This window comes from Somniosus microcephalus, unplaced genomic scaffold (assembly GCF_052327205.1).
Source record: "Somniosus microcephalus isolate GS21.2 unplaced genomic scaffold, FLI_Smic_1.0 unresolved_chr9, whole genome shotgun sequence".
NCBI lineage: Eukaryota > Metazoa > Chordata > Chondrichthyes > Squaliformes > Somniosidae > Somniosus > Somniosus microcephalus.
In genome coordinates, this window is record NW_028225187.1 from 33,668,254 (window position 1) to 33,798,719 (window position 130,466).

The 130,466-nt window shown below is 43.9% G+C and overlaps 1 protein-coding gene across 1 annotated transcript; it reads right to left on the minus strand.

Annotated features, from left to right (window-relative positions):
• Window positions 1-29,707: 29,707 nt before the first annotated feature.
• LOC147085049 (uncharacterized) lies at window positions 29,708-84,198 on the minus strand. Its single transcript, XM_085979409.1, has 6 exons — window positions 84,149-84,198; window positions 82,394-82,527; window positions 43,654-43,944; window positions 36,090-36,395; window positions 31,823-31,930; window positions 29,708-29,784 (listed from the first exon to the last, which is right to left on the minus strand). The coding sequence occupies exons 1-6, from the start codon at window positions 84,196-84,198 to the stop codon at window positions 29,708-29,710; spliced, it is 966 nt and encodes a 321-aa protein (XP_085835535.1).
• Between the last annotated feature and the right edge of the window lie 46,268 nt (window positions 84,199-130,466).

Sequence of the window (130,466 nt, forward strand, 5' to 3'; positions counted from 1 at the left end):
AAACAAAGAAGCAAAATGAAAGAGAGACAAAGAGAGAGAAAGAGAGAAAGAAAGAGAGAGAGAAGGAAAGAGAGAAAGAAAGAGAGAAAGAAAGAGAGAGAGAGAGAAAGAGAGAGAGAAACAAAGAAAGAGAGAGAAAGAGAGAGAGATAGAGAAAGAGAGAGAGAAAGAGAGAGAGAAAGAGAGAAAGAGAGAGAGAAAGAAAGAGAGAGAAAGAGAGAGAGAAAGAAAGAGAGAGAAAGAGAGAGAGAGAGAAAGAGAGAGAAAGAGAGAGAGAAAGAAAGAGAGAGAAAGGGAGAGGGAAAGAGAGGAAGAAAAGAGAGAAAGAGAGAGAGAAAGAGAGAAAGAGAGAGAGAAAGAAAGAGAGAGAGAAAGAGAGAGAGAAATAAAGAGAAAGAAAGAGAGAAAGAAAGAAAAAGAAAGAGAGCGAGTTAAAGTTTTAGGTATATAAATGTAAAGAGAACTAGCAGATACTAGAGATGAAGAGCATTTATAATAAATATCCGCCCACTTGGGAGTCTAACTACCTTCTGTCTGCCACATTGCCGATCAAGGACTAGCCTCTGCACTTTGAACAGGGCAAGCCTCCGAACCACATGAGTCCCTGGGATACATGGTCCTCCTCACATTTCGTAGTGGAGAGGCCCAGGATCGCAATCCTCAGCACCTACAGAGCCAACAGGTTAATGCGTAGATTTTTCCTGATCAAAGGCAGCCGCACGCACGAAGCCTCCGATCGGAAATTCAGGGTCAATGTGTCTTTGACTTATGTTTATAGCAGCCTCACATACCTTCTCCTTTCTTCCTTTAATAGGCTTTTAGATTGTACGATAAGATTGTTCAGATCATGAGAAACATCTGTGTGATATTGTTTAAGCTACTAGAGCACATCATCCAGTTTGTATCCTGTGAATTGCTATTTCATGTAATTAAAATGTCAAAGAAATGTCGATAATGATCAAATATGCACATTAGTAAAAAACAGCTGTGTGCTGACCCCTGTGTCGGCAGATCCTCAATTCAAGCAGTTTGCGGAACTCTCTATTTGAACTTTTCATTGACGTAAAGATCTTCGAGTAGTTAATGTAACCAGACAGTACACCCATGCCCACTGATCCCAAGAACAACTGAGGAGGAAACATGTTCTAATTAGATTCGTGCACACTGTGCGGATCCTCCAAAATATCGAGATATTGTGTTTTGTTAATTGCCTTCCTCATTGATTTGGAGATAAAGGATAAGACGTGAATGTTGCTGTAGTAACCGAGATTGCAACACAGACTGAAGTCACTAATTAGGGCACTGGGTTAACATTAGTCAAGTTGTCACAAAAAGGAATGGATAACATCTCTTATTCGTTTAGATGGATTGGGGTAGGGATTAGGGAGGGCAGAGTATCCGAAAGTGGAGAGAGCGAAGGAGGCAGAACAGCAGGAGGGCACGGTCATGGAGGGAGAGCGAGAAAAGTAAAAGGGGAGAGAAAGTGGATAAAGAAATGAATGGCTTGGGTCTGGACTGTCAGCCAAACAGCTCATGGGAATAGACACAGGGGAACAACCTGTGGATTAGTGCAAAAGGTAATAGATGCACACATCGATATAGACACAGAGCAATAAATAAACAGAGAGAAAGAGAGAGAGAAAGGGAGAAGGAGAGAGAGAAAGGAAGATTGAAAGAAAGATTGAAAGAAAGATTGAAAGATTGAAAGAAAGAGAGATTGAAAGAAAGATTGAAAGATTGAAAGAAAGAGAGATTGAAAGAAAGATTGAAAGAAAGATTGAAAGAAAGATTGAAAGAAAGAAAGATTGAAAGAAAGATTGAAAGATTGAAAGAAAGAGAGATTGAAAGAAAGATTGAAAGAAAGATTGAAAGATTGAAAGAAAGAAAGTAAGAAAGATAGAAGAGAGAGAAAGAAAAAAGAATGGTAGAAAGAAAGTAAATAAGAAAGAAAGAGAGAAGGAAAGAAAGAAAAAAGAGAGAGAGAGTAAGAAAGGATAAACAAAGAGATAGTGAGGCAAGTAGATAAAACAAAGCACTGCGTATTCTGGAAACCTGAAATACAAACAGGAAATTCAGGAAACACTCAGCAGGTCAGCCAGTATCTGTGGAGAGTGAAACAGAGTTAACGATTCAGGTCGATAAATGTAATGAGAATTAGAAGATATTAGTTGAAATGCTTTTAAAATAAGTGCAGGAACTGGGAACCACTCCCAGAAACCTCTTTCTCACACTTTCTCATCATCCCTTCCCTCCCAGAAACAATTTCCGACCACCAACCGCACCCCTGGCAGTCTACCTACTCTCTTCCGCCCTATTCCCGAACCAGGGTAAGCCTCGCCACATTGTTAGATTTTCAGCGATTCCTTTACCTGTTGCTGTTCCACTGCAACCATTAAAAATCCTCTGCACCCAATATGTGTTTCTAGACTTGCAACATTAGCACTCCCATTTGCCTTACACCATCATCCATTTTGTCACTGAATCACTCACGTCCTCCAATCTATCACAGACTGCCTCCTTTTATTAATTTCCTGTCCCCTTTATCCTGGCACTTTAAATTCTTAAAAGCTGCTCATCATTAACAACTTCCAATTCTGATGAAAGTTCGTTGAACTGAAACAATAACTCTACTCTCTCTCCACAGTTGATGCCTGACTTTTTGAGTGTGTCCAGCACTTACTGTTTGAAGTAAGTTAGATAGACAATGTGTCTTTGAATTAGTGATATAGCAGCCACACATACCCTGCCCTTACTTCCTGTAATCCGCTTTTAAAACTGTACGAGAACAGTGTCCAGATCTTGAGAAACATCTGTATGATTTATTCCTTAAGCTACCAGAGCACATCATCCAGTTTTTACCCTGTGAATTGCTCACCCACCTTTTAACAATTACAAACACAGGTCGAGTATCACCGACTGTGCTCATTAGAAACAAATACAACAGTGAGCAACGCCCTGTGTAGACTGTTCCTCAATTCAAACAGTTTGCGTAACTCTCTATTTCAACTTTACATTGAAATACAAATCTTCGAGGATTTAAAATTACCAGACACTAGAATCATACTCACCGATCCCAAGAAGAACTGAGAGAGTATACATGTTCTAATTAGATTCGCGCACAATTTTCGGAGCCTCCAAAGGACCGAGATAGATTTCTTTCTTAACTTCCTTAGTCGTTGGTTTGGGCATAAAGGATATGACGTGGCTGTCGCTGTAGTTACCAAGATTGCAACATAGATATCACTTTAATCAAGTTGTTACTAAAGGAACGAATAATCTTCTTCATCCTCATAGGCAGTTCCTCGGAACCGAGGATGGCTTTCTTCCACATTAAAAATGAGTTCGCAGATGACTGATGAGTCCAATGCACAACCTACAGTCTCTGTCACACATGGGGCAAACGGTGGTTGAAGGGGCGGGAGGGTGGGGTGCTTCGGTTGATGTGCGCTGCTTGCACTTGGCTTCCGCTTGCTCCCGGCGAAGAGACTCGAGGTGTTCGGTGCCTTCCCGGATGCTTCTCCTCCACTTTGTGCTATGGTCTTGGGCCAGGGATTCCCAGGTGTCGGTGGGGATGTTACACTTTCTCAAGGAGGCTTTGAGGGTGTCCTTGAAGCGTTTCCTCTGCCCAGCTGGGACTCTCTGGCCGTGCCGGAGCTCTGAATAGAGTGCTTGTTTTGAAAGTCTCGTATCGGGCATGCGGACAATGTGACCCGTCCATCGGAGCTGATCGAGCGTGGTCAAGGCTTCGATGCTGGGGATGTTGGCCTGAGCGAGAATACTGACATTGGTGCGCCTATCCTGCCAAAGGATTTGCAGGATCTTGTGGAGGCAGCGTTGGTGGTACCTCTCCAGTGCTTTGAGGTGCATCCTGTACATGGTCAATGTCTCTGTTGCGTACAGCAGGGCGGGTATCATTGCTGCTCTGTAGACCAGGAGCCTAGTGCTGGGTTTGTGGTCCTGGTCTTCAAACACTCTCTTCCTGACCTGTCAGCACATACAATTACTACACACTCATTCTGAACATGAATTTGACATGTTACACCAGTGTGTGTGTGTGTATATAATATATTGAGTTACGAGGAGAGATTACACAAATAAGGCTTGTATTTCCTAAAATTTAGAAGGTGAGGGGTCGATCTGTTCGATGTTTTCAAGATAGTAAGAGGAACAGATAGAATAGATAGAGATAAACGATTTGGACTGGTTAGGGATTCCTGGACTAGGTGGCATAGTCTTAAAATTAGAGCCAGACCTATCAGGAGTGAAAATATGAAATTCCAAAATTATACACACAAATGCTGATCGAAGTTTGAAACTCTCTCTCGCAAACGGCAATTGTTGCTAGATCAATTGTTAATTTTAATTCGGAGATTGATAGCTTTCCGTTAACCAAAGGAATTAAGGGATATGGGCCAGAGGCGTGTTTCTGGAAATAAATCGCAAATTAACCATAATCTCAACGAATGGCAGAACAGGCTCGAGGGTAGGAATGGCCTCCTCCTTTTCCTATATATGTATATATATAAGCCTGTAGCATACATTAAACAATGTATTGAAACAATCACCTACAATGGCAGTGTGTTTTAGGCAATCACATATAACTTACGAGCGCCTCGCTGAAGATATTTCAAGGCGTGGAGATGCCGGTGTTGGACTGGGGTGGACAAATGTAAGAAGTCACACAACACCAGGTTATAGTCCAACAGTTTTGTTTGAAATCACAAGCTTTCGGAGCACTGCTACTTCATCAGGTGAAGTGGAGAGATGCATAAAGACACAGCTTATATAGTCAGAGAATAATGCCAGATGTTTACAGGTAATCTTTCTAACTGCCAGTTATCAAACCTCGGCAGAGAGATAATCACAGCAATCAAAGGTGTGAATGGTGTCCAAACAGGTTAGTCCGGAAAACATTACATCAAAGAACAATGAGGAGGGGTCACAAGGGGGCAAATGTTGCAGATGCTGGGGCCTGTATGAAAAACAAAAAACAGACAAAAAATATTTCAATATTAAACATCTTGTTTCAATGATAAAGGATTGAAAACCCTAATTTAAAAAAGAGACTGTTTTAGAATCACAGAGAGAAGTTCAGAAGGATTAATTTCTTTTCCAGATTATGTTAATTGTATGTTGACGTTATCTTAATATATTTGCATATATATGTACTTATTATTACATTTAATTGCTAAACACACAACAATCCTGTTTTATTTTCAGTACAACAATAAGATTACTCGCTACATTGTTCAAAGTGCAGATTTGTTTAAATATTAGCTTCACCTACTTTAGCCTATCTGCAGCCATTGCAATATTTAGGAGGAAGCAATGTTTAATACCCATAGATAGTGAACAAATCACTTTACACATATTTCATCTCTGATAACGATACACGGTATTATTCCAAAGACATGCAGCAAACAATTTGGTTAATCAGAAGTATTTTGTGTACTCTTCAGGGACATATTACAAATTATTGTGCATATATATATATATCTATATATATATATATATAGATATATATAAAACAGCACAGAATGTGGTCATCGCGCCGGTGCAGTCTCTTTGAAAGAACTATTCATTTCACCCACTCCCCTGTTGTTTCACCAAAGCCCGGTAAATGTTTCCTTTTCAAGTATAAAATCACTTACATTAAATTAACTGTGAAATCTGTTTCTATTTTCCTTTCAAGCAATGAATTTCAGGTAATAATTAACCGGATATTTTAAAAAAATCCGCGACTCCCCTCTTTTTTTGCCAATTACCATAAATGTACATCCTCTGGTCAACGATCTCTAGCCAGTGGGAACCTTTTGTTCTGATTCAGCCTATCAAAACCCTTTATAATTATGATGATCACTTTAGGTTCTTCTCAGATACACGATGCAGATTGTGGTATCTATCTCTCTCTTACACTCTCTCTCTCTCACTATATATATATCTATATATGTAAAGCGGCTCTTCTGTCTGTCTGTCTGTCCGCCTGGTCTCGATGCGTTTGGAAGTTACAGAGCGTACCGACGCGCGCGTCGCCTCAAAAGAAAGCTTGCGATTCCGGACCAGTCATCGGCCTATTTACGTTTCGGCCGGACAAAAATCCCGCCCGCGGTATCCCAAAAACGTTCAGCGTTCCGCTCATTAGCATCTCATTAGCGACCGTGTGACGTCGAGGTCTTCCTACAGTTGAGTGTCGAGTGACTCGACGATTGACCAATCCTACGCTTCGGTGACCTGACCGGTCGACCAATCGGTGCGTGTGTGGGCGGGCCTTATCCTTCTGAGCCGAGGTGAGTGGCCGCCATCTTGATTTTCCACAATTTTTTCCCCCACACTTTCTGTGTGTTAGGGAACTAAGTTAAATATTTGAATTATGTGTTAGGGAATTAATTAACAATTTATTTCAGTTTTATATTGTGTTTAGCAACCCCCCCTCCCTCCTCCTCACCCTCGCGCAGGGGGGACTCAGTGCTGGTCTCCAGGCCCGCTGCAGGCAGGCCTGAAGCTCCAGAAATTTCTCTATCTCTCTCTCTTCCCTCTCTCTCTCTCCTTCTCCTCTTCCCTCTCTCTCCTTCTCCTCTTCCCTCTCTCTCCTTCTCCTCTTCCCTCTCTACTTCCCCCTCTCAGGTTTGACGGTGTCGGGGCCCGAAGTGAGCCGCTCTAACGGCCGCCAGCCCGCTGGGTTTCCCTGCCTACTCCCCGCGGGCCGCCTCGCGCCGCTGGCACTGACCGCGCATGCGCCGCCCGCCCGCGAGAGCCCGCTCTGGCTTTTTTTTAAACGGCAACCACGCATGCGCACGGCCCTTGCGCAGCCGCCTTGACGCCGGCACGAATGCGCACGGCCCCCGTGACGCCTGCACACAGCCTCGTGAGATCGCGGGGGGGGGACAGCCTCGGGAAATCGCGGGGGGGAGGGCCTCGGGAAATTGCGGGTGAGAGAGCCTCGGGAAATCGCGGGGGGGAGAGCCTCGGGAAATCGCCGGGGGGGAGAGCCTCGGGAAATCGCGGGTGGGGGGGGGAGAGCCTTGGGAAATCGCGGGGGGAGAGAGCCTCGGGAAATCGTGGGGGGCGGGGGGAGAGAGCCTCGGGAAATCGCGGGGGGGAGAGCCTCGGGAAATCGCGGGGGGGAGAGCCTCGGGAAATCGCGGGGGGGGAGAGCCTCGGGAAACCGCGGGGGGGGAGAGCCTCGGGAAATCGCCGGGGGGGAGAGCCTCGGGAAATCGCCGGGGGGGAGAGCCTCGGGAAATCGCGGGTGGGGGGGGGAGCCTTGGGAAATCGCGGGGGGAGAGAGCCTCGGGAAATCGTGGGGGGCGGGGGGAGAGAGCCTCGGGAAATCGCGGGGGGGAGAGCCTCGGGAAATCGCGGGGGGGGAGAGCCTCGGGAAACCGCGGGGGGGAGAGCCTCGGGAAACCGCGGGGGGGAGAGCCTCGGGAAATCGCGGGGGGGGGGGAGCCTCGGGAAATCGCGGGGGGCGGGGGGGAGAGAGCATCGGGAAATCGCGGGGGGGAGAGCCTCGGGAAATCGCGGGGGGAGAGCCTCAGGAAATCGCGGGGGGGGAGAGCCTCGGGAAATCGCGGGGGGGGAGAGCCTCGGGAAATCGCGGGGGGGGAGAGTCTCGGGAAATCGCGGGGGGGGAGAGCCTCGGGAAATCGCGGGGGGCGGGGGGGGGGAGAGAGCCTCGGGAAATCGCGGGGGTGAGAGCCTCGGGAAATCGCGGGGTGCGGGGGGGGAGAGAGCCTCGGGAAATCGCGGGGGTGAGTGCCTCGGGAAATCGCGGGGGGAAAGCCTCGGGAAATCGCGGGGGGGGGGGAGAGAGCCTCGGGAAATCGTGGGGGAGAGAGAGAGAGAGAGAGGGTGGGGGAGAAGAGAGAGGGGGTGGGGGAGAAGAGAGAGGGGGTGGGGGGGAAGAGAGAGAGGGGGAGGGGAGCGGTGAGAGGGTGGGGGGAGGGGAGAGAGGGTGGGGGAGGGGAGAGATGGTGGGGGGAGGGGAGAGAGGGTGGGGGAGCGAGGGAGGGTGGGGGAGGGGAGAGAGGGTGGGGGAGCGAGAGAGGGTGGGGGAGCGAGAGGGTGGGGGAGCGAGGGAGGGTGGGGGAGGGGAGAGAGGGTGGGGGAGCGAGAGAGGGTGGGGGAGCGAGAGGGTGGGGGAGTGAGGGAGGGTGGGGGGAGGGGAGAGAGGGTGGGGGGAGGGGAGAGAGGGTGGGGGGAGCGAGAGGGTGGGGGAGCGAGGGAGGGTGGGGGGAGGGGAGCGAGAGGGGGGAGGGCAGGGAGAGGGGGGAGGGAGGGTGAGAGTAAAGCAGGGAGAGACGGGGAGGGAGAGAGAGGGTGAGGGAGGGAGAGTGTGAGGAGAGGGGGAGGGAGAGTAAAGCAGGGAGAGACGGGGGAGGGAGAGAGAGGGTGAGGGAGGGAAAGAGTGAAGGGGCGGGACAGGGAGGGAAAGAGTGAAGGGGTGGGAGAGCTTACCTTCTTCCTTCCTTCGCAGGGGTCCATCGGGCCACCTTCCCCCCTCCCGTCGCGCTCTCTCTCTTCCCCCCCGTCGCGCTGTCTCTCTTCCCCCCGTCGCGCTCTCTCTCTTCCCCCCCGTAGCGCTCTCTCTCTTTCCCCCCCCGTCGCGCGCTCTCTCTCTTTCCCCCCGTCGCGCTCTTTCTCTCTTTCCCCCCGTCGCGCTCTCTCTCTTTCCCCCCGTCGCTCTCTCTCTCTTCCCCCGTCACGCTCTCTCTCTTTCCCCCCGTCGCTCTCTCTCTCTTTCCCCTGTCGCGCTCTCTCTCTTCCCCCCCGTCGTGCTCTCTCTCTTCCCCCCGTCGCGCTCTCTCTCTTCCCCCCGTCGCGCTCTCTCTCTTCCCCCCGTCGCGCTCTCTCTCTTCCCCCGTCGCGCTCTCTCTCTTCCCCCGTCGCGCTCTCTCTCTTCCCCCCCGTCGTGCTCTCTCTCTTCCCCCCGTCGCGCACTCTCTCTTCCCCCCGTCGCGCTCTCTTCCCCCCGTTGCGCTCACTCTCTTCCCCCCGTCGCGCTCTCTCTCTTCCCCCCATCGCGCTCTCTCTCTTCCCCCGTCGCGCTCTCTCTCTTCCCCCGTCGCGCTCTCTCTCTTCTCCCGTCGCGCTCTCTCTCTTCCCCCCGTCGCGCTCTCTCTCTTCCCCCCGTCGCGCTCTCTCCCTTTGCCCCGTCGCATTCTCTCTCTTCCCCCTGTCGCGCTCTCTCTCTTCCCCCCCGTCGCGCTCTCTCTGCCCCCCGTCGCGCTCTCTCTTCCCCCGTCGCGCTCTCTCTCTTCCCCCCCGTCGCGCTCTCTCTCTTCCCCCGTCGCGCTCTCTCTCTTCCCCCCCCATCGCGCTCTCTCTCTTCCCCCCCGTCGCGCTCTCTCTTCCCCCCCGTCGCGCTCTCCCTTCCCCCTGTTGCGCTCTCTCTTCCCCCCCGTCGCTCTCTCACTCTTTCCCCCCCGTCGCTCTCTCTCTTCCCCCCCGTCGCTCTCTCTCTTCCCCCCCCGTCGCTCTCTCTCTTCCCCCCCGTCGCTCTCTCTCTTCCCCCCCCCGTCGCTCTCTCTCTCTTCCCCCCCCCGTCGCTCTCTCTCTTCCCCCCCGTCGCGCTCTCTCTTCCCCCCCGTCGCTCTCTCTCTTCCCCCCCCCCGGTCGCTCTCTCTCTTCCCCCCCGTCGCTCTCTCTCTTCCCCCCCGTCGCTCTCTCTCTTCCCCCCCGTCCCTCTCTCTCTTCCCCCCCGTCGCTCTCTCTCTTCCCCCCCCCGGTCGCTCTCTCTCTTCCCCCCCGTCGCTCTCTCTCTTCCCCCCCGTCGCTCTCTCTCTTCCCCCCGTCGCTCTCTCTCTTCCCCCCCGTCGCTCTCTCTCTTCCCCCCCGTCGCTCTCTCTCTTCCCCCCCGTCGCTCTCTCTCTTCCCCCCCAGTCGCTCTCTCTCTTCCCCCCAGTCGCACTCTCTCTCCCCCCAGTCGCTCTCTCGCTTCCCCCCCCAGTCGTTCTTTCGCTTCCCCCCCAGTCGTTCTCTCTCTTTCCCCCCCCAGTCGCTCCCTCTCTCTCTTCCAACAACAACATGCCCTCAAAAAAGCCTCTGCACCGCCCCCCCCACTCGCTCTCTCTCTCTCTCTCTTCCCCCCCCACTCGCTCTCTCTCTTCCAACAACATGCCCTCGAAAAAGTCTCTCTCCCCCGTCTCTCTCTCTCTCTTTTCTCCCCCATCTCTCTCTCTCCCCCAGTCTCCCTCTCTCTCTCCCTCAGTCGCTCTGTCTCTCCCCCCTCAGTCTCACTCTATCTCCCCCCTCAGTCTCTCTCTCTATCTCCCCAGTCTCTCCCTCTCTCTCAACATCTCTCTCTCTCTCACCCATCAGTCGCTCTCTCTCTCCCCCTCAGTCGCTCTCTCTCTCTATCTCCCCATTCTCTCTCTCCCCAGTCTCTCTCTCTCACACTCCCAATCTCTCTCTCTCACACTCCCAGTCTCTCTCTCTCACACTCCCAATCTCTCTCTCTCACACTCCCAATCTCTCCCTCTCACTCCCAATCTCTCTCTCTCTATCTCCCCATTCTCCCTCTCTCTCCCCAGTCTCTCTCTCTCACACTCCCAATCTCTCTCTCTCTCTCTATCTCCCCATTCTCTCTCTCTCTCACTCCCAATCTCTCTCTCTCTCTCTCTATCTCCCCATTCTCTCTCTCTCCCCAGTCTCTCTCTCTCACACTCCCAATCTCTCTCTCTCTCACACTCCCAGTCTCTCTCTCTCACACTCCCAATCTCTCTCTCTCACACTCCCAATCTCTCTCTCTCACACTCCCAATCTCTCTCTCTCACACTCCCAATCTCTCTCTCTCTCACACTCCCAATCTCTCTCTCTCACACTCCCAATCTCTCTCTCTCTCTCACACTCCCAATCTCTCTCTCTCTCACACTCCCAATCTCTCTCTCTCTCACACTCCCAATCTCTCTCTTTCTCTCACACTCCCAATCTCTCTCTCTCACACTCCCAATCTCTCTCTCTCACACTCCCAATCTCTCTCTCTCTCACACTCCCAATCTCTCTCTCTCACACTCCCAATCTCTCTCTCTCTCACACTCCCAATCTCTCTCTCTCACACATTCCCAGTCTCTCTCTCTCTCACTCCCAATCTCTCCCTCTCACACTCCCAGTCTCTCTCTCTCTCACTCCCAATCTCTCTCTCACTCCCAATCTCTCTCTCTCTCGCTCCCAATCTCTCTCTCTCACACTCCCAATCTCTCTCTCTCTCACACTCCCAATCTCTCTCTCTCACACTCCCAATCTCTCTCCCTCTCACACACCCAATCTCTCTCTCTCACACGCCCAGTCTCTCTCTCTCTATCACACTCCCAATCTCTCTCTCTCTCACACTCCCAATCTCTCTCTCACTCCCAATCTCTCTCTCTCTCACTCCCAATCTCTCTCACACTCCCAATCTCTCTCTCTCACTCCCAATCTCTCTCACACTCCCAATCTCTCTCTCTCTCACACTCCCAATCTCTCTCTCCTTCCCTCTCTCCCTCTCTCTCCTTCCCTCTCTCTCTCTGTCTCTCTCTCTCTCCTTCCCTCTCTTTCTCCTTCCCTCTCTCTCCTTCTGTCTCTCTCTCCTTCCATCTCTCTCTCTCTTTCCTTCCATCTCTCTCTCTCTCCTTCCCCCTCTCTCTCTCTCTCTCCTTCCCCCCTCTCTCCCTCTCTCTCTCTCCTTCCCTCTCTCTCTCTCCTTCCCTCTCTCTCATTCCCAATTCCAATTCCAATTCAAATGCTTTATTGGCATGAAAGTTTACAGAGAACCATATTGCCAAAGCTTACATAGCAAAAAGGTACAGTTTTCCAACATTCTGTAGGTGTCAATCGATTTGACATTTGTTGGGTACATACAATATTACTTTTAACAATATTAATTTTAAACAGTCTTACTTTTAAACAGTCCTCAGGTTGTGACATGTTGTTACATATTTGGCCCCAAGGTATGGTCTGTCTCCTTCATTCCCTCTCTCTCTCCTTCCCTCTCTCTCTTCCCCCCAGTCGCTCCCTCTCTCTCTTCCAAAAACAACATGCCCTCGAGAAAGCCTCGGCACCGCCGGGCTCCCCCAGCTAGTATATATATATATATAGAGAGAGAGAAAGAGATAGAGAGAGAGGCATTTAGACAAGCTTACATATATACAGGACAAGTATAAAATTAAACCGAAAATGAATACATTGCTGAACATGTAATGATTGATATCGAGAATACATATAAAGGCAACTTCTCTGAGCCACAGTTTTCCTTCGCTAATTGATTAGAAGAGAGCTGTATTATTAATGTATCGCTTCTGTGGCACTGATCTATCTGCAAAGAAGACAGCGAGAAAATTGAAAGAAAAGAAAGACTTGCATTTATATAGTGCCTTTCACGAGCATCGGACTTCTCGAAGCGCTTTACAGCCAATGAAGTACATTTGAAGGGAAATCACTGTTGTATTGTGGGAAATGCCGCTGTCATTTTGAGCACAGCAAGGTCCCACAAACAGCAATGTGATAATGACCAGATAATCTGCTTTTGTTATGTTGGTTGAGGGATAAATATTGGCCCCAGGACACCGGGGATAACTCCCCTGCTCTTCTTCGAAATAGTGGTTTTGGGGCCTTTTTACGTCCACCTGAGAAAGAAGACAGGCCCTCTGTTTAACGTCTCTTCCGAAAGACGGCACCTCCGTCAGTGTAGCTCTCCCTCAGCTTTGCTTGGGAGCGTCAAGCATAGCTTTATCTGCTCAAGACCCTAGAGTGAGGCTCTGAACCCACAACCTTCTGACTCAGAGGCGAGTGTGCTCGCAACTGAGCCACAGTTCACAGGCAAGTGAGTCAAGAAGTTACACTTCCCTCTCTACACTGCTCTGCACAAAACAGCGTGTATTAAAGGCATCTTCCTCAACTGAGGGTGTTGCTGTTAAAATGCCAGCAGCAGTTTGCAGCAGAGATATCAGTTTTCAAAGGAAACTGGTTAAATTGAGCAATGCCTGAACCAAGTTTGCTCTAACTGCAGGCAGCTTGTGATTCAGCCAGGGAAGACTTTGACTAATTATTCTGTTTCTATAACTGCCAGTGCCAGAATTGCTCAGTTAATTTTCTTATTTCACGCTTTATTCTCAGACCTGTACCCAAGATATACATATTGATAATTTATTCTCCAATGTGTTTCATCTTATAGTCATTTGTCCTCAAATTTGCACCAACTTCCCAAACGGGTGAATTTTCCAAATGCTATTTAGGGTTGGCTGAGTGAGGAATAATGACCAGGACACCAGTGCCACTGCCCTGCTCTTCATTGAATCATAGTGTGGGATAACTTACATCCACCTGAGGGAGGAGGAAGGTGCCTCAGTTTACCGTCTCATACTAAAGAGGGCACCTCCGACAGTGCAGCGCTCCCTCTGGCGATTTTACCATCTGCCCTAAATGTGCACCCTCTGGTTGCTGATCTCTGGGCAGTGAATCGGTTTTTCCTATTTGCATTATCAAAATAATTTCTAATTATGAACAACGCGATTAAAACCCCTTGACCTTCCCTGCTGCACAGAGAACAACACCCTGCTTCTCTACTCTGTCCACATAATCGAAGTTCCTCATCTGTTTCCATTCTGTTCAATTTTCTCTGCATTCTTTCCAAGGCTTTTACATCCTTTGTATAATGTGATGGCCAGAACTGGACATGATGGAGCTGTATAAAACACTGGTTAAGCCACAGCTGGAATACTGTGTGCAGTTCTGGTCGCCACACTGCAGGAAGGATGTGATAGCTTTGGAGAGGTTGCAGAGGAGATTCACCAGGATGCTACCAGGGCTGGAACGCTTCAGCTCTGAAGAGAGACTGGGCAGATTGGGTTTGTTTTCCTTGGAGCAGAGGAGGCTGAGGGGGGACATGATTGAGGTGTACAAAATTATGAGGGGCATAGATAGGATGGATACTAAGGAGCTTTTTCCCTTAGTAGAAGGGTCAATAACTAGTGGGCACAGATTCAAGGTAAAGGGCGGGAGGTTTAGAGGGGATTTGAGAAAGAACTTTTTCACCCAGAGGGTGGTTGGCGTCTGGAACTCACTGCCCGGAAGGGTTGTGGAGGCTGGAACCCTCACAACATTCAAGATGCATTTGGATGAGCACTTGAAATACCATAGCATACAAGGCTACGGACCAAATGCTGGAATATGGGATTAGATTAGACAGGGCGTGATGGCCGGCGCGGACACGATGGGCCGAAGGGCCTCTATCCGTGCTGTATAACTCTATGACTCTATGACTCTATGACAATGTTCCATCTGAGTCCCCAAAAATGATGTGTAATGATTTAGCATTACCTCATAATTATTCATCACTACTTTATGGCTCTATTTATAAATCACATGATACGATATACTTTTTAACAGCCTTTACAATTGGCCTGCCAACTTCAAAGATGTGTGTACGTGAACCTCCAGGTCTATCTGTTCCTGCACCCCCTTTAAAATTACACCAAGCTATTTATATTGCCTCACCTCATTCTTCCCTCCAACAGGCATCACTTCCCTTCATTACATTTCAGCAGCCAGGTCTCTGCACATTTGAAATGATGCCCTTTAACCCCAAGTCCAGGTCGTTAATATATAGGAACAAGAGCAGGGGTCTCAATAAGCGACCCATGGGGAACCCCACTACATACTTCTCTCCAGTCTGAAAAACAAGCCTTCAGCACCATTCATTTCTTTCTGACCCTGAGCTGATTTTATATCCACGCTGCCACTGACTCTTAATTAATATAATTGAGAAAAGGACAATAAGCAGCAATAAGTGGGCAATTAACATTCAATAGTTTTTAATTGAAAGTCGAGGATTAAAAGGAGGGACCCGGATACAGTAGCAACACCAGCAGCAACTACAGGCAGGTTGTATTGATTGTTTAAGGTGTAAGAGTAAACATGTTTGAAGCAGAGGCAAATACAGGGCTATGGCGAAACGGCAGGATATTGGAATTTCATCAGGGTTGCTGCAGCAAACAGCCAGCAGAGAGAGAGACTGACAGACAGAGACAGAGAGAGAGACACACACAGAGATAGAGGGAGAGAGACAGAGAGAGTGAGAGAGACAGAGAGAGAGAGAGCGAGGCAGGCAGACAGACAGACAGACACAGGGACTGAGACAGAGAGAGAAACAGAGAGAGAAAGAGAGAGAGAGAGTGCGTGAGAGTGGGTGAGAGAGAGAAAGACAGACAGAAACAGAAAAACATATAAACATAGAAGATAGGAGTAGGCCATTTGGCCCCTCGAGCCTGTTCTGCCATTCATTGAGATCATGGAAATTCAGTACCCTGTCCCTGCCTTCTCCAAATATCCCTTGATCCCTTTAGCTTTAAGAAATATATCTAACTCCTTCTTGAATATATTTAATGAATTGGCCTCAAGTGCCTTCTGTGGTAGAGAATTCCACAGGTTCACCACTCTCTGGGTGAAGAAATTCCTCCTCATCTCTGTCCTAAATGGCTTACCCCTTATCATTAGACTGTGACCCCTGGTTCTGGACTCCCCCACCATCTGGAACATCCTTCCTGCATCTAGTCTGTCTCGTCCTGTTAGAATGTTATTAGTTTCAATGAGATCCCCTCTCATTCTTCTAAACTCCAGCGAGTATAAGCCCAATCGACCCAATCTCTCCTCATACGTCATTCCTGCCAACCCAGGTATCAGCCTGGTGAATCTTTGCTGCACTCCTTCCATGGCAAGAACATCCTTCCTCAGATAAGGCAAACAAAACTGCACACAATACACAAGGTGTGGTCTCACAAAGGCCCTATACGACTGCAGCAAGACATCCTTGATCCTGTACTCGAATCCTCTCGCTACAAAGGCCAACATACCATTTGCCTTCTTAACCGCCTGCTGCATCTACATGCTTACCTTCTCCGACTTGTGCATAAGGGCACCCAGGTCTCGTTGCAATTTCCCTTCTCCCAATCTATTGCCGTTCAGATAATAATCTGCCTTCCCATTTTGGCCACCAAAGTGGATAACCTCACATTTATCCACATTGTACTGCACCTGCCATGAGAGAGAGAGAGAGAAAGACAGAGAGAAAGACAGAGAGACAAACAGAGCGAGAGAGAGAGACAGAGACAGAGCGAGAGGGAGGTCTGAATGGTGTCATGAGCATCTGCAAAATCCTAAAGTTTCAGAAAACGACAAAAGACGCAATTCAAGCGAAAGAGAAAACAGCATAGCATGATTGAATGGTGACTGTACTCAAGATAAAACAAGTCTAAAAAAAACAGAGCGACATGCTGGTGGGGTGGGAGGGGGTCGGTTGATGATGATGCGGTGGTATCCGTCACTAATATGCACAGACTGTATAAACGTGTTGTCAGAAAGTTATACAGGTTATGAAAGACTTTATTTAATCAAAACACGATAGTATTCCATGCATGGGTAGTTTTAAAATATAGGTGAGTAGATATTGTAATACAATTAAAATAAAAGAGAATATGAGTAACTGATATGATATTGTAGTACTGTATAGCATAGGCTTCATTTTAAAATGTATTTTTGGTCTGTTCAAAGATGACAGAAATGCACAATATTGGAGCATTTTCTCGACCTGAATCCAGTATTTGAGTGATAGTTCTTTATTTGATTTGTGCAATGGTGTAATCTACAGGATATTTGTCAGCAATTTCTCTGAGTGAATCTGAACCGTTCTTTCCCAAGGGAGGGAAAGACTCTGTAAGTAATCAGTTAGAGATTGAAAGGTGGAGTCGAGGAATTTCTCGGTTCTCCAAAATTATTCTGCAGAAAAAGGGGATTTCTGGGTGACTCGGAGATAAGATACTGTATGTGATCAGTGATTAGAGTTGTTAAAGGGTGGATAAAGGGGAACCAGTGGATGTGGTGTATTTGGACTTCCAAAAGGCATTTGACAAGGTTCCACACAAAAGATTACTGATCAAGATAAGAAATCACGGGATTGGGTGTAATATACTGGCATGGGTGGAAGATTGGCTATCTAACAGAAAACAAAGAGTTGGGATAAATGCTTCATTCTCGGGCTGGCAATCAGTAACTAGTGGTGTTCCACAGGGGTCAGTGCTGGGACCCCAACTCTTTACAATCTATATTAACGATTTGGAGGAAGGGACCGAGTGCAACATATCCAAGTTTGCCGATGATACAAAGATGGGAGGGAAAGCAATGAGTGAGGATGACATAAAAAACCTGCAAAAGGACATAGACAGGCTAAGTGAGTGGGCAGAGATTTGGCAGATGCAATATAATTTTGGAAAGTGTGAGGTTATGCACTTTGGCAGAAAAAATCAAACAGCAATTTATTATCTAAATGGAGAGAAACTGCAAAGTGCTACAGTAAAAAGGGATCTGGGGGTCCTGGTGCATGAAACACAAAAAGTTAGTATGCAGGTGCAGCAGGTGATCAGGAAGGCCAATGGAATCTTGGCTTTTATTGCAAGGGGGATGGAGTATAAAAACAGGGAAGTCTTGCTGCAGTTATACAGGGTATTGGTGAGGCCACACCTGGAATACTAGGTGCAGTTTTGGTTTCCATATTTAAGAAAAGATATACTTGCTCTCGTGACGGTTCAGAGAAGGTTCACTCGGTTGATTCTGGAAATGAGGGGGTTGACGTATGAGGAAAGGTTGAGTAGTTTGAGACTCTACTCAATGGAGTTCAGAAGAATGAGAGGCGAACTTGTCGAAACATATAAGATTGTGAGGGGGCTTGATCGGGTGGATGCGGGGAGGATGTTTCCACTGATGGGTGAGACTAGAACTAGGGGGCATAATCTAAGAATAAGGGGCTGCCCTTTCAAAATTGAGATGAGGAGAATCTTCTTCACTCAGAGGGTAGTAAATCTATGGAATTTGCTACCCCAGAGAGCTGTGGAAGCTGCAAAATTAAACAAGTTTAAAATGGAGATAGACAGTTTCCTAGCAGATAAGGGAATTAGGGGTTACGGGGAGAGGGCAGGGAAGTGGACGTGAGTCTAAGTTTGGATCATCCATGATCCTATGGAATGGCGGAGCAGGACCTAAGGGCCATATAGCCTACTCCTGCTCCTACTTCTTATGTTCTTATGTTCTTATATTAACAAAGGACCAGGTCCGTATAGCACCTTCTGTGTAAGCGTTCCTGACTTGCTGATAAGGAATTGGGTGCTGCCTCGGGAAAAGGGCTCGGGTAGGTATGGCGGGGGATGTCAAAGTGAGGATGGCATTGATAATGCCAAGAAGGAAATCACTGTGTCTGTAGAAATAAATCTTAGGCCAGCGCTTTTTCTATATTCCTTCAAAATGGAATAATTTAGGTTCAAAGATTCCCTGAGATATGAAGTGGAAGATCTGCCCCATTGATTCAAATGATGCAGCAATGAAACAACATCACAGGCAACCTCATCAACTAAATATGGAAGGACATTGATGCTATTGTGCCAATTCAATAAAATTACATCCAGTGTTTGTACACATTTGACATGAGTTGGGCACCATAAAATATCATATTTTTGGCCTGATAATTGAGCCCCAGGCCTAATTTGCAGCTGTCATATTTGCCTTTAACTTCAATTAAACATCAGCTCGGCTACACTCTGTAATGTGCAGAATATTACTATCAAATTCTAATACCACAGGGTGGACAACAATGAGCCAAAGCCAACAAGGCAGACGTCTCGTTACTCGGAAGGAGCAATAACCTGCTGTTTGAACATGTTAATACTAAACGGTCACAAGCAACAAGAAATGTGGAAACTGACCAGCCGAGAAAATTAAAAGCATTTCTGAAGCGGCCAGCTTCTGTTAAGGTGCTTTCCCAACTTTGATACTGTGCAGTCACATGGTTCACATAGAGAGCGAGAGGGAACAGTACAGCAACAGGAAATGATAGCTTTAGAAAATATTTGAAAGTCTTCTTCCTGTTGTACTGTCAACCGTGGTTCAATGGGTCGCACTCTCACACAAGCTGATGGGATCAAGTCCCTACTCCAGAGAGCTGGGCACAAAAATCTGGGGCTGACACTCCAGTACAGTGCTGAGGGAGTGCTGTACTGTCGAAGGTGCCGCCTTTCAGATTTTTCTGCTCTCTCAGTTGGACGTAAATGATCCCATGGCAGAATTTCAGAAAAGGAGCATGGAATTTATTCCCGAATGACCTGGCCAATATTTATTCCGCATTCAACATCACAGAAACAGATTATCTGGTCATTACCACATTGCTGCTTGTGGGAGCTTGCTGTGCACAAATTAGCTGCCAAGTTTTCTATATTGCATGTCACTAATTTTCAAAAAGTACTTCATTGGCTGTATAGCGTTTTGGGACGTCCGGTGGCCGTGAAAGGCGCTATATAAATGCAAATCCTTCTTTCATTTCACAGGATAGGTGGCTAGCTGGGAGAGGTTTTGATCTCAGCTTCATTAATATATGTTATACCTCTTATCTTGTGAAAGTTTAATGCATGAAATTTACTCTGCTTACGGGTTTGTGTCTTTGCTTTCCATTTGTCACTCATTAGCGTGCAGTGAAGGGAATAAAGGCGAACAGCATTAAAGAGTATCCACGTCAAACAGCACATACCATTCACTACACCTGGCACAGATGAATGCTGTACTACTGGCAGAATTTTAACTGATATATATTACCCCGAATAAATGGTTTCGTTGGCACTGCCACTCACCTTCTCCTCTTGTGTTTGTAGAACCTACACAACGGACTGTGAACTTCTTCATCCACCATGTTATAGCTTTCGGCTCCTGACCTTTAATGTCCTTCTCCTCCCTCTAGACCGCCGCCACTCGATAAATGATTCTAGCCTCTCTGATACCTTGGAGATTTAACCCTTCCATTGACAACTGCTCAAATATTTTCTGTTCCTTTCCCATTGACACACAAAATCTTGGCATCGCAATTTTGTCTTCAGACTGAACTCCAGCCGAAGCAACTGTCTCGAAAGCTCACCGTTAATGAGCAGCGATAATGATTAAGCTGAGGCTACAGTGCGAGTCACATGAACGGGTGGCACTACACCCATTCGATCATCATCTTCTGTTTGAAGTAGGAATTACAGTCAATATTTACATTGAAACACAGAAGATAGGAGCAGGAGTAGGCCATTGGGCCCCTCGAGCCTGCTCCGCCATTCAATGAGATCATGACTGATCATCCAAATTCAGCACCCTGTCCCTGCCTTCTCCCCATATCCCTTGATCCCTTTAGCCTTAAGAGATATATCTAACTCCTTCTTGAATATAATTAATGAATTGGCCTCTACTTGCTTCTTTGGTAGAGAATTCCACAGGTTCACCACTCTCTGGATGTAGAAATTCCTCCTCCTCTCTGTCCTAAATGGCTCACCCCTTATTTTTAGATTGTGACCCCCTGGATCTGGACTCCCCGACCATCAGGAACATCCTTCCAGCATTTAGTCTGTCTAGTCCTGTTAGAATATTATAAGTTTCGATCAGATCACCTCTCATTCTTCTAAACTCCAGCGAGTACAAACACAATCGTCCCAATCTCTCCTCATACGTCATTCCTGACATCCCATGTATCAGCCTGGTGAATCTTTGCTGCACTCCTTCCAAATGGCAAGAAGATCCTTCCTCAGCTAAGGCGATCAAAGCTGCACACAATACTCAAGATGTGGTCTCACCAAAGCCCTGTACAACTGCAGCAACACATCCTTGTTCCTGTACTCAAACCCTCTCGCTACGAAGGCCAACATACCATTTGCCTTCTTAACCGCCTGCTGCACCTGCATGCTTACCTTCAGTGACTGGTGCACAAGGACGCCCAGGTCTCGTTGCACTTCCGCTTCTCCCAATCTATTGTCATTCAAATAATAATCTGCCGCCTTGTTTTTGACACCAAAGTAGATAACCTCGCATTTTTCCAGGTTATATTGCATCTGCCATGCTTCTGCCTAATCGCCCAACCTGTCCAAATCATACTGGAGTTTCTCGGCATCCTCCTCACAGCACACACGACCACCCAGCTTTGCAATGAATGAGCAGTGGCCAAAGGAAGGGTTAAATCTCCAAACAGAAAGCGCACTAAACAATGTCAAGATCACAGCATTATAAATCACCTCCTGGGTAACTGCCATGTCACTACTTCCCCAGTTGCAGGTTCCAATCTTATAACGCTTCTGTTTTACATCCTGCTGTTAGTGGAGTTATCTGGCTGGTGACACAACAGACCTGCACTCAATCATTCCAGAAAGGACATATTGTGGTCAACGCGGTTAAACAGTGTTGATGATTCTAACGCTGACATGCTTCCGTTTGCCTCAATTAAAATAAGTTTTCCAGCCCTTTAGCTTTTCCACTCCCGACTTAACATAGAAACATAGAAGATAGGAGCAGGAGTAGGCCATTCGGCCCCTCGAGCCTGCTCCGCCATTCAATGAGATCCTGGCTGATCATCCAAAGTTATGGAATGTCTCTCCCAGTGTACGGAATTAAACCAGCAGCTGCTATCTTCGTAGTTACCGAAATAAAGTCAAAATAATCAAATAATATCCCATCCATATCAGTTCCATCAAGCAGTCTCATTAGAAGGTTGTCCAGTTACTGCACCATCCGACCATACAACGAGATGGAAAAGGTTGGTGTACTACTGCTGAGGGTACTGACCGATCAACCTGGATGTCAAGTTCTCGTCACTGCTATTATTTCGTCACCAGCTGCAAAAGTAATCATCCAAGCTGCTGGATTGTTGAATAAATCCAACTGGTTAACGACTGTCTTTGGGGGAAGGAATTCTTCCCACCCACCCCAATCAAGTCTAGTCCCACAAAATAAAAACAGAATCCCCATCGATAGATCACAAGAGCTGATCAGTAATGAGGCAATAATCTGATCAGAGGAATGCAATTAATCACAGCCCAATTGACCAGCAAAACACCCAAATCCCATCGCTAATTCAGCTATCATATGTGAGCCGGTGTCCCTAGGGGCTTCATAAATAGATTCATAGTGTACAAAAACAACTCACCATTCACGACTGGGTGCTGGAGGACTGCAAAGTGTTACCCTGATCCGTTGGATGTGGGCTCGCTGGGCTCCATGTGAAGCATGCTGCATCCACTGTTTAAGGTCAACATTTTCCTGTGTTGTAGCGTCAATTGGTTGTCACCTCATGTTCAGGTACGCGTGACGCTGCCCCTCCCACCATCTTCTACACTCGTTATTGAACCAGGTTTGTTGATCTGGCTGGAGGGCGTTGGAGGAGTGAGGGATATGGTGGGACATGAGGCAACAGCTTGTGCTGGAACACCTCATGGTTTCCACATTCTGAGCTGCTGGCTCTGTTCTTAACCTGTCCCATTCATAAAAGTGATAGTGCCCCACGACACGCTGGAGGGTGTCCTCAGTGCAAAAACGGGAATTAACCTTCACGAGTAATGTGAGGTTGTTATCTGTGACAAAATCATCATGGACTGGTGCATTTGTGTCAGGGATATTGTAGAGGACGAGGTCAAGTTATCTATTTCCTCATGTTGCTTATCTCACTGACAGCTATGTACTTCAGGATTTTGCCAGCTTGGACGGTGATGGATGTATGAGCCACACATGCTAATGGACAATCAAGTCCCACCACCAGAGGACATTCTTTGTCCTTGCTCCCCTCAGAGCTGGCGATCAGCTTGGTGGAATATTGATCCACCAGTTGATGGAAGGCGGTAGGTGGTAATGAACAGGTTGACTCCTTTCCTATGTTTGACCAGAAGTCTTGAGACTTCACGGGGATATGGTCAATGTTGATGACTCCTAGGGGAACTCCCCACAACTCTATTTTACTGTGCCACACATCACTGGGGGCGACTGCCCTGTCGGGGGAAAGGACATAACCAAGGATGTTGAGGGAGGAATCTGGGACGTTGGCTGAAGGTATGATTCTGTAAGTATCATTGTATCAGACTGATACCTGACTATGTTTAGAGACAGCTCTCACACCTTTGGCATCAGGTAGTAAGGAGGCCTTTGCAGGATCAGACTGGGCTGGGTATGCCCTTTGTAGTATCTTGCTTTGATGTGTGTCACAGTGGAGGGATCCGTCATGTACAGTTATTTGTTTTCCTTTCCAGCGATTTGGTACAACGGCGTTGTTTGCTCTGCGGCTTCAGATTGAAGGTCAGAACCAACTACATCAATGGATTTACATGTAGGCCAAACCGGGAATGGACAGCAAGCTTCCCTCCTTAATGGACATTGGGCAAGCTTGCGGACTTTAGCAATTAAAATCTAAGAACTAACCTCAGTGAAAAATTACCTAAACTTACATAGATTTAATAGCACAGAAATAGACCATTCGCTCCAAATGGTCTCTGGCAGTGCTTATGATCCGCATGAAGCTCCTTCCACCCGACTTCATCCAACTCTATCAGCATATCCTACATATCCTTTCTCTCTCATGTACTTCTCCAGCCTCCCCTTAAATGCAACTATGCTATTCGCTTCAACTACTCTATGTGGCAGTAAGTTGAAAGTCTGCAGGAAAATATCCACGTGATCTCGCAAAACAACGGGGTTCAAGAACGAACACGCAACAAGAGACATCTTGTGTTTGTCCATCACTGTAACTGTTGGCACTGCGAGCTAGACTCTGTTCATGAGCTCATTCGCTCTTTCTCATAAAGGATGACATGAACCTTGTCATTCAGGTGAAAATTACTGATGTAATAATACTGGGCGGCCTGCTTGTGGCGCTGTCCAGGGAGAGGATAAATACTCGGGCATGGGCCCAGCTTGTGCAGGACATTCTTTAACAGGAACTAGTGAAGGACACAACTAGATCTCCATGTTGAAAAACAGTTGATTAAAGCCTTGTTTAATAATCAGACCAAGTGCCTAGTAGTTTTCTTATGTCAAACGACATGTGTTCAACTTTAGCAACCATGATCGCATCATTTATTTCTACAAGGAAAACAGGAAGGAATTATATAATCCCTTTCACTTTGTTAAACATCCTAAGGTGCTTCACAGGAGCATTATCAAACAAAAATTGACACCGAGCCACATGAGGTGATATTAGGACAGATGATCAAAAATCTTGGTCAAATAGATAGTTTATAAAGAGCGTCTTCAAGGGGGTAAGTGTGGTAGAGAGGCAGAGAGGGTTAGGCAGGGAATTCCAGAGCTTAGGGCCCAGGCAGCTGAAAGCACGGCCACCAATGGTGGAGCGATTAAAATCAGGGATGCTCAAGAGGCCAGAATTAGAGGAGCGCAAATATCTCGGGGGGTTTGTGGGGCTGAAGCAGATTACAAAGATCGATATAGGCAAGGCAATTGAGGGATTCCAAAAAAAGAATGAGAATTTTTAAATCGATGTGTTGCTTAAGCGGGAGCCAAATTAAATCAGCGAGCACAGAGGTGAACGGGACTTGGTGCGAGTCAGGAGACAGGCCGAATGACCTCAAGTTTACAGAGGGTAGAACGTGGCAGGTTGGCCAGCTGTGCGTTGGAATAATCAAGCCTAGAAGTAACAGAGTTTATTGCTTGTTCCTGTTATTCAGTGAGTAACAACTCCATCAATATTAACATTAAAATTCAGTCTTTGTGATGAACGTTTCGAACCCGGAAGCTGTTTCTGTTATAGAGTCATAGAGTGTACAGCACAGAAAGAGGCCCTTCGGCCCATCGTGTCCACGACGGCCATCAAGCCCTGTCTATTCTAATCCCATTTTCCAGCACTTGGCCCGTAGCCTTGCAAGCTATGGCGTTTCAAGTGCTCATCTAAATGCTTCTTGAATGTTGTAAGGGTTCCTGCCTCTACCTTCCTTTCAGGCAGTGAGTTCCAGATTCCAACCACCCTGTGGGTGAAAAAGTTTTTCCTCATATCCCCTCTAAACTTCCTGCCCCTTACCTTGAATCTATGCCCCCTGGTTATTGACCCCTCCACTATGGGAAAAGTTCCTTTCTATCTACCCTATCTATGCCCCTCATAAATTTGTACACCTCAATCAGGTCCCCCGTCAGCCTTTTCTGCTCTCAGGAAAACAACCCCAGCCTGTCCAGTCTCTCTTCATAGCTGAAGTGCTCCAGCCCAGGTAACATCCTGGTGAATGTCCTCTGCACCCTCTCCAATGCAATCACATCCCTCCTATAGTTTGGCGTCCAGAACTGCACACAGTATTCTAGCTGTGGCCTAACTAGCGTTTTATACAGCTCCATCATAACCTCCCTGCTCTTATATTCTATGCCTCGGCTAATGAAGGCAAGTATCCCATATGCCTTTTCAACCACCTTATCTACCTTTCCTGCTGCCTTCAGGGATCTATGTACATGCACATCAAGGTCCTTCTGATCCTCTGTCCTTCCTAAGGTGCTACCATTCATAGTTTATTCCCTTGCCTTGTTAGCCCTCCCAAAATGCATCACCTCACACTTTTCAGGGTTAAATTCCATTTGCCACCGTTCTGCCCATCTAACCAACCAGTTTATATCGTCCTGCAGACTGAGGTTTCCCTCCTCGCTATTTACCAGTCCACCAATTTTCATGTCATCTGTGAACTTCTTGATCATACCTCCTACGTTCATATATAAATCATTAATGTACACTACAAACAACAAAGGAACCAGCACCGATCCCTGCGGTACACCACTGGACACAGGCTTCCAGTCACAAAAACCACCTTCGACCATCACCCTCTGTCTCCTGCCACTAGGCCAATTTTGGATCCAATGTACCAAATTGCCCTGGATCCCATGGGCTCTTACCTTCTTGACCCGTCTCCCATGTGGGAGTTTGTCAAAGGCCTTACTGAAGTCCAGGTAGACTACGTCAACTGCGCTACCCTCGTCCACACACATAGTCAACGCCGCGAAAAATTCAATCAAATCGGTTAGACATGATCTCCCCCTTACATAGCCATGCTTACTATTCCTGATTAATCCTTGCCTTTCCAAGTGGAGACTAATTCAGTCACTCAAAATTGTTTCCAATAATTTCCTGAACACTGATGTTAGGCTCACTGGCCTGTAATTCCCTGGTTTATCCCTACTCCCCTTATTGAATAATGGTACTATGTTAGCTGTTCTCGAGTCCGCTGGCCCCTCCCCTGTGGCCAGAGAGATTCTGAAAATTTGTGTCCGAGCCCCTGCAATCTCCTGCCTTGCCTCACACAGCAACCTGGGATACATCTTGTCTGGGGCTGGGGATTCACCCTATTTTAAGCCCACTAAAACCGCTAGTACCTCCTCCATCTCAATAAAATTTGTTCAAGTATATCACAATCCCTCTGCCTGATTTATATGCCTAAATCGTCCATCTCTATAATGAACACTGATGCAAAATATTCATTTAAAACCTCACCTACATCTTCTGACTCTAAACACAGATTGCCACTTTGGTCCCAAATGGGCCCTACTCTTTCCCTGGTTTAACTCTTGAACTTAATATACTTATAAAACACCTTGGAATTTTCCTTTATTTTGCCCACCAGTGTGCTTTCATGCCATCTCTTCGCTCTCCTAATTACTTTTTACGTACCCCCCTGCACTTTCTATACTCCTGTAGGCCTTCCACTGTTTTTAGTCCTTTGTATCTGCCAAAAGCCTCCCTCTCTTTCCCAATCCATAAGTTATGCACATCTTAACTTAGAAACATTTCACCTGATACAGAATTCACTCGAAATCAAAGGTAATTTATTTGTGAAATTTTGAGACATGGCACACAGCTGAGATTATATATATGAATTCACATTCAAATGTCCATCCATAGAAACAATTCGCAATAAATTCAATTTATTTAGCAACTGTCACGGGCCCAGGGAATGACTGATTACTGCCAATTAAAATGATTATGAAATGTGGTCACTGTAGTACCGTGGGGAAACGTGGCTGTCAATTTCCTCACAGCAAGGTCCTATAAACAGCAATGAGATAAATGATTCGATGATCAGTTTGAGGGCTATGTGTTAACTGATCAATGTCACCAGAACAGCCAGGGAGAAATGCCCTGCTCTTCTTTAACTAGTGCAGTGAGATCTGTTACCTCCTTGTGAGAGAGTGAACAGGACTTTGGTTCACCTCTCATCAGGAAGACAGCATCTCACGAAGTGCATCCCTCAAGTGCCAGGCTACATTATGTGCACAAGTGTGAGCCAGAGTTCTAGCAAAGAGCCCAGGCTGACACTTCAGCGCAACGTTGAGGTTATTGTGGATCAGAATAATAAGCTCAGGCCAGTATTAATACAATCGTGCAAACTATTGAGTTCAACCGCTTGAAGGCATATTAGTTAAACTCTAATTACAAAGTGCACAACAACATGAATTGTTCCAGGGATGGGACAGGAATGAGGATCTGAAAGGCAGATGCAAGAAATGAAAGCAGCCAATTGAACCTTAATCCTGCAGATTTTCAGCGGTTCTGAGATTGTTGTTCACTACAAGAGTGTGGTTACGGTAGAGTTTCTCAGAAAACGCATCAATGAATTGGCGGAGATGAGGCATATCATAAGCACCAGTCCACCCTGATAGTCCAAGTACACTCCAATCTTCCTAGGCTTCACTTTTAGCTTGAGGCTGAAGAATGTGTCCCTAATTCATTTGTATTCCTCATCCACAACAATCAGACTGAAAGAAAGACTTGCATTTATATAGCACCTTTCATGACCACCCGACGTCTCAATGCACTTTACAGACATTGAAGTACTTTTGGAGTGCAGTCACCGTTGTAATGTATGAAACGTGGCAGCCAATTTGCACCCAGCAAGGTCCCACAAACGGTAATGTGATAATGACCAGATAATGTTTTTTAGTGATGTAAATTGAAGGATAATCATTGGCCCGGACACCAGGAAAAACTGCCCAGCTCTTCTTCGAAGTGAGACTTGAACCCACAACCTTCTGACCCAGAGGCGAGTGTGCTACCAACTGAGCCACACCTGACACTGTGGGGTCTGCGCCGACTAGGTTGTTCCTACCTCAGACACCATCCGTTCAAAGGACTTTAAGGCCATTCCAGCATTCCTGTGTGCAGTTTTTTCCAACAACACCAACAGATTTTACATTCTTGCCGTGGATCCCTCAGAATTCAGACTAAAAAGACATCAATGCCCCATCTTCGGGTGTCAGGATGTTCCTTCCGTTACTTTGCTAGTCTGACTTTGATCAGGTTCTTTGATAGTAAGAAATAACGATTCATTGTGATAAGATCCGAAGCCAAAGAGGTTGGAGCTGGGCTGATGCTGTGTCATTTGTTTCCACATTATTAACTGTACAGTTCCTGTGAATATCAGCCATGACTCATTGCCTTCCGCTAATGATCCTTTCCTATCAATTTTATTAATCTTCCCCTTCAAATAAGCATTTCCGTTCAACGTTTCAGCCTATCTTGTTCCATTTGTATCAGAGATATTGCCAATTCTTGTTCTGTAGACGTTCATTCTCTTGATTCTCTTGAAGATTTGCTTCCATTATTTCTATTATCTGCCCATCACATTTCTTGGACTATAGCAAAATACTGCAGATGCTGGAAATCCGAAATAACAACAGAAAATGCTGGAAAAACTCAGCAGGCCAGGCAACATCCGTGGAGAGAAAATAGAGTCAACGTTTCGGGTCAAAACCCTTTTTCAAGTCTAAAGAAGCACAGGAAATGAAATAGATTAAGAGGCCAGGCTGGGAGAGAACAAAAGAGAAGTGAAGAGACATTAAGAGGTATTCAAAATGAGACGAGATGGTGATAGGACTAGTGGAGACAAAAGACGGCTCTAGATTAGGTGTGAAATGCGCTGGCAGAATGGGAGACAGCTGCCATGTGGGAGAGAGAAAAAGAAAGAAAGGGGGGGAGAAAGGCCAAAACAAAGATGTGGATAAAAAATATAAGTAAAAATGTAATAGGGGCCGAGGTTATGATCTGAAATTGTTGAACTCGATATTGAGTCCGGAAGGCTGTAAAGTGCCTAATCGGAAGAGGAAGTGCTGTTCCTCGAGTTTACGGTGAGCTTCCGTGGAACAATGCAAGAGGCCGAGGACAGTGAGGTCCGAGTGGGACTGGGGCGGTGAATTAATATGACAGGCGGCCGGAAGCTCGGGGTCACCCTTAAGGACTGAATGGAGGTGTTCTGCAAAGCGTTCACCTAATCTGCATTTGGTCTCCCCAATGTAGAGGAGATCACATCGTGAGCAGCGAGTACAGTATACTAGATTGCAAGAAGTACAAATATATCGCAGTTTCACCTGGAAGGGGTGTTTGGGGCCCTAGACACATTTCCAGGCTCTTTGGTTAACAGTTGCTCTACTTTCATTGAGAATATGGCGTATTTATACATACCCAGATGTAATTTGGGCTTGCAGTCTGCTGGACTGTTCCCAACCTGTAAAAGTTTATGTGTCTGTTCCTGTCCTACTTCTGTTTCTTGAGCAATTGATTCCTCCTCTGCGGGAGCATCCGAGAATTTTTTATGTGATCCTCGCAGATTTCAATAGCCAAGTTAATCAGGAGGAATGGCTGGGTCCTCTGGCTCAGCTCATCTCTCCCACCAAGGCGTTTCACACAGATCAATTTCTACTTCACAGAAAGTGTCCTGTTCTTCCTGACTCTCCTACATGTTCTGCTAAAATAAGTGTAAAGTGTTCAGTGCGGATTTGTCACTGTAACCTATATATTAGAGAGGGAATAGCATCAAAACAGACATAGCTGTCCTTTAAAAGAAATATAGTAGCAAATTATCTGCGTTGCAGGCAAGCAATCTCTTCTGCAAAGGTTTTTAAAAAACACCCCTCAAACAGAAATTCAATCCAGGGACATAATGACCATGTTCTTTCTGTTCTGGCAGTCTGGAGACAACGTTTTGTCCAATGTTTCTTTTCCTGTATAAAAAAACAAACATATAATGACATTGGATTGACTTAGTAGAATTGAGGATGATTGATGCAAGTTGTATCCCTGCCTTGTCGAACTCCAGTACCATTGCTGAATGGGACATCTGGGGTCAGGGACACTGCCAGAACACACTCTATCAGGTTCCTGCCCACCTGTCCCTCTGGAGAAGTATAATAAAAAAAATTACGGGTAACACCACATTGGGTGTTGTAATTAAAACAGAGGAGGCCCACAACATATGCAGGAAGTTATTAATAAACCTGCAGATTGGGCGTGTAATTGGCAAGTAACGTTCTATATGTTTATATAGAAGTGTAAGGTGGCACGTTTAGGTAGAACGCATCAGGAGGCTACATACTCTGTTGGAAATAAGTGCCTAAATGGGGTAGAGGAGCCGTGGAATCTGGGGGTACTTTTGTACAAATCACTAAAAGTAGCGAAGCAGGTAAATAAGCCCATAAAAAGCAAATAGACCATTTTGGTTAATTTCTACAAGGATAGAATTGAAAATCAGGGAAGATCTTGAGTATTGTGTGCAGTTCTGGTCGCCTTATCTGAGGAAGGATGTTCTTGCCATGGAGGGAGTGCAGCGAAGATTCACCAGGCTGATACCTGGGATGGCAGGAATGACGTATGAGGAGACATTGGGTCGATTGGGCTTGTACTCGCTGGAGTTTAGAAGAATGCGAGGGGATCTCATTGAAACTTAGAAAATTCTAACAGGACTAGACAGACTAGATGCAGGAAGGATGTTCCCGATTGTCAGGGAGTCCAGAACGAGGGGTCACAGTCTAAGGATAAGGGGTAGGCCATTTAGGACAGAGATGAGGAGGAATTCCTTCACCCAGAGAGTGGTGAACCTGTGGAATTCTCTACCACAGAAGGCAGTAGAGGCCAATTCATTAAATATATTCAAGAAGGAGTTGGATATATTTCTTAAGGCTAAAGGGATCTAGTGATATGGGGAGAAAGCAGGGACCGGGTACTGAATTTGGATGATCAGCCATGATCTCATTGAATGGCGGAGCAGGCTCGAGGTGCCGAATGGCCTACTCCTGCTCCTATCTTCTATGTTTCTATGTTTCTATGTTAACATTGTACTGCACCATGGTTAGAGTACACTTGGAATACTGTGAACGGTTCCAGTCTCCATATTATAAAATGCATATAGAGGTCTGCAGAAGCTGCAAAAAAAGTTTACTAGAATCATACCACAATTGAGAGGTTATACCTATCAGGAATTATTCAACAGGCATTGTCTCTTTTCTCTGGAAAACAAAAGACTGAGGGTTGAGCAGTTTTGCTAATATTGTGTTGAACCTGGGTTAGACCACACTTAGAATACTGTGAACAGTTCTGGTCTCCATATTATAAAAAGGATATAGAGGCACGGAGCAGGTAAAAATGAATTACTAGAATTATATCAGAACAGGAGTGTTTTAACTATCAGGAATGATTGAGCGGGCAGCAGTCTTTTTTTGAGAAGGGAGAACACTAGGGGTTGACCTGATAGAGGGTTTTGACATTATGAAAGGGGTTGATAGGTTAGCTGTAGAGAACATGTTTGCACTTACGGATGAGACCAGAACTATGGGCATGGATATAAGATAGTCACTGATAAATCCAATAAGCAATTCAGGAGAAACATCTTAATCAGGAGAGTGGTAAGAGGTGGAACTCGGAAGCGCAAGTAATGGTTGAGATCAACATCATCGATGCATTTACAGAGATGCTAGATAAACGCATGAGGGAGTAAGGTATAGAAGGATATGCTGATGGGGTTGATGAAGAAGGGTGGGATGAGGTTCGTGTGGAGCATAAACTCCGACATGGACCTGTTGGGCCGACTGACCTGATTCAGTGCTGTAAATACTATGTAATACTGCCGAACTGGATATGTGGTGCCTTCTGCAAGGCTCTGTATTAGGTATAACGATGTAGGCATGCCATTTCCAGAGAATTTTACAGAATAACTCAAAACATTTTAGACAAATCTAAAATTTGCAATTATATTTAATGCCTTACCTTTGGGCGGGTTAACATTCACGAAATGCTCAACAATAAATATCACCATCACAATGACCACGAAGGCACTGAGGCAGAGTCGGACTAAGGGCACCATGAGATATTGTTCTGTGGAAGAAGCAACGAGCATTGATAGTTCATTGTGTGCAAGTCTTAAGTTAGTAATTAACGCTTCCAAATTCAACTGAAATTGAACATGAACGCTTGCTTTACTATTTACACAAAGACATTGTAAACACCCGCTGGCCGTTCCTCTACTGCAACAAGAACAATACAGTAATGACACATTATATTCAGGGTAATAATTGTAGGAGTTTAACATATTTTCCTTCAAAATGCTTAACGTGTTCCTTTAGAACTCATTTGCCAGAGTTCATGAATGGAGGGAATGCATTTACGACGTTCTTAAACATGACCATTGAAGCAACTACTGCTATTATTTGTCTGCAGTGAATCTTGTTGAATTTTACAGCTTGGTCAATGTTAATTCGGTTCGATTCGGTTCTCACTTATTCATACTCTTGTTGTAACATTGCATGCGTATGTCACAGTGAGAGTACTGGGGGCACAAAGGAAGGAATTAATGCTGTTAACTTGTTTTGCGCTGCAGTCGATGTCAGTTAATCCATGAATTAGATTCCCCGTGGCATTGTCAGTATTGCCCGCTCCTGTCAGTAGGAATGCGAGCTCTGTGAGGCAAATGGCAGATATTAAGTGATATAGGTGAATATATAATGCATCAGATTATCCTGATAAACTGATAAATTTTGAAATGCACTGTTCTATTCCGAACGTCTGTTGTGCACTCAACGGATTTTTATTACTTAAGTAGAAAACATCATGTTTTATCATTTTGGGTCATGAGTAACTATGCGTGAAGACCGGCACTCGTTGAATTGCAAACATTTACAGAGAGGTTGAAGAACATCTATCCACCCTAATCCCACACTCCAGCTCTTGGTCCGTAGCACTGTAGTTTACGGCACTTCAAGTGTATTTCCAAGTAATTTTTAAATGTGATGAGGGTTCCTGCCTCTACCAGCCATTCAGGCAATGGGTTTCAGACCCACACCTCCCTCTGGGTGAAAGAAGTTATCCTCAACTCTCCTCTTATCCTGCTACCAATTAGTTTAATTCCATGTCCCCTGGTTATTGAACACTGACATGGATTTTTAGAAATCACAATTAGTTGAAGCATAGCTTCATGGGTAAGAATATGTAGTCAAGGCATTTCTGCCGGGCAACAACAGTCAGAACTAAAGAGGCTTTGCATATGGCTCAGAAGTGAAGCATTGGCACCCTTCAGGAATTTAGTGGTTAACAATGCAGCTTGCACACGAGACAACAGCGGAGACAGTTCAGAGATGCTGACCGCAAGGTCTTGATGCTTTTGCAAGATTAGATAAAACAGGTACAGAAGCGACAACCACAAGAAATGGAACCTAGAGTTAAGTAAAACCACACGGGGCACAGTCAAACAGAAATGCAGACATGTGGTTTTACGAAGGGTCAGGAAATAAAACATCAGGTGGTCAAGTGACAATAAATATTATGTGACGCGAAATGGGGAGTCAGCCAATTAACAAATGTGCATGCGGGCTTTAGAGCCTGCCACGGTTTTTGTATGCTTAAATACCGGAGACCAAAGACAATCGTAGAGTCAGCCAGGAACGAGCTGTGGGAACTCTAAGCTGTACTCCCTGATGAGCCTATAGGTACCTCCGCGGATTGTTTGTTTTGTACTGTTGAATAATTTTGTGTTTTCTATGTTTCCAATAAAATGCTTGGATATTTTACCATTTGCTGACTAGTGTGCGGATTTAATTAATTTTATTTTGCCACAACAAACACTCTGCTAAGGGTATAGGTCCTTCCTATCCACTCTAGCTAGGCTCCTCAAAATGTTATACACCTCAATTAAGTCGACCCTGAGCCTCCTCTGTTCCAAAGAAAACAACACCAGCCTATCCAATCGTGCTGATCACTTTGACGAAAAGTCCTATTGTCTCCTTCCTAAACTCGCTGTCAGGTTTAGTACCGTTATGATCATGTGAAACGCCTTGTGACGTTATACAGCTTTAAAGGCGCTATATATTGGACAGGTGCTACAGATAGACCTCTTGCTTTGTCTCGTGTAACCTTCGAGTTTTTGCAGCAAGGATGAAGGCAATGGAAGGCGTCCTTGTTTGGGGATGAAAGGGAACATTCCTCGACATCTGAAAATCAAGCTGCTACAGGAAGGACTGAAAACCTTGGCAACAGCAGAAACTAGGAGAGTCCTCACACGGTTCCTGAGATGCCTTGGTCACTGAATGTGAAGTGAGAAGAATCATTTGGGACCGGGCAGACTAAACATTAAAAGGGAACTTTGAGAGTTGTGGCAACTGGGGTGAGTTTGCTGCGATATGGAAACGATAATGTTTGAAATCTCTTGGCAATGGCCTCGGATCTTAGTTAGATGCACCGACTACAATTAGCCACAATTCAGTTGTTGTTTTGTGACGAAGTTCAGTTTGATCATGCATTGTCATGGAGTCCAGATAAAGTATCATCACACACAGACCCGCAAACAGGAGTGTGTGGGTACCAGTAGACGAGGCTCTGAGTCCATGTAGAATACTTAGATCAAAGTGTGCACAATTCGTCTTTAATTGTGCCGACCCGACTGGTGAGCAAATAGTTGAATCACATTTGCACAACCCTGTTCGCAAATCCATTCATCAGCTTTTCATTCATCCACCGATATAATGTAACCTTGACTGATTACTTCCTGAACCATTATCCTTGATAGGGAATTCCATATCTTCCACATCTCGTGCTATAAAGAGTTTTTTCTTGCTCTCTTACATTTAATATTGTAATTCTGTCCCCTTCATTATTAATCCTAACTATTGGGAATAGTTTGGTTTTATCGGTCTTCTCCCATTCTTTTATAATTGAAACCTTTTGCATCATATCGCCCCGTAATGTTCATTGTTTCAATTAAGGAAGCCTGAGTATTTCAAGGATTTTTTTATTTTTATTTTATTTCATCATAACCGGCAGTATCTGAGTGAATCTGAATTGTACCATAGAAGCTTAGAAGATAGAAGCAGAAGTAGGCCATTCGACCCCTCGAGCCTGCTCCGCCATTCAATAAGATCATGGCTGATCATCCAAACTCAGTACCCTGTCCCTGCCTTCTCGCCATATCCCTTGATCCTTTTAGCCTTAAGAAATATATCCAACTCCTTCTTGAATATATTTAATGGATTGGCCTCTACTGCCTTCTGTGGTAGAGAATTCCACAGGTTCACCACTCTCTGGGTGAAGAAATTCCTCCTCATCTCTGTCGTAAATGGCTTACCTCTTATCCTTAGACTGTGACCCCTGGTTCTGGACTCCCCTGCCATTAGGAACATCCTTCCTGCATCTAGTCTGTCTAGTCCTGTTAGAATTGTATAAGTTTCAATGAGATCCCCTCTCATTCTTCTAAATTCCAGCGAGTATAAGCCCAATCGATCCAATCTCTCCTCATACGTCATTCCTGCCACCCCAGGTATCAGCCTGGTGAATCTTCGCTGCACTCCCTCCATGGCAAGAACATCCTTCCTCAGTTAAAGCGACCAAAACTGCACAAAGTACTCAAGACGTGGTCTCACCAAGGCCCTGTACAACTGCAGCAAGATATCTGAAGTATGAATGTATTTCAATTTCTGATCAATCCACTTGAAAATATTCTTGGGCACTGATTGGCTGTTAAAGTTTAGGATCAGCATTCGAAGTCAATCAGGCCTTGCAGTAAATGGAGTAGCGCCTAAGTATACCTCTATATTTTGCACATATTATTGATCTTGGGCACAGCTCGTTTGCTGCAGACAAATGGAAGATCTTCAGTTCACCCTATTAGGCAGCATTGAAGGTACACAGCCAGACAGTCCCTGGTATGTGGGCTCTCTTCAGATAGTGATGGACCAACGCAAAGTGGGTTGAAGATGAATTCGGGAGTTACCTGGAAATTCTACACAAGTAAATAAAGAGAGTTAACTAACCCATCCACTGTTTATTTCGTGACCATTATTTGAGGATAACAGGTTTAGATTCTGCGTGCTATACAGCAGATTAAGATTAAGATAATATATCAAAAACAGATCCCTAGTTAAATATAGCATGGAAATAAGTACATCTCAGTTCGATTTTAAACGGATTTGGTCACCTATGTTAACTATATATGATCCAACGAGACAGACATTGAGATACAATTGTTTTGAAATGTGTTGATACCTACCTTTCACCGTAATCGGGACATCTTTACTGAAAGGCGAATTCCTCGAACGTCCTGCAACCTCTGTTTGATATCGACAACTGTAATTTCCCACAGAGCCTTTGCTTTGGGTATTTATGTGGAAGGTCACAGTCAGCTCATTGCCAGTCACAGTACGAGCCTGTACAGGATTTCCTTTCTGATCTTTGTACAAGAGAAACATACCCCCTCTGGATCGAATGTCACCTTTGCAGGAAATGGCAAGATTTTCCCCGTTTGAAACTGCACCGGAATCTGGGTCCATGTAGAAAGTCGGCTCGGGGAGTTCATCTGTATCAAAAATACCGCATGAAATTGTGTGTCAAAAGTCTACTCAATAACATATGAGGACTATTTTGTAAACGTGGAACAAAATCTGTCACCCTGCTTCCAATTCATACATCGCTTTTTGTTATTAATTACAAGTAAAGGACAGATGGAAAAGAGGATGAACCAGAATGTGCTGCTTATTTATTTTATGCAACATATTTTGTTCAGTCTTTTTTTGTTGTTGCTTGCGATAATGAAAATTGGGTAGCCACTTATTGCACATCCCCCTTCAATCTGCACAACCTGACCTTCCTTTGGCTCAAGTCTTTAATTGGGCCTCCCATTCCCATATATTCAGATATAGAAACATAGAAACATAGAAGATAGGAGCAGGAGTAGGCCATTCGGCCCTTTGAGCCTGCTCCGTCTTTCAATGAGACCATGGCTGATCATCCAAATTCAGTACCCTGTCCCTGCCTTCGCTCCATAACCCTTGATCCCTTTAGGCCCAAGAAATATATCCAACTCTTTCTTGAATACATTTAATGAATTGGCCTCCACCGCCCTCTGTGGCAGAGAATTCCACAAGTTCACCACTCTCTGGGTGAAGAAATTCCTCCTCATTTCAGTCCTAAATGGCTTACCCCTTATCCTTAGACTAAATGGCTTACCCCTTATCCTTAGGCTATGACCCCTGGTTCTGGACTCCCTGACCATCAGAAACATCCTTTCTGCATCTAGTCTGTCCAGACCTGACAGAATTTTATAGCTTTCGATGAGATCCCCTCTCAATCTTCTAAACTCCAGTGAGTATAAGCCCAATTGACACAATCTCTCCTCGTACTTCATTCCTGCCATCCCAGGTATCAGCCTGGTGAATCTTCGCTGCACTCCCTCCATGGCAAAAAGATCCTTTCATTTATCTGATTCTGTTGGCTTGTGGAATTCGGTTAAGTCGGCTTCTGAAAGTTTTTCATGCTTAGCTCATTCAGTACAAATCAAAGAAATGTGGTTGGTATCATTGGAGGGCGAACAAGAGAGAGAGAGTGAGAGCAAGATAGAGACAGATTTCACTTAGCAACAGCCAGTGTTCAAGATTGAAGTATGGTCTTGAAATATATTATTGCCATAATATAAACATCCCATCATACATCATTGCAAACTACACAATGAGATTTTGATATACGAGAATGGTAAACTTGTGTGCATAAAAAACATCTGATGGACAGGGCATTGTCTAGAAACCACTGAATGTTGATGAATGAGAAATGCACATTTGTGTAGGTATGAATTGGGTGAAGGACTGTGCATTGACCGGAACTACAGAACGTTGATGTAAGCAAAATGTCAACTTGTGTGGGTATGAATCGGCTGAAGGAAAATGCATTGACCGGAGGTTACCAAATAAGGCCAGGCCACTTCTAGTTTGATAAAATTGAAAAGTGCATAAGAAAAGGAAGCATTGGTGTTAAATTTTGAGAAAATGAGAGAAACCTATTTGAGTGCATGCCTATACTTGGAACTGCCAACAAAACTCTGCCTGTGTTGTACTGGGAGGAATGTATACTCCGTGCTTAGATTGCTTTTTATGTTGAAGTAGAAAAAATAAAGTGATATAATATCATAACACTGAAGTACTTACTATTCGACTGAAACAACAGAAGACTGTTTAAAAACAACAGATTCCTGTAACCTTTTGATATTTCAGGCTCTCTATTATTTTCCCTGGTACTCACAGTGCAAACACTCTCTGTAATCAGGGCATTGATATTAGCCATCCAATAACCTATAGGTCTCCACCTTTTCCTAATCGATACTGCCTAATAACAAAAAGCATTAAATTGCGTTCGGTGCTGGTATTCGTTTTATGGAAAGCATAGTTAAATTTTAATAGTTTGTAAAGGACCAACATGCACAATGGTGCTCGCGGTATCCAGTAGAGCGCATGACTTTACACAGCAGCCTCTCAAAATATGATTCCAATTTCCTCCCAGGTAAAAACAGCATTAAGCTTAAAACAGACATGTGGTCAACTTGGGACAACTCATTGTCATGTACAAAAAGTATTGCAATTACTGTACTACAAGCAAAGCTTCTAGCACAGCGGTAAAGACTACCAGATTATAAGCTGGGTTACCAATTAAAAATGTGGGATCTGCGTATTTATGTTGGGGCAGTGTAATGATCAATAACATGTCATTCTATAGTGGACACTAGGTGGAGCCGTAGAGCTGTGTAGAGCTGTATATACATAAGACTACACTACCCAGCTGTATGTATATTAAGACTACATTACCCATGAGGCACTAGGCTACCCACAAGGCAGCAGTCAAGTTGGATGCCTCTACAGATACTGTACCTAGTCCACATGTGCTCAATAAAAGTGCCTAGCAAAAGCTAGCTGTGTTCATAATAAGAATTTCTATTTATTAATGAACATAAGATGTTACCAGGACTTCCCACCTTCACAGTTGAGACAGACCACAGCCCATTGGTTGCCATCATAAAAAAGAACCTGAATGAGATGTCTCCAAGGATTCAACAACTCATGATGAAGCTGCAAAGATATGACTTTGAACTGATCTACACATCAGGCAAATACATAGTGTTAGCAGATGCACTATCCCAAGCACCCACAATGAGTCATGTGAGCTCTACTGAGGAAGACGTGGATGTTCATGTGAGTATGGTCACTGCTGCGCTGCCCGTGTCAGACACAAAATCAAAGCAAATAGCAGAAGAAACAGTAAAAGATACAGTATTACAAACAGTAATAGAGAACATTCATCATGGTTGGCCAAAAGGTTCCTGTCCAAAATATTTTCACATAAGGTCAGAATTGAGTGTCGCAAGTGGACTATTACTAAAACAGAACAGAATAGTCATTCCACAGGCTTTACGTCAAGACATGCTCCAAAGGATTCATGAGGGACACCTCGGAATTGAAAAATGCAAAAGGAGGGCAAGAGACACTGTTTATTGGCCTGACATAAATAAGGACATTGAGAACATGATAGGCAAATGTGAGACATGTCAGAAACACCAAAACAAACAAGCAAAGGAACTAATGATAGTAGCTAACATACCAACAACACCATGGCAAAAGGTTGGTGTGGAACTTTTTCATTTAAATGGTAAAGACTATCTAATAGTGATTGAATACTATTCTAACTATCCTGAGATGGCGCTGCTCTCAAGCACCACAGCAAGCAGTGTCATAATGCATGTGAAATCCATCTTCGCCAGACATGGAATTCCCAGGACTGCCGTTCGCGACAATAGTCCGTGCTTCAACTGTAAGGAGTGGCAACAGTTTGCAGCACATTATGACTTTCAGCGCATCACAACCAGTCCTTTGTATGCTCAGTCAAATGGTAAGGCAGAGAAAGGTGTTCAAGTTCTCAAGCTGCTATTGAAGAAAGCGACAGAAAGCAAGTCTGATCCATATCTTGCCCTGCTGAGCTACCGAGCCTCACCTTTAGACTGTGGTTCTTCACCTGCTGAACTACTAATGGGTCGCAAGTTGCGCACCATGCTACCCTGCTGTGGAAAAGAACAGCAAAGTGAGGAACTGAGGCAGAGACTTCAACTGTAAAGCTAAAACAGAAATCATACTATGACAAGTCATCCAAAACTCTAAAACCATTGACAAGGGATGATGTTGTCAGGATTGAGGATCCAGATGCATGCAACAGGAAAGCTACATTTCTTGAGGAAGTAGGACCAAGGTCATACACTGTTAGAACTGAGGAAGGACAGATTCTCAGGAGGAACCGCTGTTCCCTCCTAAAAAATACAAGAGACTATTGAAGACCAGATTGATGACAATGCCGCAACTGCATCTTGTCATTCACCACCAGAACAATCTCATGAAGACACATCAGACTTACCCGTGTTGAGAAGATCCACACGTGAAGTAAAAAAAGACTGATAGACTTAATCTTTGAGTACAATGTAAAGCTTTGAAAATGTTTATGTTTATAGAGCACTAACAAAAGTGTTAGACATTATCTTTGTTGTTTTCTTGAAAGTTGATTGATATTGATTTTGTTAAACATCAAAGAAAGGGGGATGTAATGATCAATAACATGTCATTCTATAGTGGACACTAGGTGGAGCCATAGAGCTGTGTAGAGCTGTATATATATAAGACTACACTACCCAGCTGTATGTATATTAAGACTACATTACCCATGAGACAGTAGGCTACCCACAAGGCAGCAGTCAAGATGGATGCCTCTACAGATACTGTACCTAGTCCACATGTGCTCAATAAAAGTGTTTAGCAAAAGCTAGCTGTGTTCATAATAGGAATGTATATTTATTAATGAACATAAGAGGCAGATGTAGCTCAAGATGTAGCACGGTGGCATAGTGGTTAGCACTGTTGCCTCACAGCGCCAGGGACCCGGGTTCGAATCCGGCCTCGGGCGACTGTCTGTGTGGAGTTTGCACATTCTCCCCGTGTTTGCGTGGGTTTCCTCCGGGTGCTCCGGTTTCCTCCCACAGTCCAAAGATGTGCAGGTTAGGTTGATTGGCTATGATAAATTGACCCTTAGTGTTAGGGGGATTAAATACGTGGGGTTACAGGATAGGGTGGGATATGTGTTGGTGTAGGGGTTACTGGGATCGGGTGGGATATGTGTCGGTGCAGGCTCGATGGGCCGAAATGGCCTCTATCTGCACTGTGGGGTTTCTGTGATTTCTGTGATTCTGTGAAGTTAACCGAATAGTATAAGGAAGATTTACCAGGCTGATACCTGGGATGGCAGGAATGACGTATCAGGAGAGATGGGGTCAATTGGGCTTGTACTCGCTGGAGTTTAGAAGAATGAGAGGGGATCTCATTGAAACTTATAAAATTCTGACAGGACTGGACAGACTAGATGCAGGAAGGATGTTCCCGATGGTCGGGGAGTCCAGAACCAGTGGTCACAGTCTAAGGATACGGGGTAGGCCATTTAGCACAGAAATGAGGAGGAATTTCTTCACCCAGAGAGTGGTGAACCTGTGGAATTCTCTATCACAGAAGGCAGTAGAGGCAAATTCATTAAATATATTCAAGAAGGAGTTGGATATATTTCTTAAGGCTAAAGGGATCAAGGTATATGGAGAAAAGGCAGGGACCGGGTACTGAAATTGGATGATCAGCCATGATCTCCTTGAATGGCGGAGCAGGATCGAGGGGCCAAATGGCCTACTCCTGCTCCTATTTTCTATGTTTCTATGTTTCTGTGGATCATTTTTGATCAATAGTTAGATAAGCATCTCATGTGAAGTCGTGAGCCAACAGCTATGCCAGCATCTGAGAGAGCCAAAAGGGGCCATTCCGGGCCCAGGAACCAGGTCTTATTAGTTGCATATTATCATGCATATCCTCTTGTCATAGTGAAAGCGGAGGTAGTTGAAGTACTGGACGGGCTCAAAATTGATAAGGAGGCGGCACTAGAATGTACTTAAAGTAGATAATTCACCAGAACCAAATGGGATCTATCCGTCGATGCTGAGGGAAGCAAAGGTGGACATTTCCGAGGTATTGGCCTTAATTTTCCAATCCTCCTTAGCTACGGGGGCGGTGGCAGAGGATTGGAGAATTTAAAATTCATAATTAAGTGCATGATAATAACCAGCAACTACAGGCCTGTCAATTTAACCTTGGTGGTGGGGAAGTTTTAGATCATCAGGGACAAAATTAACAGTCAGTTGGACAAGTGCGGATTAAGTAAGGCAAGCCAGCATGGATTTGCTGAAGGTAAATCGTGCTTAATTAAATTGATTGAGATTTTGATGAGGTACCAGTGTGGGTAGATTAGGGTAATGCAGTTGATGTGGTATACATGGACTTCCAAAAGGAGTTTGTTAAAGTGCCACATAATGGGCTTGTCAACCAAGTTGAAGCCCATGGAATATAAGGGGCAGTGGCAGAATGAACACGAAATGGTTAAGTGCCTGGAAACAGAGAGTAGTGGTGAACAGTTGTCTCCGGAATGGAGGGAGGTATACAGTGGTGTTCCCCAGCTTTATGGTGCAAGGTGCACTGCTCCTCTTGAAATATATTAATGACTTGTGTACAGGGCACCCTTTCCAAATTTGCAGATGACACAAAACGTGCAATTATAGTGAACAGTGAGGAGGATACCGATAGACTTCAAGAGGACATAGACAGGCTGTTGGAATGGACGGAAATGTGGCAGATGAAATTTAACGCAGCAAAGTGCGAACTGATACATTCTAGTGTGAACAAAAGGGCACAATTCTAAAGAGTGTGCAGGAACAGAGAGACCTAGGAGTCTATGTGCACACATCGTTGAGGATGGCAGGTCAGGCTGAGAAACTGTTTAAAAAGTCACACGTATCCTGAGCTTTCTAAATAGAGGCATAGTGGAAAAAAGGAAACAAGTTATCATGAACAATTATAAAACACTGGATCGGCCTCAATTCGAGTATTGTGTCCACACCTGGGCCCCACACTTTAGAAATGATGTGAAGGCATCAGAGAGGGTGCAGGATAGAGTTGCAAGAATGATTCCAGGGATGAGAGATTTCAATTACGTGGATACACTGGAGAAGCTGGTGTTGTTCTCCTAAGAGCAGGAACTTTGAGAGATTTGATAGAGGTGTTCAAAATCACGAAACAGAGAAGATAGAGAGAAACTTTTTCCATTGGTGGAATGCTCAAGAACCAGATTTAAGGTGATTGGCAAAAGAACCAGTGGCGACATGAGGAAAAATGTTTTTACTCAGTGAGTGATTATGATCTGGAAAGCACTGACTGAATGGATGCAGGAGGCAGGCTCAATCGTGGCTTTCAAATTGGAATTGGATCAGTACCTGAAGGACAAAAAGCTTGCATGGCTATGGGGAAATTGCAGGGGAGTGGGAATAGATGAAATGCTCTTTCAGAGAGCTGGCACAGGCTCGACGGGCCGAATGACCACTGCCTGAGCAGTAAACATTCAATGGTTCTATTGTGAAATAATATAACCTTGTAGAACAGTTAGATAAAGTGCTGTTATTAATCAATGTAATAAACTTGTTAATAGAAAAAAGTTCACGTGTGAATCATAAGTGGAGTTATTGTCGCCGGACAACCCTTTGTTGTGACGGTAACCATTAAGAAATCCGTTCGCATCATGTAAAGAGTTTGGGTTTGAAAACGTACACCCAAGGTCCAATGTAACTGCAGCCCAAGTGACCCTCTGTTCCACTGGATCGTTTAATTGCTGAGTAACCACAAATTGTTCTAATCCCATTGGGAAAATTGGTTTTGTTCACATACCTCGAATAATTAACTGATTAGTGTTGCTCAGTCTTGAAGATCTCCATTGTCCATTCTCCGAGTGTAGACATACACATGAGTAACTATTTTGATAGCCATGATCTGCGATGAAATCATAAGAGGTATAACATTGTCCTTCAGGAGATTTCAGTTCTCTGAATAAACCTTGCCTTCGGTAATAACGGTTCATTGTGAGGGGACACTGACAGCGACAAGTCATAGTTATTATCTCTCCGTCTAAAATGACTTCATATGGTGGATTCACAGTGAAGATTGGCTTCGATAAATCATCTGAGGAAAGCACAGTCAAAAGAGTTTAAACATCGAAAAGCTTCAATCAATTAACATCAATATCACTGCAGTAACCTAAGTTCAACCTGCCCTTCACCAATGTATGCCCCCGCACTGAAATGGTAAGCGAGCTCTCCGCTTTCTAGATCATTGGAATTAACATGCAATTTTTTAATTACTGTAACAGTAACATGATGTTACAAAGAACATAACAGGAAAGTGCAACTGCAGTCATTCTAGAAACTGGTAAATTAGGTGGAGTTGCGCCTCCCATTAGCGGCCACAGGGGCATACCAGGTTGTTTTCACTGCACCCCGCTCCCCGATGGCCTAGCAGGGCCCCGATACGTGCGGCGCTAGTTCCCTCCCTATTAATCAGGGGAGGAGTTTTGCAATGAGGCAGCGGTATGCTCCAACGTGCGTGGCACGGTTGCACATAGCCCCCCAATCATCAGTTATGGCAGCCCAAGAAGGGTGTGGGGCACTTCTAATCGCTCTCCTCATTCTGCTTGGGGTGCTACTAATGAATTTCCAGCAGAGGGGCGTTAACATTTTCGGGGCGCTAAAATTAGCGACAGTGAAATTGGCATCCCGAAAGGGTCGCCAAACAATTGATCCACCAAATACTGAATATCAGGCACTGCGTATAACGGGCAGCTGATCCGATGCTGCCCGTTTTGCGCCCCGCCCGAGATGAATGTCAAGCCCTATATAATAATAGTGATGGACAGTGTTAATAAATACAATTTTACAAAACGCGTACAAGCTGTGATCGCCTTTCAAATAAGTGCAATTTTTTGGGGGGGAATATCAGAATTTAAGAAATAATTGCGGGATGTTGCACAACAATTCCTCCATTAGATCAGTGCGCCCTGGAGTTAAATGAAATCCCAACTATGAAATGTTAATTTCGGCTAACTGATGGCTATATGAATGAATTGACTATTCATTATCATGTTGCATACTTACATATTATTTTCTGTCCGAACAACACCTGGAAATGAACTGAAAGAGAAAAAAATGAATCAATGAAAAGTTTTTGCCTATCAATAACCGGTTGACCTATCGCATTAACCAACTGCTCCCAGAGCTCGCATGTTATCACTTCCGAAATTGCCATCAGATTTTCTTTCCCAGAATTAGGTGTACCTTTGTAATTCAGTACAGGTAAGGTACAAAATTCAAATTGAATCAAAATTATCAAACAATAACAAGCATAATTATATTACTACATAATTAAACAGATCGTATACACCGAGAAAAACATTTTGAAATGCCACTTTGTGTTTCGTAGTGGGTATAAATGTTAATACATTTTGTTCTAGACTGCTGCAAAAAGAGATAGTTGCCAAGAAAGAAAGAGAAAGTAAGAAATAGAGAATGAGCACAAGAAAGAAACAAACAAAGGAAGAGAGAAAAATAAATTAAAAAGAAATAACTAACGAAAGAGATAGAAACAAAGAAAGAATGAATGAAAGAATGAAAGAAAGAATGAAAGTCAGGTAGATAAAGAGGTTGATGCATAAATCGAGATAGTCATACAGACAGAAAGAAAGAACCAAAGAAAGAAAGAGCAAATAAGAAAGAAAGAAGGAAATAAAGGAGAAAAAAGAAAGAAAGAAGGAGATGGTAAGAAAGAAGGAAAGAAAGAAAAAAGAAAAAAGAAAGAAGAAGGAAAGAATGAAAAGAGACAGAAAGAAAAAAGAAAGAAAGAAACAAGGAAAGAGGGAATGATCGACAGAAAAAAAGAGGGAAAGAAGGAAAGAAAAACTAAGAAGAAGAAAGAAAGAAAGAAAGAAAGAAAAACATTGTCAGGTAGATAAAGAGATTGATGGATACATCGAGGTAATCAAGTAAACAGAAAGAAAGAAAGATAGTCAGGGGATAAAGAGATTGACGGATACATCGAGATAATCACGTAAACAGAAAGAATGAAATAGAGAATGAGCAAAGGAAAAAGATAGAAAGAAAGAAACAGAGAAAGAGTGAAAGAACGACAGAAAGAAAGACGGAAAGAAGGAAAGAAAGAAAAAGAAAGAATCAGAAGGAAGGAAAGAAGGAGGGAGTTAAAGGTCATAAGAAACATAAGAACATAAGAACCAGGAGCAGGAGTCGGCCAATCGGCCCCTCGAGCTGGCTCCGCCATTCAATAAGATCATGGCTGATCCAATCTTGCCCTCAACTCCACTTTCCCGCTCTCTCCCCATACCCCTTGGCTCCCCTGCAGTTCAAATGTCTGTCAATCTCCGCCTTGAATATATTCAATGACTCCGCCTCCACAGGTCTCTGGGGTAGAGAATTCCAAAGATTCACGACCCTCTGAGAGAAGAAATTCCTCCTCATTTCCGTCTAAAATGGGCGACCCCTTATTCTGAAACTATGCCCCCTAGTTCTAGATACCCCCATTAGGGGAAACATCCTCTCAGCATCCAACCTGGCAATCCCACTCAGAATCTTATATGTTTCAATAAGATCACCTCTCATTCTTCTAAACTCCAATGGGTATAGGCCCAACCTGCTCAAACACTTGTCAAGAGAGAATGAAAGAAAGAAAGAGAGAGAGTTAAAGTTTTAGGTGTATAAATGTAATGAGAAGTAGCAGATATTAGAGATAAAGAGCATTTATAATAAATATCCGCCCCCCTTGGGAGTCTAAGTACTTTCCGTCTGCCACATTGCCGATGAAGGACAAGCCTCTGCACTTTGAACAGGGCAAGTCTCCGAACCACATGAGTCCCTGGGATACATGGTCCTCCTTGCATTTCATATTGGAGAGACCCAGGATCGCAATCCTCGGCACCTACAGAGCCAACAGGTTAATGCGTAGATTTTTCCTGATCGGAGACATCCGCACGCACAAAGCCACCGATCGGAAATACAGGGCCAATTTGTCTTTGACGTATGTCTATAGCAGCCTCACATACCTTGTCCTTTCTTCCTTTAATATGCTTTTAGATTGTACGAGAAGATTGTCCAGATCATGAGAAACATCTGTGTGATTTATATTTTAAGCTATTAGAGCACATCATCCAGTTTGTATCCTGTGAATTGCTACTTCATGTATTTAAAATGTCAAAGAAATGTCGAATATGATTAAATATGCACATTGGAGAAAAAACAGCTGTGTGCTGACCCCTGTGTCGGCAGTTCCTCAATTCAAGCAATAAAGATCATCGAGTAGTTAATGTTACCAGACAGTACACCCATGGCCACTGATCCCAAGAGCAACTGGGAGAGTAAGCATGTTCTAATAAGATTCGTGCACGCTGTTCGGATCCTCCAAAATACCGAGATATTTTGTTTTGTTAATTGCCTTTGTTATTGATTTGGAGATTATGGATATGACAGGAACGCTGCTGTAGTAACCGAGATTGTAACACAGACTGAAGTCTCTTATTAGGGCACTGGGATAACATTAGTCAAGTTGTCACAAAAAGGAATGGATAACTTCCCTTATTCTTTATGTTGGATTGTAGTAGGGATATGGGAGGGTAGACTATCCGAAAGTGGAGAGAGCGAAGGAGGCAGAACAACAGGAGGGCACGGTCATGGAGGGATAGCGAGAAAAGTTAAAGGGGAGACATAGTGGGAAAAGAAATGAAAGGCTCGGGTCCAGGCTGCCAGTCAAAGAGCTCACGGGAATAGACACAGGGGAACAACCTGTGGAATAGTGCAAAAGGTGATAGATGCACACATCGATATAGATACAGAGCAATAAATAAACAGAGAGAAAGAGAGAGAAACAGAGAAAGAAAGAGAAAGATAGATTGAAAGACTGAAAGAAAGAAAGATTGAAAGAAAGATTGAAAGAAAGATTGAAAGATAGATTGAAAGAAAGATTGAAAGAAAGAAAGAAAGAAAGATTGAAAGAAAGATTGAAAGAAAGATTGAAAGAAAGAAAGAAAGATTGAAAGAAAGTTTGAAAGAAAGTTTGAAAGAAAGACTGTAAGAAAGAAAGATTGAAAGAAAGACTGAACGAAAGATTGAAAGAAAGATTGAAAGAAAGATTGAAAGAAAGAAAGAAAGATTGAAAGAAAGTTTGAAAGAAAGTTTGAAAGAAAGACTGTAAGAAAGAAAGATTGAAAGAAAGACTGAACGAAAGATTGAAAGAAAGATTGAAAGAAAGATTGAAAGAAAGAAAGAAAGATTGAAAGAAAGATTGAAAGAAAGATTGAAAGAAAGACTGAAAGAAAGAAAGATTGAAAGAAAGACTGAACGAAAGATTGAAAGATTGAACGATTGAATGAAAGATTGCAAGATTGAAAAAAAGAAAGATTGAAAGAAAGATTGAAAGATTGAAAGGTTGAAAGAAAGATTGAAAGAAAGATTGAAAGAAAGATTGAAAGAAAGAAAGATTGAAAGAAAGATTGAAAGATTGAAAGATTGAAAGAAAGAAAGATTGAAAGAAAGAAAGATTGAAAGAAAAATTGAAAGAAAGACTGAAAGAAAGATTGAAAGAAAGATTGAAAGAAAAAAAGAAAGAAAGATTGAAAGAAAGATTGAATGAAAGTTTGAAAGAAAGATTGAAAAATTGAAAGAAAGATTGAAAGATTGAAAGAAAGATTGAAAGAAAGATTGAAAGATAGAAAGAAAGATAGAAAGAAAGATAGAAAGAAAGATTGAAAGAAAGATTGAAAGATAGAAATAAAGATTGAAAGAAAGATTGAATGAAAGATTGAAAGAAAGATTGAAAGAAAGAAAGATTGAAAGAAAGATTGAAAGAAAGAAAGACTGAAAGATAGAAAGATTGAAAGAAAGATTGAAAGAAAGAAAGATTGAAAGAAAGATTGAAAGAAATAAATATTGAAAGAAAGTAAGATTGAAAGTAAGATTGAAAGAAAGATTGAAAGAAAGATTGAAAGAAAGATTGAAAGAAAGAAAGATTGACAGAAAGAAAGATTGACAGAAAGAAAGATTGAAAGAAAGTAAGATTGAAAGAAAGATTGAAAGAAAGAAAGATTGGTTGAAAGAAAGAAAGATTAAAAGAAAGAAAGATTGAAAGAAAGTTTGAAAGAAAGATTGAAAGAAAGAAAGATTGAAAGATTGATTGAAAGAAAGTTTGAAAGAAAGATTGAAAGAAAGAAAGATTGAAAGAAAGTTTGAAAGAAAGATTGAAAGAAAGAAAGATTGAAAGAATGTTTGAAAGAAAGATTGAAAGAAAGATTGAAAGAAAGTTTGAAAGAAAGATTGAAAGAAAGAAAGATTGAAAGAATGATTGAAAGAAAGATTGAAAGAAAGAAAGATTGAAAGAAAGATTGAAAGAAAGATTGAAAGGAAGAAAGATTGAAAGAAAAATTGAAAGAAAGCAAGAAAGATTGAATGAGAAAGAAGGAATGGTAGAAAGAAATGAAGCAAGAAAAAAGAAAGAGTGAGAATGAACGAAAGAAAGATGGAAAGATTGAAAGAAAGTAAGAAAGAATGATCGGAGAGATAGAAAAAAGGAATGGTAGAAAGAAAGTAAATAAGAAAGAAAGAGAGAGAAAAAATGAAAGAGAGAAGGAAAGAAAGAGCTAAAGAAGGAAAGAGAGAGTGAAATAAATAAAGAAAGAAGGAAAGAAAGAAAAAAGAGAGTGTAAGAAAGAAAAAACAACGAGATAGTGAGGCAGATAGATAAAACAAATCACAGTGAATCCTGGAATCCTGAAATACAAACAGGAAATTCAGGAAACACTCAGCAGGTCAGGCAGTATCTGTGGAGAGTGAAACAGTGTTAACGATTCAGGTCGATAAATGTAATGAGAATTAGAAGATATTAGAGATGAGGTGCTTTTAAAATAAGTGCAGGGACTGGGAACCGCTCCCAGAAACCTCTTTCCCACACTTCCACCATCGCCCCTTCCCTCCCAGAAACAATTTCCGACCACCAACCGCACGCCTGGGAGTCTACCTATTGTCTTCCACCTCATTACCGAACCAGGTAAAGCTTCTCCACTTTGTTAGAATTTCCACGATTCCCTTACCTGCTGCTGTTCTACTGTAACATTTAAAAATCCTTCGCACCCAATATGTGTTTCTAGACTTGCAACATTAGCACTCCCATTTGCCTTACACCATCATCCATTATGTCACTGAATCACTCACGTCCTCCAACCTATCACAGACTGCCTCATTTTATTAATTTCCCATCGAATTTATCCTGGCACTTTACATTCTTAAAAGCTGCTCATCTCTAACAACTTCCAGTTCTGATGAAAGTTCTTTGAACTGAAACAATAACTCTATTCTCTCTCCACAGTTGATTCCTGACCTTTTGAATGTGTCCAGCACTTACCGTTTGAAGTAAGTTAGATAGACAATGTGTCTTTGAAATAGTTATATAGAAGCCACACATACCCTGCCCTTACTTCCTTTAATCCGATTTCAAAACTGTCCGAGAAGAGTGTCCAGATCTTGAGAAACATCTGTGTGATTCATTGTTTAAGCTACCAGAGCACATCATCCAGTTTGTAACCTGTGAATTGCTCACCCACCTTTTAACAATGACAAATACAGGTCGAGTTTGACCGACTATGCTCATTAGAAAAAACAGCAGCGAGCAATGCCCTGTGTAGACTGTTCCTCAATTCAAACAGTTTGCGTAACTCTTTTTTCAACTTTTCATTGAAATAAAAATCTTCGAGGAGTTAAAATTACCAGACACTAGAATCATACTCACCGATCCCAAGAAGAACTGAGGGAGTATACATCTTCTAATTAGATTCGTGCACAATTTTCGGATCCTCCAAAGTATCGAGATAGTTTTCTTTCTTCATTTCCTTAGTCATTGGTTTGGACATAACGGATATGATGTGGCTGTTTCTGTAGTAACCGAGATTGCAACACAGATATCACGTTAATCAAGTTGGTACTAAAGGAACGAATAATCTTCTTCTTCTTCATAGGCAGTCCCTCGGAACCGAGGATGACTTTCTTCCACATTAAAACTGAGTTCGCAGGTGACTGATGAGTCCAATGCAGGACCTACAGTGTCTGTCACAGGTGGGGCAGACAGTGGTTGAAGGGGCGGGTGGGTAGGGTACTTGGGTTGACGTGCGCTCCTTGCACTTGCTCCCGCCGAAGGGACTCAGGGTGTTCGGCGCCGTGCCGGATGCTTCTCCTCCACTTTGTGCGGTCTTGGGCCAGGGATTCCCAGGTGTCAGTAGGGATGTTGCTCTGTTTCAAGTAGGCTTTGAAGGTGTCCTTGAAGCGTTTCCTCTGCCCACCTGGGGCTCTCTTGCCGTGCCGGAGCTCCGAGTAGAGCGCATGTTTTGAAAGTCTCCTATCGGGCATGCGGACAATTTGACCCATCCATCGGAGCTGATCGAGCGTGGTCAAAGCTTTGATGCTGGGGATGTTGGCCTGAGCGAGAATACTGATGTTGGTGCGCCTATCCTGCCAAAAGATTTGCCGGATCTTGCGGAGGCACAGTTGATGGTACCTCTCCAGTGCATTGAGGTGCCTGATGTACATGGTCCATGTATCTGAGGCGTGCAGCAGGACGGGTATCAATGCTGCTCTGTAGACCATGAGCTTAGTGTTCGGTTTGAGGTCCTGGTCTTCAAACACTCTCTTCCTGACCTTCAGCACATACAATTACTACACACTCATTCTGAACATGAATTTGCCATGTTACACCAGTGTGTGTGTGTGTGTGTGTGTGTGTGTGTGTGTGTGTGTGTATAATATATTGATTTACCAGGAGAGATTACACAAATTAGGCTTGTATGTCCTAAAATTTAGAAGGTGATGGGGTGATCTGTTCAATGTTTTCAAGATAGCAAGGGGAACAGATAGGATAGATAGAGATAAACGATTGCTGCTGTTTAGGGATTCTTGGACTAGGTGGCATAGTCTTAAAATTAGAGCCAGACCTATCAGTAGTGAAAATATGAAATTCCAAAATTTTACACACAAATGCTGGTCGAAGATTGAAACTCTCTCTCGCAAACGGCAATTGTTGCTAGATCAATTGTTAATTTTAAATCGGAGATTGATAGCTTTCCGTTAACCAAAGGAATTAAGGGATATGTGCCAAAGGCGGGTTTGTGGAAATAAATCACAGATAAACCATGATCTCAATGAATGGCAGAACAGGCTCGAGGGCCGGAATGGCCTCCTCCTTTTCCTATATAAGCCTGTAGCACATATTAAACAATGTAATGAAACAATCACCTACAATGACAGTGCGTTTTAGGCAATCACAAGTAACTTACCGGCGCCTCTCTGAAGATCTTTCAATATTAAACATCTTGTTTCAATGATAAAGGACTGAAAACCCTAATTTAAAAAAATAGTGACTGTTTTTGGATCGCAGAGAGAAGCTCAGAAGGATTAATTTCTAATCCAGATTATGTTAATTGTATGTTGACGTTATCTTAATATACTTGCATATATATGTACATATTATTACATTTAATTGCTAAACACACAACAATCCTGCTTAATTTTCAGTACAACAATAAGATTACTCACTACATTATTCAAAGTGCAGATTTGTTTAAATATTAGCTTCACCTACTGTAGCCTATCTGCAGCCATTTCAATATTTAGGAGGAAGAAATGTTTAATACACATGGATAGTGAACAAATCACTTCACACGTATTTCATCTCTGATAAATTACCCTGTATTATTCCAAAGACATGCAGCAAACAATTTGTTTAATCAGAAGTGTTCTGTGTACTATTCAGAGACATATTACAAATTATTGTGTATCTATACAAATAAAAGGATACTTCTGTCTGTCATTCCGTCTGTCTGTCTGTCTTCAATAAACTCGAAAGTTATAGAGCGTACCTACACGTGTGTTACATCGAAAGAAAGCTTACGATTCCAGAACCGTCATAAGTGTATTTACTTTTCGGTCGCAAAAAAATTGTTCGCGCGTTATGCAAAAAACCTTCAAAATTAAACTCATTATCTGCTAATAGCTTTGATTGACTGATGTCAAGGTCGACCAATCCTGTGCCGGCACGGTTGACCAATCCTACAGTTCAGTCACCTGATGGTTGGCCAATCGCTGCGTCTGTGGGCGGGATTAATGCTTTTCAACTCAGGCATCGGGCAGCCATTGCTTCACTAATTCCAGCTCAAAGTCTGCTAATCCAGCTTCGAAAAAGTTAGTATCTCTTTTAAAAATTACATAACATTTACCAAAAACGTTTTATAAGTACTTTCACTTTCATCTTTGAAGCTATTAAAAGGTAGAAATGTTGCCCGGCAGCAGATTCACAGAGGGACACAGAGACAGGCCCGAAAGCCTGGGACTCGATTTAAAATGTTGCCCGGCAGCAGATTCATACAGGGACAGACAGACAGGCCCCAAAGCCTGGGACTCGATTTAAACCGCCCGGCCCAAAACAGCCCTGGCAAAGCCGGGCTCCCCAGCTAGTATATAATAAAATGGCACACAATGTGGCCATCGCGCCTGTGCAGTCTCTTTGAAAGAACTATTCAGTTGACCCACTCCCCTGTTCTTTCACCAAAGCCCTGTCAATGTTTCCTTTCAACTATAAAATCACTTACCTTAAATTAACTGTGAAATCTGTTTCTATTTCCTTTCAAGCCATGAATTCCATGTAATAATTAATAGGGTACTAAAAAAAATTCCGCAACTCCCCTCTTTCTTTGCCAATTATCATAAATGTGCATCCTCTGGTCACTGATCTCTAGCCAGTGAGAACCGTTTGTCCTGATTCAACCTATCAAAACCCTTTATAATTATGATCACTTTAGGTTCTTCTCAGATACATGATGCAGATTGTGGTATCTCTCTCTCTATCACTCTCTCTCACTATATATATATTGAAGTGGATTTTTTGAAATCACAATTAGTAGAAGCATAGCTTCATGGGTAAGAATAAGTAGTCAAGGCATTTCTGCCTGGCAACAACAGCCAGAAAAAAAGAGGCTTTGCATATGGCTCAGAAGTGAAGCATTGGCATCCTTCAGGAATTAAGGGGTTAAAAATGCAGCTTGCACACGAGACAACAGCGGAGACAGTTCAGACATGTTAACCGCAAGGTCTTGATGCTTTTGCAGGATTAGATAAAACAGGTACAGAAGCACCAACCACAAATAATGGAACCTAGAGTAAAGTAAAATCACACGGGGCACAGTGACATAGAAATGTAGACATGCAATTTTACTAGAGGTCACAAAGATACAATAATAGGTGAGGTCATAAAGATCATGTGACAATAAATATAGGCAAAAGATTATGTGATGCGAGATAGGGAATCAGCCAATTAGCAAATGTGCATCGGGCTTTAAGCCAATTAATGGATTATGCACGAACCTGCCACGGTTATTGTACGCTTAAATACCGGAGACCAAAGACAATCGGGGAGTCAGCCTGGAATGATTTGCAGGAACTCTAAGCTGTACTCCCTGATCAGCCCTTAGGTACCTCCGCGGACTGTCCATATTGTACTGTTAAATAATTTTGTGTTTTAAATAAATTGCTTGGCTATTTTACTATTTACAGACTAGTGTGCGGATTTAAATAATTTTATTTCCCCACTATATATATATACTAGCTGGGGGGGCCCGGCGTTGCCAAGGCTTTTTTGTAAAACGGCAGTTTACAGGGCCATGCAGTTTACGGCCGGCCGCTGCCGCTCCCCCGCTCTGTGTCTCGGGCCGAGCGGTTGTGAGGCCCGGCCCGAGTGACCCCAACTCACCTCCCGCTCCGGAGAGAGAGAGAGAGAGAGACGCATTTATACAAGCTTACATATCTACAGGACAAACATAAAATTAAACCGAAAATGAATACATTGCTGAAAATGTAATGATTGATATCCTGAAAACATATAAACGCACCTTGTCTGAGTCACAGTTTTCCTTTGCTGATTGATTAGAAGGGAGCTGTATTATTAATGTATCGCTTCTGTGGCACTGGTCTATCTGCAAAGAAGACAGCGGGAAAAGTTTCTAAAAAAAAAGAATTGCATGTATATAGCGCCTTTCACGACCATCGCACATCTCAAAGCGCTTTACAGCCAATGAAGTACGTTTGAAGGGAAATCACTGTTGTATTTTGGGAAACGCGGCATCCATTTTGCTCAAAGCAAGGTCCCACAAGCAGCACTGTGATAATGACCAGATAACCTGTTTTTGTTAGGTTGGTTGAGGGATAAATATTGGCCAGGACACCGCGGATAACTCCCCTGCACTTCTTTGAAATAGTGGCCATGGGATCTTTTTAACATTCACCTGAGAGAGAAGACAGGGCCTCGGTTTAATATCTCATCCGAAAGACGGCACCTCCAACAGTGCAGCTCTCCCTCAGCTTTGCTTTTTAGCGTTAAGCAAGGCTTTACGTGCTCAAGACCCTAGAGTGAGACTCTGAACTCACAACCTTCTGCCTCAGAGGCGAGTGTGCTAGCAGCTGAAGCACAGCTGACAGAGATGTGAATACAGAAGTTATACTTCCCTAGATACACTGCTCTGCACAATGCAGTTTTATTCAAGGCATATTCCTCAACTGATGGTGTTGCTATGAAATTGCAAGCAGCAGCTTTCAGCAGAGGTGTCAGTTTCACAGGAAAAAGGTTAAATTGAGCAATGATTGAACGAAACTTGCTCTAACTGCCGGCATCTGGCGTATCAGCCTAGTGAAGTTTTTGACAAATTATTCTGCATCTAATAGTGCATGGGCCGGGAAACCTCAGTTAATTATCTCACTCCATGCTTTAATCTATGGCCCTTACCCAAGATAGGCATGTTGATCAGTTATTCTCCATTGTGTTTTATCTCATAATCATTTGTCTTCAAACATTCAATTGCTTACCAACGGATATTTTGACACTTGCTTTTTTTTATATTGCTTCACGCCTGAAGTTCCTCTTCATTTTCCAAGGCAGGACATTGATTAACGTCGAGATGTTATGTTTCCACTGATGTTGGAAGCTTTGCCAACGTGTGAGACCAGACGGCCAGTGTCGGCAAGTTCCTGGGTTTGTTTAGGGCTCAGTAGTCACTAGGTAGTCACTAGGACACCAGTGAAACTCCCCTGCTCTTAATTGAATAATGCTGTTCAAGCTGAGAGAACAGATGGTGCTTCGGTTTAACGTCTCATGCTAAAGGCGGTAACTCCAACACTGCTGCGCTCCCTTAGGACTGCACTGCTGTGTGAGTCTAAATTACGTGATCAAATTTCTCACGTTATAATTTAACCCATGCACTTCTGATGAAGAAGCAACAGTGTTACCACTTAGACAAGGCTGACACATGGGCGAGCTGGATGAGATATTCCACTGCCTGCAACTATTACTAGTTTACAATATTACTAAAAGCAAAGGAAAGGTGGCATCCCTGGGCACAACTCTACTAAATGAATAAGGAATATGGAATTATAAAAGAGCCAATATGTCATTATTAGGCAGGACGTTAAATGAATCTGAAAGCAGATAGTCAACAACAATGTCACTGTACTGGAAATAAAAAAGTCAACTTGGATGAGATAAAAGGTGACCGCTGGATAAAATTGGGAAGAGAGTTTGGCAGATAAGATGGCGAACACACAAAATGGGAATGTATCAATTGGCAATAATTGGGAGAATCAAGAGATACATTCCAGTATATGTAAAGAACGTGATGCAAACGTTTTTTCCAATTAATAGAGAAAATCAATTATGTTAAAACTTTAGAACAAATACAGTGAAGTTATAGTGATGGCAAAAATTATAAACAACGTGTTTGGCCTTAGGTGGAGTATTGTGTGCAACTTGTGGCACTACACTTGAGTAAGTGTGTCAAGGCCATGAAGAGGTACAAAAAGTGATTTAATAGAATGGTACCTGGGTTGAGGGACTTCAGTTATGTGCAGAGACTGGAGAAGCTAGGGTTCTCCTTAGAACAGAAAAGGTTAAGGGGAGATTGACCAGAATGGTACCAGGGATGAGGGACTTCAGTGATGTGGAGAGACTGGAGAAATCACAGAAACCCCACAGTGCAGATAGAGGCCATTTCGGCCCATCGAGCCTGCACCAACACATATCCCACCCGATCCCCATAACCCCTACACATCCCACCCTATCCCCGTAACCCCCCGTATTTAATCCCCCTAACACTAAGGTTCAATTTATCATAGCCAATCAACATACCCACACATTTTTGGACTGTGGGAGGAAACCAGAGCACCTGGAGGAAACCCACACAAACACGGGGAGAATATGTAAACTCCATACAGACAGTCGCCCGAGGCCAGATTCGAACCCGGGTCCCTGGCGCTGTGAGGCAACAGTGCCAACCACTATGCCAACGTTCTCCTGAGAGCAGAGAAGGTTAAGGGGAGATTGACCAGAATGGTACCAGGGATGAGGGACTTCAGTGATGTGGAGAGACTGGAGAAGCTGGGGTTCTCCTTAGAGCAGAGAAGGTTAAGGGGAGATTTGCTAGAGCTGTTGCAAATTATGTTGTTTTGATAGAGTAAGCAAGGAGGAAGTGTTTTCACTGCTAGGAGGGCGGGTAACCAAAGAATACAGATTGAAGACAACTGGCAGAAAAAAACAGCAAGAGATAAGTAGAATATATTTCAAACAAAGGGTTTTAGAAGGCCCAAACTATCCCACCAAAACGCTTTGGATCTTGAGTCAGATAGAGATGACAAGATTGATAAATTCAATTTTGTTTCTTAAATGTATCAAACATATGGAGCAAAGGTGGGTAAATGGATTTGAGGTTCAGACCATCCAAGATCTCATTGAATATCAAATCTGTCTCATGGGGCTGAATGGCCTCCTCATGTATCAAGTGTGCTAATGTTTCAAGATTTCATTTCTGTTCTAAGATTTGAATGGTTACAGATCACAGACATAACCAATGGAATACATTGGTTCATTGATAGATATCTGTGATATTCACTGGTCCTATATATTCCCTATGTTATTTTAGAAATAGTTATGTTGCAGCCAGATTTTTATTGATTGGTGGCAATTTGTTGTATTTAATGAATTCATATAAATAAATAAATAAATTGAGGTCTTGACAATGTTTTTTAAAATATGTATATCATATATGTATAGAATTTTAGAAAGAAACAGTAGAGTATGTGGTCATTTCACCCATCGCGCCTGTGCACTCTCCAAGGAATACCTATTCAATTTCTCTCTTTCCCCAGTTGTTTACCCATAGCTCTGTAAATGTTTTCTTTTTACGTATAGATCCAATTGCCTCAAGGTAAATATTAAATCTGATTATATTACCCTTTCAGGCAATTAATTCCAGATAATAAGAACACAAGGACATAACAAGTAGCAGCAGGAGTAGGCCATATGGCCCCATGAGACTGCTCCCACTTTCAATAAGATCATGGCTGATCATTGACCTCAACTCTACCATCCCGCCCAATCTCCACATCACTTGATTGCCCTGGAGTCCAAAAATCAATCTATCACAGCCGTGAATATATTCAAAGATTCATCATTCACAGTCCTCTGGGGCAGTGAAGTTCCAAGATTCGCAACCCTCTGAATGAAGAAAAGGATTCCCATCTCGGTCTTAAATGGCCTACCCCTTATCCTGAGATCATGCCCCCTTGTTGAAGACACTCCAGCCAGGGGAAACAACATCCCAACATCTACCCGAAAAATTCCCTTCAAAATCTTGTATGTTTCAATGAGGTCACCACTCATTCTTCTAAAATCAAGAGAGTCGAGGTCCATTCTACACAACCTCTCATCAGAGCACAGCCCTCTCATCCCAGGAATCAATCTAGTAAACCTTCTTTGCAACGCTTCCAAGTCAAGTATATATTCTTTAGATAAAGAGACCAAAACTGTGCACAGTTCTCCAGCTGTGCTCTATACAAGGCTCTGCACAATTGTAGCAAGCCTTCCTTAAATATATACTCCAGCCCCCTTGCAATAAAGGCCAACATGCCATTTGCTTCCTAATTGCTTGCTGTACCTGCATGCTACTTTCAGTGTGTCTCGCATGACGATGCCCAAATCTGTCTGGACACCAACATTTAAATGTTTCCCACCATTGATAAAAGATTATATTTCTCTATTCTTCCTACCAAAGTGAATAACTTCACATTTTTAAACTCCATCTGCCACCGTACTGCCCACTCACTAAGTCGAACTATATCCCTTGGCAGACTCTTTGAGTTCTCCTCACAGCTTACTGTCCCACATAGCTTTGTGTCATCCGGAACTCAGAGACATTACACTCGGTCCCTCCATCTAGGTCATTGATATTGATTGTAAAAAGCTCACGCCCCAACACTGATCCTCTCTCTATGCTACAGTATTGCCCCAACCCCATGAGCCCCTATCCGTAAACTCGAGGATCAGCACCTCATCTTCCGATTAGGCACTTTACAGCCTTCCGGACTCAATATCGAGTTCAACAATTTCAGATCATAATCTTGGCCCCTATTACTTTTTTACTTATATTTTTATCCATACCTTTGTTTTGGCCCTTCCCCCCCCTTTCTTTTTTTCTCTCTCCCACATGGCAGCTGTCTCCCATTCTGCCAGCGCATTTCGCACCTAATCTAGAGCTGTCTTTTGTCTCCACTAGTCCTATCACCATCTCATCTCGTTTTGAATACCTCTTAATATCTCTTCTTCTCTTTTGTTCTCTCCCAGCCTGGCCCCTTAATCTATTTCATTTCCTGTGCCTTTCCAGTCTTGACAAAGGGTTTGAACCGAAACGTTGACTCTATTTTCTCTCCACGGATGTTGCCTGGCCTGCTGATATTTTCCAGCATTTTCTGTTGTTATTCCATGAGCCCCTATCTTGTGTAATTACCGTTTATGTGACACCTTATCGAAATCCTTTTGGAAATCGACATATACTACATCCACAGATTGCCCTTTAACTACCTTGCTAGTTACAGCCGCAAAAGAGTCTAATAAATTTGGCAAACCCGATGTCCCTTTCATAAAACAATGTTAACTCTGCATAAACATGTTATGATGTTCTAATTGCCCTGATACCACTTCCTTAACAATGAATTCCAGTATAACCCCGACGGCTTGTAAGGTTTCGCAAAATTTCGGCAAATTTCTGCAGCCCCCGAAGATTATTTGATTAAAAGGAAACCTGGTTGGAATGTACCTTAAAAACCTAGGGCATCAAAAATGGCTGTCAGGCCTCGTGGCAGAAGACAAAGACAGCCTGTCTGATCATCTACCATCACTAGCTGAAGTAATTGAGGTACTTAAAACTGTCAATCAACTGCGGTTAGGATGATCAACAGAGGAACAAAAGGATTGTTTGTTTACACGAGCTCTCTACAATGTTGACTCAAGGGATTAATTACTTAAAGCTGTCAATCAGTTGTGGTTGGGCGGTGACCACAAGACAATGGATTGTTTACAAAGCATTTGAGTGCTGTTGACTGAACACTTAGGATTTGTTTGTCCAGCATTTGAGACATTTTAAACTGAGCACAAACCAGTTTAAACGAATGGGTAACACATTCAAACCCATTACAGTCAATGGGGACAGGTTGGTCGCTTTGTATAGCCCAGATACATCCAGATTTGGGCGCGAAGATAATGGCTCCCAATGGGGTATAAAGATAACCCCTCAGGAAGCCATTGTCTCTCTCTCTCAGCCACCTTGCCCCCGATGCCCTGCCTACAAGAGGAACAGCTCAGCAGCCCGCCCAAAGAAGTGGAATACCAGCAGTTACTTTTGAATTACTGGGTTATTTCTACTTCGGGGCGGTGAAGAATCTAAGACAGACTGCAGGGGCACGGAGCAGGCATTCACTGGTGAGCATAGATTTTCTGGCCCATTACATGGCAACCTAGATAGGTATAAGAGGTGGGAATTAAGGGGAATTTTGTTAAATTGTAATTTTAGTCAATTTTCCATAATGTGTCCGTTTCTCCTCCCCATTAAGTAAAAGTGCTGTATTAAGCAATGGTGTGCTGTATTTAGTAAAAGTTTGCTGTATTCATAATTATTTTGCTGTATAGCAATTTATTCTTTATTTCAATAAATACTGGTCTTCTTTGCACCCAACCATGAGTCTCGTTTTGTCCATATCGCTGCTGAAATAGGTCTGGTGGTCAGAACCAGAAAGGGGAGCGATTCGAAACCGCACGGGGCCTGGAGCAGCTCAGATACTTCTGACTGGCCAGAGACATAAAACCCACAACCAACCCCCCACCTTTTGTACAAAATGGCGACCGCGGCAGGACCGTCGGCGACAGTATGCGATGTAGCAGACGGTGGTCTGGGTCTGGAGAGAGCAGCAGTTATGGGGTTTCTTTTTAATCACACCCCTGATATGTTTGTGGTTAACTACCCGTAAGCTTAGGGAAGAGCTTAGGGAAGTTAAAGCAGAGAGTTGGGATAAGGAAATGGAGGTTGAAGAATACCAGGCCAGCTTAGTGAGGGCAAAAGCAACACGAGGTACAAATTAGAGTACCTGAAGTGCCTAGTTGCAGAGGCTAAGAGCAATGAGATGAGGGTGCGGGAGGAGAACGCCCGCCTCATACAAGAAGTAAAAGAGCAGGAGGAACAGCTTTGGAAGGTAAAGGCAGCATATAAGCTGGCCTGCGACCAAGGGTTTGAGGAAGCAGATCATGGACCCTGTAGGGAAGAGATAGAAAGCTTGAATATGGCTTTAAAGAGGGCAAAGGGGATGATATGTCTTATCAGCCCGAAGAAAGGTCAGTCAGACATTACCGGCAACCCAAATAGAACCGTCCCACAGGCAACACCCAGAACAAGGTTTGTCAGGGAATCAGAGGCCCCACGACTGCCACCCACAGCTCTGAGCTTTCAGGAGTTCCGGCAGCAAAGGGGTTGGAGGATGAGGTGGTAGAGGAAGCACAGCAGGCCCGCTAGATAGGCCAGGACCAGGACCAGTGTACCCCTCCGACAACAGAGGTACGGTCCCCCCGTTGATGACGATGACCAAGGGGCCATCCAGAATCAGTTTTTGGTGCCGTATGGCACCCACCAGCTCAGGGACATGGTTAGCCACATCCCCAAGCTCACTAAAAAGGGAGACCCCTCACTACACTTCAGGGAGATAGAACAAGCAGCTTTTGTTAATGACTGCGATGACGCAGAGCAAGCAAAAATGCTGCTGTTTTCCCTGGGAGGTGATCTCCTCCAGGCCCTATCTGGCGAGTGCAAAAGGGGGCTGAAGGATTATGAGGATCTGAGGAATGAGATATTGGAGGCCATGGGATTCAATGATGGTAGTCCGTTCGCCCATGTAGAAAGAACGGTGCAGCTCCCAGGGGAGTCCCTGCAGGCGTTCGCAGACAGGCTGTGGACAGTCTACCAGAGCGCATGACCGGGAATGCCAGGGCAGGCAGCACTGAACCCAGTCCAATTGAATAACTGGCTCCGTTGTCTCATGACAAACAGCCTACCCCAGATCCAAACCGAGGTCGCGGCATGGTTTGACCCCTGAAACGCCCAGACCACTGAAGAAGCAGTGACCTGCCGGCTCACAGTAGCCTTTAGAAACAGGAGATGTATCGAGGTGCCCCAACCCAAGGGAAAAGTCCATGAGGTTAAACCTGGGAGCCAGAGTAAGAAAGAGTGGCACCAGGAGGGGAACCATCCCTCTCAGGCTAGGTAAAAATGTTATGGGTGTGGGAAAGACGGTCACTGGAGAAAAGACTGTAAGAATCCCTGGAAGGATAACAAGGGAAAGGATCCCATAGCCCCAGCCCAAAAGGCAGGGACAGATGTCCCTCCCACTGCGATCGAGTCATTTTTACAGTCCCTACGGTCTCTTCTGACTGGCCAGGGGAGAGCAGCAGCCACCACCGGTGCTTTGACCCTGTCTGCCCCATCACACTCCCAGCAATGACTAGAGCCAGCGCAGCATGTCGAACTGTGTCCCCGCGAAAATGCTGAGGGGAGCAGGCCCTACGATAAGATGGGGGTGAAGATGGTGGAGGGGAAATATTCGGTGGACACTGGATCTTCTAGCACGGTGGTCCACTCGGAAGACCTGACCAATTCACCCCGGTCTAATAAGGTCCAATTTAGCTTAATGGGACCCACAGGGAACGAGCAGGCTGGGGAAAGGTCGAAACCTTTGGCCATAGGTTTAGGATCCCTCCATACCACGTGGGAGGGTAACCAAAAGACCGATGAGGTGGCCAAGCAGGGGGACAGGGAAGGAGCGTTCTGGGAACCCTGTAGAGCAGGCCCGGTAGCAGCAATCCAGGCCAAGGGAGGCACACAGGGGATAGCTTTGGTCCCAGACCAAAAGCGGGTCAAGCCCAAGATTCTGTCTTTAAGGCCGCCATGGTAAGGAGAAAGGAGTTAGAACAGGATTACTGGCAGGCTGCTTGTTATAATAAACAATGCAAACTGTTTAAGCCGGAGGCAGGGAAACAGGCAGCTGGGATTGAACGTGAGATTAGAAATCCTCAGCCCGCAGCGGGTACAAGCTCACAGGCTGCACAGGCAGGCGCTGTGGTTTGTGTCACGGGAAGAGCCATTCCACCCACCATTCAGAACACTCCCCCAATACTCTGTGATTCAGATGGGGCGGAGTCCGAGCATGAGAAACGCGCCCCTGAGTCAGATTTGGAACCTGGGAGCGGGGACTCACAGCCTGCTGCAACAGGCGGCAAAAGGTTACCTGTCCCCAGCCCAGGTATGGGAAGGGAGGGACCCGAGGGAGAAGGTCCCCAGCCAGCAAGGACTGTGACCCGAGCTAAGGGTCCGCTCGCCAGGGTAGCCCCACCAGCGACACCGTCTAGGAGTTCTCTTCGGGTACCCCAGCCCAAGAAAGTATGGTCACCAGTTTTCCAGTGGAAAAGGGCAGTCTCCCGAGTCAGGGAGAAATCAAAAAACAGAGTTCCCCAACCAGCAGCCATAAGCTGCGAGGGACTTGAAGTAGAGATCACTGCAGCCACGCCGCAGGGAGCAGCCTCTGGCAGCCCAAACAGCGATTAGGCTTGCCACCCGTCTTGTATATAGCTTTGTTCAAGTAACGTGTATACAGGAGTAAATTAGAATGTGTTAATTTTAATTTTATATTGCAATTCGGTAGTGTTAATTATTAGAGTATAAGTTTTAAGTATGGTACTGTGGTGTATGTGCCTTTAAGAGCAATTGTGGTGTATGTGCCTTTAAGAGCACCAGGTGTGCGTAATGCCGGTAATTGCCACTTGGGCTATATAAGCCTGTGTATTGTGTATATCCTTTAGAACCCACCCCCAGACTTGCTTAGTAAATACCTATGAACCAACTCCTGTCTTCAGTGTCTTCATCTACACACGGACACTACAGTGGCGACGAAGTGGAAACGGATTTACCTGCAATTCGACAGCACCTCAAGGACATCGATTCCTCCAGCGTCCAGAAGACCCAAGGAAGTAAAAGAAACTGTGGTTTCACCAGCTGGCCAAGCTGGCGGCAGGTACTGCGCTAATCCTTCCTGGGTGTCAGGCTGGAGCTCCAGTGGCGAGCTCTACAGCTGAGACAGGCAGCAAAATCAGAGGCAAGCAATAACGGACTGGGAGGGTGCACTCGGGAGACGGCCGGCGCGGCAAGCAGGTCAGCGTTTAGACCTCCGTCGGGAACGAGTCTCCAACAGTGAATAAACGGAAACCACAGTAAAACAGCGTTGTTATCGATAGCAGCGGCGGGAAAGCGCGGGAAGTGCCATATCATTGCTACAGAAAAAAAAAAGCGCGGGAAGCGCCATATCTTTTTTGAAATGCCTAAATCTGGTAATATTGAGGCTTTTGATGGCGAAATAGAAGATTGGACCACATACGTGGAAAGAGTAGAGGTTTATTGCTCTGCAAATGGAATAGCAGATGAAAAAAAAGATTCAGTTCTTCTGAACTTAATGGGCGCGAAGACATACGGGCTGTTACGAAACATAATCACTCCAGCCAAACCAAAGGACAAGAATTTTAAAGAAATTGTTGATACCCTGCAGGAGCATTTAAACCCAACACCGCTGCTGATAGCGGAATGATTCAAGTTCTTCAAGAGAAATCAACACAAGAATGAAAGTAACTCTGTTTACCTAACCGAATTAAGAAAGCTATCAAAGTACTGCCAATTCGGAGCAGGACTATTGGATTATCTTCGAGACAAATTTGGTTGTGGTCTCTTAAGTGAAGGAACACAAAAAAGACTGCTTTCTGAAAAAGATTTAACATTGGACAAAGCTTTCAGTATGGCTGTATCATACGAAGCAGCAACAAAAGGAGCTGCAGAGATACAACGAGAGACAGAGGACTTCGGCACCCATGAAATGACACAGGAGTTCAGAAGATGTTATCGCTGCGGCAGATCCACCCATAACCAGAGGGACTGCTGGTTCAAGGGCAAAGCATGCAGGCAATGCAGTAAGATTGGACACATTGCACGGGTATGCCTATCTGGACAAAATAAATCCACTGACAGAAAACAAAGAATCAATAAAGAAAAGTACAGGAAGGTACAAATGATGACAGACAATAGCTCCGAAGACCAGAACAGCGATAGCGATTCCGGAAACAAGAGACTAAGCTGTCTCAAATTATATAATGTACTTGCCAAAGAGGATTACCAAACCATTTGGGTTACCCTCACAATAGCAGTGTCCCCAGTTAAAATGGAGCTAGATACAGGATCAGCTCTAACCGTAATAAATCGACGACATCACGAGAGGCTATTTTCGCATATACCTCTAAAAGACACATCCATTATCTTAAAAACATATACGGGGCAGAAAGTCTACCCCAAAGGAAAAATATGTGTGCCTGTGGTATACAACGGCAAAGAAATACAAAAGTTGTATTTATACATTCTACAAGATGGTGGTCCACCGTTGTTGGGACGTGAATGGGTAAGGAAGATACGTTTAGACTGGCACTCCATTCAGGCACTGACGGTGACCAGTAAGGAAAAAAGCAATGATGACATCATACCTAACGATTAAAAGACATCTTGGCCAACGCCAAAGAAGTGTTTCAAGAGAAACTAGGAACCTTGAAAGGCATCACCGCCTCAATAAAAGTGGACGATGCAGCAATTCCCAAATTTTTTAAGGCAAGACCGGTGCCATACGCAATACGTCCGGCAGTCGAGGCAGAGCTGGAGAATTTGGAAAAGGCAGGCGTATTATCCAAAATAGATTGGAGCGAATGGGCAACACCCATCGTTCCAGTCATGAAAAAAGCATTGAAAAATAACTCTGAGGAGCAGAGAAAAATTCGCATGTGTGGGGACTTTAAGGTGACTGTAAACCCGGTCCTTCACACGGTACAGTATCCTCTTCCGAGGATAGAAGATATTTTCGCCTCACTATCCGGAGGGAAACATTTCACAAAAATTGACTTGGCACAGGCATATCTACAGATGGAGGTTGAGGAGACCTCTAAAAAGTATCTCACAATAAACACACACAAAGGCCTGTACCAGTACAATCGACTGGTTTTTGGAGTAGCATCAGCTCCAGCTATCTGGCAAAGAGCTATGGAGCAAGTCCTGCAAGGGATTCCAGGGACTCAATGCTACCTAGGCGACATCCTTATAACAGGAGAAAACGACAACGAGCACCTTGCCAATTTGGAGCAGGTGCTCACTAGGCTGAAAGAACGGGGCCTACGAGCAAATCGCCCCAAGTGCGAATTTTTCCAAAATCAGATATCATATTGTGGTCACATAATTAATAAGGAAGGGTTGCATAAGTCACCTGAAAAAATTGAAGCAGTTATAAAAGCCCCAGCACCTGAAAATGTTTCAAATTAAGGTCATTCCTGGGATTAATAAATTACTATCATAAATTTTTACCGAACTTATCAACTATTCTACACCCTCTTAATGATCTTCGACAGACAGGAGTGATTTGGAAATGGAATGAAGACTGTGAACGTGCCTTCCATAAATGTAAAGGCTTAATCACATCCGAGAAAGTTTTGGCTCATTACAACCCATCACTACCAATCAGACTGGCGTGCGATGCATCCTCTTACGGCATAGGAGCAGTATTATCCCATAAATTCCCTGATGGCTCAGAACGGCCGATAGCTTTTGCGTCACGCTCATTAAACTCAGCTGAGAGTAACTATGCCCAAATAGACAGGGAAGCACTCAGCCTGGTATGGGGAGTGAAGAAATTCAACCATTACCTACACGGACAAAAATTTACCTTGCTGACTGAACATCAACCCCTCATCTCCATATTCAACCCTAAAAAAGGTGTCCCCATTATGACGGCTCAAAGACTACAGAGGTGGTCCCTTTTTCTAGGGGCACACCAATACAACATTGAATACAAAGGGTCAAAACAGCATGGGAATGCTGACGGTTTATCGTGCCTACCGTTGCCAACGATAGAAGAGGCACCTACAGTGGACCCAGTAGAGATATTCCACTCTACCATAGTGGAATGTCTACCGGTGACAAATTCTGCCATTGAAAGGGAGACAAGAAATGACCCTACTCTCTCATGGGTCTACGATTTAACAGTGAAGGGATGGCCAGCACATGGCGAACCACTGTTGCCAGCATTCTCGCAAAGACGAGAACAGCTGTCAGTGTGCCGAGGAACCTTGATGTGTGGATCCAGAGTGGTGATTCCACCCAAACTCCAGGATAAAGTGCTAAAGGAGCTTCACGAGGGGCATCTGGGTGGAGTGAAAATGAAGAACCTAGCTAGGGCGATTGTATGGTGGCCAGGTATCGATGGAGACATCGGAGACATGACCAAGAGCTGCGTAGGATGCCAGAAGGTCCAAAATGCTCCGCCACAGGCCCCTCTACATCCATGGGAGTTGCCCTCATCTCCCTGGCAAAGGGCGCACATCGACTTTGCTGGTCCATTTATGGACTCAATGTTCTTAATCGCAGTTGATGCACACTCCAAGTGGCCGGAGGTAATAAAGATGTCCTCCACTACCACGGAAAAAACCATCACATTATTAAGGACCATAATTGCCAGGAATGGGCTGCCGGAACAGATATGTTCTGATAATGGACCGCAATTTGTGTCCGAAGAATTCAGAAAGTTCTTAAAGAACAATGGGTAAAGTACTACACGTCCACCCCATACCATCCCGCCACCAATGGATTGGCTGAAACGTTTGTCCAGACCTTCAAGAAGGCCTAAAGGCCATGGGTAATGAAGACATAAAACTTCAGCACAAGGTGGATAACTTCTTATTTGCATATAGGAATGCAACACATATGGTTACCAACCAAACTCCCGCTATGATGTTCTACAATAGAAATCTAAGATGCCGGCTGGATTTGGTCAAGCCCAACATCCGAAGGGATGTGGAGAACCGGCAGTTTCATGGTATGAATGAAAGGCCAACTAGGGCCTTCCAAATAGGCCAACCGGTTTTGGCCCGGGACTACCGTACCGAGAAATGGCAGCCTGGAACTATCTGCACACGACTAGGACCACTGATGTATACCGTGGACATCGGAGGAAGCATAATAAGACGCCATGCTGACCAAATCATCAAGTCATCCGAAAAGGGACAACCTACACCAGCACTTTATACACCTAACGATGAAGTAGAGATACCCATATCTACCTCTGATCCGGTGAGACTGGAACCCGATGAACCCGACACTGGCATTCAAGCTGAATCAGCCTTGCCAGAAGAACCTTCTACACCACCAGAAACTACTACACCCCCGAGGCGTTATCCGGACCGAGTCAGGAAGCCTCCTGATAGACTAACTTATAATTAATTAATACAGCAATGTATATTATTTTGCATATAACATGTAATTAATAATTACTTAAAAAATATGATGTACTATTTAGCTGGAAGGGGAGGAATTGTGGTGTATGTGCCTTTAAGAGCAATTGTGGTGTATGTGCCTTTAAGAGCCCCAGGTGCGTGTAATGCCGGTAATTGTACTTGGGCTATATAAGCCTGTGTATTGTGTATATCCTTTAGAAACCCCCCATACTTGCTTAGTAAATACCTATGAACCAACTCCTGTCTTCAGTGTCTTTATCTACACACGGACACTACAGGTACCGTTCCAGAGTGTTGTCTATGTGAGCCGAGGTCACAGGACCCGATAGCATTACCCCGAGCCAGGGAACCTGGCTAGATGTATTTTTTTAAGTCTTCTTCAGAGTTTCGGGAGGTGCAGAGGACCATCGTGTCTTTGGATGCTGGGGGAAGGGATCACCCCTAGCCCACGAAGAGAGGGGTCTGCAGGAGGCAGATGCCCACAGCAATTAAACTGTTATTGGAATTCCAGATTGAGATTAAGAGTTTACAAAAGCTTATTAATTATTTTATATTTTGTAGTATGTACTGGTCCCAACTCCAAAGGAAATAATGTGTGAATTTAGTTCCTAACTGTGAGTTTGTACTACTTGTTTAGAGGCAATTGAAGAAATTGCATATGCCTGTGTATTGTTGTGTTCGTAGATTGTGGAAGTTTTAAATACATTTATGGCTGAAGAATGGTGCCATTTATTAAAGTGTCAAGCAATTGCATTATAGAAAAAAAGGAGGACGCTCGTTTCTTCCATTTGTATTTTTAACAGATATGTTTTGGCTTGGTGGTAATCCCATTATAGATGTTGTATCGTTTTAAAACTATGTCACAAGTGGTGCAGGGGCATTGGTCCCTCCATGCTTGAATAATTGTAAATACTCAGTGGTGCAGGGGCATTGGACCGCCTCCATGTTTGAATTATTGTAACTATTCATGTTATTCTGTCGATAGTTGCCTACCGTGTACTGCGATTCTCTCTGGGTAAGGGTGATGGAGGTGTCAGGGGATCAAAGATAGATATAGATAAATATAAGGGGAGGTTGTTTGTGGGTGTCAGAAATTCTTGCTCACCTTTAAACAGGATACTACAAGCAAGTTTTAGTATCCTAGTGCGGACTGTAAGGTTTCGCAAAATTTCGGAAAATTTCTGCAGCCCCCGAAGATTATTTGATTAAAAGGAAACATGGTTGGAATGTACCTTAAAAACCCAGGGCATCAAAAATGGCTGTCAGGCCTCGTGGCAGAAGACAAAGACAGCCTGTCTGAACATCTACCATCATGAGCTGAATTACTTGAGGTACTTAAAACTGTCAATCAACTGCGGTTTAGGAAGTTCAACAGAGGAACAATAAGATTGTTTGTTTACACGAGCTCTCTACAATGTTGACTCAAGGGATTAATAATTAAAGCTGTCAATCAGTTGTGGTTGTGCGGTGACCACAAGACAATGGATTGTTTACAAAGCACTTGAGTGCTGTTGGCTGAACATTTAGGATTTGTTTGTCCAGAATTTGAGACACTTTAAACTGAGCACAAACCAGTTTAAACGTATGGGTAACACATTCAAACCCATTACAGTCAATGGGGACAGATTGGTCCCTTTCTATAGCCCAGATACATCCAGATTTGGGCGCGAAGATAACAGCTCCCAATGGGGTATAAAGATAGCCCCTCAGGAACCCATTCTCTCTCGCTCTCGGCCGCCTTGCCTCTGATGCCCTGCCTACAAAAGGAACAGCTCAGCAGCCCGCCCAAAGAAGTGGAATACCAGCAGTTACTTTTGAATTACTGGGGTATCTCTACTACAGGGCGGTGAAGAATGTAAGACAGACCGCAGGGGCACGGAGCAGGCATTCACTGGTGAGCACAGATTTTCTGGCCCATTACAAGGCAAACTAGATAGTTATAAGGGGTGGGAATTAAGGGGAATTTTGTTAAATTGTAATTTTAGTCAATTTTCCCTCGATGTGTCCGTTTCTCCTCCCCGTTAAGTAAAAGTGCTGTATTAAGCAAAGGTGTGCTCTATTAAGAAAAGGTGTGCTGTATTAAGTAAAAGTGTGCTGTATTCATCGTTATTTTCAATTTATTCTTTGTGTCAATTTTACTCAGATTTCCCTCGATGTGTCCGTTTCTGCTCCCGTTAAGCAAAAGTGTGCTGTATTATGTTAAGGTGTGCTGTATTAAGTAAAAGTGTGCTGTATTCATAATTATTTTGCTGTATAGCAATTTATTCTGTAATTTAATAAATACTGGTCTTCTTTGCACCCAACCAAAAGTCTCGTTTTTTTTATGTCGCGACTGAAATAAGTCCGGCGGTCAGAACCAGAAAGGGAAGCGATTCGAAACCGCACGGGGCCTGGAGCAGCTCAGATACTGCTGACTGGCCAGAGACAAACCCCAGGGGCAACCAAAACCAACGCCCCCTTTTCTACAGACTGATGTCAGGCTAACTGGCCTGTCGTTCCCTTTATTCTCTCTTCCTCCTTTCTTGAATAGTGGTGATACATTTGTGACCTTCCAATCCTCTGGAACCGTTCTAGAATCTAGAGAATTTTGGATTATCAAAACCAATGCATCCACTGTCTCTTCAGCCACACCTTTTAGAACCCTGGGAAGTAGGCCGTCAGGTCCAGGGGATTTGTCAGCTTTTCATTCCATTGGTTTCTCTAGTACTATTTCTCTACTTATATTAGTAACATTAAGGTCCTCACCCTCATTAGACCCTTGCTTCCCCATAATTTTGATACGCTTTTTGCATCTTTTACTGTGAAGACAGATACAAAATAAGTGGTTATAAAAATAAATCCTCATCTCCCCTCTGATGCTTTCGCCAGTTATCATAATTGTGTATCCCCTGGTCACCGACCTCTAGCCAGTGGAAACTTTTCTCCTTATTCATTCTATCAAAACCCTTCATAATTATGAACAATTTAGATCCTTCACAGAGACATGGTGCAGATAGTGGTATCTCTCTCTCTCTCTCTCTCTCTCCTTATCTAAGGATAAGTGGTAAGCCATTTTGGACAGAAAGGAGGAGGAATTTCTTCACCCAGCGAGTGGTGAACCTCTGGAATTCTCTACCACAGAAGGCAGTAGAGGCCAATTCATTAAATATATTCAAGAAGGAGTTAGATATATTTCTTAAGGCTAAAGGGATCAAGGAGTATGGGGAGAAAGCAGGGACAGGTATTGAATTTGGATGATCAGCCATGATCGCATTCAATGGTGGAGCAGGCTCGAGGGGCCGAATGGCCTATTCCTGCTCCTATCTTCTACGTTTCTATGTTTACTCTCAAGAGAGAGGCATTTATATAAGTTTACATATACGCAGGACACGGATAAACTTAATAATGAATACATTGTTGAAAATGTATTGATTGATATCCAGAATACATTTACAGGCATTTTCTATTCGCAACTGATTAAGAATTCTGGCACTTTTGATTAGAGAGGATCTGTATCACAATTTACAGAATCTGCGACACTGATCACAAAGAACACAACATGAAAAATGATGGTTCAATAATCTTAGGTGCTAACTGTTTTGCGATGGGAGTACGGAAATGTACTTTCCTGACTACACTATTTTGCACAGCGAAATTTGGATTATAGGGAACTGATGGTGTTGCTGTGAAAATGCCAGCAGCAGCTTTCAGCAGAGATATCAGTTTTCACAGGAAACAGGTTAAGTTGAGCAATGCCTGAATCAAGTTTGCTCTAACTGCAGGCAGCTGGTGATTAACCCAGGGAGGACTTTGACTAATTATTCTGTTTCTATAACTGCCGGCGCCAAGATTGCTCAGTTAATTATCTTATTTCACACATTATTCTCAGACCTGTTCCCGCGGTATTCATATTGATAATTTATTCTCCAATGTGTTTCATCTTATAGTCATTTGTCCTCAAATTTGCAACAACTTCCCAAACGGGTGGATTTTCCAAATGCTCTTTTGGGTTGGATGAGTACAGATTAATGACCAGGACACCAGTGCAACGGCCCTGCTCTTTTTGAATCATGGTGTGGGATAACTTACATTCACCTGAGGGAGGAAAATGGGGCCTCAGTTTAACGTCTCTTACAAAAGAGGCCACCTCCGACAGTGCAATGCCCCCTCTGGCGATTTTACCATCTGCCCTAAATGTGCACCCTCTGGTTGCTGACCTCTCGACACTGAAAATGTTTTTCCTATTTGCATTATCAAAATAAGTTCTAATTATGAACAACTCTATTAAAACCCCTTGCCCTTCTCTGCTGCAAAGAGAACATCACCCTGCTTCTCTACTATGTCCACATAATCGAAGTTCCTCATCTGTTTCCATTCTGTTAAATTTTCTCTGCATCCTTTCCAAGGCTTTTACATCCTTTGTAATATCTGATGGACAGAACTGGACACAATGTTCCATCTGAGCCACCAAAAATGATGTGTAATGATTTAGCATCACCTCATAATTATTCATCACTACTTTATGGCTCTATTTATAAATCCCATGACACGTTATACTTTTTATCAGCCTTTACAATTGGCCTGCCAACTTCAAATATGTGTGTACGTGAACCTCCAGGTCTATCTGCTCCTGCACCCCCTTTAAAATAACACCAAGCTATTTATATTGCCTCACCTCATTCTTCCTTCCAACAGGCATCACTTCCCTGCATTACATTTCAGCAGCAATGTCTCTGCACATTTGAAATGATGCCCTTTAACCCCAAGTCCAGGTCGTTAATATGTAGGAACAAGGGCAAAGGTCTCAATAAGCGACCCATAGGGAACCCCACTACACACTTCTCTCCAACCTGAAAAGCAACCGTTCAGCTACACTCACTTCTTTCTGACCCTGAGCTGATTTTATATCCACGCTGCCACTGACTCTTAATTTATATAATTGAGAAAAGGAGAATAAGCAGCAATAAGTGGGCAATTAACATTCAATAGTTTTTAATTGAAAGTCGAGGAATAAAAGGAGGGACCCGGATACAGTAGCAACACCAGCAGCAACTACAGGCAGGTCGTATTGACTTGTTTAAGGGGTAAGAGTAAACATGTTTTAAGCTGAGGCAAATACAGGGCTATGGCGAAATGGCAGGATATTGGAATGTCATCAGGGTTGCTGCAGCAAACAGCCAGCAGAGAGAGATTGAGGCAGACAGAGACAGGGAGAGAGAGAGAGAGAGAGAGACACACACACACACAGACAGAGACGGAGATGGAGACAGAGAGAGACAGGGAAACAGAGAGAGTGAGACAGAGAGAGAGTGAGACAGAGAGAGAGAGAAAGAGAGAGAGTGCGACAGAGAGAGAGACAGAGAGAGAGACAGAGACAGAGAGGGAGACAGAGAGGGAGACAGAGAGAGACGAAGAATGTGAGAGAGACAGACAGAGAGAGACAGACAGGGACAGAGACAGAGAGAGAGAGAGAACGAGAGAGAGAAAGACAGAGAGACAAACAGAGAGAGAGAGATCGAGAGAAAGACAGAGAGACAAACAGACAGAGAAATAGAGAGACACAGCGACAGAGAGAGACAAGGAGACAGAGAGAGAGAGAGGGCGGCCTGAATGGAGTCATGAGGATCTGCAAAATCCTAAAGTTTCAGAAAACTTCAAAAGAAGCAATTCAAGCAAAAGAGAAAACTGCTTAAGTTTGAATGGTGACTGTACTCAAGGTAAAACTAGGCTAAAACAAACAGCGACATACTGGTGGGGTGAGAGGGGGTCGGTTGATGATGATGCGGTGGTGTACACCATTTTAATGCTTAGACTGTACAAACGTGTTGTCAGAAAGATATACAGATTATGAAAGCATTTATTAAATCAAAACACGATTGTATTCCATGCATGGGAAGTTTTAAAATATAGGTGAGTAGATATTGTAACACAATTAACATATAAGAGAATATGAGTAACTGATATGATATTGTAATACTGTATAGCCTAGGCTTCACTTTAAAATGTATGTTGGTCTGTTCAAAGTTGACAGAAATGCGCAATATTGGAGCATTTTCGGGACTTGAATCCAGTATTTGAGTGATGGTTCTTTATTTGACTTGTGCAATGGTGTAATCTCCAAGATATTTGTCAGCAATTTCTCTGAGAGAATCTGAACCGTTCTTTCCCAAGGGAGGGAAAGACTCTGTAAGTAATGTGTTTGAGATTGAAAATTGGGGTTGAGGAATTTCTCGGTTCTCCAAAATTATTCTGCAGAGAAAGGGGATTTCTGGGTGATGCGGAGATAAGGTATTGTATGTGATCAGTGATTAGAGTTGTTAACAAAGGACCAGGTCCATATAACACCTTCTGTGTAAGCGTTCCTGACTTGCTAATAAGGAATTGGGTGATGCCTTGGGAAAGGGGCTCGGGTATGTATGGGGGGGGATGTCAAAGGGAGGATGGCATTGAAACTGCCAAGAAGGAAATCACTGTGTACGTAGAAATATATCTTAGGTCAGCGCTTATTCTATACTCCTTCACAATGGAATAATTTAGATTCAAAGATTCCCTGAGATATGAAGTGGAAGATCTACCCCATTGATTCAAATGATGCAGCAATTAAACAACATCACAGCCAAACTCATCAACTGAATATGGAAGGACATTGATGCTATTGAGCCATTTCAATAAAATTACATCCAGTGTTTGTAAACATTGGGCGACATAAAATGTCATATTTTGGGCCTGATAATTGAGCCACAGGCCTAATTTGCTGCTGTCATATTTGCCTACAACTTCAATTAAAGCATCAGCTCGGCTACACTCTATAATGTACAGAATATTACTATAAAATTGTAATACCACAGACAGCAATGACCCAAAGCCATCAAGGCAGACGTCTCGTTACTCGGAAGGAGCAATAACCTGCTGTTTGAACATATTAATACTAAACGGTCACAAGCAACAAGAAATGTGGAACCTGACCAGCCGAGAAAATTAAGTGCATTTCAAAAGTGGCCAGCTTCTGTTAAGGTGCTTTCCCAACTTTGACACTGTGCAGTCACATGGTTCACATAGCGAGAGAGCGGGAATAGAACAGCAACAGGAAAAGATAGCTTGAAAAATATTTGAAAGTCTTCTTCCTGTTGTAGTGTCAACCGTGGTTCAATGGGTCGCACTCTCGCACAAGCTGATGGGATCAAGTCCCTACTCCAGAGAGCTGGGCACCAAAATCTGGGGCTGGCACTCCAGTACAGTGCTGAGGGAGTGCTGCACTGTCGAAGGTGCTGCCTTTCAGATTTTTCTGCTCTCTCAGTTGGACGTAAATCATCTCATGGCAGAATTTCGAAAAAGGAGCATGGAAGTTATTCCCGAATAACCTGGCCTAGATTTGTCCCGCATTCAACATCACAGAAACAGATGATCTGGTCATTATCACATTGCTGCTTGTGGGAGCTTGCTGTGCGCAAATTAGCTGCCGAGTTTTCTATATTGCACGTCACTAATTTTCAAAATGTACTTCATTGGCTGTATAGCATTTTGGGATGTGCGGTGGCCGTGAAAGGAGCTATATAAATGCAAATCCTTCTTTCATTTCACAGAATAGGCAGCTAGCTGGGAGAGGTTTTGATCTCAGCTTCATTAGCATATGTTATTCCTCTTATATTGTGAAAATTTAATGCATGTCAGTTACTCTGCTTACGGGTTTGTGTCTTTGCTTTCCATTTGTCACTCATTAGCGTGCAGTGAAGGGAATAAAGGCGAACAGCTTGAAAGAGTATCCGCATCAAACATCACATACCGTTCACTACACCTGGCACAGATGAATGCTGTACTAATGGCAGAATTTTAACTGCTTTATATTACCCCGAATAAATGGTTTCGTTGGCACTGCCACTCACCTTCCCCTCTTGTGTTTGTAGAACCTACACAATGGACTGTGAACTTCTTCATCCACCATGTTATAAGTTTCCGTTCCTGACCTTTAATTTCCTTCTCCTCCCTCTAGACCGCCGCCCCTCGATAAATGATTCCATCCTCTCTGATGCCTTGGAGATTTAACCCTTCCATTGACCACTGCTCAAATACTTTCTGTTCCTTTCCCATTGACACAAAATCTTGGCATCACAATGTAGTCATTAGGCTGAACTCCAGCTGAGGCAACTGTCTCGAAAGCTCACTGTTAATGAGCTGCGATAATGATTAAGCTGGGTCTAGAGTGCGAATCACATGAACAGGTGGCTCTACACCCATTCGATCGTCACCTCCTGTTTGAAGTGGGAATTACAGTCAATATTTACAAAGAAACATAGAAGATAGGTGCAGAAGTATGCCATTCGGCCCCTCGAGCCTGCTCTAACATTCAATGAGATCATGGCTGATCATCCAAAATTAGTACCCTGTCCCTGCGTTCTCCCCATATCCCTTGATCCCTGTAGCCTTAAGAAATATATACAACTTCTTCTTGAATATATTTAATTAATTGGCCTCAACTGTGGTAGAAAATTCCACAGGTTCACCACTCTCTGGGTGAAGAAATTCCTCCTCATCTCTATCCTAATTGGCTTACCCCTTAGACTGTGACCCCTGGTTCTGGACTCGCCGACCATCGGGAACATCCTTCCTGCATCTAGTCTGTCTAGTCCTGTTAGAATTTTATAAGTTTCAATGAGATCCCCTCTCATTCATCTAAACTCCAGCGAGTACAAGCCCAATCGACACAATCTCTCCACATACCTCATTCCTACCATCCCAGGTATCAGCCTGGTGAATCTTCGCTGCACTCCTTCAATGGCAAGAACGTTCTTCCTCAGATAAAGTGACCAAAACTGCACACAATACTCAAGGTGCGGTCTCACCAAGGCCCTGTACAACTGCAGTAAGACATCCTTGTTCCTGTACTCGAACCCTTTTGTTACGAAGGCCAACATACCATTTGCCTTCTTAACCATCTGCTGCACCTGCATCCTTACCTTCAGCATCTGGTGCGCAAGAACACCCAGGTCTCTTTGCACTTCCCCTTCTCCCAATCTATTGCCATTCAAAAAATAATCTGCCTTCTGGTTTTTGCCAGCAAAGTGGCTAACCTCACATTTATCCACATTCTAGTGCATTTGCCATGTTTCTGCCCAATCAGCCAACCTGTCCAAATCGTACTGGAGTTTACGACATCCTCCTCACAGCATACCCTCCCACCCAGTTTTGTGTCGTCTTCAAATTTGGAGATATTACATCCAATTCCCTCGTCCAGATCATTAATATGGATTGTGAAAATCTGGGCCTAGAAAATCATTGTAGCCACTTTTGGGGCGGTAAAGTAGGGCGGCCGCTAAAGTTTGCGCTCGCCGCCAAATCGAGGCCACTTCTCCGATATTCATTAGCTTCGCCCTAAGAGTTTGCTCGAGCGCTAAAACTGGCGCTGTACGCCTCTCTTTAGGCACTAAGCCGGCGGGCCGGGGCGCTCCACCGGAAGTTGCGCGCAGGGCAGGTGCGGCGAGCTGCTGATTGACGGCAGACACTCTGGCTCCGGTGAGCTCTTAAAGGGGGAGGGTGGATTTTTTTGAAAGGCCGACACTGGTGTATTTGTGGTTTTGGGGAGGGTGTCTCTCCATCAGTTTGTTATGTGTTCCCGGAACACCAGTCGTCTCCATCTCCTCCTCCTCCTCCTCCTCCTCCTCCTCGTCCTCGTCCTCGTCCTCGTCCTCGTCCTCGTCCTCCTCCTCCTCACCCCCACCCCCCCAGCCGTACCGTACCATTTGTAGTACAGGAGGGCCCTTTAATTTGTGCTCCCCGCGGCCCGCATCGGCTGTGTACCGTTCCACTTCACAATCGTTACGGCCGCCCGGCGCACAATGGGCCGGCGCGAGTGAAGTTCTGGTTCAGGGCGCACAAAGGGCGTTGCACTAGTAAATGACGTCATGATCTGCGCACGCAGCAGGGCGCGCGCTAAGACTTTGCGCCGGTGCTAAATGTGTACTGAAGTTGGGGCGAGGCGCAGGTCACGCTGCGCCCGGGCGCTAAGCACCTAGCGCTCGAGATCTACTCCTCCTAAGACGCTAACAGCTGGTGCGCCCAACTGAATTTCTGGGCCCTGGGGTCCTAGGACCGATCCTTGTGGTACCCCACTAGTCACTGCCTGCCACTCAGAAAGAGACCCGTTTATTCCAACTCTTTGCTTTCTGTCTGCCAACTAGTTCTCTATCCAAGTCAATACCTTTCCCCAAATCCCATGTGCCTTAAGTTTACACGCTAATCTCTTATGCAGGACCTTATCAAAAGCCTTCTGAAAGATCAAATACACCACATCCACTGATTCTCCCTGATCTATGTTACCAGTTACATCCTCACAAAATTCCAGTAGATTAGTCAAGCACGATTTATCTTTTGTGAATCCATGTTGAATTTGTCCGATCCTGCCACTGTTTTCCAAGTGCTCTGCTATTACACCTTTTATAATGGACTCTAACACTTTCCCCGCTACCACTGTCAGGCTTACCAGTCTGTAATTCCCTGTTTTCACCCTACCACCTTTTTGAATAGTGGGGTAGCATTAGCCAGCGTCCAATCCATGGCTACTGTTCCAGATTGCATCAAATGCTGGAAGATGATCAGCAAAGCATCAACTATTTCTAGGGCCACTTCCTTAAGTACCCTAGGATGTAGATTATCAGGCACTGGGGATTTATCGGTCTTCACTCCCATCAATTTCCCTAACATCATTTCCCTACAAATACTGATTTCTTACAGTTCCTCTCTTTCATCAGACTCTATGTTCCCCAAAATCTGTGGGAGGTTTTGTGTCCTCCTGTGTGAAGACCGAATCAATAAATGTGTTTAATTGGTCTGCCATTTCTTTGTTCCCCGTTATAAATTCCCCTGATTCTGACTGCAAGGGACCTTAGCTTGACTTCCCCAAACTTTTTCTCTTCACATATCTATAAAAGCTTTTACAGTCAGTTTTTATGTTCCCTGAAAGCTTACTCTCATATTCTATTTTCCCTTTCTTAATTAATCCGTTTGTCCTCCTTTGTTGAATACTAAACTGCTCCCAATCCTCAGGTTTACTGCTTTTTCTGGCCAATTTACATGTCCTCTCCTTGGATCTTATGCTATCCCTAATTTCCCTTGTTAGCCATGGTTGTGTCACCTCTTTTGTTTTATTTTTATGCCAAACTGTGATGAACAAATTCTCTAGTGCATCCATGCGGTCTTTGAATGTTTGCCATTGCCTATCCACCGTCAACCTTATGAGTGAAATTCCCCAATTAATCCTATCCAACTCACGCCACAGACCATCGTAGTTTCCTTTATTTAAATTTAGGACCCTATGTTACCCATAATATCCTGATAACTTCGATAAAATCACATCTTAATCTTCTAAATACCACGGGATACAACGATAGTTTGTACAATAAGTGCGGGATATTCACTGGTGTATTATTCTAATTGTGTTGGTCCATTTATTATAGAACAAACTTTGCAATGAACCTGTTATTTTCTGTCCTTTATGTAATGAAGTGTACATTTGTTCTAACACAGCAGCAACATTGTGACACTGAACGCGCACCAGATCATATGTGTTAATGCAATGTTAATTTGCTTATTCATCGTTCAGAGCCTGAGTGTAACATCAGCAATGAATTCTATCGTTTCAGACCCCCCACCTCCTCCAACAAGGCCCAGTTATCCGGTATATCTGGTCAGAGAAGAACTCATCATTATCTGCGATGCTGCCAATGGTTACACTTTCGGTCAGCTTCAGTGGTTACTCAGGTGGCCGGTTGGCAATACAACCAATGAAATATACAAGGAACAACAATCGTTTACTAACTCAATAATAAATGTAAATAACAATAGTGACGGATGCTACAAATGCCTTTATGAGAAACAAGTGTCCGGACGCCGGAATAACTCTATTCCCAGTGATGCTGTGACTGTCCAAAGTGAGTTATACTTTCTGATATTTTATGCCATTCCAATTTTGTATAAAGGCTTCCAGAGATCCGCAACACCTTTAGTTGAAGAAACGTAGATATTGCTCTTAGGCTGGTGCACAAATGGGCGCTATCCAATCTGCTGCACGTTTTTGGTCCCGCCTGATGTTGACATCGATTGACTGCAATGGAACTGAATATCTACCTGTAAAACTTGGCTCTGATAACTGGTAAAAACCTTATTGTCTGTGCTCAAACCTCTGTGGAAACGGAAACTGGGCAGTGTGCAAAAGGGGCGACCGAGTAATTCCCACCATTTTGTGCTTCCGCACAACACAAATTTCAATGCAAAAATATGCTTTTACCGAGTTACCACGTTAAATTGTACCGACCTCTAGAATTGTTCTTCTGCTGCGTCTTTATGGGGTAGAACTTCCTCCTGGGCAGCAACGGTATAATGGGCGGCATCGCTTCGTCTGCCTGTTCCACACCCCGGTGCGTATAATGGGAGGCCGATTGCATTGCTCACGTTTTGTGTTACACCCGATATGATTTAATACTGCAACATCTTCAGGAAATAAATTTATAACGAATTAACCCGAGCTAAGGCAGCAGGCTAAAAACCAGTAATGTAATATAAGAATTGCTAGACGAAATTAATAGCAAAGCATCTGAATGATGCCGTTGGCATCTCTATTGATGTTGGCTGCCTGTGTGTGGTGCCTCAACTTCAGCTGGATAATATGGGCAATATGGGAATGCTGCCCATTATATATCTTGCTCGCTTTTGCTTTGCATTGTCTTCAATGGAAAATAAAATAATGTGGGGCGGGCGGTGGGTATGACAGAAGGATGATCGGAAATCGCCGTTTTATGCCCCTAGGGAAGTTGAGAGTTCTGGCGCATATCTCTGTAATTGTGGCCCATGATAACAGATCTAGTTTTACATTTCTACGGTGGTGTAAATTGGGTGATGTCCATTGGCCGCCTGTAAAACTTGCAAGCCTGCTTTTCCCTCCATTGACTTTATGTATAATGACCGGTCAATTCATTATCATCCATTTCATACCACATCGCAAAATGAATTGACCCTCAGAGTCTCTCGCCTTAGAGAAAGCTGTGATTTATGTTGTGATACGAATATAAATTCTTTCAAATTTATTATTTTTAACCTTCTGTTCCAGGACAAAAGACGATCGCCAGTATTTCTTTATACCACGAGCCGGGTGAATATATGAAAGTAGAGTCAGCTCCCATTACCTGTTCCGATTCCGACCAGAACAAGGTTAACAACTTCACTTTCTATCGGGACAATTTGTTACTGAGCTCCCTAGATATTGGTTCCCCTCATCATTTTGCCTCGATCATTATCAGCAACCTTTCCGATATACGCACAGGATTTTACAGCTGCAAGTACGAGATGAGAGTGTTCGGAAGGCAATTATTATCACACCTCAGTAACTCTGTGTTAATAACTGTAGAAGGTAACTCTTCCTACTTTTGCTTTACTTAACAAAATCTCAATTCCTACACCTAGAAAGAGTTTATGATTTCCTCACTCATGCAACAAACAATACATCCCCCATCCTTTGGCAAAACATACTCTTTCTGAACTGGTAAGAGATGCGGCTGTTACACAGCTGAATTTCGTCTTTGGCAGAAGCGACAAACGGGCGGAATCTTATTGGCCGCGTGTTATTTGCACCGCCCGATATTCAGTCCAATTACCATGAATGGGACTGAACCCGCCGGTGAATCAGCTGGCGGTAGAAAATCAGTGGAGTTACTGGTCGCTCATATCCAGTGTCTTTCACTTCTAATCGTGACAATTGTTGTGATTGGTAAAGCATGAGACTAACTGACTCCTGCTGCAGTGAATTATCCTCCTAAACCTTTTGCCTTGCCACATCTCTGCTCACCTTCAACAATTTTGACACATGCCATGTAAATGTACTCATAACTGGTATTATATGTCTGTCTCTCCATATCTGTAGAGCTTCCCTTGTGGAAGCCCCAGTATTTTAAATGGGGTATTTCAGAGTGTGTTCCTGTTCTGCAAGACACAGCAGTAAGAATAGTGACAACCATCTGGTTAAACATTAGTCATATTGGGAGAGATATTCTACCTACCGCTTGGGCAGAACCCCGGTGTTGCCATTACAGAAACTAATGGAAATGTAACTGGAGACGGTTCTGCAATCAGCTGCCAATGCTTAACGACAATTAATACACTTAGCCAGCAAAATAAACAACAAGCCCATTGTCCAGGAATGAATCTTCTGCTATGAGGATCCGAATCATGCTGAAACTGGAATGGGTCTAATATTTAGCACATTAAAGACAAACGTGAAGTTGAAGTGTGAAGAATGAATGTGGTGGAATTGGTCTTGGCGGGGCAGGGGGTAGGGAGTGCGGTTGTAAAACTGATGGTAGCACATTAGTGACCTGGTATATGCTGCGCCCGATATTCAATTCAGTCGCCGAGTAATATGCTGTCAATTGAACTTAATATCAGTCGCTACATAGAGCGGGCGGCCGATCCGACACTGTCCGGTTTTCGCCACCGTCCGAGTCCAATTTCTCGCCAATATTGACTTCTAACGACTCAATCATATCATCAGCAACTTGCTCAATTGTACTTAGCGCAACTCTACACTGAATTGAAGGCAATGACTTAAGCATATGAAATTTAGTCAACTTCCCGCAATACGTTTTCTTTTCAGAGATTTTTAAACCAGTTATAACAATACATCCAGCAAATGATGACATCGGTGGAAACGTCTCTATTACCTGCACCAGATCGACTGTCTATCCGAGCATCATATTCTTCTTGCAGAGAGCTGGCGATGCCAATTTCTCTGCCTCCCTCACTGTGTCAGCAGAGGATCATTCTGTCACCATCACCTTCACCAATGTGACTCAAGATGATGAAGGAGCCTACTCCTATCGCTATAAAGCAATGGTCAATGGAACAGTGTTAACATCAGCTATCAGTCAACTTGTGCAGGAGACTGTAAAGGGTGAGAGCGATTTATAAAATGACATGTGGGTAAAGGTAATGAATGACTACAGGGCTCGTGGCAATAAATACATTGTGAGATTTCTGGAGCCACACTGTATTGTAGGAGTCTACGTGCTCCTAGCAAAAAATACTGATCTCGAAGAGGTTCAACAGAAAAGGTTTAATTGTTGAGGCTGCATGCTGAACACAAAATGGAGTCAGAGACTACACAAAGTACGACTGCCTTTCATCAGTGCACAGCTTCGACTGCTCCTCCCCCGCTCTGGGCTTAACTATGTTGCAGATCGAGTTGCTTAAAGGTGTGATCCTTCTTAAAGGCATGACGCCTGATTTATAGTCTACGGACTGGAAAGCGGATTGTGTCCATTCTGTGATCGGTACGCCACACAGCTCCCCGCAGAATCCACTAGTATGGAGTGTACGAACCGGTGTGGCGGCTTGATGGCACGGCCAGAACGGCTCTTGGTGGTTGGTGTTGGGAGCGGGGCGGTCGGATGCGTCGGGCTCTTATGCAGTCTGCCCCACGGTGGGTGTTGGCCCACTTGAACGGGTTCGTCGGGCTCTAGGTGCACCAGCTTGAGCCGGTCGACCAACACCTTGTCAGTTCTGCTGCCCACTTCGAGGAGAAAGAACTTGTACCTGTCTGGAGTACCTTGTAGGGTCCGTCATATGGGGGCCATAGAGCTCCTCGGTGGGCGTCATGGTGCATGAAAACAAATTTGGCCATGTGCAGGCTAGGTGGTACGCGGGTTGCTCATTCGCCGTGCCGCCCAGTGGGTACCGGAGCGAATTGTTGTGCTCGGTTGGCGAAAGCGCGGCGTTGCTGGTCAGCCGACCAGGGGGTCGTGGCAGTGGGCAGGAACTCTCTGGGTACGTGCAGCGGCTGGCTGTACACGAGTTCCGTCGCCAAGGCTTGCAGGTCTTCCTTGACCGTGGAGCGTAGGCCGAGTAGCACCCATGCGAGGCGGTCGATGCAAGCCTCGTCCTCGAGGATGGCACGGAGGGACGCCTTCATGGACCTGTGGAATCGCTCGCACAGTCCATTGGCTTGGGGGTGGTAAGCCGTGTTGCAGTGAATGGCCACCCCGAGGTTTTGGGCGATGGCGGCCCACAGATCAGAGGTGAACTGCGGGCCTCTATGCGACGCCATGTCGGAGGGGATGCCGAACCGAGCGACCCAGGTACCAATGAACGCCCTCACAATGTCGGTGGTGGTGGTGGACGTCAGTGGAATGGCCTCGGGCCTCTGGGTGGTACGGTCCACGATTGTCAGCAGGTGTGTGTGACCTTGTGATGGCAGCAGGGGGTCGCCGAGGTCGATGTGGACGTGGTCGAACCTTCTTTCTGGCACGGTGAACTCCTCGAGTGGGGCTTTGACGTGCTGGTGGATTTTGGCACGCTGGCAAGCTATGCAGGATCTGGACTAGATGCGCACATCTTTGCGCAGGCTTGGCCAGACAAATCAGTTGGCCACCAGTCTAATGGACGCGCGGGTGCCGGGGTGTGAGAGGCCGTGGACGATGTCGAACACCCGTTTTCGCCAGGACACCGGGACTACGGGGCGGAGTTGCGCCAAGGAGTTGACGCATTTGACTGTGACGGCGGACGGGCCGCAGGCGACGTTGTTCAGTCGCAGCCCTGGGGGGTTTGTGGGCGCGGAGAGCATATCGCGGTCAGTGCATTGCTCCACTGCCAGTTGAGCATAGTCCACTGCCAGGTGGGCGCCGTGGACGGAGGTGCGGGATAGGCAGTCGGCCACCACATTGTCTCGACCGGAGACGTGCCGGATGTCCGTGGTGAATTCGGAAACCATGGCGAACTGACGTTGTTGCCTGGCTGACCACAGGTCCACAGATTTTTTCATTGCAAATGTCATGGGTTTGTGGTCGAGAAACGCGGTGAAGGGGCGGCCCTCCAGAAGCGATCTAAAATGGCGGACTGCCAGGTACTGTGCAAGGAGCTCGCGGTCAAAGGTGCTGTATTTGGCCTCCGGGGGGCGCAGTTGGCGGCTGAAAAAGGACAGCGGTTGCCAGACCCCATCGACCCACTGTTCGTACATGGCGCTGACCGCGTGGTCGGAGGCGTCCGTGGTGAGGGCCACCCTGGCGTTGGGCTGTGGGTGAGCGAGCATGGTGGCGTCGACGAGCGCCTTTTTGATGGAGTCGAAAGCGGTCAACATGTCCGCCGACCACTCGATCGCCATTCTGTCTTTCTTACCCCGGAGGGCTTCGTATAGGGGCCGCATGAGGGAGGGCTCTCCGGGAATGAAGCGGTTGTAAAAGTTGATCATCCCCAAGAACTCCTGGAGGCCTTTGATGGTGGTAGGCCGGGGTAACTGCTGGACGGCATGCACCTTGGCGGGCAGGGGAATGGCTCCATCATGCGTGATGTGGTGGCCGAGGAATTCGATCCTACTGAGGCCGAATTGGCACTTGGCTGGGCTGATGATGAGCCCGTGCTCACTGAGCTGCTGGAACAGGGTGCGGAGGTGCTTGATGTGTTCCTGCTTGGAGGAACTAGCTGCCAGGATGTCATCCAGGTAGACAAAGAGGAACTTCAGGTCCCGGAGAACCGAGTCCATGAGCCGCTGGAAGGCCTGGGCCGCGTTTTTGAGGCCGAAGGGCATTCGGAGGAACTCGAATAGCCCAAATGGGGTGATTATGGCTGCCTTGGGAACGTCCGTGGGGTGGTCTGGCACCTGATGGTAACCGCGCACCAGGTCGACTTTGGAGAAGACTGAACGGCCGGCCAGTCTAGCCGAGAAGTCTTGAATGTGTGGCTTGGGGTACCGATCCATCATGGTGGCATCGTTTAGGTGCTGGTAGTCCCCGCAGTGGCGCCTTCCCCCATCAGGTTTGGTGACGATGTGGAGTGGGGAGGCCCAGGGGCTGTTGGAGTGGCGGATGATGACGAGCTGTTCCATTGTGGTGAGCTCGGCCCGCGCGATCTCCAGCTTGGCTGGGTCCAGCCTGCGGGCGTGGGCATACACCGGTGGGCCTGTGGTGGGGATGAAGTGTTCTAACCCATGCTTAGCATCCTTCGCGGAGAAGGTCGGGTTGGTGAGGGCTGGGAACTCAGCCAGTAGTGCTGAGTAGTGGTCCGTTGAGCGGGCGCGGCACTGCTATGCCATTTTGGCGGGTTGGCGGGGGGCCATGGCGCTCGGGATAGTTGACATGGTGTTCATGTCCACGAGGCGGCGCCGACCAACAGGCCGTGGGCACAAAGGAAATCCGCACCGAGGAGCAGGGAGAACACATTGGCGGTGATAAACTCCCAGTGGCAGCGGCGGCCTGCGAGGTCGATGGTGACGGTGCGGGTGCCGTACGTCCGGATGTCAGTGCCATTGGCGGCAGCCAGCGCAGGGCCGCAGCAGCCTCGCTGCATCTCGAGGGCGGACGCGGGAATGCTGCTGCGATGCGCGCCCATGTTGCATAGGAAACGGTGTCCGGAGGCGCTGTCCGTAATGTACAGCAACGTGCCTGCTTGCCCCACGGCCATCGTGTAGGTCGGTGTGGGGGCGGTTGGAAACGTACGGGGATGGCTGCAGCAGCATGCCCGTGCGCCTAACCGGGTATGGAAGTAGCAGTAGCCCTGGGTCAGAGGGCTTGGGGGACGTGGGGGCCTGGGGGGCCTCGTGGCCCAGCTGTGTGGCTGCGCGATAGAGGGTGGAGCACGCGCCGACGCTGCGGAGGCCAGGTCGGGTGTGACGGCGTGGTTGGAGCTGGCAGACAGGAGCTTATCGGCTTCATCGGCCAGGGCCTCGAGGTCCATGAGGCTGGACGCCATGATCTCCGGGCGGATGCTGGGAAGTAGTTGGCGGATAAAGAGCGTGCGGAAGAGGGAGCCGGGCGGTTTATCGCCGGTCAGAGCAAGCATGCGTGAGAGCGAGTCTGATGGCGTGGAGTCACCGAGGCCCGGTAGGTCGAGGAGGTGGCAGTTGCGCAAGAATTGTGAGGTTGTGAATTTTTTAATGAGCGCGGCCTTGAGATGTGCGTACTTGCCTTCCTCCAGAGGGTTTTGTAGTGTTGTCCAGGCTTTCGTGATTGTGGAGCTGCCCAGGTAGGCAAGGAGGTAGTTGTACATTGTTGCGTCGGCGGTGATGCCGCAGAGTCGGAATTGCGATTCGACTTGAAGGAACCAGGCGGAGCCCAGGTTCTCCCAGAACTCCGGCAGCTTCCAGAAACTGTGTTTGTGTCAGCCATGGTTATGCTTAGGAGTCGTCCTGAGCGTCAGGGTCACCAATGTAGGAGTCTATGTACTCCTAGCAAAAAATACTGAACTCGGAGAGGTTCAACAGAAAAGGTTTAATTGTTGAGGCTGCATGCTGAGCACAAAATGGAGTCAGAGTCTACACAAAGTACGACTGCCTTTCATCAGTGCACAGCTTCGACTGCTCCTCCCCCGCTCTGGTCTTAACTATTGAAATAAAGAGTAGATTTGCCTTTCTAAATCTAGGCTTTATTAACTTTAAAAACCCAACAGCACATCTTCAACACCCAGTCCCAACCAAGGCTGTAGAGAACTGAATTTAAGATGGCCACCACAAATCACATGACATCAACTACCAATGAGTTTACAGCATATATCTCAAGGCAGGAAACAAACAACCAATTACAATACTTCTTACTAAACATAAAGAATAATCACCACATTCACCCCTCCTTTTAAAATATACTCCAACCTAAATAACCTTTACAATTTATAATTAATTATTTACAACTAAAATACAAATATAATATTTCAACAATTTTAAAACATTACTATCAATTTAAAAGTCCATTTTCAGTCGGTCGACCGGATATCTTTATTGTGTCGACCTTCTTAACCCTGGTGAAATTCCTTGCCCTCCCACACCAGGAGACACAGAAGTATCTTCTGCAGGAAGGCTATCCATATCCCGATTATCAACGGTTTCCAGATTGGAAATCCCATCAGGAGGTAAACTGGGACGGTCATGAACATCCATCGAAGGCTGACTAATAGAAGTATAATTATCTGCAATAGGATTGGAAATATTCGTAGTATCTGTAGTGACATCCACATTATCTGAATCATGACTATTGTTAATATCCTCAGAAGAGGGCTGGCCACCACAAGGAGCCAAGTCTTTAATTGAAACAGTACTTTCTTTCCCACCTTGGAATCGAAAATGAGCATATTGGGAATTTGCCTCCAACAGCTCCAACTCCTCCACTAAAGGATCATATTTTGACAATCTAACATGACGTCGAAGCAGCACAGGCCCCTGCATAGTAAGCCATGAAGGTACCGATTATCCCGTAGTAGATCTCTGTGGATAGTTAAAGAGCCTTTCATGGGGGATCACATTAGTAGCCGTTGAAAGCAATGATCTAATGGAATGCAGGGAATCAGGCAGTACCATTTCCCACTGTGTATTCTTAAGGTTCCGGGATGTCAAAGCCAACATAACTGACTTCCAGATCACCCCATTTTATCGTTCACACTGTCCATTACCCTGGGGATTATACGGGGTAGTTCTACTAGTAGAGATTCCCCGACTCTGAAGGTATTCCTTCAACTGGGAAGACATAAAAGAACTTCTCTGATCCGAATGGATATACGCAGGCATCCCAAAAATAACAAAAAGTTGAGTCAGACATTTGATAACTGTAGCAGCTGATACATCTGCGCAAGGAAAAGCAAAAGGGAACCTTGAAAACTCATCCACAACAGTAAATATATATCGGTTTTGAGTAGTTGAAGGAAGAGGCCCCTTAAAATCAATGCTCAAACGTTCAAAAGGAGAAGTAGCCTTTATAAGATGAGCTCGTTGAGGCTTAAAGAAATTCGGTTTACACCGAGCACAAATAGAACATGATGAAGTCATCCGCTTGACGTCTTCAACTGAAAAGGGTAAATTCTTACTGCGTACAAAGTGTATCATCCTCGTAACCCCAGGATGGCATAAGGCATTGTGAAGATTAATTAGCGTATCTCCGTGAATCACAGAACAATAAGCCCTCGACAGCGCATCAGCAGCAACATTATCCTTCCCCGGACGATAAACTATATCAAAATGGTAGCATGCCAACTCAATCCTCCACCTCATTATTTTATCATTCTTGATCTTTCCAAAATGTTTGACATCAAACATAAAGGACACAGATTTTTGGTCAGTTACCAATGTAAAATGTCGCCCCGATAAATAATGTCTCAATTTACGCAGTGCTTCTACTATTGCATGCGCCTCTTTCTCTATTGAAGAATGTCTTTTTTCACTATTATTCAAGGTACGTGAGAAAAAGGCCACAGGTATTCCATTTTGGTTCAGAGTAGCCCCAATTGCAAAATCAGAAGCATCCGTCTCAATCACAAAGGGAACCTGCTCATCAATAGAATGCACAACTGCTCCAAGGATATCCTTTTTAAAATTATCAAAACACTTCCTGGCCTCCCATGATAGAGGATATGTCGTAACCCAAATAAGGGGCCGGATCTTCTGTGAAAAGTTTGCAATCCAATTAGAATAATAAGAAAACAGTCCAACAACTCGTTGCAAAGCCTTAGAATTAGTAGGACAAGGTAAATCAATCAATGGTCGCAGACGTTCTGGATCTGGTTTAATCTTGTTTCCCCGAGATAATATACCCCAGTAGATTTACCTCAGTGGTCGAAAAGATAGACTTCTCTTTATTGGAAGTTAAACCAACTTTTTTTGCAGCTTGAAGGAATCTTTCTAAATTAGAATCATGCTCCACCCTTGATTTGCCACACACCGTGATGTCATCTAAGTATGAAAAGGTGTCAGAGAGAGAGTTATCACTTATAAAAGCATCCATTGCCCGTTGAAAACAAGCAACACCATTAGTAACACCAAATGGTATTCGGCAAAACTGATACAGCTTTCCGCCAGCCTCAAAGGCCGTATATGGTTGATCCCTCTTAACAATAGGAATCTGATGATAAGCACTCTTTAGGTCAATAGTGCTAAGAACCTTATACTGAGACACTTTGTTGATAAGCTCATCAATCTTAGGCAAAGGGTACGCATCTAATTGAGTATACCTATTAATAGTTTGGGAGTAGTCTATCACCATTCGTTTCTTATGTCTCTCGTTAATGGTGACAACTACCTGTGCCCGCCAAGGCAAACAACTAGGTTCAATGATTCCTTCCAATAAAAGATGTTGAACTTCAGAATTGATAAATTCTCTATCCTGACTGCTATACCTTCTTGACTTGGTAGCAATTGGCTTGCAATCCGGCATCAAATTTAAAAAAAGTTATAATGGAGAAATGGATAAAGAGGTTAATCCACAAATAGATAAAGGTGGCTTAGTCACTCCAAACGAAAGACTGAGAGACTCGTGTAATTGAAGCACATCATGACCAATCAAAATATCCGCACAGAGATTAGGCAAAACAGATAGGCGTATATCAGTATACGTATTACCTAGAAAAATCAATTTCACAAGGCAACAACCAGCTACTTGTGAAGTGAGAGTCGTCTGAGCCATACACACCTGATAAGTAACAGGCGAAATTTTCAAACGCTTCTCCTTCGCAAACTGAAGACTTATAAAACTCTCAGTACTGCCTGTATCTATAAGGGCCTTCACTTCTAACCCATTAACTTGGGCCGTAACTATAGCTTTGTTTAGGCCATGAGCAAATGAAGCAGAAATTGATGCAATAACAGCCCTATCTAAAGGCTGAATAGTCGCAGAGGAGGTAATTGAACCTGATGGTGGAGCTGATGATTTACAAACACGTGCATAATGACCTCTCTTGCCGCATTTACTACACACAGCCTCCCGAGCAGGACACTTCAGACGAGGGTGCCGGACGTTCCCACAAAAATAACACTTCTGAATCCTAGAGGCAACAGCCGCCGAAGTAGAAACTGTTTCAGAATCTAATAAACCACTCCTATTAAGTCCACATAATTCCCTTTCATCCGGAACTGCCGAAACCACAGTCGCAGGCCGATTAAAAAGAGCATAAGAATCCGAACTTCTCTGAGCCACATCCAATGTAGAGGCTTGCTCGAAAGCACTCTTAAGATCCAAAGTCTTATTTTCTAACAACCGCTGACGAATTGATCTAGACAGTAATCCATTAATAAAAGCATCCCGTACCGATTCTTCCTTATATTCTTCTGCTGTCATGGCCTTATAATTACAGTTAGCACAAAGGTGCCGAAGTGCTTGTAAATAAGTATCCAAAGATTCTCCCACCTGCTGCCTATGGGCAGATAGAAGGTGACGTGCAAATACCTCATTCTTTGGTTTAACAAAAATCTTTTCCAATGTAGAAATAGCCAATTCGTAAGTTTCACAGTCCAAAATATACTTATACACATCCGGAGCAATGTAGTTGATCAGCATATTCAGCTTATTTAGAGTCTCTTGATCCAACACACACAAAAAGTTTTTAAATGTACGATACCAGTTTTTCCATTTATCATCTACTCCTGCAGAATTAGGGTCAGCATTGAATCGTTCCAGTTGAAGATATTGCTCCATTCTGACTTAAAGCTAACAAATTGAAATAAAGTGTAGATTTGCCTTTCTAAATCTAGGCTTTATTAACTTTAAAAATCCAGTAGCACATCTTTCAACACCCAGTCCCAACCAAGGCTGTAGAGAACTGAATTTAAGATCGCCACCACAAATCACATGACATCAACTGCCAATGAGTTTACAGCATATATCTCAAGGCAGGAAACAAACAACCAATTACAATACTTCTTACTAAACATAAAGAATAATCACCACAACTATGTTGCAGATCGAGTTTCTTAAAGGTGTAATCCTTCTTAAAGGCACGACGCCTGATATATAGTCTACGGACCGGAAAGTGGATTGTGTCCGTTCTGTGATCGGTACGCCACAGTATAAATGAATGAATTCATCCTGACAAACAGACAAATAACACATGGAACGAAAGAAAGGTGCATTAAACCCAAGAGATCTGTGGGTAAAATGTAGTTTAATCGAATGTAGCCCTTGACCTAGATTCGAGCTGGTGAAATTCCACCTGTGCGGGGATGGAACATGTGCGGAATCGCATCTGCTTCCAGTTATAAACCCGCTCGAAATTGAATGTAAATTGCTGGGTTCTATCAAGCACAGGCAATATGCGAAACCAAATTACCTCCTAAACAATTATGTTGAAAATTTCTCCTAGCACGTGTAATATTCGCTCTTACTTCCCAAATGTGATTCCACCATCGATATAGAAAAGGTAAGAGTAAGGTCCAGGAAGTTATTGTTATCAAACAATGAACAACACAAATGGGTGCAGCTTTACCCAGTGGCTCAGTGGGTTCAAGCAATGAGGCACAGAGCATTGGCCACTGGCCTTTTAACAACCGGATAAAGAACAATTTCACGAAGTACTCGAGGGAGCTCTTTGGGCAGTAAACAATTTGAGCAAGGCCTCAACTGGGAGACGGGGGATTCAACGGCAAAGGTGAAAAGAGGGCAGTCGCGGATACATCACCTGTTATACACCCGGCCCGAATTTAGTTCCCATTGAATTTAATAGGTGAATCTTACAGTTGGCTGATGGCGCAGAATGTGCAGTATTGAAATAGACCCCCATTATAAACCACGCCGGATTTCCCTTTCCACTGAATGGAATTTAAAATTGGGAGAGTTGCACATTCAGCGGCTAATTCAATGTCGCCCATTGTTCACCTGTGCCTGGAGTTCAAATTAATCCCAAATAGAAAGTAAAATGAGCTGCATGTATAACGGTCAGCCGATCCGCTCCCCCCTTTTGGTAAATCTCCCGAATTCGGATTTCACCCTTCGTCTTGCGAGGAGGAAATATTGATAGACCGTGAAGAATTCGCAAAAACTGAGCGCTGGTAAAAGCCAAAAATAGTTTAATGCGGTTTGTGTATTAATAAAAACCACTGTGCGCTCTTTTAAAACTATTAAGTAATATAAAAACCATCAGGTTGTTTCTGACACAAATATTCACATCGAAGAAAATTCAGCACAGCTAATATTTATAGAATCATGCAGCCCAGAAGGAGGCTATTCGGCCCATGGTGCCTGTGCTAGCGCTCTGAAAGAGCTCTCCAAATAGTCCAACTCCCCTACTCCTTCCCCTTAACCCTGCAAGTTACTGTCGAAGATGCTTACGACACTTTTTCAGGCATTGCAGTCCAGATCATAAATCGCTGAGTTAAAAAAAAATCTCCTCACCCTTCCTCTGTTTTTTTTTGACAAATATATTAAAAGCTGTGGCCTTTGCTTAACAGCGCTCCTGCTAGTGGAAACAATTGCTCCCTACGTACTCTATAAAAAACCCTCATAATTTTGAATAAATCTCTTAATCTTTCCTCCAAGGAGAGCAATCCCAGCTTTTCTAGTCTCTCCACATGACTGAATTCCCTAATTCTGGTATATCTCTTCTGTACCTGCTCCAAGGCCGTGACATTCTTTCTAGAGTGTGGTGAACATAATAGTAAACAAGACTCGAGCTGAGGCGTAAGCAGTGATTTATAAAGCTTTACCATAACTTCCTTGTTTTTGCCTCTTTTTTGAAACCAACGTGTCCTGGATTCATTTTTCGCAGCCTTCTCAACTTGTCCTGCGACCATCAAAAATGTGTATATGTGAATCGACAGTTCTCTCTGTTCCCACACCCTGTGTAAATGTTTTCCATTGAGTCTATTCTGCAGCTCCTCATTTTTTTCCCTGCCAAAATGCATCACTTCACAAATCTCTGCATCAAATATATCTACCATTGTTCTGCCCAATGCACCATTCTTTCTCTTTCCTTCTAAAGTCTGCTGCTATGCTCCTCAGTGCTCACTGTATCTCTATGCTTTGTGTCATTTGCGAACTTGGCAATTATTCCGCCGATACACCGTGCAGTTCATTAATATGTATCAGAAGGAGCAATGGTCCTAATATCAACTCCAGGGGACACGAATTTATACATCCCTGCATTCTGAAATACAGCCACTCACCACTGCTCTCCGCCTCCTCCCTCTCAGCCAATAGCGAGTCCATGCTGCCAATACCCTTTAAACTCCAGGGCTTCAAATTTACTGCGGTTGAGTTTATTTTAAGTGCCATTTACTGCACAACCAGTCTTCGACTACTTATTAGATCTCAAGCATTGTGAAAAGTTACCAAGAGTAAAATGAATTAGTGGTGAAATTCAGACATGAACCTATCTGCCTAATGCAGCTGCTTGTTATTTCACAGCCAAATCAACGATTGAAATGATGGTTTGCAATGTTTGTGTGACTGCGGTGGGGGTGTTGGAGCAGTCGCCGTAGCGATCACCATAAGGAATCGGAAAAGAAAAGGTAAAATAAAGAATTTATCGTCATTTAACTATCTTCAACTTAAACAGACCAAGTGTTTCATTGCTATGATGATACAACCACATGTGTTTGATACACACATTGAGTTAAATCATGATTACATTTATTTCTACAATGGTGAATAATAAATTCCCGGCCGACTACAGTCAACTTGCTAGTAAGCCCGAAACATAGAAGATAGGAGCAGGAGTAGGCAATTCAGCTCCTCAAGCCTGCTCCGCCATTCAATGCGATCATGGCTGATCATCCAAATGTATTACCCTGTCCCTGCTTTCTCCCCATATCTCTTGATCCCTTTAGCCTTCAGGAATATATCCAACTCCTTCTTGGATATATTTAATGAATTGGCCTCTACTGCCTTCTGTGGTAGAGAATTCCACAGGTTCACCACTTTCTGAGTGAAGAAATTCCTCCTCATTTCTGTCCTAAATGGCCTACCCCTTATCCTTAGACTGTGACCCCTGGTTCTGGTCTCCCCGGCCATCGGGAACATCCTTCCAGCTTCTAGTCTGTCTAGTCCTGTTAGAATTTTATAAGTTTCGATGAGATCCCCTCTCATTCTTCTAATCTCCAGCGAGTACAAGCCAAATCTATCAAATCTCTCCTCATACGTCATTCCTGCCATCCCAGGTATCAGCCTAGTGAAACGTCACTGAACTCCTTCCATGGCAAGATCATCCTTCCTCAGGTAAGGAATACAAAAAAATCATATCCGGCATCACAAAGAGGGATGAAACAAAGAGAAAGGGAGAGAGATAAAGATGAATCATAAATTTATATAAAGTGGAATTCTAAGTTTATCCGGGTAGAAATCTGTCCCGGGCGGTAGCAGAAGAGGGAGTTCCTGGATTGGTCGCTCATTCCATGCCCCACCTGATTTTGAGTTCCATTGAAACTAATGGAATTGAATATTGAGCAGCGCGTGTAGCAGAAGGCCGACCGTCCAAGCTGAACCTCGACTCCAATGATACTTCTGTGTACTCGGCTTGTGTAATGATTGGTTAACAGAACTTACATTGAAATGAATCACTGATAGAGATCGGTAAATTGAGCATCATTATCTAACCTGTTTCATGGAATACAATACGTTTTGTTCTGAAATTCGCAGGGCATGCCAGTTTGGTAAAAGCTGCCGCCAACTTAAATGAAATGAATCCTACCTTCAACGCAAAGGCCACGTTTTGAGAACATAAAGACACCACGATGCAACATATGACGTGATACTTTATACTGTTTTCTTATTTAGACGGTTATCATTCTAAATCGGTAGCACTTCCCATAATAATAATGGATTCCGCTCTCCTCTCACATCTAACCTGGTGTAGGTTTTTTATAATGAATTCGGCCCAGAGAAAAACGCATATCAATGATAACTGCAAGTTTCCGATTTCGCTTTTGGAATAGCCATCGTTTATTTGTCTTTATAGCAACAGGGACGTTATTTTGTACAATGCATTTTCAGACTATCATTAGCTCCCTCACTCTTTTTATATGAATGGAAGTCTCTTGTATCAACAATATCAAACAGAAGACAAAACACGTAACATGAAGTTGTATTCAAATAACGTTTTACCATATTTTATATAATGCGCTTAACTCATTACAATATATTAATGGTTCTTTTTACTGGCTTCCTAATGGAATCAACAAAATTACTTTTGCAACATATGGCAGGTTGTCCAGCTGCATTCAATTTGTGTTCCTTCTGTAATTTCACTTAACTGATTTCATTCTGTTTTTGTTAAATGTGGTTAATAGGTGTGATCAATATATGAAATTAACGTATTGGATAAATAACCTTTATTTTTGAAATCCCATTACTGTTATAAATTTCGTCATGACTCAGAATGCTGAAGATTGTCAGCCAATGCAAAAGCATCATGATTTAAGACACCACACACACTCACACACACACACAGATACACACACACATAACGGCATGCACAGACACAGACACACACAGATACACAAACACAGATAAACACACACAAACAGCTACACATAACGTCATGCACAGACACACACACACAGATAAACAAACAGAGATACACACAGATACAAATATGCATAAAGTCATGCACAGACACACACAGATACACAAACACAGATACACACACAGATACAAATAACGTCATGCACAGACACACACACACAGATACACATAACGCCATGCAAAGACACACATACACAGATGCACAAACACAGATACACACACAAACAGATACACATAATGTCATGCACACACGCACACACACACCCAGATACACCTACACATAACGTCATGCACAGACACAAATGCATACCCATAGACCGAAACTTGCGCACAAAACACGGCCACACACACATATATAAACATATACACATATACAATACATTCACACACAAAAACACACACACACAAATAAACATAAGCACACACACACCCACACAATCACAAATATACAAATATACAATTAGTAGCAGAAATCGGCTACACAGCCCTTCGAACCTGCTCCGACATTCAATAACAACATGACTGATCATCGACCGCAACCCCACTTTCCCACCCGAACTCCATATCACTTGATTCTCCTAGAGTCCAAACATCTCTCGCTCTCAGCCTTGAATATACTCAATGAATCAGCATCCACAGCCCTTTGGGGTAGAGAATTCCCAAGATTCATAATCCTCTCAGTGAAGAAATTCCTCCTCATCTCAGTGTTATACCCCTTATCCTGAGACTGTTCCTCCTATTTTTCGACTCTCCAGCCAGGGGAAATAACCTCTCAGCATCTACCCTATTAATCCCTCTCAGAATCTTATATGTTCCAATGAGATCACCTGTCATTTTTCTAACTCCATAGAGTAAAGGCTCAATCTACTCAAACTCGCATAGGAAAAAGCCCACATCCAAGGAATCAGTCTAGTGAACCTTCTCTGCACTCCCTCTAAGGCATGTATGCACTTTCTTAGATAAGGAGACCAAAACTGTGCTCAGTACTCCAGGTGTGGTCTCACCACAAAGCTCTGTACAATTGTAGTAAGACTTCCATACTCGTATTCACCAACCCAGTTACAATAAAGGACAACAAGCCATTTGCCTTCTGCATTGCTTGCTGTGCCTGCATGCTAACTTTCTGTGTTTACTGACCGAGGGCAACTAAATCTCTCTGAACACCAACATTTAAAAATTTCTCAGCATTCAAAATAATCTGCTCTTCTATTCTTGCTACTAAAGTGGATAACCTCACACTTCTCCACATTATAGTCCATCGACTACATAAGTGCCCACTCACTTAACCTCTCTATATCCCTTTGGAGGCTCTTTGTGTTCTCCTCACAGCTTACTTCCCCACCTAGCTTTGTATCATCAGCAAACTTGGATATATTGCACTCGGTCACATCATTAATATAGATTGTAAATATACATAAAGACACACACACACGCACATGAATTGCTTTATATGCAGAATGTATATATTTCGCATCTCTCACAACCTCGGGTTTGGGGAATGGAGTCGGGGGGCGGGCTGCAGGCAACTCATATGCAAAAAAGCACAATCGCATCTGCCACCAGGCCAGCGGTTACTGCATAGAATCCGGACAATCTGAGGTCCATACTGTAATGATATCAGCAAATAGTGATGTTATTTGCCTGTTTGATTATGATGCCTTAGCAGCATGATTGCAGGTATTGATTACTTATGCCTGACCAGCAGAGGTCATGTGACCGAGACAAGCGAGGCAGTTGAGTTTAGTTTCAGTTTCGTTCTAGATGCATCACTAGCTTAATGCCTCCTGTAATGCTGTTAACTTTGAGTTGAATATATTTTAGATTAAAAGACATTCTCTTTCATAAATGTCTCATCATTGAACCCACAAAGAAATCAATACATGGTGTCAGAAGTGGCTGAAAGAGATGAAGAGAAAAATTCTGAAGTTAAATCAGCTCTCCACAGATTAACAAGCCAAAAGAGAACATCGTTGCTTACCATTAGAGAATAGCTAACAAAGTGAAAAATGGAAGGTTTACTCCCACCAGCGACGCATCATTTGACAGGTAATGTGGCTGAAAATTGGAGGAGATTCAAACAACGTGTGGGGTTGTATTTATCAGCAATCGGAGCTGACGAGAAAAGTAATGAAAGGAAATCGTCACTGTTCTTACATGTCGTGGGTGATGAAGCGCTGGAGGTGTATAATAACTTCACATTCGCTGTTGATGGAGACAAAATGAAGCTAGATAAAATAATGGAACAGTTTGAGGCCTACTGCATACCTAAATGTAACGTGATGTTTGAGAGGCACAGATTTTTCACATGTGTACAGAAAACGGGTGAGACTATTGATCAGTATGTGACTGAACTGAGAAACAGAAACAAATCGTGTGAATTTGGGGGACTGACAGACTCGCTGATAAAAGACAGACTGGTGTGTGGTATTCCAGATAATGGTCTAAGGGAAAGACTGCAAAGAGAGCAAGATCTAGACCTGGGAAAAGCCATAGCACTGAGTAGGGCTACAGAGACTGTGAAGTTGCAGGCAAAGGAGCTGTTCAGTGATAGTAGCTGCAACGTGGATGCAGTGAGTAAGAACGGACACAAACCGTTTAACAAAAAGAGCGCCAATGTGAAAAAGGAGGTGTGGCCAGCAAACGAAAATGAAAGGGACAATCGAAAGTCATGTAGTCGATGCGGTACACAGCATACACCAAAAGAGTGTCCAGCATATGGTAAAAAATGCAATAGTTGCAACAAGAACAACCATTATGCCCGTGGCTGTAAGAAGCAAATGCAACAAAGCAAGGTCCATGCAGTAGATGAAAGCGAGATAGAGGAGTTCAATGTAGATGTTGTGTCTGAAAACAAAGAAGAAAGAGACTGGATGTTCACACTAAAAGTGAATGACATACATATTCCATTTAAATTGGATACTGGAGCACAAGTTAATGTGATATCAGAGACTGATTTTAAGAAAATTAGACCCAGACCAAAGATACATGGAATAAAAGTGAAAGTGACAGGATACACAGGTGCTGATATACCAGTGAAAGGAAGATGCATTGTCAAAGTATCACACAAGAACAGAGAGCACATGCTAGCATTAATCGTGGTGCCAAAGGATGTGCAAGCCATACTAGGTTTAAAAGCCTGTGAGAGACTGAACCTGGTAAAGAGAGTCCTCATTGTGGAAAGCGAAGGAGAGACAGTCTATGATGAACTGAATGTTGCGTACACACTGGGTAAGCTGATGTATGCAGCAGACACGTTGTCCAGAGCTGTTGACCCAGGAGAGCCCGCAAACACAGTGAAAAGACTGATGTACAAGGCAAAAGACAGTGGAACTGACTTCTACCAGAGCATGCTTGTATACCGCACAACGCCGCTCGAGTGTGGTATGTCACCAGCCCAACTCCTGATGGGACGTCGGCTAAGGTCAAACCTACCCATCCCGGAGAACCTCCTGAAAACAAAAGAGGGGGAGAAAGTGAGGAAGTCCAAAGAGCAACAGAAAGAAAAGCAAAAGTGCTACTATGACAGAGGAACACAAAACCTACCTGAACTCCACACTGGTGACCAAGTAAGGTTCAAAGACAAAACAAACACATGGACTCAGAAGGGAACTGTCCTGAGTGAAGTTCAACCAAGATCATACACCATTCAGACAGATGAGGGTGCTGTTCTGAGAAGAAATCGTCGAGATCTTCTCATGGGACCAGCCACAGCAGGTCAAGAGACTGATACTGTTGAACAACCTGATCACACAGCTGAGAACCAATCATCTGAGGCAACAACTCAGATTCAAGGAGAATCAATCAGAATATCCTCAAGACACGTGAAGCCTCCTGAGAGACTCATTGAGCAGGTTTAAGGACTATTGTTATAGAAGGAAGTAATGTTATCTTATTCTTTCTTCAAGTTCTAGTGTATTTACATATTTCATGCGAGCACACAAAGCAAGGTTAAAAAACCTTGATCATGATAATGATAATGTAAGTTCATTAAGTGTTACAGTTAAAATGCAGATTAATACAAAGAAAAAATATTGTTAGTTAAAAGTAAAATACTTTTGTTTTAAGGAAAGGAGATGTAATGATATCAGCAAATAGTGATGTTATTTGCCTGTTTGATTATGATGCCTTAGCAGCATGATTGCAGGTATTGATTACTTATGCCTGACCAGCAGAGGTCATGTGACTGAGACAAGCAAGGCAGTTGAGTTTAGTTTCAGTTTCGTTCTAGATGCATTACTAGCTTAATGTCTCCTGTAATGCTGTTAACTTTGAGTTGAATATACTTTAGATTAAAAGACATTCTCTTTCATAAATGTCTCTTCATTGAACCCACAAAGAAATCAATACACATACCTGTAGTAATGGTTGTGTAGGAACACATTGTGCAGCTTTAAGCAGGGTTCGGCACTATTTTTGTTGCACTTATTACAGTTCTACGGAGTACTACATCTGCAGAGTACTATACTCGGGAATTTGGCTAGTGAAGGGGTTGTTAAGGATTGATCTCTTTGAAAAATGCCATTACATTTTGCATTTAACATTTGGGCCTAGAAATTCAGTTGCGTTTGCGCCCACTTATTGGCTATAAAGTGGTTTGCGCCTGAAGTTTTTTATCGCCCGAAATTCAGATGGACCCTAACATCGGCCTTAGCTGGTAGCACCGCGCCAGCACCGATGACATCATCGGTGTGCGCAGCGCCCTGGTTGCAATGCTATTCCGGCCCGATGGCCAAATTCAGTTGCGGCTGCCTCGCCCGTGGCAGCCGCAAACAGCGTTTGTGAAACGGGGGTTTGCAGCTCCGAAAGGCCGGCACATAAAGGTGGAGCGGCGGCCGGCCGCTTTCCCGGCGGCCGCCTGCCCGCACCTCCCTCCCCAGACTCCTGCACCACCCCCCCACGGCATTGATGTCTGAGTCCCGCGAGCCCGGCACTTCTCCGTGGTGCTGGGCTCATTTGCCGGGGGAATCCTCCGGTGATCTGACGGCTGCAGGCAGCTCCTCCTTAAGAGAAGGAGGAGGCCTGCAGTACCCCAGCCTGCCGCACCGCATCGGGTGCCGCAGCGGGAGTTGGACGCCTGAAAGTGACATTCATCGCCCCTAGCGAGGCGGCCAAACCCTGCAATAGCGCCCACCGCCGTCTTGGCCCATCACAACTGAATTTTAGGCGGGCGCTACGGGAATCCTGGCGAGCGCAAAATTTTGGGCGCAAAATATCTGGTGGGGCCAGACCGAATTTCTAGGCCCTGGTGTTTAACTTAACTTTAATCTTAACTTGTAGTTTATTTCACAATGGTAAACAAACTGCCTGCTAGTGCCAGTTGCACAGTTAAAGCGGTATCTAGCTAGAACTGATTACCTGGTAATTCCTGTCAGCAGTGGCTGAATCAGGGGTTTGGAATTTATGCTGGTGTAATAATGCATGGAGGTAAGTAGCACACAGTCCAGGTCTAAGGATTACTGCTTCTACAGAGTAATGAACTCGGAAATTTGCTGAGTGAGGGTACTGGCTGAGGTGGGGGTGTGGGGGTAAAAGGTTCTGCTTGATGCATAACAAAAATAAACAGCAAGGTTAAATTATGACTGTGGGCTAAGTTACAGTAAAGACCTAATCCACTATCAACATCCTGGGGGTTACCATTGATCAGAAACTGAACTGGGCCAGCCATATAAATACTGTGGCTACAAGAGAAGGCCAGAGACTGGGAATTCTGTGGCGAGTGTCTCACCTCCTGACTCCCCAAAGCCTTTCCACCATCTACAAGGCGCAAGTTAGGAGTGTGATGGAATACTCTCCACTTGCCTGGATGAGTGCAGCTCCAACAACACTCAAGAAGCTCGACACCATTCAGGATAATGCAGCCCGCTTGATTGGCACTCAATCCACCACCTTCAACATTCACTCCTTCCAGCACCGACGCAGTGTGTACCATCTACAAGATGCACTGCAGCAACTCGCCAATGCTCCTTCAACAGCACCTTCCAAACCCGCGACATCTACCACTTAGAAGGACAAGGGCAGCAGACGCATGGGAACATCACCACCTACAGGTTCCCCTCCAAGCCACACACCATCCTGACTTGGACCTGTATTGCCGTTCCTTCACATTCACTGGGCCAAAATCCTGGAACTGCCTTCCGAACAGCATTGTGGGTGTACCTACACCATATGGACTGCAGCGGTTCAAGAAGCCAGCTCACCACCATCTTCTCAAGGGCAATTATGGATGGGCACTAAATGCAGGGCTAGCCAGCGACGCCCACATCTCATCAATGAATAAAAATAATTTAAATAATAACTTATTTTAATATAATCAATTGACTATTAATATTTTCTAATCCAAGTAATAGCCTTGGATGAGTTAATGAATTTTCGACTTTACTACTCTGTAGAAGCAGTAATCCATAGAACTGAACTCGGTGCTACTTACCTCCGGGCATTAGCAAAAGCTTTTTGTTATTATACCAGCAGAAATTCCAACCCCTGATTCAGCCACTGCTGACAGGAATTACCAGGTAACCAGTTCTAGCTAGATATCTCATTATCTCATCCAAGTTTATTGCTTGCATTAGAAAATATTAATATTCAACTGAGTATTTAAAAAATTGTCAATTTTATTAGTTAAAAAAATACAATAGAGTTGGCAGGGCAGGTGAGGTGTTGCAGCTGTAGCAAGTGGAAGATGGTGGACCCCAGTGAGAGCCAGAGCAACCACGTCTGCAGTAAGTATCTGCAGCTCGAACAAATTCAGCTCTGAATGGATGAGCTGGGAGTCCGAGCGTTCGACATTGCAATACATCAGGGACGGAGAAGGTTACTTGGACTCTTTGTTCCAGGAGGCAGTCACAACCTTCATGTTAAATATTTCAGATTTGTTACGTGGTCAACGACAGGAGGGTCTGACTACGATTGAGGCAAGTATAGGGATGTAGAAGGTAAACATAGAAACATAGAAACATAGAAGATAGGAGCAGGAGTAGGCCATTTGGCCCCTCTAGCCAGCTCCGCCATTCAATGCGATCATGGCTGATCATCCAAATTCAGTACCGTGTCCCTGCTTTCTCCCCATACCTCTTGATCCCTTTAGCCTTAAGAAATATATACAACTCCTTCTTGAATATATTTAATGAATTGGCCTCAACTGCCTTCTCTGGTAGAGAATTCCACAGGTTCACCACTCTCTGGGTGAAGAAATTCCTCCTCAATTCTGTCCTAAATGGCCTACCCCTTATCCTTAGACTGTGACCCCTGGTTCTGGACTCCCCGACGATCGGGAACATCCTTCCAGCATCTAGTCTGTCTAGTCCTGTCAGAATTTTATAAGTTTCAATGAGATCCCCTCTCACTCTTCTAATCTCCAGTGAGTACAAGCCCAATCGAGCCAATCTCTCCTCATACATCATTCCTGCCATCCCAGGTATCAGCCTAGTGAATCTTCGCTGAATTCCTTCCATGGCAAGAACATCCTTCCTCAGATAAGGCGATGAAAACTGAACACAATACTCAAGATGTGGTCTCACCAAGGCCCTGTACAACTGCAGCAAGACATCCTTGTTCCTTTACTCAAACCCTCTCGCTACAAAGGCAACCATGCCATTTGCCTTCTTAACCACCTGCTGCATCTGCATGCTTACCTTCAGCAACTGGCGCACAAGGACACCCAGGTCTCGTTTCACTTCCCCCTCTCCCAATCTATTGCCATTCAGATAATAATCTGCCTGCCTGTTTTTGCCACCAAAGTGGATAACCTCGCATTTATCCACGTTATATTGCATATGCCATGCTTTTGCCCAATCTCCCAACCTGTCCAAATCATTCAGGAGTTTCTCAGCATCCACACACGCCCAGCCAGTTTTGTGTCATCTGCAAATTTGGAGATATTACATCTAGTTCCCTTGTCTAGATCATTAATATATATTGTGAATAGCATTGGAGAAGTCTCAGCCCTTGCACTTGTCGAACCGGTACGACGTTCTTGCTGCCTGTGTGGACGAGAGCAAGGACTGCAGCCAGGTTGAGTAAACTGAACACAGCACGGTTGTACAGGGGGATATTCATGTTGGGGGAGTAAAAACGAATGAAGTAGTGGGAGGGGACAGTATAGTTAGGGGGATAGACACTGTTCTCTGCAGCCGAGAGCGTGACTATAGAAGGCTGTGTTGCCTGCCCGTTGCCAATTTTAAGGACATCTCATTGGGGCAGGACAGGAACTTGAAGTGCGAGGGGAATGATCCAGTTGCCGTGGCCCCGTAGGTACCAATGACATAGGTAGGTCTAAGAAAGAGATTCTTCTAAGTGAGTTTCAGGAGCTGGATCCTAATTAAAAAGCAAAACCACAATGATAATTATCTCTGGATTACTACCTGACACACGATCAAATTGGCATAGGGTCAATCAGATCAGAGATTTGAACGCCTGGCTCAAGGATTGGTGTGGGAGAAATGAGTTTCGATTCATGGGGAACAAGCACCAGCACTGGGGAACGAGGGGCTTCTTCCATTGTAACGGACTTCACTTGAACCATGCTGGGACCAGTGTCCTGGCGAATTGAATAACCTGGGATGTAGATAGGGCTTTAAACTAAATAGCGGGGCAGGGGTGAGGCGGGGGGGTGCATTCAGGTGAGGGGAAACTTAGAAAGTTAAATAGAAAGTAGAAGGCCAAACTGCAAGGTAGCTTAGGGGTAATGAGAATCAAAGTGTACCAGGAAGGGACATAGGGTACAAACATAAGAACGCACCAGCAAACAGGGTCAGAGTAGGGAAAATAGCAAAAAGACAACACTAAAGGCTCATTATCTGAATGCACACAACATTCAGAACAAGATAGATGAATTGACAGCAGAAATAGAAATAAATAGTTAGGTCTGAGAATGTTAAAAAACAAGCCTGTAGGCTTTGTGTCTTAATGTGAGGAGCATTCGTAATAAGGTGGATGAATTAGATGTGCAAATAGATGTAAACAGATAAGATACGATTGGGATTACGGAAACATGGCTCCAGAGTGACCAGGGCTGGGAACTCAACATCGAGGGGTATTCAATATTCAGGAAAGACAGGCAAAAAGGAAAAGCAGGTGTGGTAGCATTACTGGGTAAAAGGAGATTAACATAATTGTAAGGAAGGATATTAGCTCTGATGATGTAGAATCTCTATGGGTATAGCTGAGAAAAACCATGGGACAGAAAACGTTAGTGCGAGCTGTATACAGACCCCCAAACAGTCATGTGGAGGTTGGGGATGGCATTGAATGGGAAAATAAAGATGCGTGCAATAAGGGCACAATAGATATCATGGGTGTCTTTAATCTACATATAGATTGGGCTAACCAAAATAGCAACAATAATGTGTAGGAGGAATTCCTGGAGTCTATACAGGATGGTTTCCTGGACCAATATGCCGAGGAACCAACTGGAGATTAGGCCATCTTAGACTGGGTATTATGTAATGAGAAAGGATTAATTAGCAATCCTGTTGTTCGAGACCGCTTGGGGCAGAGCGATCCTAATGTGATAGGAATCTTCATTAGCATGGAGAGTGAAGTATTAGACGCACCGGCTAGGTTCCTGAAATTAAATAAAGGAAACTACAATGGTATGAGATGCAAGCTCGGTAGGATTCATTGTGGAATGTTACTCAAAGGGTTGACGGTGGATAGGCAATGGCAAACATTTAAAGATCGCATGGATGAACTATAGAATTTGTTCATCTCAGCTTGGCATAAAAATAGAACAAAAATGTTGACTCAACCGTGGCTAACAAGGGAAATTAGCAATATCATAAGATGCAAAGAGAGGACACAAAAAGTGGCCAGAAAAAGCAGTACACCTGCGGATTGGGAGCAGTTTAGAATTCAACAAAGGAGGACAAAGGGATTTATTAAGAGGGGGAACATAAAGTATGAGAGTAAGCTTGTAGCGAACATAAAAACTGACTGTGAAAGCTTCTATAGATATGTGAAGAGAAAACGATTGCTGAACTCTAGCGCAGGTCCCTTGCAGTCAGAGGCAGTGGGATTTATAATGGGGAACAAAGAGGTGACAGACCAATAAAATACATACTTTGGTTCTGTCTTCACAAAGGAGGACACAAATAACCTCCCAGAGATGTCGGGGAACATAGGGTCTAATGAGAGGGAGGAACTGAAAGAAATCAGTATTTGTAGGCAATCACAAACATACGAACATACAATTAGGGGCAAAAATAGGCCATACGGCCCCTCGAGGCTGCTCCGCCATTCAATGAGGTCATGGCGGATCATCCAAACTCAGTACCCTGTCCCTGCCTTCTCCTCATATCACTTGATTCCTTTAGCCTTAACAAATATATTTAACTCCTTCTTGAATATATTTAATGAATTGGCCTCAACTGCCTTCTGTGGTAGAGAATTCCACAGGTTCACCGCTCTCTGGGTGAAGAAATTCATCCTCAGCTCTGTCCTAAGTGGCTTACCCCTTATCCTACTCCTGCTCCTATCTTATATGTTTCTATGATCTACTTGCCATTGCAGAGGCGTGGTTGTAAGGTGAACAAGGCTGGGAATTGAATATTCCGTGATATTTGTCATTTCATAAGGATAGCCAGAAAGGAAAAGAATGGGGGTCGTTCTGTTAATAAAGGATGTGATCAGTACAGTAGTGAGAAATTATCTTGGCACGGGAAATCAAGATGTAGAATCAGTTTGGCTGGAGATAAGAAATAATAAGGGAAATATGTCACTGGTGGGAATAATCTATATGCACCATAACATTTGTTACACTCTAGGACAGATTATCAGTCAGGAATCAATGGGGGCTTGCAAGAAAGGAACTGCAATATTCGTGGGCGATATCTTCATATAGATTAGAAAAATCAAATTGCCAAAGGTAGCCTTGAGGACGAGTTTATAGAGTTTATTCAGGAAAGTTTCTAAAGAACAATACGTTATGGAACCAAGCAGTGAACAGGCTATTATAGATCTGGTACGTTGTAATGAGACATAATTAATTAATTATCTCATAGTAAACGATCCTGTAGGGAAGAGTGATCATAACATGATAGAATTTCACATTCAGTTTGAGGGTGAGAAACTTGGATAAGAAACTAGTGTCTTAAACTTAAATAAAGACAATTACAAGGGTATGAAGACAGAGTTGGCTAAAGTGGACTGGGAAAATAGATTGAAATGTAAAATGGTAAATAAGCAGTGGCAGAACTTAAAGTAGATATTTCGTAACTCTCAACAAAGATATATTCCAGTGAGAAAAAAAGACTCGACGAGAAGGATGAACAATCCATGGCTAACTAAGGAAGTTAAATATGGTATCAAATTGAACGAAAAGGCATGACATTTTGCAGATATTATTGGTAGGCCAGAAGATTGGGAAATATTTAGAAACTTGCAAAGGATGACTGAAAACAAATAAAGAGGATGAAAATAAATTATGAGGGTAAAAAAGCAAGAAATATAAAAAACAGGCAGTAAGTGATTCTACAAGTGTATAAAAAAGAAGAGAGTAGCTAAAGGAAACGTTGTTCCATAGTGGATGAGTCTAGGGAATTAATAATGGGAAAGAAGGAAATTGCAAAGATTTTCAACAAATATTTTGTAGATGGCTTCAAGGGAGATGAAAAAGCCTCCCAATGTTAGTGGAAAATCAAGTGGCAAAAGGGAGGGACATAAAACAATCACTGTCACTAGAGAAAATGTACAAGATAAACTAATGGGACAAAAGGCTGAAACTGCGTTCAGACCAGAGGCACCGGCTTTGCAGCAAATGAGAAGCTGCATGAGGCAGAGCGAACGGCAGAGTAGTCATGACCGAATGGTTAAGTTGATTGGAAATCGAAACCTTTTGGGGTTTTCCCGCGTAACCTTGAATCCTGTCGATGATGTCATCCAAAGTGATACAGTTTAACTTAATTTTCCTGCTGCCTTTCAGTTCCTGCGCAGAGGCACATTCAAAGCTACATAGAATTATCACAGAATCATAGAAATGTACAGCACAGAAGGAGGCCTTTTGGCCGATCTTTTCCATGCTGGACAACAAAGCGCTATTCCAGCCTAATCCCACTTTCCAGCACTTGGTCTGTAGTCTTGTAGGTTACGGCACTTCATGTGAATATCCAAGTACTTTTTAAATGTGATGAGGGTCTCTGCCTCCACTACCCTTTCAGGCACTGAGTTCCAGACCCCGACATCCTCTGGGTGAAAACAAACTCTCCTCGAATCCCCTCTAAACTTCCAAACAAGTACTTTAAATCAATGCCCCCTGATTATTGAGACTACTGGTAAGGGAAATTGGTCCTTCCTATCCACTCTAACTTGGGCCCTCATAAATTAATACACCTCAATTAGGTCTCGCCTCAGCCTCCTCTGTTCCAAAGAAGATATCCCCAGCCTATCGAATTTATCCTCATAGCTAAAATTCCCCAGCCCAAGCAACATCCTCGGAAATCTCTTCTGCACTCCTTCTAGTGCAACCACATCCTTCCTCTAATGTGGTGACCTGAACTGCATGCAATATTCTACCTGTGGCCTAACTGGTGTTTTATTCTATCCAAGCATAACCTCCCTGCTCTTTTATTCTAGGCTTCGGCTAATAAATGCACGTATCCCATGTGCCTTCTTAACCAACCAATCTGGCTTGTACAGGTCCCACCTCCCCCAGAAACGGTCCCAGTGCCTCAGGATTCGAGATCACTCCAGCCATGCATTCATCTGCTCTATCGTCCTGCTTCTGCAGTCATTAGCACGTGGCACCAGGGGTAATCCGGAGATTACTACTTTTGAGGTCCTGCTTTTTAATCTTTCTCCTAGCTCCCTGAAATCTGCCTGCAGGACCTCATTTCTCTTTCTACCTATGTCGTTGGTACCAATGGGGACCACGATCTCTGGATTTTCAACATCCCCCTCAGAATGCACTGCAGCCGCTCAGTGACATCCTTGACCTGGCAGCAGGGAGGCAACATATCATCCGGGAGTCACGTCTGCAGCTGGAGAAAGGCTTGTCTATTATCCGAACTATCAAATACCCTACAACTATTGCTCTTACGCTCTTCCTCCTCACAACCTGGGCAGTGGAGCCACCCATGGTGCCGTGAACTTCTGTATGGCGGCCATCCATTCCCTTTCTGCCAGCACACTCTTAGAACATAAGAAATAAGAGCAGGATTAGGGCATATGGCCCCACGAACCTGCTCTGCCATTCAATAAGATCATGGCTGATCATCGACCTCAACTCCACTTTCCCGCCCAATCTGCATACCCCTTGATTCCCCTAGAGTCCAAAAATCTATCTATCTCAGTCATGAATATACTCAACGATTCAACATGTACAGCCCTCTGGGGCAGAGAATTCCAAAGATTCACAACCCTCTGAGTGACGAAATTCTGACTCATCTCAGTCTTAAATTGCCGACCCCTTATTCTGAGATGATGCCCCCTAGTTCTAGACACTCCAGCCAGGGGAAACAGGCTCGCAGCATCTACCCTGTCAATCCCCTTCAGAATCTTGTACATTTCAACGAGATCACCTCTCATTCTTTTAAACTCCAGAGAGTATTGGCGCATGCTACTCAATCTCTCATCATAGGACAGCCCTCTCATCCCAGGGATCAATCTAGAGATCCTTCTTTGCACCACCTCCAAGGCAAGTGTATCCTTCCTTAGATAAGGAAATCAAATCTGTGCACTGTACTCTGGTTGTGGTCTCAACAAGGCCCTGTACAATTGTAGCAAGACTTCCCTAATCTTATACTCCAACCCCCTTGCAATAAAAGCCAACATACCATTTGAATTCTTTACTGCTTGCTGTACCTGCATGCTAGCTTTCTGTTCTTCTTGCATGATGACACGCAACTCTTTCTGAATAGCAACACTTGAAAGATTCTCAACGTTTAAAAAAAATCTGTTTTTCTATTCTTCCTACCAAAGGGAATAACCTCACAATTCCCTACATTATACTCCATCTGCCACCTTACTGCCCACTCAGTCTATCTATATTCCTTTGCAGACTCTTTGTGTTCTCCTCACAGCTTTCTGTCCCACCTAGCATTGTATCATCAGCAAACTTGGATGCATAACACTCAGTCACTTCATCTAGGTCATTAATATAGATTGTAAATAACTGAGACACCAACACTGACCCTTGCGGAACCCCACTAGTTACAGCCTGCCAGCCTGAAAAAGATCCGTTTAGCACTACTCTCTGTTTTCTGCCCGTCAACCAATCCTCTATCCATGCTATTATATAACCACTAAACCTGTGAGCCCTAATCTTGTGTACTAACAATTTATGTGGTACAATATCGAATGCCTGTTGGAAATCTAAATATACTACATCCACTGGTACTCTTTTATCCAAGATCAGTACATGAGAACATAAGAAATAGTAGCAGGATTTTGTCATGTGGCCCTCGAGCCTGCTCCACCATTCAATAAGATCATGGCCGATCCTTTACCTCAACTGAAACTTCCCGACCTAGCCCCATATCACTTCCTTTAGGTAATGTCCAAATTCTTCTTGGTTAGGAATGTACTCAAGCACTGAACATCCACAGGCCTCTGCGGTAGAAAATTCCAAAAATTCACAACCATTACTTTGAAGAAATTTCCCTTCCTCTCAGTCCGACATGGCTGGCCGTTTATTCTGAATCTTTGATCCTTAGTTCTGGACTCCACAGCCAAAGGAAACGGCCTCTCAACATGTCACCTGTCAAGCCCTGCAAGAATCTATCTATTCTTTCATTGTACATGGTGCTGATTTCTTTTCTCCACAGAAAAACAATGTTTAACTGGGTGGACACGCAGCAGGAAATACAATGCAGCCGCAGATTTATTCTCTTCCACTTTCTGTGAATCGCAAACTGCTGCCTAAATGGGAAAAAAGCAGGACACAAGAGAAAAGCCGATTTGAATTCTGTCTGTGGTGTCGAATTGCCTCAATTTGGCCAAGCGACATTTGAAGCACCACTTTGAATCAGACTTTACATACAATCCCTCTACAACTCCACCCCACACCTGGACTGCCTTAGCGTACTCTGTTTCTTCATTGAACAGAGGTCCAACCAGTCCCCATCCATCACCACCCTACTCCGCCTGGCTGAACTTGTTCTCACATTGAACAACTGTTCCTTTGAGTCGAATCACTTCCTCCAAATTAAAGCTGTTCATATGGGAACCCGATGGGTCCTAGCTTTGCCTGCCTTTCCGTGGGATTGTGGAACATTCTTTGTTCCAATCCTACTCAGGTCCCCTCCCTCACCTATTATTCTGGTACATTGATGATTGCATTGGTGCCATTTCCTGTTCTCGCCCTGGACTTGAAAATTTTATTCACTTAACTTTCAATTTCCACCCTTCCCTCACCTTCTCATGGTCCATCTCCGACACTTCCCATCCTTTCCTCTACTTCTCTGTCTCCATTTCTGGGGGAAATTCATCGACAAAACCACTATAAGCCCACTGACTCCCACAGCTACCTGGACGACACTTCCTCCCACACCACTTCCTGTAAGGACTCTATTCCATTCTCCCAGTTTCTCCACCGCATCTGCTCTGACGATGCCACCTTCTATACAAGTGCTTCTGATACGTCTTCCTTTTATCTCAGATAAGGATTCTCCTCTAGTGTGGTTGACACGGCCCTGGACCGTGTCCATTCTATCTCCCGCACTTCTGATCTCACCACTTCCCCTCCCTCCCAAATCCATAATAGGGTTCCTCATGAACTCACCTTTCACCCCACAACTCCACAGTCAATGGATCATCCCCTGCCATTTCCGCCACCTCCAGCATGATCCCATCACCAAAGGTATCTTCCGCTCCCCTCTGCTTCCAGCATTCCATCGGGACTGCTCCCTCCAAAACACCCTTGTCCATTCCTCAACCACCCACAAAATCCCCTCCCCTCAGCACGGGACCTTCTCGTGCAAGCAGGAGATGCAATGCCTGCCCTTTTACCTCATTAATTCCCACCGTCTAGGGCCCCAAACACCCCTTGCAGGTGAAACGGCAATTTACTTGTACTTCTTGCAATTTAGTATACTGTACTCGCTGCTCACGATGCGGGCTCCTGTACATTGGTAGACCAAATGCAGCTTGGGTGAACACTTTGTGGAACATCTCCGTGCAGCCCATAAGGGTAAACTGGAGCTTCCGGTCGCTTTACACTTTAATTCTCCACTCCACTCCCATTCTGACCATCTTACACTGCTTCAAAGAAACTCAATGCAAGCTCGAGGAACCGCACCTGGTCTTTCGATAAGGCACTGTAAAGCCTTCCGGACTCAACATTACGTTCAACCATTCCAGACAATAACCCCTGCCCTTATTTCTGATGATTCTGCCATCCCAATTTGCAGCATTCAACCACTCCTGGCATCCACCCTATCACAGACCTTTCCTCTTGTTCTTTCCTATCCTCCTGATTTCTCTGCCTCTGCACTTGTTTAAAAACTGCTATATCTCTAACTTTTTCCTGTTCTGGCAAAGTGTCACAGAAATGAAAAGTTAATTCTGTTTCTCGCTCCACGAATGTGGCCTGAGTGTTTCCAACATTTTCAGTTGTTATTTCCTTCATTAGTTTATTGAATTTATTGTCTCTCTGATAATATTGAAACTAATTAAAGAAATATCTGTCATCAATTTGTGGGACCAATTGAGTAAAGAGAAAATTAATTTTTTCTGCCACTACGAAATCCAGCCTTTTGAAATCACTGATTGTAATGTCAGAAACGCAGCAGCCAATTTTTGCAAATAAGGTCCTACAAACAGCAATGTGCTCATGACCAGATACTACGTTTTTAGTTGTCTTAATTGTGAGATAAATATTGGCCAGTGCACAGGGAATAATTCCCCTGCTCTTCTTTGCAATATTGTCCTGGGAGACGTTACATCCACCTGACAGCAGACGGGTCCTTGGTTTAACGTCTGCTCTGAAAGACAGCTGCTCCGACAGTGTCCTTACAGTGCAGTGCTGGGGTTTGAGCAAGTCTGTGTCCTTACATTACAGTGCTGGTTGTTGTAAAGGTCTATGCCCTTGCAGTGCAGTGCCAGCAGCTTTTTACAGGTACGTGTACATACAGTGTAGGTGCCGTTATTATAAAGGACTGTTTCTTATAGAAAACCGAGCTGCGGCCATACAGGTCTCTGTCCTTAGATTGAAGTGCTGGGTGTTGTATGAGGTAATATACGAATTGGGAGCAGGATGTAGGCCATACAGCCCTTCGAGCCTGCTGCACCATTCAATAAGATCATGGCTAATCATGGAACTCAACTCTACTTTCCCACCTGATCTCCATAGACCTTTATTCCTCGAAAGTCCAAAAATCAATCCATCTCAGCCTTGAATATATTCAAGGACTCAGCATTCAGTCTTTTGGGGTAGAGAATTCCAAAGATTCACAACATTCTGAGTGAGCAAATTCATCCTCATTCAGACTTACATGGCTGTCCCTTCTTCTAATTCATTAATATAGATTGTAAATGTCTGAGGCCCCAGCAATGATCCATGCAACACCCCACTAGTTACAGCCTGCCAACCTGAAAATGCCCCGTTTATCCCTATCTGTTTCAGTCCGTTAGCCAATGCTATATCCATGCTATTATATTACCCCCAACCTCACGAGCCCATATCTCATGTGCAATGTTGTCGAATCTTAACTCCCCTCAGAATTGGCTTAGCAAGCCACACAGTTGTTCCAAACCACTACGACAGACTTTAAGAAGAATAAAACTGAATGGACAACTCTGCATCGAAAAATGGCATTGGATTCGGACACGACAAAGTTACACCCAGCCCAGTCGACCCTGAAAAGTGCTGCTCACTAAAACCTGGGGAATTTGCCCAAAATTGGTAGACTTGTCCCACAGACTAGTCAAGCAATAGCCTGACATAGTCATACACACAGCGTCATAGCATTCAGCAAACGTCCCAGAATCCTCCATCTCCATCCCTGGATATGTACTGTCTTACTGGCAGGACCGACACACCAGTGGTTGCTGCATAGTCGGGAGGGAATGGACGTCTACGTCATCAAAATTGACACCGGACCCCATGAAGTCACATGGCTAAAGGTCAAACATGGGCAAGGAAACCTGCTGAATGTCACCTATCGCCCTCCCTCAGCTGAGGAATCTGTATTCCTTCATGTTTAACACAACTTCGAAGAAGGACTGAGGTTGCAACGGTACAAAATATACTCTGGGTGGGGGACTTCAATGTCCATCACCAAGAGTGACTCGCCAGCACCAGTACTAACCAAGCTATCAGAGTCCTGAAGGATATAAAAGTCAGGAAAGGCTCGCCGCATGTGATGATACAACGAACACGAGGAGAAAAGAAAACAACTTGACCTCGTCCACGCCAATCCACCTGTCACAGCTGCATCTGTCCATGACAGTACTGTGGAGAAATGACCGCCACACAGTCCTTGTGGAGACCACATCCAGTTTTCACATTGAGGGCACCCTTTTCCGTGTTGTGTGGCACTACCATCGTGCTAAATGGGGTAGATTCAGAACAAATCTTGCCATTATAACTGGGTATCCATTAGGGGCTGTGGGCCATCAGCAGCAGCAGAATTGTAATCTGTACAACTTGTAACCTCATGGGATGGCCCGGCATATCCCTCACTCTACTAGTACTATCAAGCCAGCGGACTACCTCTTGTTCAATGAGAAGCGTGGAAGAGCATGCAATGAACTTCACCAGGCCTAGATATAAAGAGCTGCCAATCTGGTGAAGCTACAAGTCTGGACTCCATGCATGAGAAACAACGGAAGCATCGTGATATAGACAGAGCTAACCGATCCCATAAACAATGGATCAGATCAAAGCACTGCAGTCCTGCCACATCCAGCTTTGAATGCTGGCTAGGGATGGGAAATAAATGCTGACGTTTCCAGCGACGCCCTTTTCCCATGAACAAATAAAGAATAAATCAGCCCAGTCGATTGTTTTCGCGATTAAAAAGTCAAATTTCCTCCACTCTTTCCTCATAAACCAGTGCTTTGGCTTTGGGGATCAGACTCCTGGCCGTTCCCTGCTCTGCGCCCCGCACTGAATGTCTCCCCTGTATTTCGGTGAATAAAGGTGAACAGATTTCATAAATATTGGATGGAGCCGAGCCGCACACAGTTGCACGGTGATTTCCCTGACTTGTACTCTGTTGTTTGGGTTTGTAGATGAATATTTTATTGATATTTTTGATTGCTGTATTGCCTTTGTTGGATTGTTCACTGTCCAATCTACTTAAATTCCCAGGGCACTTTATACCTTATCCTCAGCTCCAAGAACACTTTTCATTTAATGCATAGAATTCTATTTCCTCTAATTGTGTGTAGTATTTTACACGGGCCCGCATTAAATTACACCGACCATTATTGTTCTCACTTGAATATTTTGCCTAAAATGTCGCGTTGTTTCTGAGCTGTGTTCTCCACCTAGAGCACCCTCTCTGATTTGAAAATATCTAAAATTTGATCAATTGACATTGAGTTTCCTAGACTTTCTTAAAGAGGGAAATTAGCAACAATACTTTCCCCAACACCGATCCCCGCAAAGCCCACACAGTTCTCCACCGCCCTGCCGTGCCCTAACTCCTGTAACATTTAAGTATTGTTTTCTAACTTTCAAAGTCTTTGTTATCCAGTTCCAAAGTGTGACGTGTCACATTGAAACGTTTATTCCCATAGCAGTATTAACCTGGGAGTAAAGCGGCTGACGCAAACTGTTTGTTCAAATGACTGTAACTAATATCAGAGGCCCGGGGACAGAACTGTACGCTGGAGATTTCCCTGCTGTATAAATGAGGGCTGCTTTCAATGTCTCACTTCACAGTTTTCACCGGGGCTGGTGTATCCATCACACACAGGAATAGTCGCTTCTCACATTAAATGGAAGCCCCGATACTTCAACAGATAATAGCCATTTACTTCCCTATTCTCGCAGCTGTTGGTGTTCCTGGTAAGAGGTTATTAAAATATACGAATCGTATAAACTCTGTTAACTACATGGCTTCTCGTGCTGCGTGTCTGACAAAGCAGCTGCTTTTTTGAGTTCCTCTCTTGCAGTTATGTAAGCTGCAGTGTCAGTTTAACCGCAATGTTCCTGTTTAATAAATGCGGTGTCTTCTTTCACGCTCTAGTTTCTAGTGACGTCACCGTGCTTTTTCTGAACTGATTGTCTTGCAATCTGGGCTCCGGATCAAAGGACTCCATCAAATGAGAAATGGTGTCGCCGGACATGAAGTTTGTAAAATGGCAATTATTACATAGAGCTGATTAATGTCTTGTTTGAAGCATTCTCCAAAATTCACATTGAAATAATTAACAATGTAATTGAATGAGTTTCCTGGGTGTTACAGTATTGCAAGGAACGAACGTCCTACTAATCACTTACTTTCTATTACAGCGATATTTATTTTGAACTGTGCACAGTGAGCACATCAGCAATGTTGGCCAAACGACAAAGTTGTAAATGTTAATGGAATTTCGATGTCTTATTTACTGATGTTTGGAAGCAAGATTCAATCATGTCTGCATCTTGACCACTTCTTGATCTCATGATTCATCTCAGTCCAATGTTGTCCTACATTCCTGTTGTTGTGTTCTGTTGTAAATCATTTTTCTAACTATAAAGAAAATGCATTTGAAAGTGGAGCTGTTTGATGTTATGTATTGTCACGTTCCTGTGTATCATTAGGAAACATAAGTTACCGCATTAATTACAGATGAGAATCGGCTCTGGGTGGGCTCCTATATCTCTCCAGTTAGAACGTGGTGCATCATATTATTCAGCACAACTCAATCATTTAACATTAAGCTTAATGCTTGTTGGAATGGCTCTACCTGAATTTACAGGTTCTCCCAGTAAGCGTCGTTTCAATATGTATATTTGTTGGCCTGGCTTTGTTGCCAGCGCTCTGGCATTTATTTCAGGAAGTTGAGTGTTCTAGTCTCTCTCTGGTACTTAAAACTATAACAAAACGAAAATGTCATTCAGGAGGTGCTGAATGTCAGAGGTTTGTAGAAATACCAATCCTTCAATGGTTACATCATAGTGGGGTCATTGCAGCAAGAAGCGCAGGGGAACCGAAACGTGTGTCTGCTGAAAATAATATTTTAATAATATCCTGTAATTGAATAGGAGTCCAGAAAGAAGTTATATTTGGATAGATCAGTGGAAAATGCAGAACAAAATAATTTGAGTATGTCAGTATTTGATTCGGTAGATAATTGTGAGGAAAATTCTTTGGCTAGTTCAGTTTTTAATTCTATACATAACTGAGAGGTGAATTCTTTGTAGATTCTAGTGTTTAATTCGATGTATAATTGTGTGGATTATTCTTTGGATATTTCCGTGTTCAATTCGATGGATAATATAGATGATAGTTCCTTGCATATTTCAGTGTTTAATTCTATAGATAATTGAGTGGATAATTCTTTGGATATTTCCGTGTTTAATCCTATAGATAATTGAGGATAATTCTTTGGATATTTCAGTGGTTAATTCCATAGATAGTTGAGATAATAATTCTTTGCATTGTTCAGTGTTTAATTCTTTAGATAATAACATGGATAATTCTTTGGACATCTCAGTGTTTTTTAATCTGCAGATAATTGTGAGGATAATTCTTTGGATATTTCAGTGTGTAATTCGATGGATAATTGAGCGGATAATTCTTTGTAGATTTCAGTGTTAAATTCGATGTATAATTGTTTGTATTATTCTTTGTATATTTCAGTGTTTAATTATATAGATATTGTGATGCATTTTTTGGATATTTCACTGTTTAATTCGATGCAGAATTGAGAGTAAATTCATTGTACATTTCAGTGTTTATTTCTGTCGAGAATTGTGTTTAATTATATAGATAATTGAGTGGATAATTATTTGGATATTCATTGTTTAATTCGATGGAAACTTGTGTTGGTAATTCTTTGGATATTTCAGTGTTTTATTATATAGATATTTTGAGGATAATTCTTTGAAACATTCAGTGTTTCATTCTATAGATAAGTGTTTGGATAATTCTTTGGATATTTCAGTGTTTAATTCTATAGATAATTGAGATAATAATTCTTTGTATAGTTCAGTGTTTAATTCTTTAGATAATTATATTGATACCTCTTTGGATATTGCAAAGTTTAATTCAATGAATAATTAAGAGGATAATTCTATGAATATTTCAGTGTTTAATTCAATGATTAGTTGCATAGATAATAGTGTGGTTAATTCTTTTGATATTTCAGTGTTTAATACTATAGATACATTGTGAGGATAATTCTTTGAATATTTCAGTGTTTAATTCGATGGACAATTGAGTAGATAATTAATTGTATATTTCAGTGTCTATTTCTATAGATATTGTGAGGATAATTCTTCAGATAATTCAGTGTTTTATTATATAGATAATTGAGAGGATAATTCCTCAGATATTTCAGTGTTTAATTCTATAGATAATTGAGAGGATAATTCTTCAGATATTTAGTGTTTAATTCTATACATAATTGAGAGGATAATTCTTTGTAGATTTCAGCATTAAATTCGATGAATAACTGGGTCCCTTTTGATAGAATCTGTATTAAGCGGTTGCTGTTCCGTGTTGTTCGTCGGTTGTGCGTTAGTCATCTTGAGTGAAGACGAGGTTCAGGCGTGCGTTGCTACCGTGAAAATCATTCACGGATACGGGCTCACCAATTGTAGCTTTGGAATTGATGATCTCCAATACTCATGTTGTAGGGTCACCAATGTAGCGTTGGAATTAATGAACTCCCGTACTCACGTCGTAGGGTTACCAATGTAGAGGTTCGTGTAAATCACCACTATATAACAGAGTTTAACTTCAACGAACTATAAATAAGTTGTTTATTTACCAGAACAAGATAATACAGCAGGTAAGGTAGCAGGTAAGATGGCTGACTGCAGAAGCACCATATTGTAGATCACAGGATAATTACAGCAGGTAAGGTAGCAGGTAAGATGGCTGACTGCAGAAGCACCATGTTGTAGATCACAGGATAATTATAGCAGGTAAGGTAGCAGGTAAGGTGGCTAACTGCAGGAACACCATGTTGTAGGTCTTACGGTAGGTAAGATAGCAGGTAAGATGGCTGACTGCAGGAGCACCATGTTGTAAACCTTGTCCCAGCGGGGACTCCACAAGGACTGCGTTCCCAGTCCCATGAGAAGCGTGTGGGGAGCCTCATGACCTCCACTCAGCTCTATATTCCCAACGTCACGTGACCGCGTCATGACGTTAACAACTTCACGTGCGCTTAGAAGGTCACATGACCTGCGCCGTTGTCAGTGCATCTCCCCGTTACGGAGGCTGGCCTTGAAGGCCGAGTTTACTAGGTTGGGCTGTGCCAATACTTGCCGCGGGAGCGGAGAATCCCTTCGCTTCCGCTTGCCGGCTGATGCAGCCGAAGTCTCGATAGGCCGGGCTATGCCAGCGGCCGCCTTGGAAGCCCGAATCGGGCCGGCGGCCAGTGCGCATGCGTCGTATGACGTCAGCGCGTTAGGTCGGCGGTCGACGCGCATGCGTCACGTGATGCGTGACGTCAACGCGTTAGGTCGCCTCTTAAAGGGGCAACGGCCCAACAGGTAAGTTAAAGAGGCAACAGCCCTAACTGGTAAGTTATACAATTAAGTAAATTAAGTACATACAGTTAGGTAAGTTATACATACATAAATAAGTTAAGTTAAAGGGAATTATATATATATCTCAATGTAAAAGACAACCGTTGGGACCGCCACACGTGGATTATTCTTTGGATATTTCACTGTTTAATTCGATGGAAAATTGAGAGGATAATTCTTCAGATATTTCAGTGTTTAATTAGATAGTTAATTGCATAGATAATCCTTTGGATACTTCAGTCTTTAATTTGGTGCATAATTGAGAGTATAATTCCTTGTACATTTCAGTGTTTATATCTGTAGATGATTGTGTTTAATTATATAGATAATTGAGTGGATAATTATTTGGATATTCAGTGTATAATTCGATGGAAAATAGTGTTGGTAATTTTTTGGATATTTCAATGTCTACTGTTATAGATATTGTAAGGATAATTCTTTGGTTATTGCAGTGTTTAATTCGATGGACAATTGAGTAGATAATTATTTGTATATTTCAGTGTCTAATTCTATAGATATTGTGAGGATAATTCTTTGGATATTTCAATGTTTAATTCTATAGATAATTGAGAGGATAATTCTTCAGATACTTCAGTGTTTAATTCTATAGATAATTGAGAGTATAATTCTTCAGATATTTCAGTGCTTAATTCTATAGATAATTGAGAGGATAATTCTTCAGATATTTCAGTGTTTAATTCTGTAGATAATTGAGAGGATAATTCTTCAGATATTTCAGTGTTTAATTCTATACAGAATTGAGAGGATTATTCTTCAGATATTTCAGTGTTTAATGCTATAGATAATTGAGAGGATAATTCTTCAGATACTTCAGTGTTTAATTCTATAGATAATTGAGAGGATAATTCTTCAGATATTTCAGTTTTTAATTGTATAGATAATTGAGAGGATAATTCTTCAGACATTTCAGTGTTTAATTCTATAGATAATTGAGAGGATAATTCTTCAGATATTTCAGTGTTTAATTCTATACAGAATTGAGAGGATTATTCTTCAGATATTTCAGTGTTTAATTGTATAGATAATTGGGAGGATAATTCTTCAGATATTTCAGTGTTTAATTCTATAGTAAATTGAGAGGATAATTCCTCAGATATTTCAGTGTTTAATGCTATAGATAATTGAGAGGATAATTCCTCAGATATTCCACTGTTTAATTCTATGCAGAATTGAGAGGATCATTCTTTGTAGATTTCAGCATTAAATTCGATGAATAATTGCGTGGATTATTCTTTGGATATTTCACTGTTTAATTCGATGGAAAATTGAGAGGATAATTCTTTGGATATTTCAGTGTTTAATTATATATTTAATTACATAGATAATCCTTTGGATACTTCAGTGTTTAATTAGGTGCATAATTGAGCGTATAATTCCTTGTATATTTCAGTGTTTAGTTCTGTTGATAATTGTGTTTCATTATATAGATAATTGAGTGGATAATTATTTGGATATTCGGTGTTTAATTCGATGGAAAATTGTGTTGGTAATTCTTTGGATATTTCAATGTCTACTTTTATAGATATTGTAAGGATAATTCTTTGGATATTTCAGTGTTCCATTATATAGATAATTGTGTGGATATTTTGGGGGAAATTTCATTGTTTAATTCGATGGATAATTGAGAGGATAATTATTTGTAAATTTCAAAGTTTAATTCGATGGATAATTGAGAGGATAATTCACTGTATATTTCAAAGTTTAATTCGATGGATAATTGAGAGGATAATTCTTTGTATATTTCAGTGTTTAATTTGATTGATAATTGAGAGGTTAATTCTTTGGATATTTCAGTATTTAATTTGATTGATAATTGAGCGGATAATTCAACAGATAATTGAGAGGATAATTCTTTGGATATTTCAGTGTTTAATTTTGAATGGCAATAGGTTGGGAGAAGGGGAAGTGCAAAGAGACCTGGGTGTCCTTGTGCACCAGTCGCTGAAGGTAAGCATGCAGGTGCAGCAGGCAGTTAAGAAGGCAAATGGTATGTTGGCCTTCGTAGCAAGAGGTTTCGAGTACAGGAACAAGGATGTCTTGCTACAGTTCTACAGGGCCTTGGTGAGACCGCACCTTGAGTATTGTCTGCAGTTTTGGTCACCTGACCTGAGGAAGGACGTTCTTACCATGGAGGGAGTGCAGCAAAGATTCACCAGGCTGATACCTGGGATGGCAGGAATGATGGATGAGGAGAGATTGTGTCGATTGGGCTTATACTCAAAGGAGTTTAGAAGATTGAGAGGGGATCTCATCGAAACTTATAAAATTCTGTCAGGTCTGGACAGACTAGATGCAGGAAGGATGTTTCTGATGGCCGGGGAGTCCAGAACCAGGGGTCATAGTCTAAGGATAAGGGGTAAGCCATTTAGGACTGAAATGAGGAGGAATTTCTTCACCCAGAGAGTGGTGAACCTGTGAAATTCTCTGCCACAGAGGGCGGTGGAGGCTAGTTCATTAAATGTATCCAAGAAAGAGTTGGATATATTTCTTGAGGCTAAAGGGATCAAGGGATATGTGGAAAAGGCAGGGACAGGGTACTGAATTTGGATGATCAGCCATGATCACATTGAATGGTGGAGCAGGCTCAAAGGGCCGAATGGCCTACTCCTGCTCCTATCTTCTATGTTTCTATCTTTCTATGATTGATAATTGAGAGGATAATTATTTGGATATTTCAGTATTTCATTTGATTGATAATTGAGCAGATAATTCATTGGATATTTCAGTAGTTCTTTAACTAGATAATTGAGTGCACAACTGAGTTCGGAATTCTGTTGAAATTCGTTGAATAATTCAATAAATAATTATTTTGATAATTCTGTTGATAATTGTTTAGATAATTCTTTGGATATTTTAATATTTAACTCGTAGGTAATAGTGTCGATGTTTTAGAGGACAATTCTTCGATTGTTTCAGTTTTTTGAGTTTTGATAATTATTGTATAATTTATGGGTTAAATATATATAATCCAGTTGAATGAATTTCTCGAAATTGCAGATCCAGTGAAAGTTCTGTCCATGTATCTGTTGTTCGTTATCATAATATTGACTTTCATATTTCAAATTAATCTGTGTTAAATTAAACTCATGTCTTCATTCGGCCTGGTGCTGGGGTCTTGGGGGAGTGAGGGAATTCTGCTTTGAATTTTCGAGTGTTTTATCCACAGTTTGTAACATTGCTAAGTAAAGTCTCTGTGGTCAACAGCAGCAACATAATTGATATCAGACAGCCAGCCGTGGGGAGCCTAAACCCAAACCATCTTCAGTTCCTGCCCACATGTGAAAGTAGAAGCTTATTCCGCATCTATGTATGAAAATACGCCTATCCTCGTATCCGGTGCTTGCGCTTTCTGACCAATATCTGCTGCTGTCTTCCCTCCAGAGGGCGCTGTTCATCAGCTCTGGCGTCTTCCTATCACGGATTGGGTCCACCTCTAACGATATCACAATGATTCAGCACTTTCAACAACTCATTACTTCTTTTTCACTTCGTTATCATACACTAAGCTCGATTTTGAAACGGAAGAAACAGGTGTTCGAATTGGACCTTCATCCTGCAAAGTCCCCATTGCAACTTTAACCCCTCCAATCCCCATTTCTCCTTCGTGAGGCGCAGTACCCAAGGAACCGTCACCAGGCCAAGCCCCCATTGATATTTCACCCTGCCCAAACCCCACTGCACCTTCCCGCTGCTCAAACCCAACTGCAACTGCTCCCTGCCCAAAACCCACTGCATCTTCAACCTGCCCAAATTCCACTGCACCTTCACCCTGCCCAAACTCCACTGTACATTCCCCCTGCCCAAACCCCACTGCACCTTCCCTCTGCCCAAACCCCACTGCACATTCCCCCTGCCCAAACACCACTGCACCTTCCCCCTGCACAAACCCCACTGCACCTTCCCCCTGCCCATACACATATGCACCTTCCCCTTGCTCAAACCCCATTGCACCTTCTCCCTGCCCAAAACCCACTGCACCTTCACCCTGCCCAAACCCCACTGCACCTTCACTCTGCTCAAACCCTACTGCACCATCCCCCTGCCCAAACCACAATGCACCTTCCCACTGCCCAAACAACACTGCACCTTCCCCCTGCCCAAACCCCACTGCACCTTCCCACTGCCCAAACCCCACTGCACATTCAACCTGCCCAAACCCCACGACACCTTCTCCCTGCTCAAACCCCAATGCACCTTCACCCTGCTCAAACCCCACTGCACCTTCTCCCTGCTCAAACCCCGTTGCACCTCCCCCCTGCCCAAACTGCACTGCAACCTCCCCATGCCCAAACCCCAATGCACCTTCACCCTGCTCAAACCCCACTGCTCAAACCCCACTGCACTTTTCCCCTGCTCAATCACCACTGAACCTTCCCCCTGCTCAAACCCCACTGCACCTTCCCCCTGCTCAAACCCCACTGCACCTTCCCCCTGCCCAACGCCCAATGCACCTTCACCCTGCCCAAACCCCAATGCACCTTCACCCTGCTCAAACCCCACTGCACCTTCTCCCTGCTCAAACCCCACTGCACCTTCCCCCTGCCCAAACCCCACTGCACATTGCCCCTGCCCAAACCCTACTGCACATTCCCTCTGCACAAACCTCACTGCACCTTCCCCTGCCCAAACCCCACTGCACCTTCTCCCTGCTCAAACGCCACTGCACCTTCCCCTGGCCAAACCCCACTGCACCTTCCCCCTGCCCAAAACCCACTGCATCCTCCCCTGCTCAATCCCCATTGCACCTTCCCCCTGCCCAAATCCCACTGCACCTTCCCCGTGCCCAAACCCCATTGCACCTTCCCCGTGCCCAAGTTCCATTGTACCTTCACCCCGCTTGGTTCCCATTACATAGAATAGAATGACGTACAATTCTACATCATAGAAACCAGCCATTATGCCCAAAAGATCTATGCCAGAGTTTCTGTTCCACGAGAGTCATCTCCCACCTTTCCTCATCTCACTCCACCAACATATCCTTCTATTCATGTTTGCCTCCTCTACTTAACTAGCTGCCCCTTACATGCATCTATGCTAAGCGCCTCAGCCTCTATATGTCATAGAGTCATAGAGTCATAGCGTCATAACGGCACAAAAGGAGGCCATTGGCCCCTTCAACTCCATGCTGGCTCTCTGTAGAGCAATTCAGTCAGACTCATTCCCCCTGGGGGTTGTTTTATGAAGAAAGGTTGAGCAGGTTGTGCCAATACTCATTGGAGTTTAGAAGAATTAAAGGTGTTCTTATTTTCACATATAAGATTCTGAGGGGGCTTTACTAGTTAGATGTACGGAGGATATTTCCCCATGGGTGTAATCCAGATCTTGGGGGCATAGTTTCAGAATAAGGGGTCGCCCATTTAAAATGGAGATGAGGTGGAATTTCTTCTCTCAGCGGGTCGGGAAGCTATTGCATTCTCTACCTAAGACAGCTGTGGAGGCTGGATCATTGAACATATTCAAGATGGAGATAGACTGATTTTTGAACTATAGAGGAGTCAAGGGTAATGAGGACCGGGCAGGAAAATGGAGTTGAGGCCAAATCAGATCAGCAATGATCTTATTGAATGCAAACGAGTTTCAAATTCTAACCCATTTTGCACTTTCTCCAGTGCTTCTGCATACTTGTACTAAGCAGATCATAACTGTGCACTGCACTCTAAGTGTGGTCTCGCCAATGTTCTATATAGGTTTAACATACCTCCTCTGTTATTGCAACCCATTCCTCTAGAAAGAAACTCCGTTGCTTTGACTGCACGTTTTATGGCTTCCTTAACCTGCTTAGCTAGTTTTAATAATTTGTGAATTTGTCCCCCTAAATCCGTTTTCTTCTCTCCCCCATTTGGACTCTTATTTTCCGAGGCTCATGTGGCCTCCTTATACCACCTAACAAAATTCACCACCTCACATATATATTTAATTGAAAATCATTTATCATTTACTCTCCTTGATTCCATTCTGTTAATATCTTCTTGATTTTTGTCGCAGACTTCCTCAGTGTTAACTTTACCTCATAATTTGGTGTAATCCGTAAATTTTGATGTTATACTTCTGATTCCCAAGTCCAAACCTCCACTATAAAGTGTAACCAAAAGTGTCCCCTGTGGAACAATACTTCCCACCTTCCGCCAATCTGAGCAACTACCTTTAATCGTTACCCTCTGTTTTCTATTTAGCAGCCAGTTTGCTATCCATGCGGCTACTTGTCCACTGAGTCTACATGCTCGGATCTTAGCCACAAACCTACTATGGCGGTGGAAGCTCTTTGAACGTCTATGTATACTACATTCACTAACTTACCCTTACCTACTCTCTCTGCTAGTTTGTCAAATAATGCTATCATGTTGGTCAAAGATGTCCTTCCCTTTTGAAATCCATGCCGACAAGTCTTTATTATTGACGTAATAAAATTCACTACGCACTTTAATCGACTTGTAACAAAACATGGAGGTCTAGTTAGTAGCCACTAGCTTCCTGTTTCCAAACTGTCTCTGGCCACGCTGGGCCCACGCCCTAGTATTGATACTCCTCGGGCGACGCCCTTAGCTGGCCGTTCAGTAGTACTTCCTGAGTTACTTCTTGTAGATGTTGCGATTTATGACAATGATGTTTTCGGATTTTAGAGTTTTTTCTATTTTATGTTTGAGCAAAGATTTCAATACCTTACCTCTAACCGACTTTAAGCAAACTGGACGACAGAATTTGTTTTACATATAATAAATTAAAATATATATATATATAGATATATAGTGCCTCTGCTATCTCTTCCTTAGCTTTGAGTATGAGTGGTACCTGTCGTTCCAGGCCCCAGGTTATATCCTCCAGTTAATTCATGTCTAGTTCATTAAAAATCTCGCTCCTGTCTATCTTAGAAGCCGTGGTTATCTTTTTGAATTCTTTGGCTAACTTCACGTGCACCATGTTTGTGACGCTGGTAAAAACTGCAGTAAAATAACTGTTCAATACTTCTCATTTCACTGCCTTTATTTTAGAGTTTATCTTGTTCATTCCTTAGTGGCCATATCCCTATGTTCCTATTCCTGTGCTTATAAAATACTTAACTATTTATTTTTATATTGGTTGCTAATTTAATTTCGTATTTTGTTTTGAGTTCCTAATTGTTTATATTAATTTAAGGACAGAAGAACATAAGAAATAAGATCAGGTGTAGGCCACATGGGCCCTCGAGCCTGTCCCGCCCATCAACAAAATCATGGCTGATCATCGACCTCAGCTCTACTTTCATGCCCGATATCCATATCCCTTGATTCCCTAGAGTCCAAAAATCTATCTATCACAGCCATGAATATAGTCAAAGTCTCAGCATTCACAGTCCACTGCTACAGAGATTTCCAAAGGTTCACAACCCTCTGAGTGAAGAAATTCCTCCTTATTTCAAGATTCTATTGCAAGGGGAATAGATAGGCATTTCTGCCGCCGCAAACCAGACTCCAGGATGGTATGTTGCCTCCCTGGTGCAAGGGTCAAGGATGTCTCGGAGCGGCTGCAGGGCATTCTGGGTAGGGGGTGTTGAGCAGCCAGTTGTTGTTGTGCAGTCACAACGATATAGGTTAAAACCTGGCATGAGGTCCTAAAAGTTGAATACAGGGAGTTAGGAGGTAAATTAATAAATAGGACTTCAAAGGTAGTAATCTCAAGATTGCTAACAGTGCCACGTGCTAGTCAGAGTAAAAATAGAAGGATATTTCAGATAAATCCGTGGCTAAAGGACTGGTGCAATGGGGAGAGATTCAGATTCCTGGGACTTTGGAACGGGTTCTGGGGAGGTGGGACCAGTACAAACTGGACAGTTTGCACCTGGGCAGGACCGGGAACAACGTCCTTGGGGGAGTATTTGCTAGTGCTGTTGGGGAGGGTTTAAAGTAAAAGGGCAGGGGGTTGGGAACCAGTGCAGGGAGACAGAGGAAAGGGAAACAAGGAACGCACCAAAGGCAAAAGACAGGACGGAGAAAAGCAAAAGTGGCAATCAGAGAAATCAAGGGTTTATATTAAACATGGCCACAGTAAATAATAATTTTAAAAGGACTAAGAGTGCTAAAAAACAAGCCTGAAGGCTTCGTGTCTTAATGCGAGGAGCATTCGTAACAAGGTGGATGAATTCGCTGCGCAAATAGATGTAAACGGATATGATATGAATGGGATTACAGAAACATGGTTCCAGGGTGACCAAGGCTGGGAAGACATCATCAATATTCAATATTCAGAAAAGACAGGCAAAAAGGAAAAGGATGTGGGGCAGCATTGCTAGTTAAAGAGGAGATTAATACAATTGTTAGGAAGGATATTAGCTCTGGTGATGTGGAATCTGTATAGGTAGAGCTGAGAAATACCAAGATACAGAAAAAGTTAGTGGGAGTTATATACGGACCTGCAAACAGTAATGCTAAGTTTGGGGATGGCATTAAATGGCCAGATGAGATTTGAAAACAAGAATGAGAATATTAAAATTTAGGCTTTGTCAGACCGGGAGCCAATGAAGGTCACGAGCTCAGGGGGTGCTGGGTGAATGGGACTTGGTGCGAGTTGGGATAAGGGCAGCATAGATTTGGATGACTCAAGTTTATGATGGTTGGAAGATGGTAGGCCGGAGAGAAGAGATTTGGGTAATCAATCCTAGAGGCCACAGCGGCAGAGTTGATGGGGTCACCAGCAGTTGAGATGAGGCAGGGGCTGAGTCGGTGATGTTACAGAGGTGGAAGCAGGCAGCCATTGTGATGGAGCAGATATTTGTTCGGAAGCTCATATTGGGTTCAATAAAACACCAAGTTTGGGCAAGGCTGGTCCAGCCTCAGAAAGTTGCAAGGGAGGGATGGAGCCGGTGGCTAGGGAATGAAGGTTATAGCAGGGACCGAATACAATGGCTTCGGTCTTCCCAATATTTAGTTGGAGGAAATTATAGTTCATGACAAATAGTGTGAACATTATGGACAAGGGACGTGTTGGGTGAGCTGGTGGTGAGAAGGAGCTGGGTGTCTTCGGCATGCCTTTGATTCAAACGTTGTTTTATCGGATGATGTCGCTGATGGGCAGCATGAAGATGATAAATAGGAGGAGTCCAGAGGTAACGGTGCGGGAGTGGGAAGATAATCTGCTGCAGGCTCCGATTATATCGATAAGATTAGAACCAAATGAGTGCAGTCCCCTGCAGCTGGCAGACGCTGGAGAAGCATTGGAGGAGAATTGTCTGGACAAAGGATGCAGACAGGTCGTGAAGGAAGAGGAGGGATAGCTTACCACAGTCACAGTCACATAGGATGCCACTTGTGACTTTGTTAAGGGCCGTTTATGTACTGGGGCAGCGGGTGACACCAGATTTGAGGGGTTCAAACATGGAATTCTGTGAAAGATGGGCACCGACTTGGGAGGAGACAGCACGATCAAGGACGGGGTAAGGAATGGGAGGTTGGAGATTGGGCGGTAGTTGGCAAGGACAGAGGCTTCAAGGTTGTTTTTTGAGCAGGTGCTGATGACGGCGGATTTGAAGGGGAGGGGACAGTATGTGGTGAGAGAGAACTGTTAACAATATCAGCTAACATGGGTGCCAGGAAGTGAAGTTGGGTGGTCAGCAGTTTGGTTGGAATAGGATCGAGCGAGCAGTAGGTGGGTCTCATAGACAAGTTGAGCTCGTAGCGGGCATGAGGGGAGCTATGAGAGAAATTGGATAATGATGCGAGTTCAGATTAGATGGCAGATGGCAGCCACCAGTGCGTGAATGATTTCCTATTAATCAGTGCAATAATAACTTGAAAGTTCACTCAAAACAATTTGAATAATGAGGGTTTTACTGCGACTCTGAGTGGAAACAAATCTCACTAACCTTTGTATCTCTTGCAGTTAACTTGATGGCGATTGTGATCCTGTCCCGAGGAAAGTGCGGTCTCTCCAAATGTATCACTCGCTACCTGGTGGCCATGGCAACGGCTGATCTCCTGGTTGTTTGTACGGATGTAATATTAAGCTGCATTGTTGAAATTTATTTCCCCGTTTCATTCTTGACCATTACC

Excerpts from the sequence above, each read along its gene's own strand:
- LOC147085049 (XM_085979409.1), bottom strand. The coding sequence starts at position 84,198 with ATGACGCCCACCGAGGAGCTCTATGGCCCCCATATGACGGACCCTACA. Across the intron at positions 36,396-43,653 it reads TAATCAGTTAATTATTCGAG|ATGAACTCCCCGAGCCGACT; the intron begins GTATGTGAACAA and ends TTTTTGATACAG. Across the intron at positions 29,785-31,822 it reads GAATGTTAACCCGCCCAAAG|GAAAAGAAACATTGGACAAA; the intron begins GTAAGGCATTAA and ends TTTTTTATACAG.